This window comes from Cotesia glomerata, linkage group LG1 (assembly GCF_020080835.1).
Source record: "Cotesia glomerata isolate CgM1 linkage group LG1, MPM_Cglom_v2.3, whole genome shotgun sequence".
NCBI classification, from domain to species: domain Eukaryota; kingdom Metazoa; phylum Arthropoda; class Insecta; order Hymenoptera; family Braconidae; genus Cotesia; species Cotesia glomerata.
This window is the reverse complement of record NC_058158.1, coordinates 22,486,166-22,628,842: the sequence shown is the minus strand read 5'-3', so window position 1 is coordinate 22,628,842 and position 142,677 is coordinate 22,486,166. Positions and strand designations below refer to the sequence as shown.

General features: G+C 29.3%; 15 protein-coding genes, 2 long non-coding RNA genes and 1 pseudogene across 35 annotated transcripts in view; 9 read left to right on the top strand and 9 right to left on the bottom strand.

Moving 5' to 3' along the window:
• LOC123270745 (adipocyte plasma membrane-associated protein-like) overlaps positions 1 to 2,487 on the bottom strand; it is a 51,931-nt gene extending 49,444 nt beyond the window's left edge. For both annotated transcript variants that reach the window (XM_044736891.1, XM_044736908.1), the window contains exon 1: positions 2,278 to 2,487. The gene's annotated coding sequence lies outside the window, so the exon portion shown is untranslated. The remainder of the gene's footprint in view (positions 1 to 2,277) is intronic.
• Positions 1 to 9,651, bottom strand: part of LOC123270773 (protein hairless-like) — a 61,876-nt gene extending 52,225 nt beyond the window's left edge. The window contains exons 1-4 of one of the 2 annotated variants that reach the window (XM_044736923.1): positions 8,602 to 9,645; positions 8,140 to 8,517; positions 7,231 to 8,052; positions 3,659 to 7,140 (exon numbers count right to left, since the gene is read on the bottom strand). In XM_044736923.1, coding sequence (XP_044592858.1) covers positions 7,106 to 7,140; positions 7,231 to 8,052; positions 8,140 to 8,479 — 1,197 coding nt within the window. In that variant the 5' untranslated portion in view covers positions 8,480 to 8,517; positions 8,602 to 9,645 and the 3' untranslated portion in view covers positions 3,659 to 7,105. Of the gene's footprint in view, positions 1 to 3,658; positions 7,141 to 7,230; positions 8,053 to 8,139 lie in introns of those variants that run through there. The other variant, XM_044736932.1, reaches the window with a different exon arrangement.
• Positions 9,652 to 13,086: 3,435 nt separating this feature from the next.
• Positions 13,087 to 18,781, top strand: LOC123275461 (protein HEXIM1-like). Of its 2 annotated transcripts, none has more exons than XM_044743617.1 (3): positions 13,087 to 13,248; positions 13,347 to 13,450; positions 17,500 to 18,781. In XM_044743617.1, exons 2-3 carry the CDS (start codon positions 13,367 to 13,369, stop codon positions 18,526 to 18,528), a joined length of 1,113 nt encoding a protein of 370 aa, XP_044599552.1. In that variant the 5' UTR covers positions 13,087 to 13,248; positions 13,347 to 13,366; the 3' UTR covers positions 18,529 to 18,781. The 2 variants fall into 2 exon arrangements, with proteins under 2 accessions (XP_044599552.1, XP_044599553.1); XM_044743618.1 differs by having other exon boundaries at positions 13,093 to 13,248; positions 13,321 to 13,450.
• Positions 18,782 to 20,201: 1,420 nt separating this feature from the next.
• On the top strand, positions 20,202 to 33,198 carry LOC123275459 (ral GTPase-activating protein subunit alpha-1). 4 transcript variants are annotated; one of them, XM_044743613.1, is made up of 19 exons: positions 20,203 to 20,461; positions 20,623 to 20,843; positions 20,996 to 21,106; positions 21,214 to 21,231; positions 21,505 to 21,676; positions 21,758 to 22,655; positions 22,919 to 23,295; positions 23,567 to 23,786; positions 23,871 to 24,075; positions 24,722 to 24,853; positions 25,371 to 25,643; positions 25,853 to 26,142; positions 26,281 to 26,859; positions 27,297 to 27,407; positions 27,536 to 27,694; positions 29,846 to 31,473; positions 31,667 to 31,803; positions 31,871 to 32,005; positions 32,836 to 33,198. In XM_044743613.1, the coding sequence occupies exons 2-19, from the start codon at positions 20,738 to 20,740 to the stop codon at positions 32,997 to 32,999; spliced, it is 5,715 nt and encodes a 1,904-aa protein (XP_044599548.1). In that variant the 5' UTR covers positions 20,203 to 20,461; positions 20,623 to 20,737; the 3' UTR covers positions 33,000 to 33,198. The 4 variants fall into 4 exon arrangements, with proteins under 4 accessions (XP_044599551.1, XP_044599548.1, XP_044599547.1 ...); XM_044743612.1 differs by having other exon boundaries at positions 20,203 to 20,843; XM_044743616.1 differs by lacking the exon at positions 21,214 to 21,231 and having other exon boundaries at positions 20,202 to 20,843; positions 21,514 to 21,676.
• Positions 33,199 to 39,785: 6,587 nt separating this feature from the next.
• On the top strand, positions 39,786 to 41,401 carry LOC123269688. The gene is made up of 4 exons (XM_044735527.1): positions 39,786 to 40,200; positions 40,469 to 40,740; positions 40,816 to 40,894; positions 41,085 to 41,401. The coding sequence occupies exons 2-4, from the start codon at positions 40,591 to 40,593 to the stop codon at positions 41,297 to 41,299; spliced, it is 444 nt and encodes a 147-aa protein (XP_044591462.1). The 5' UTR covers positions 39,786 to 40,200; positions 40,469 to 40,590; the 3' UTR covers positions 41,300 to 41,401.
• A 313-nt stretch (positions 41,402 to 41,714) lies between these two features.
• LOC123269682 lies at positions 41,715 to 43,522 on the bottom strand (annotated as a pseudogene).
• A 2,919-nt stretch (positions 43,523 to 46,441) lies between these two features.
• On the top strand, positions 46,442 to 47,290 carry LOC123262697. The gene is made up of 2 exons (XR_006509018.1): positions 46,442 to 47,120; positions 47,246 to 47,290. It is a non-coding gene; the product is annotated as an uncharacterized LOC123262697 (long non-coding RNA).
• Positions 47,291 to 48,667: 1,377 nt separating this feature from the next.
• On the top strand, positions 48,668 to 55,385 carry LOC123260989 (mediator of RNA polymerase II transcription subunit 14). The gene is made up of 5 exons (XM_044722414.1): positions 48,668 to 49,323; positions 49,402 to 49,534; positions 50,655 to 54,539; positions 54,633 to 54,893; positions 55,080 to 55,385. The coding sequence occupies exons 1-5, from the start codon at positions 49,175 to 49,177 to the stop codon at positions 55,245 to 55,247; spliced, it is 4,596 nt and encodes a 1,531-aa protein (XP_044578349.1). The 5' UTR covers positions 48,668 to 49,174; the 3' UTR covers positions 55,248 to 55,385.
• An 8,513-nt stretch (positions 55,386 to 63,898) lies between these two features.
• Positions 63,899 to 73,932, bottom strand: LOC123264837 (tetraspanin-1). Of its 2 annotated transcripts, none has more exons than XM_044728364.1 (9): positions 73,849 to 73,932; positions 70,390 to 70,476; positions 69,942 to 70,040; positions 68,650 to 68,778; positions 68,501 to 68,575; positions 68,287 to 68,394; positions 67,306 to 67,470; positions 64,125 to 64,266; positions 63,899 to 63,927 (listed from the first exon to the last, which is right to left on the bottom strand). In XM_044728364.1, the coding sequence occupies exons 2-9, from the start codon at positions 70,447 to 70,449 to the stop codon at positions 63,902 to 63,904; spliced, it is 804 nt and encodes a 267-aa protein (XP_044584299.1). In that variant the 5' UTR covers positions 70,450 to 70,476; positions 73,849 to 73,932; the 3' UTR covers positions 63,899 to 63,901. The 2 variants fall into 2 exon arrangements, with proteins under 2 accessions (XP_044584299.1, XP_044584291.1); XM_044728356.1 differs by lacking the exon at positions 73,849 to 73,932 and adding an exon at positions 72,881 to 73,288.
• Positions 73,933 to 75,050: 1,118 nt separating this feature from the next.
• LOC123275079 lies at positions 75,051 to 79,864 on the bottom strand. 3 transcript variants are annotated; one of them, XM_044742989.1, is made up of 7 exons: positions 79,737 to 79,864; positions 78,664 to 79,016; positions 78,288 to 78,590; positions 77,929 to 78,211; positions 77,696 to 77,853; positions 76,765 to 77,392; positions 75,051 to 76,691 (listed from the first exon to the last, which is right to left on the bottom strand). In XM_044742989.1, the coding sequence occupies exons 2-7, from the start codon at positions 79,006 to 79,008 to the stop codon at positions 75,748 to 75,750; spliced, it is 2,661 nt and encodes an 886-aa protein (XP_044598924.1). In that variant the 5' UTR covers positions 79,009 to 79,016; positions 79,737 to 79,864; the 3' UTR covers positions 75,051 to 75,747. The 3 variants fall into 3 exon arrangements, with proteins under 3 accessions (XP_044598924.1, XP_044598926.1, XP_044598925.1); XM_044742991.1 differs by lacking the exon at positions 79,737 to 79,864 and adding an exon at positions 79,086 to 79,259; XM_044742990.1 differs by lacking the exon at positions 79,737 to 79,864 and adding an exon at positions 79,121 to 79,259.
• Positions 79,865 to 79,941: 77 nt separating this feature from the next.
• Positions 79,942 to 82,188, top strand: LOC123275082 (ubiquinol-cytochrome-c reductase complex assembly factor 1). Its single transcript, XM_044742993.1, has 6 exons — positions 79,942 to 80,055; positions 80,221 to 80,445; positions 80,518 to 80,590; positions 81,524 to 81,690; positions 81,780 to 81,974; positions 82,038 to 82,188. The coding sequence occupies exons 2-6, from the start codon at positions 80,230 to 80,232 to the stop codon at positions 82,131 to 82,133; spliced, it is 747 nt and encodes a 248-aa protein (XP_044598928.1). The 5' UTR covers positions 79,942 to 80,055; positions 80,221 to 80,229; the 3' UTR covers positions 82,134 to 82,188.
• Positions 82,124 to 85,825, bottom strand: LOC123275081 (sphingomyelin phosphodiesterase-like). Its single transcript, XM_044742992.1, has 7 exons — positions 84,817 to 85,825; positions 84,430 to 84,746; positions 83,506 to 84,065; positions 83,235 to 83,435; positions 82,775 to 83,126; positions 82,507 to 82,697; positions 82,124 to 82,414 (listed from the first exon to the last, which is right to left on the bottom strand). The coding sequence occupies exons 1-7, from the start codon at positions 84,893 to 84,895 to the stop codon at positions 82,279 to 82,281; spliced, it is 1,836 nt and encodes a 611-aa protein (XP_044598927.1). The 5' UTR covers positions 84,896 to 85,825; the 3' UTR covers positions 82,124 to 82,278.
• A 1,095-nt stretch (positions 85,826 to 86,920) lies between these two features.
• LOC123275078 (ER membrane protein complex subunit 2-like) lies at positions 86,921 to 89,483 on the bottom strand. The gene is made up of 6 exons (XM_044742988.1): positions 89,314 to 89,483; positions 88,554 to 88,667; positions 88,253 to 88,403; positions 88,036 to 88,179; positions 87,354 to 87,606; positions 86,921 to 87,273 (listed from the first exon to the last, which is right to left on the bottom strand). The coding sequence occupies exons 1-6, from the start codon at positions 89,345 to 89,347 to the stop codon at positions 87,097 to 87,099; spliced, it is 873 nt and encodes a 290-aa protein (XP_044598923.1). The 5' UTR covers positions 89,348 to 89,483; the 3' UTR covers positions 86,921 to 87,096.
• Positions 89,484 to 89,487: 4 nt separating this feature from the next.
• Positions 89,488 to 93,762, top strand: LOC123275077 (alpha-(1,3)-fucosyltransferase B). 5 transcript variants are annotated; one of them, XM_044742983.1, is made up of 7 exons: positions 89,488 to 89,564; positions 89,832 to 89,952; positions 90,206 to 90,251; positions 91,932 to 92,050; positions 92,469 to 92,688; positions 92,774 to 93,141; positions 93,211 to 93,762. In XM_044742983.1, exons 2-7 carry the CDS (start codon positions 89,878 to 89,880, stop codon positions 93,682 to 93,684), a joined length of 1,302 nt encoding a protein of 433 aa, XP_044598918.1. In that variant the 5' UTR covers positions 89,488 to 89,564; positions 89,832 to 89,877; the 3' UTR covers positions 93,685 to 93,762. The 5 variants fall into 5 exon arrangements, with proteins under 5 accessions (XP_044598918.1, XP_044598921.1, XP_044598920.1 ...); XM_044742986.1 differs by lacking the exon at positions 89,488 to 89,564 and adding an exon at positions 89,668 to 89,750; XM_044742985.1 differs by lacking the exon at positions 89,488 to 89,564 and adding an exon at positions 89,669 to 89,764.
• Positions 93,693 to 97,889, bottom strand: LOC123275076 (tubulin-specific chaperone D). Its single transcript, XM_044742981.1, has 3 exons — positions 97,288 to 97,889; positions 94,168 to 97,008; positions 93,693 to 94,089 (listed from the first exon to the last, which is right to left on the bottom strand). Exons 1-3 carry the CDS (start codon positions 97,627 to 97,629, stop codon positions 93,805 to 93,807), a joined length of 3,468 nt encoding a protein of 1,155 aa, XP_044598916.1. The 5' UTR covers positions 97,630 to 97,889; the 3' UTR covers positions 93,693 to 93,804.
• A 3,599-nt stretch (positions 97,890 to 101,488) lies between these two features.
• LOC123259918 lies at positions 101,489 to 103,778 on the top strand. 3 transcript variants are annotated; one of them, XR_006508346.1, is made up of 6 exons: positions 101,489 to 101,798; positions 101,886 to 101,939; positions 102,055 to 102,156; positions 102,345 to 102,749; positions 102,833 to 103,077; positions 103,458 to 103,778. It is a non-coding gene; the product is annotated as an uncharacterized LOC123259918 (long non-coding RNA). The 3 variants fall into 3 exon arrangements; XR_006508345.1 differs by lacking the exon at positions 102,055 to 102,156 and having other exon boundaries at positions 101,491 to 101,798; positions 102,345 to 102,580; positions 102,700 to 102,749; XR_006508344.1 differs by lacking the exon at positions 102,055 to 102,156 and having other exon boundaries at positions 101,491 to 101,798.
• A 979-nt stretch (positions 103,779 to 104,757) lies between these two features.
• LOC123273735 (28S ribosomal protein S5, mitochondrial) lies at positions 104,758 to 108,328 on the top strand. The gene is made up of 5 exons (XM_044741217.1): positions 104,758 to 104,940; positions 105,020 to 105,118; positions 105,197 to 105,544; positions 105,637 to 106,067; positions 106,148 to 108,328. The coding sequence occupies exons 1-5, from the start codon at positions 104,868 to 104,870 to the stop codon at positions 106,538 to 106,540; spliced, it is 1,344 nt and encodes a 447-aa protein (XP_044597152.1). The 5' UTR covers positions 104,758 to 104,867; the 3' UTR covers positions 106,541 to 108,328.
• On the bottom strand, positions 107,865 to 127,085 carry LOC123273706 (baculoviral IAP repeat-containing protein 6). Of its 4 annotated transcripts, none has more exons than XM_044741189.1 (21): positions 126,803 to 127,085; positions 126,096 to 126,415; positions 125,770 to 126,014; positions 125,258 to 125,618; positions 122,537 to 125,184; positions 122,243 to 122,467; positions 121,879 to 122,133; positions 121,537 to 121,807; positions 121,314 to 121,466; positions 119,758 to 120,060; positions 118,610 to 119,470; positions 118,317 to 118,531; positions 117,905 to 118,155; positions 113,119 to 117,826; positions 112,895 to 113,031; positions 112,441 to 112,680; positions 111,997 to 112,218; positions 109,725 to 111,745; positions 109,452 to 109,640; positions 108,876 to 109,010; positions 107,865 to 108,804 (listed from the first exon to the last, which is right to left on the bottom strand). In XM_044741189.1, exons 1-21 carry the CDS (start codon positions 126,978 to 126,980, stop codon positions 108,550 to 108,552), a joined length of 14,193 nt encoding a protein of 4,730 aa, XP_044597124.1. In that variant the 5' UTR covers positions 126,981 to 127,085; the 3' UTR covers positions 107,865 to 108,549. The 4 variants fall into 4 exon arrangements, with proteins under 4 accessions (XP_044597124.1, XP_044597131.1, XP_044597145.1 ...); XM_044741196.1 differs by having other exon boundaries at positions 125,258 to 125,591; XM_044741210.1 differs by lacking the exon at positions 119,758 to 120,060.
• Between the last annotated feature and the right edge of the window lie 15,592 nt (positions 127,086 to 142,677).

Below are 142,677 nucleotides of genomic sequence, written 5' to 3'. Positions count from 1 at the left end.
TCAGGTGTGCCATGACTACCTTGTAAGGTCTACCCCACAAGTTTTTGTCCACCTCGTTGATTAGCTCTTTCCAGCAGTTCTTCTTGCTATCCTTGATGGCTTTGTTTAAATGTCGACGAGCTTTCTTGTATTCTGCGACTAGTTCCGTTGAGTCAGGCCGCCGATAACCACGCTGAGATATTCTTCTTTTCTTGAGACACTCTTTCCGTAGGAAGCTGATGTGTTCGTTCCACCAGTGCACCGAAGGTCTTTGGTTCATGCCCCGTTTACGCGTGCGCGCGCGCGCGCGCGCGTGTGTGTGTGTGTGTGTGTGTGTGTGTCTGTGTGTGTGTGTGTAAGTATGTAAACCTCTTATAACTTTTGAACGGTTGAACCGAAGAGATTTGATCAAAACTCAAGTCTACGAAAAATTAGTTAATTAACAATTGAATAACTTTAACGAAAATCAAGATAAAAAATTTTTTTTTGGGGGGCTATATTCCTTTAAGTGTCTAGATGACCCTATAATTTATTCAGATTTTTAAATTAATATTGAATGTTTTAAAATAATTATTTTTTGTTGCATGCTTTGCTTGGCAGCGACGCCTAAGCGCAGAAACGGCCGCGCGGAGCCCAATTTTCAACGTTAAATTAAAATTATAAATAATGTAGCTACAACTCCGGAAGCGAGACTTATACTACTAAAATTTTCTCCTCTTTTAGAATCTTCTTTCAAATTTCAGATATCTTTAATATTTTTAAAGTTATAGCGACAAAATGGAGACTCCTTTTTTCCCATTTCGTTTTTTGTTTATAACAAATGAAATTTTTAATGGCAGATAAATTAAAAAATACCTCTTTCTCAGAATAAAATTCTGAATCCAATGCACCAATCGCCATATTTTTAAGACTTTAGGGTCGATTTTTCGCAGAAAACTCACTTCTCGACTAGACTATAATATTATAAAGAGGAAAGATTTGATTGTTTGTTTGTTTGCATTGAATAGGCTCCGAAACTACTGAAACGATTTGAAAAATTCTTTCACTGTTGGAAAGCTACACTATCCCCGGGTGACATAGGCTACCTTATATTATGAATAATTTAAAAATTTTTGTTAAATACCCGTGCGAAGCCGGGGCGAACTGCTAGTAGTGTAGATACTAGTGTATTTATTTTATAAAAAAAAAAAAAAATAAGCTCTAAATATTCATATGACGGTTTTTAATAGCCTATTTTTCATCTATTTTTTTTAAATTTCACATTTATGTAATAAAAAGTTATAATAACTAATGGACAGTTAAATAAAATTTTGATTATATTTGATAAAAGCTTTGATTACAGAATAATTTTTGGTTACACGAGTACGACTATTACTTAGCAACTGTGAACTACATATTTTAAGTATAACTATGTATTGATTTTTTTGTATTTTTTATCATTCTTAATTTCTATTTTATGTACTGGCTTTTCAATAAACTTCTTAAGAAAAAAAAAAAAAAAAAAAAGCGCATCAAACTTTACCCTGAGGGTTCAGAGTTCAAGTTTAGATATTAGGGTTCATAGCCATGTTTAGATATATAACCGAATACGGCAGAAGCAGCTTCCAAAAGAGAAATAACGACAGATTATTCTACGCAAAATAGGTAAATAGAAGATCCAAAGAGACTGATTCTGACCTATGCGGTCCCTATAAAGGGGAATATCAGTGCATTGCTGATGGAGAAGCTAAGAATATTTTAAAGAAAATGCGTAAAGATTTATGCCAAAGAACATACTTTGGAAGATACAAAGCCAGAGGATCCAACTACAAAAAGATTATAATTTATAAACAACGATCTTCTGTACAACAGTTAAAATTCTCAAGATCAATAACTTTATTACAAAGCTCACGAGAGTCTACTTATCGAAATTTTGTGATTATTAAACTTCGGATTTCAGACTTGCCCCAGAGTTTACGAGTAGCGCATCATCCAGCAGATTAAAAAATTATGTCAGATATTTATTTATACGATATTTTTAAACTAACGTAAACAACTATTATAATCAGAAGAAAATTTCTAAAGACATTGCAGAACTTAAAATAGAATTTGGAATATCAAAATATTAAAATTTTATGATTCACAACTCTATGAAATATTTATAAATATACTCAACAGAAATATATTATCGAATCAATATAAAACTGTAATACTTTCAAAAAATTTACTGTAGAAGAACGAAAAATTGTTTCTGTGATTTAGTCACCGAATAATCAAAATGATACGTTTTGTTGATTATGAAATTATTGATATGCTTACCTACTTAGTGAAATAAATAATTATCGAAATATTGAACTAGAAAACCTATTAAGAGACAAATATAATAGACGAAAAATACTATTTTCACTAAATAAACAGACTTTTAATCAGGAATAATCGTTGGTCATTGCAATTAAGATTCGTACAACACATGCATAAATGTATAAGTAACATTGCGACGTAACGGTTCTTTCCGGTCTATTGCTACAGAGACTTTAGTTGAGATTCGCAATAAAGCAGCTATCACAACTCATCAAAATATAAATAATAAGTGTAAATTATTAATGCATAAAAAATTGATTTATTATAAAAATAAAAAATTCAAGAAAAAAATGATTCATGACTGTTTATATATTGTAAATAAACTTTGATGTTTTGTAACTAAAAATTAATTAATAATACATAGATCAAAATTTTTATCGAAGTAATAATAATAAAATTAAATTCCTTTACTGTGCTGTTAATATGTCATCTATCTCACAATTGACAACATACTCAAATTTTGTTGTTAATTTCTATAAGCAGATTGATAATTTTTCAATTTAAGAGTATAAAACTAAAAAAAAAAAAAAATTAATTTCACTAACTTTCTGATACTCGTTAAATTTTCCGAAAGGATCGTAATATATTGAATTATGGATCCGAATGAAAATCTGTAAGTTGCATTACCATACTACAAAATGAATCAAAATACGTTATTTTTGAGAGACTGTGATTTTATGAAAAATGATCGTATCTGTAATACATCATTAGATATGTTATCATGTTAACGGTTAAATATTAGGAAGATAAAAGAAAGAACATGTTCAACTTTTTGTTAAGAAAATTACAAATTTTCTAGAATTCAGAAAGTTATTTTTTCCAATTCGATAAAAACAATTGTGTTATTTCAATATATTGACGTCTTATAGTCCTAGAAAGTTATGCAGACGAATCATTGGATCGAAAAACCTCAAATTTTTCAAACAAAGACAGCTGTCGAAATTTACCTCAATATTCTGAAACCCATTAATATTTTATTTTAACTTAAAAACTCAAGATTTTTATTTCAATTTGAGACTTTGAAGCTTTAGATTCTGTGGAAAAGATCTTATAAATTTTAGGCAAATGCATGTATAGAATCTCTTTTATAAAGTCTCATAGATCTATTAATTAACTTAGCTATTTATAAATATCAATAGAAATTGTCGTAATATGTAATATTAAAAAATTGAAAATATTATTAAACATTTTTATTCATGAAGTTAGTGATTCTATACAATTATTTTTCTGTTAATTATACATTTTTGTATTACAAATTATTAAATTTATTAATGTCATTCATAGTTTTATAAAACTTATTAAAGTTTGAGTAAAATCACATAATTTTCCTTGTTTAATGTGTAGTAATAAACGACTCAAGATATTGCTTGTATGTTGAAGTTAATTTCCAAAATTAATTTGACACAAAGTACTATGTATTAATTAGTTCAATCAAAAATTATATCCAGGAATATGGATTGTCAGCAGAACTTCTATAAATTCAAATTATTTCAATTCACCTTCAAGAGAGAGAAAGAGAAAGAAACTTTTTTTCGTTTAATTTATTGGTTTATCTCGTAAATTCTGAATCTCACCCTTTTAGATGACAATTTATAGGAGTTATACTATGGTAGAAACGTACGTTACTAAAATTTTCTATAATACTTTTATAAATATATTTTCCTTTTAAATATGTTTTGACAGGTTTTAAGGCACGACTTCAAACTCGTAAATCAGTCAGTCACAATATTCAGCGATACATATTGACTCTGAAATTGTATTATTACTATTATTCGATTATCAAGGGATATACAACAAATGCTAATACTCTACAATTTCATGTAATAATTATAAAATGAAAAAAAAAAATAATAATAATAATAATAACCCAAGTTCTATAAATATAATCATGTTCTAGTGTATCATCTAATCTGTACAAAGAATATAGTTATATACTATATTGTTTTCTTATCCATCATGATAGAAATTACATTTTTCGTTTCTTTAATAAAGCTATAACAAAAGTGAAAGAATTTGAACAAAAAAAGTATAAATGACAAAAGTATTTTTTTTAAACAGTAACATTACCTGAGGTAAAAACCAGTGTCAAGTCGAAAAAAAATTTTTCTTCATTTATACTTTTTTAGCTAATACCCTTCAAGTGTTGAATATAATATAGATACGAAAAGTTAAAAAACGCCCCATATTTATTTTCACTACTATCGTAATCGCCAAGACACATTTTTGCAGACAAAGTGAATATTCACTATAAATTGTAAAACTCGCATCGTTTATAAAATAAACTCTCTATTTAATTTTGATTGAATTATTTATATAAATCATAATCTAACAAATATTCAGCGATGAAGAAATTTATTTCGTATGAATCAAAAGTTAATTATGTTATGTAATATAAATTAAGAGTTTTACATTCGATGTCACGTCACTTATTGCACTTAGCTTTCAATAGTTCCTTTATCTTTATTTATAAACATTTCCTTTTTTAGTTATAATACTCTTCAAGCTTTTGAGAGCCTATTGATGCAATCAGTTTATACATTATATTTACATATATCTTCAGGCTCTTCAAATTTGGCGTAGGTAAAGATTTTTCATTACATGTGTAATTATTATTTTCTTTTACTTCTATAAAAATTTTATCTTTACATCTTTCTCATGTCAAAATATATTGAAATAAAATGTCTTCGCAAATTAGAAGTAATTGAATAATGATCGTAACTATTGTCAAAAAAAAAAAAAGTCTTAATCAAGTACCATATGAACTTTTAGATTTTTTTTATTAAATTGAAATAACATGGATATGATGAAATTAAGAAAAAAAATACTTATATGGAAAAAAAGTATCGCTCTCACAACTATATAATGAATCGCAAACGTAGTGTTGTAATTGGTTCTATACATAATTATAGATGAACATAAAATACCTGTTATCATCATTTAAAAGTATCGTGAATATATTATCGTTAATAGAAATAGCTGGCTAATGTTTCAGCAAAACTGAACGTGTTAATTGCTATCCGCACTTTAAGCACCGATACTTAAAGAAAAGCTTTCAAAACGACTCTTCCATAATTCATAGACGAAACATGATTATTTATAAATTAATAAAATATAGTCAGTGTATTCAACAATTTAAATTTATAAATATTATTAAAATTTAATTTTTCTTAAACATTTTATCCAACTAATTTATGTTTATATTAGGTATTTTTGTTCTCGGCTATAAGTCATCTAGTTATATATTGGTCAAGTACTGTTGATGAAAATTTATCATTTTTCCTAGTAATTCGAAACGTTAGTTTCTTCACTTTTTTTTTTTTGGAGTTACTTCATCGACAGTACTTGACCAAAATATAACTAGACGACTCATAGGCGAGAACAAAAATACCCAATATAAAAAAAAAAAAATTAATGAATACTAATTTTGAAAAGTATCAAAATTTTCAACCACATAAAAGCGACTAAACGCATGTCTTACGTTTACATTAAAAAATGTCATCATTAATGTTTATTATGTACATACATTCCATAATTGTAAGTATATTGATATTAAATAAATATTTCTTCGTGTGTTATTACAAATATAAAATTATAAATTTCAAATTAAAATATACACAGTTAATTGACTTGAAAATTTGTTGTAAGAATTAATTTATGCATCAACTTCAAATCACGTGGATAAAGTAATAGATAGTTATCTTATAGGAGCGAGATTAATGATACAGTATCTGATAATTGTGATACAGTAGGTTAACACTATCCAAGTATAAATTATAAGAGTATTGTAATGTTCACGCTGTCTATTAGTAATGGACACGATACTTTTTCTCTCTGAATATTATGCTTAGTAGCGTGTTAAATAATTTTAAATCATTAATTTATGACTTCAAAATGCACGAGAAATTCTCACTAAAAATTACTCACAAGTTAATTAAGGTTAATCAATCTAATAAATTAATCTTACTTAAAATTGAGACCGATAATTTTTTAAAACAAATGAGTTACAGCCCTTACCCACACATACACTCAGAAAATCACGCGTATTTATATAATCATCCACCCATACACATATATATAACTACAAGATTTATTTTATTTTCATTCGATCTTTTGGTTTATAACGCTTTTGATGTTGACAATACTTAATTAAAAAGTTATTAATTTCCAGCAATCCAAAACTCAAATAAAATAAAATTTTTTTTTTCGAATTATATGAGTAACCAAATTATTTAAAACATACTATTTTGCGAAAACACTTGCATAGTTTCTATATCCTGTCTTTTGGATTAAAAAATGTACAGTTAGTTTATTGTTTCAAATTTAAACATATTTATTGAATGTCATAGCAATTAGTTTATGATATTAAAAATTATTCGACTTATTTATAGTTTAAATGGCTACAATAATTTGTAGAATATTAAATTTATATAAATCTGAATTGCAAATTTTTAAAAACAATATTCTATAAATCTATTATTCCTATATTCATTGAAACAGACTTAAAAATGAAGTATTTATTTACATTACCTTTTTTTTATTTATTTTAACGAAGATTATTATAGTTTATACAAGAATTCGAAGACAAAAATTATTTTTCAACTAGACGTATAAAAGCAAAGTAAAAATTATAAGTATATATATGGGGGGAGAATGTCACTGTGTACATTGTATTTATACAAATGTCCACAAACTAAAAATATTACAATCGTACTGTTGCTGTTCCGGCAGTGTATACACATCTAAGTTAGCTCATCACTAAGGCACCGATTTTTTAGGATCCTGAGTTTTAACCTGCATGCTTTGATAAATTTAAGGGCATATCTAAGAATCAAAATAAAAAAGAAAGAAATAAAGACACTAAATTTTTAAAAATTATAGATGAAACATGAATATATAGTAAAGTTTACCTACCTGATGGAGATGTAAGTGTTTGTTCTCTGTATTCTTTATAATGATGAACAGGAGGGGATGAATGAAGTGGTGGTGGCAAATATGTGGGATGAATTCGAGGTGAATAATGTACGGGCGGGGGATAATGCATCCATAGTCCTGGTGCCCTGTATGTACCAGGAGGAAGCACTGGAACTCCATACAACGGATGATGAACTGATGTATTTGCAGATCCACTCAATGGATCAACTCTAGTTCGTGGGTGAAAATTACTTGTTATGTAATTAAAAGTATGCCCATCATCTAACTTGAGTAAATTTCTTAAAAACCCCGATTCAGGATTTGGTTTGTTTTCTCCTAGAATACTTGTTATACTATACGATGAAAGTTGCTTAGATGAAGGTATATTCGCATTTGTCGTCGTAGGAATTATCGTAGTTGATAATGTAATTGGCTGTGGCTTCGCACGTCTTTTAGAAGCTTGATCTTCTAGTGTAACTTTTTCTAGTTCTCGCAAAATTCTTTTTCTAGGTGAAACTACATTCGGATCCAAACGAGACAATTTATCGATAATAAGACTTAAAGATTTTCCAGTCGCATCAGTATTTTTTATTTTGATAGATTTAGAACGAGTTGCATTTAATTTTATAGTAAACTGCAACGGTGTTGGATCCAATGGACGTCGATATTTCCGAACAAGGAAATGAGACGATGCAAGCAAATGAGTTCGAGGATCTCGCCTGTAGTAAAAATCAAACTCTGTAGAGGTAGATCTCCTGGGACAACTTTGTTTCCAACAATGGTCTCTTTGCCATGGGCTCGATTGTATGGAAGAATTATCATCTAAGATAAAAAAAAAAAAATAATAATTATAATTATAAATTATAAAGAAAAAAAATTTCTGACAATAATTTAAATTATGTAGCATACCGCTGAGAAAATTGATCTCTTGCTTGTTGGGTGTCGTGCTAGCTGGAGGCCAAAACGTTTTCTTAGGAACTGGAAACCATGTAGTTCTTTCTCCATCACGTCGATGGGATAGTTCTAAAATAAACTTTCCGTCTTTGAAAAATTTAAGTCTACCACCAGGAGTTGGAAGTAAACCACCTTCACTTCGAGATTCACCAAGAAAACTTGATTGGGGACTGGAACTTTTACCATTAGCCTTAGTAAGGGCAGGGTGGAGGACAGGAGGATCACGTGAGCACATTTCTGTTGTGCCCCTCACATAATTCAAGTGAGTGCGACATTTTGATGACTTTTCTCGCATAATGACATCCCACCGGGATCCATCCTGCCGGTTTAATCCTTTATGGTAATAATATATAAAATCATCACTATTTTTTTTATTAAAGTTTTATTAATCAACATATTAATGATACTACTAAGTACCTTTTTATTTCTTAAAAGTGTCTTTTTTTAATATGAGTTAACCAGCGTGACATTTCAATAAGTCACTTCAACAAATATTTTCAATCTATACCGTGATTAGATACTTAATGTGTATACAAATATTTTTCAATATAATAGTAAGCTTTGATGAACCGTAAATACTCATTTTAATTATATTTTAAATATTCCGAGAATTTTAAGGTCATATTATTTCACAATTACTATGCAATCCTGGATTGAAAACCCGGACATTTATGAAAACACTGTCGAAATTTTAAATGTATATGACATCGTATGCAAAATAATAAAAATTCACTGTAAAAATACATAACCATTTTAGATGAATTTAAACACCTACGCATTGGCACATTCTATAATGATCTACATTTCAACCCCAAAGGCGTCTTATTGTACGAGTGAAAATGTCATCAACACACTCACAAATAGAATGTTATATTAATATGTGCTACTGCTTATTTGCTTGTAAGTTTACAATGCGTTAATATTTTTAAGAAAACAATACTTCACACCATCAATCACAAAAAATAATTTAAAAATTTTTTGTAGCCTTAAGATCTTATTAATAAATATTATTTGGTGGAAAGATCATGCCTTGATTTTCATTTTCATCACATAATTATCGATCGTTTACTACAACGCCGATCTAATCTTTTCTAATTGCTCAAGTTATAATTTAATATTAAGGCCACCATTTTTTTAAATCTGTAAAGTATAAAAAAAAATACAACACACGAAACTTCGTTAAATTCTCGTCAGTGTAAGCCCTCTCTTGTCGACAATAGTGGACCAGTTCATGGTTCGCACGTTCCTTTCATCGTTTATAATTATTTACATCTTTTTCTTAATTTCGTATGTTTTTATTTTATTAATTACGTTTTTTTTCTATTACAATTCATAATAAAAAAATGGTCTATCTGATTAAAACTAAAATAAATAAATGTGAACTACTTAAAAATTCACGTTGCGTTTCATGAGTGCACTAGAATTGACATTGACGTAAAAGCTTCAGGTATTTACAGTTCTTTTTAGTTAGACAAATGCAGCCGGTACATATTATTCCTACTATAGCTGTTCTATAGAGTGAAATTGACCGAAGATGGGTAGTTCACGAAACGGACAGTTTCTTACGTATTTTACGTAAAATAAACGTTAGTATCTAAGCTCCGTATTATTTGACAAAGTAAATCTGAACGCGCCCATGCTTTTTTGCTTTTAGGAATTATTTGCGTTCTATCATTAAACCATAATAATTAACTCCGCCTTATTTTGTTAGTTGAAAATAAAAAAACATAAGAGAAAATTCGAAAATATTTTTTCAGTTGAGTTATTTAGAAATCTAAATATTGTGTTTGGTCTTCTGACAAAATCTTCCAGAAATTTTGTGATTTGTAGAGAAGCTGTGAGTCAAGTAGTTTAAAAAAATAGTATTAAAAAAAGATGTATTTACACATAAATATATAAATATAAATATATATGAAGAAGACCCTGGGAGTGTCTCGCGCTAAATACACGTTACCTATGTACATGTCAGGACTTACGCAAAATCTAACATTTTTTAACCTGATGACTCTTTTCGATTGAACTGAAAATTTTTTACCCTACTCTCCAGGAAGTACTGTCAATGCTGCAAGAGCCAAATGTCACATACAAATTCTCATATGATTTACGTAGTAGATTTACCTATGCATCCGTTGCGTTTCAGAAAAGCAGAAAAAGGAGACACATAACATGTTTTATAGTTTTCTTTATTAATTACTATGATAACATGCTCTAAATTTGTACTTTCAATTATGGAAAATAGGTAACATATGATTTTCCCTCATTGTCTCAATTTTTATTGAAATCTGAATAGTACTTTTTGTAAAAAAAAAAAAAAAAAAACTGATTTCTTATGTGAATATTAAACGCAGAAAGTTTACTGTCTATTTCCTGGTGTAATTATTTCAAAATTTAATAAAATTATTATATTATCTGAGCATCATTTATTAATGTACCAAATTTCATCAAATTATGGACAATAATTTAACAACTGCCATTGCTGTCAAAGAAACGATCATTAGAAAATTTTTTATCCCACTAAAATAAAGATATTGCAGCCGGTCTCATGTTGGAATTTAAAAAAAATTTTGTAATATGTTTTACTTTATAACGCGCCCTGTCAGCAGGATTGCGCCCACAGTTTCCAATCGATCTTTATAAAGTTTGTGGGCTTATTTTATGAATCAATACCGAGATCAAGTTCGAAGATGAGCGAAATCTTAATTATTTTTAATTTGAGCTATAATTTGTCCAGTTTTGATGATTTTTTCAATTTATTTCGTAACTCGAAAAATTTTTTTAAATTCATCAATAAACATGTTTTTAGCTTGGATCGTCTTATAAGTTGTCAGCCGTACGAAATTGCTAAAATCTATTAAATTAATTTATACAATTATCTTTAATTTAAGCTATAATTCGTTGATCTTTAACTTTTTTTTAAATTTCCTTAGTGGTTTTGAAAGTTTGAAAAATTTATAATATACGTATTTTGTCACTTTTATCAAAATACTTTTTTTGCTGTGATACATAGTTCGATTCTATCAAATTTATTTTGAAGTTCATGTCAATTATTATGAATTTAAGCTCTTATTTATCTTGGATTGATGATTTTTTCAATTTATTTCGTGACTTGAAAAAATTCTATATTCGTTAAATAAATCTATCGATCCATGTCGGGCTTGGCCGAATGACGCTTTTTTTATTTTCAAATATCTATAATTTTTTAAAAAACCGAGTTGTCAGAACTTTATTAACTTCCCGCTAAGAAAATCGAAGATTTTCAAAAATCGGGAAGTTATTGTTTTCACCCCGTTTTACAAAAATCGAGTTTTCATCAGATCTCGACGTTTGAAGATCACAGGAAGCTTCCCTGACTCTTCCCGCGAGGTTGTCACGGTGTCTGTATGTATGTATGTATGTATGTATGTGTGTGTGTGTGTGTGTGTGTGTGTGTGTGTGTGTGTGTGTGTGTGTGTGTGTGTGTGTGTGTGTGTGTGTGTGTGTGTGTGTGTGTGTGTGTGTGGATGTATGTAAACCTCTTATAACTTTTGAACGGCGTGACCGATTTCATCGCGGTTGGTGCCATTCGAAAGGGCTTGACCAAACTTAGATTTTGAAATCTATTTGGACCGATTCAGATCAAAAGATTTTTTTCAAATGTGGTTTTTTTGAAATAACTTTTAAACGGCTTGATGGTTCAATTCCAAAAACTAATCAGCTCTTAATCTCAAAAAACCACGTCGATCGCCACCAGTCCGGTCAAAATCGGTTGATTCGTTCGAGAGATATCGTGAACGAAAGAAAACCGAAAAAAGTGTTTTTTCGGAATAACTCCGAAATTCCTAGCGCGATCAATTAAAAATTTAAGATTCTTTGTGAGGCTTGAAAAACTGTGTCGAATGCTGCTAACCGCGTGAAAATCGGTTTATTCATTCAAAAGTTATTGCGGTTTAAAAATTCAAAAAATAGTGTCTTATCAAATCTCTATCAGACTTTTGAGCTCGAAGAGCTCAAAAGCATAGGAAAGCAATCTTTTTGAGCTCGGATAGCTCAAAATAACCCATAAATTGTATTTTTAAGCTCGAAGAGCTCAAAAACGTCATTGGTGCAATTTTAAGCGCCTAAGTATGGAATTAGCGGGAAGTTGCAGGGATGGCCTTCAGGGTCAACCGTTTTTCTAATTTTTGTTTTTTATATTTTTTTCAATTAAAATTTTTAAATGTATTTTAACACATATTTATCAAAAATTACCATAACAAAAAATTTTTTATTTTTCATAGTGTTTTGACAATTTTCGTAAATTTTTTAATTTTTGCAATGTGTTCATTTCATTTTTTTTTTTTTTTTTAAACTGAACTTATTTCTCAAAACACTATTTTAGAATTTTTTGACGATGTTTAAGATACATGAGTTAAGAAAGTAGAACTAAAAAAAAGTAAAAAGTGGTAATCATAAAAAATTTAATATTGAAAAAAAAAAAATATACGATAATTTAAAATCATTTTTTTATATTATTTTTTATTTTTCGGTACTACATTCATAATAAAAAAAAAGTATATATTTTCGTTTTAAACGAATTAATAGGCTTTTGAAAGAGTTTTTATTTTTATTTTAAAAGAACTATGCTTCGGTTTTTAACAATGAGCTAAATTTTTTTAATTTGTCGAACAGAATTGTGAAACATTATTTTAAAAACACCCTAGTAGGTATTGATTTTAAATCATTCAAAAAATTCTTAATTCGTGATATTTATAAAAAAATTAAAGAATGTGAATAGCAGTTATAAATTAATTGAATTATAAAAGCGATAAATAAATTCAATGAGGGGAGATTGTTTAAGAGAAAAAGAAAAAAACTATTTATATTAACCCGCCACGATTAGTAGTTCTATCCCCACTACAATGATAACTATAGAATGGTAAAGCGCTGCTATGTCGGATGAAATTATGGGTTACTCAAGTATGGCAATTTAGTTGCTGGTTATAGTGCTAGAACGCTGTTTATGAGAAGTAATCGACTAATTTTAGCTAAAGAATCGTTTTTTTTTTAATGACACTATTGAGAATTTGTGTAATTCATAACAATCAGGTAATTATTTTTGTTTCATAAATATATTTTCTTTCATATATTAAAAAAGTAGGTTAAATAATATTAAAATAGGATCTGTTTTAAACAATAATGAACAGATGCAACGCCTACAATAGTAATGGAGGAAACAACATCCGCGCCATCTGGTGTAGAAGAAATAGACAATGGTTACAGGCTAGACAACGTTCGCTGCGAAAAAAATGTAAGTATACCTATCCACAGATTCGGTAGAATCTGGCGCCAAGTTCCGTTCAAATCCATTGTAAACGGAGCGCCAGACTACCGAGTGTGTTTACTGTAAGCAGAATGGTATTTCGAGGTTGCAAAATTTTATTTAATTCTACGGTACTTCTTGTTCCTAAATTTTATATTATAACAGTAATTCATACTTTATTTTACTGATATCAATTAATTATATTCAATTATAACAATTAATCTACTTGAAATTATTAAATTTTATCAGCACAAACTATAGCAAGCTCAAAAATTTCGATCCTGACTTTTTTTCGATGTAAAAAGTGACATGCCACAGACTAAGTAATTCGAGAATGCATGGTAATCCTCCAATAGATGAGAAAATACAGTTAAAAAAATAAATTTCACAGCTTGCATCTACACCCGCCAGGGTGCGCTGCAATTATTTTTTGTTATGTCCTCCTTCTGGTGGACAACGATAGAAATCTTTATTTAAATTTAAAGTTACCGACGTGGTCTTTGATTCGCCCGGGAATATTGAAATACTCAACTTTATCAACGGGAACTTGTAGGATGAGGAAAATGATATAAAATGAATATAAATTAAATAAATAATTGAACGGAATTAAGTTAACTGAATCGAAGTATATATTCAAAAGACTTTACACAAAATTAGAAACGAGGCGATATCTGAGCTCGAATACTATTCTGATTCTTCACTAGAATTTACTAAGTCCGACTCGCAGCAGTAGAAGTGGCGGGGGCGGCTCTCCCTAATCGGCTCAGACTATCTTCTCTTATTTTTTTTATACAATATTTTATATTCCTTAAGGGATGAAAATATATTTTCTAATATTTCTATAATTACTTATGTCGAGAGCAATTAGGTAGTAAATTTATATTTTTATGGCTTAATCCTCTTTTCTATTTTATTATTCCTAGTCTATTGTGCTGAATTTTCGGGGAGTAAAAATACATTTTAACAATAACCTTTTTTACTAATAACTAAAGGTCTAGACCTAGGTTGTGGGGTTTTCCCAAAAGTTTTATTATAATTCTAAAAATAAATTTAATGTTGAGTTTCGCGCTATCAAAGGGGTATCATCAGTGCTCGCATGGCGGCGCCAATCGCGATTCAACTAAACCGTGATATGACATCACATTTTACATAAACTGTAGCTTCAAGGGGATAGTTTGCTATAAAAAATTCAGCCAACTTGAGATTTAAGGTATTACCCTCGCGACTTCCGTCGTCAAAAGTTTATGCCAGAGTGTACGGTACACATGCCAGATAGCCATTATTGACAAGCCTAAAACTTTTTGCTGTTTATGTACTTATTTCAGCCAATCACGAAGGAGATACTGATCGTTTGAAAAGTCTGGCAACACTCCGTGAGCGTTAAGATATTTTATAGTGGTTATACTGTAGTGTTTTGGACTGGCTGTAGACTTACCTCTGTTTTGATACATGCGTTTATTTATTTATTTACATACATTGAAAGATTAATATATATTATTATATTAAAATTATTAACTTTTTGAATTTTTAATAAATATAAAAAAAAATGAAAATTAATTCAGCCGACATTTAAAAATTTTTAGAATTTTTTTATTGAAAAAATGATTACAAAAAATAAAAAGAAATTTCACTTGAAAAAAACTTCAAAAACTGTAAATGCAATATAAAAAAATTTTTTTTTTTTCTAATTTAATTATTAAAAAAAAGTCAAAAAATTAAAAATGTTGGCTAACTTTAGTATCATAAAAAAATACTTATTTTCATAAAATAATCATAGTTTTTTTTTTTTAGAAAAATAAAATTAATAACTATAATATTACACCTAACGTAAATTAAACTTTTCAAATTTGTCAGCGCATGCGCGTCTCATACTTCTTTCGCGGCTAACAAAACTTGCGCTGTTGCCACAGCTTTATTAACGTATCCCCTCCTCAGTTAAAGTCTGGTAAATTTTTCATTACTTATTAATAAATATCTCTGAAACTGTGTGGTAATTATCAATGAATTTTTTTTTTTAATTGTTTAGTTGTTAGTTAACGTTACTCTAGTTTTTTAAAAAGATCCTAAGAAAAGTTTCTAAGATATAAAAATGTTTGTAGGTAAATTTTTCGATATCCCGTATACCGTAATGTATAAGAGCGTTCAAAACTCAAACTTTAAAATTAAATATCTCGGAAATTAGATGGTAAAAAATTCTCAAATTGCGCCAATCGACGAAGAATTATATGAACATTAATCTACCAAAATTAAAAAAAAATCCTAAGAAAACGACTTTGGCGAGGGTACTACCTTAAGTTGGTACCAATTGCAAATTTTTATTATAATTACAAAAAATACTGAAATTCGAACAAAAACAGTTTCACTGTAAAAAAAATCGCGCCAAGTCCGCGTTCATAAGACTATTAAGAAAAAAAAAAATTTTTTTTTTCTTTACAAAAAGATATAAAATAGAAAAATTAAAAAATCCAAGTAACCGATATGATTGTATATGATTTTCGGAAATTAAAAAAAAATTTGTTGTAAATTTAAAAATTAAGAAAAAAATTTTGGAACGTACTTGGTGTGCGTCATTGTGTATTTCAATTTTTTTAAAGTCCTAGTAAATAGATTTTACGAATTTCATGAAAAGTAAAATATTTTGCAACCACGCACACTAAATACGTTCCAAAATTTTTTTCTTAATTTTTAAATTTACAACAAAATTTTTTTTAATTTCCGAAAATCATATACAATCATATCGGTTAGTTGGATTTTTTAATTTTTCTATTTTATATCTTTTTGTAAAGAAAAAAAAAAATTTTTTTTTTCTTAATAGTCTTATGAACGTGGACTTGGCGCGATTTTTTTTACAGTGAAACTGTTTTTGTTAGGATTTGAATTCTCTACAGGTATTAGATTCATAGATTCCACTAGTTGTTTAAAAAATTAATGAGAAAAATAAAATTTCAGACATTACATTTATTATTACCCATGCTTATAAAGGCACGGTACACTAATTGTTATCTACAAATATCGAAGTCCCTCTCAATTTTAATAAATAAATAAAATCAGCAGAGAGGAGAGTTCAGTATCCATGACGACTATACACTTGCCATAATTTTACTCGAGCCCCCCTTTTTTTTTTTTTTTTTTTTTCTAATTAGCATGGTTTAAATTTAGCATGATTTAAATTAACTGAATAATACTGAATGTTTTAAAAATTCTATTTTTCTAATTCCGTTTCAAATAAATTTTAAAATCAGATAAAATAAAGTTTCCCAAAGAGAACATGCCACTCACTATTGCGAAAACTTTGTTATATATCATTATCAAATTTCTTCAAAAAGTAATTAGAAAAATAAAATTTTTGAATAAATATTTAGTACCGTATATACTCTTAATATCTGATCAACTAAAACTGCCTTGCATTTTTTGCATTTCCGTATGTTCATTTAGGGCCAGTTTTTCAACCCCGGGTTTAAGCATTTTATCATTGTAAATATATCTATATACAATAGATGTATAGATATATTCACAATGATAAAATACTTAAACCCGGGGTTGAAAAACTGGCCCTTAGAAACCAACAAGAATTAAAAATAGATAACCTGCAAAACTACTTATTTTTTCTTATCAATTGTTATAGTTAATATACTTAAATATATAATAAATAATATAATTACAAAATTGTATGAACTGACGTCCGTTCGTCTGTACATCAGTTAGTTATCATAATTCAAAACGGTGCAAGCCATGAATAGAGTTAAACCTTCTTGAATAAGTTTTCATTAATGTTTAGGATGAGCTTTGATGATTTTGTTATCAAAGTCATCGTTTGAAAATATAAATAAATATTTGCTTTTTGTTTGTCTCAAGTATATTTAAGTAAATATTTCTCTTTCTTCGATATAACTACGTTACTTCTCTTTTGTTTATATAAATATATATCTTCAGCAACAATACGATAAAAGATGGAATTTTACAATCAATTCAATTTTTACATTGTTGATATTAAAATCTTAAATAATATTAAAATTTTTTTGTATTTTTATTTTCAGCCAACCAAATCTTCAGATATGAGTTGTCAAAAATTTGAAAGCGGCAGTGGAAGTGGTGATCATGAATTAACCCATTTAGATGATGGTACAGACATTTCGGCAAAAAAACGAAAAACTCGTCGTGGAAAACCAAAACATCGAAAAATTAAGCCTTACACAAAACAGCAATCTTACAATCACAAACTCCGAATCCGCTCAAATTCAAGTCGTGTTATAAAAAAACGAACTCAACCACCAGCTCCTTATAATACTACACAATTTCTAATGGATGATCATAATGATCTGCCAAATTTAGAACAAAAATTAGCAGGCTCTAATACCGAAGTTCAAAAAATTATTCAGAAACCGGTAGTATCACGAACAAGAGATTCGAGTTTCAGCGTTGATTCTGATGAAGAGTATTTCTACTCATCTCCTGAAGATGAAGAGGAATTTTTAACAAAAGAATTTTCAAGTGCGTACGAAGACCTTCATGCTGAAAGACTGAGTGCCTTGTCTAAATCTGAATTAATTGAAGAATACATTCAGCTAGAAGCAAAACTCGATATTCTGACCAAACGATTACGTAATAGGACTTTTCAACAGACCGAAGAAAGAGAATTAGATAACAAAAAAAGTGCTTCTTTGACAGCAGAAACTTCAGAGTTTGAAATGGCGAAAAAACTAAAAATATGCCAGCAAAGAATAGACGATTTAATACAGCAAAATGATCAGCTGAGAAGAGATATTGAAGCGCTCCGAGGAAAAAGAAGAAAAAGTTCCATTTCGAGTATTGACAGTGAAAGCGATAGTGATAGTAATAGTAGTTGCAGTTGTTCTGACAGTGATGACTCCGCGAAACATCAATGTACTCTACGCAATGTTGAGCATAAAATCAGCAAAAAACCGATGACTATTAGTGATAGCAATAATACAGAAGATACAAATATTTCATGCTCAACCCGCAACAGATATTTGAGAAATATTTCTTCTGAGCTTACTATTAATTCCAACACCACCACTCCCAACGTTGGTTTACTTCCAACTTGAAACATCTACAAAGAGTATTTTGACCTTCTATTAAATGTATTTCAAACCTTAATTTAACATAATAATCTTAAGATTAATATTTAAATTGCCATTTCCAGAGTTTTAATTAAAAATTTAAAAAATTGTTTTGTTATATTTTATTTTTATAAATTATGAATCATACTTTCAATTGTAAAAATGACACTAATTATCAGTAAATTGTAAAATACTTCACAACAATGATAATTAAACAAATATACAAGGTAACATTTTATTCATAAATAAGTAAAAAATCAAGACAAAAAATGATTGGAAAAAAACTTAAAATATTATGTAATAGTTGTTTGTAATATTAAAGTAAATGGTATGCTTAAAGTTAGTTAATTGATAAAAAAAAAAGACTAATCAAGAATTTTTATGGACAACCAGACAGCAGATAACTTCAAATTTTTGAAAACTTGCATTCTAAAATTTGTCAGTGTGTAAGGTTTATAATTGATAATATTGATTAAAATAGATTTTAGAAATTTAAAATACAAATGATTTTTCCCGTCAAAATGATTGTCTGTATAAAACTTTTTTTAGTTAATCTGAAGTTTCACAAACATAATTTCAATGAGCAGGTGCCCATTTTCACTCCGTCTTGTTCCTTTATTAAAAAATGTTTAATAACTTAAAATGCTTAATAACTCAAGGAAATCAGCAAGAAACTTTTCTTAATGTATCCATAGTAAGTATTTTAAGATCCAAATTTGATTTTAAAAATTTGTGGTGAAATCAATAACTTTAAAATTTTTTTTTAATTATCGATTTCCCTACCACGAAATTAAAAAATAATCAATATTTACTTTTTTATTAATACATTTATACAATAATTGCCTAGATGACATTACATCAAAAAAAATTCTTCCAAGTACTCATCAACTAGGTAGACACCTAAAGGCTTAGAGTATCGAAGGTCATGATCTGATAGAGCCTTGATAAATCACCCGATTTTCCTAAATGAGATGAGTATTATTCGAAAGGGCAATAATGCTGATTTTTACTGGGTGAAGGCAGCGTGTGAGAATAGAGGAGTAACATAGGTTTCATATTAATTTTATCAGCTTTCCATATCTTTACATTTTTAAGTGTATAAGATGCAAGTTCAATAACTAATTTCTCACACATCTTTCAAACAATTGAATTTAAATTTCAGCAAAAGACATATTCAATACTCATTAATTGATGCACATGACATTTTAAACTTTTGGTAATACCCTCATTTCGGTCTCAAAACCCCTTATTTACAGTTAATAATAACTATTAAAGTTTGTATCACGTGATTAAAAGTATTTTTGACTTGATGATAAATATTATATAATATAAAAAAATTACAATTATTTTTAAAGAAATAATAATTGTATTAATTATTATTTCAATATTAATTATTTTTCAGTAAAAGTAAGATACTGAAATCAGTAGATCTCCGATAATTATTAAGATATTCATATCAAATAATGTTCACGCTAGTGGCATGTATAATGAATTTCAATGTTGAATTTCGTTAAAATTTTTCCACAAGTTGTATAGTTTATATTATTTTCATATGAATTGAATGAGTTTTGATAGGTAAATAAAAAAAAGAACGAGCTATTTTATTTTCTAATAAAATGATTTGTAACCGCGAAAATATTAAAAGTTATTGAAGACTTTATATTCAATTTAGAAAATACGTCGTCTATTTGATTAAACGAGCACATTTTTTAAACCCAATTGAAACGCCACCACATTTTTCAACGGGCGAGTACTGAACCTACAGTGTAACTAGATTTGTTACACCTGACACATATACATAAGTACGTATATATACATATGTACTTAATTACTTATGCACTGTACTACCAGCTATCACCAAAAACAAGTCTAGTATATACTCGTTTGTTATTAGTACTATGTTATTTTTATCACAGCCGTAAGAAGACAAAGTTTTTTTACTGTTTAATTTTTAAATGCTTTAAAAAAAATTGCTTTATTTTACCTTCCTTACTTATGGACGATTTCGTGTAGAATACATAAGCTTCATTTTTTTTGTTTATTTCTTTACTTTTTTTTTTTTTTTTTAATAAAAAATAGGATTTTCTGATATAACGTATTCAGTAAAAGATATCGACTTATGGGTTAAATACTTTGCACAAGTTTAATAAAAATATATCTGATGACTGCAAATGTTGGCTTGAATTAAAATATCATGTTTAGCAAAAAATTGCACGTAGACGTCAAAAAATCGACGTTAAAAATTCAGGATGTTAAAAAAGATAGTGCTACAAGATTCAAACATTTGAAAATTGTATTAGGTAAGACTAAATATTTTAAAGGATTATTTATCAAAAATAATAATTTTTTCTTTGTATTAGAACTTTTGTAAAACATTAAAAAAATAATAAATAAAAACAAAGATCTAGTAAAATTATGAAACTTGTAATTAACAACTTTCGTTATATTCTAGAAAACTTTGACATTGATGAAGCAAAAGGATTTTTTGAAGGAAATTTTAGTCATGTGTATTTTATTCTGCATGACTGCTTTGTATCAGCAGAAACCAATTTACGACAAAGAGGTAATTTTTCTAATGACGATAATTCATCACCTAATAAAATTCTACCAAATAATTTCATCAACAATAACTTTAAGCATTTTTTTTCTTTTTCTGCTAATAATACACAGAATTATCTTTTCACCTTGGTAAGCAAAACGGAATAATGATTTATGTATTTATTGGAAGGTAATAAGCAAAAATGTTTTTACTCATATTTTTAAAAAATTTTTTGACAGTCATTTCATTGAATGAACATTGCTAACCTGAACATGTTATAGACAAAATTTCAAGAAAACGCTTTTTAAAACGTTGTTACTTATCACTTTCCAGTTTATTTTCACAATACTTTTTGAATTTAAATAATTCTAATTTATTTATATTAAAAACATTTGTTTAAAAATTCATTTGATATTTTTCAGTTCATAAAGCTCATAGAGAAGAATTGGACCAAGTTCTTCTCTTGTTGGAGAAAATTTTGATTTTACTACCAGAATTACTAAATCGAAGATGGCAATGCCACAGCTTAGCTAGGATATTACACAAGCTTTTACATCCCGGAAATAGTTGGAAACTAAGACGTCAAGCATTAAGGTCAAATGCAATATATATAATTTTTTTAAATATATTTCATTATTTAATGTCTCCATAAATAGCTTTATTTTTAATATATAGATTTTTTATATTATGGTATCAAGCATTGGGAGATAATGCCCCACAACACATTCATCAAATGTTTGCATGCTTAGTTCCTAATTTTTCGTCTTATCAGTTATCACGATCTTCAGAGTATCGAAACAAATCAAATGTCAGTGCAGAAGAGGATGATAAACGTGATTTTTTCGAAACTCAGCATTCATCTGCTGTTTTTCATTGTAATTCTACGCAGCAAGGACCAGTTACACAACCCAGTGGCACCCCTATTTTACCGATTCAAAGTGGCGAAAAACCATTGGATAATGAGACTGTCAGATTTTTTGAAGCACTACTAGAATTTATGGTGACCCAAGTAGTAAAAATTGAATGGCGAGACAAACATACCCGGCAACACAAATGTTTTCAATTTCTTTTAGAACGTTTTAAGGCTTCATACTTACGACAGATTTGTCCTGGATTTGATGATAATTTTTCATTATATAAGCCAAATTTAGAACTTCCGACAATGCGACAGCCATCCACTCAAAATCAGAACAATTATTCACTCTGTAAAGTTGCTTTGATAAAATGGCTCGCTAGTTTTACTCATGTTTCTAAAAAAGATAAACCATTTGTAAACCCATCAAATGTTGTTACATCAGTTGAAGAGAATACAGAATCTGATGGGAGACGTGTCTCTGTGAGTCAAAGTATTGATTCAAACTCTTGGACATCTGAAATACCATTCTCTCAACAAGATAATCATGCTAACGACAATCAAATTGCTGTAGTATTAGTACGGGAAGTTTTGTATGGAAGCCGTGATAATGTTAATTTTGTACATGAAATATACAGGCAAGCATTTCTGTTGGATTTCACTCATGCTGGTGCTATAAGAAAAGCTATTGCTGTTTATAAGGATTGGATCCAAATGAATGTAAGTTGCCGATAAATGTTTTTTTTTTTTTACTATATAATCAAATTTAGTTTTCTTGCATGATAGTTATTTGAGGTAATATTGACTAACTAGTTGAGATTGTTGCATAAAGTAATTCACTCAATCTCTCACTGGTTAATGAAAAGTTTTGTTTTTAACTTGAATGTAAATCGATTGGAGTTGTGTTTCAACTACAATTTTAAACATAAAGCTTTTTAAGTTGTTTTATTAATTCTTAACTATTCTCTATTAAATGATTTCAGGAAATTCCGCCTTTTATGCTCGAACCTTTAGACAATCTTAAAGACCGAGAGAATGAAGATTCAAAAGTTAATAGTTTTCTAGAAAACGAAAATGATAAGAGTCCATCCGATAATTATCGTTTAACTCGTTTGAGAAATGATTCATATTTAGGAGCAATTCATCGTGAAAATTTGTTTGTGAGAGCTGGATTGCAAAATGTACTTCAACTATTCATAACTCAAGCCTCCAACGTATTTTTTTTAGAAAATATTGGTGGGAATGCCTCAGCAGCGTTATTGGAAGAACAGATTGATAGCTGCAAAAGAGTTTTAAATGTTTATCGTTATGTGGTAATGCATGCACGATTAGAATCATCAACTTGGGATCAATTGCTTCGGTAAGCTTAAATTAATAATACAATTTTACAATCTACAGTTCTGAATATAAAAAATTTATTACTAAAATATAAAAATTATTGATTGGTCGAGTTATGACTAAATAACTGAAAAAATTGAAGTTTCAAATTGAATTAATTACTCTAGAAATCAGTGATTATTTTGTATCAAGTTTAATTCAAACTTTTTCAGAAATTTTCAGTGATTTAATTTATTTTATGTGGCTTTATAAACTCTAAGAAGTATGTAACCATATGATTTTTACTTTTTCAGAGTATTGTTGCAAATAACTTCATTAGTCTTAGGTGGGAAAACTCGCCGTAAATCTCATGATGGTATTGGTGGCAAGCTTGCTCCTGCGATATTTCAAACACTTATTGTTACATGGATTAAAGCAAACTTGAATGTTGTTATAGCACCTCAACTCTGGAATCAATTTCTCGAAGTTTTAACGTCACTTACTCGATGGAAAGAATTAATTCGTGAATGGGCTGTAAGTTTTTTTTTTCTTTTTAATTTTAGAAAAAAGAACTGAAAAATTGATATTGATTAAACAGAAATTTTTTTTTCTTAATAGAAAACATTGGATACATTAACAAGAGTATTAGCACGACACGTTTATAATTTAGACCTCAATGACTTGCCGTTAGAAAGAATCAGTGAACAAAAATCAAAAAAACGTCGTGGTATAGGATATCGTGTATCGGCGAGTAGTGTTCAATCACCACGACGAGGAAGCATTGATCGCGAAAGAGATATATCTTATAAAGAAAATATACCTGGTATTTTTTATTTAGATTGAATAAAAATTTCTTTATAATTAGCATACTTTCATGCAACGAAACCTTGAAATGGAGTAGCAGTTCAAAATAATTTTCAAAAGATTTTGCGATAAACCTAAAGTTTTCATATTTATGAATATTTTTATAAAGATCCTAAAATATCTACAAAACATAAATATAAAGAGTTTGATTGATTCTCCTTGAATAGAAGAAAACTATTGGATTCTAACTATCAATATTTTTATAAATGTAAATTAATTTTTTTTTTTTTTTTTTTTGATAGAAGTTTCAAATTTATTTATAAGAACGCTGAAGTATTTTCGAAGTATTGACACGAAAAATATGAGCTACTGAATTCTCAAAAAGATGGAGAAAGAAAATGGATAAAATTATTTTAAAATAAAAAGTTTAGTTTGAATAAAAAAAAATATCAACATTTTAAAACAAGCGTGAGCACAATGCTACTAATGTAATTGTTGACAGGCTAAGCATTTTCGAAAAATTGTAACTGATTTTTAAAAATTTTTGCCACTCTACTTTAAGCTTTATAATGTATTAATCTATATAATCTAATGTATTATTTACAATGATCCAAAACTTAAGTACATGAATAAGAGGTATTCAAAGTACTCATTTTATATTGCAGATAATTTATCTAGAGAATTTAGAAAAAGTAAACTGCTTCCTCGAAGTTCAAGTGACAACAATTTATACAACTCTAAAAATCGCGGAAAACCTGTAACACACCACGGAGATATACTTCCGTTTGAAATTTCAGGTAAATAAAAAATTTAGTTTAAATTAATTATATCTATTACTTTTCGTTCACTAACATTTAATGCAAAGTATCACATTAAATTATTATGGCTTCTATGTGAATAATAAATTGACTCAAATTGATTGTAAATTTATTTATTTGACATCATTTTATTACGCTTTCTTTGAATATGCTAATGAAGTTGAAAAAACATTTCGATTAAGCTAAATCGAACGAACAGTATGAAAAATTTTCGATTTCTTCCACTTTTTAGTATCCATAAATAAGCCTTTTTGATTCATTTAAAAATTTTTTTATCCATTTTAAAAGATATAGAGTTTTTAAAAAAATCATTTTTTTTAGCTTTGTGTTTATAATTTCTTTAAAAATGGTCCAAATAGCGTATTTTTTTTATCATCAAAAAAAGATACGATTAAAATTTTGTCTTCACTTTTTGCTTTATTATTCTATGTTCATTTAGTAGAAGCAATACTTTTTAATTATAACTTAAAATTTAATTATACTTTTATATTATTAGGACATACATCTCGACTTCAAGTTACATTATCATCGTCAGTAGAAATCGATGCGACTCAATTGGTTTCCCATCAGAACAGTGCAAATGATCAGGATATAGTAGGAAATAAAAGAAAATTATTAATCGGACGAAGAACTAAATCATTAGATTGTATCATAGTACCTGATTGTGAACCAATAACTCCTCGATGTCCTTCACCAACGCCTAGTAGCGGTGTTGATAGCAACAAGGATAGTCCTATTCAAATAGAAAATATTGATGGCAACAGCATTGGTATGAAATAAGTAAAAATAAAAATAAATAATTAATTGTTGAAAAACATTATAAGATCAAATAGTTTCAATTTTATGTTGTTTTACCATTATAAAAGTTAGGTATATTAATTAATAGTTGGTTATCATCTTTACACTTAGTATAACAATATAAATAATTAATAAACGATCAAAAAGGTATGAGTTATTATTAACTCATGATTATTTTAGATGCAAATGATGTATCCGAAAAAAGGTCAGTGATGGCTGGTGGTGGAGTGCGTGGATGGTTACCAGATGTTGCGGTTGTATTGTGGAAACGTATGTTATCAGCTTTAGGAGATGTTAATAATATTCAAGATCCAATTTTACATGGTCAAGTGATGGACTATTTAATACAACTCAGCAATACTCTTGTTAAAATTCGTTCCAATCAAGGTGTTACAAATGATAACCAAGCTACTCCATCTGCGCCAGAACTTATTCCACCTTTAACGGTTATTTCACCCTGGTGTTTTAAGGTATAAACATAGGGATATATTATAAAATCATTTATTACATTAACCTTGAATAGAAAAAAAAGTAACAAATTTTTCAAACAAATGATTCTTTTTTTTCATTCTAACGGATAAAATATTCATATATTCTTTATTTTTTAGGCTACTCAATTACCGATGAATTATGAAATAGGAAAACTTGCTGCTTATCGCTTGATTTGTATTCTCACAACTCAACCACTAGACATTAATTTGCCAAAAGCACATTTGATTTTATTTTATCGTGCTCTTCATTTTGGAATCATGAGCAACGACATTAAAGTTATTTATGCAATTGTTAAACATACGGGGCCAAGATTATTCAGTCTAAATTTACCGGGATCTAGTCTTTTGATTATGGACTACATACATGCAGCAAATATAATATTGAAAAATGACGACACTGATGCTCCAAGAATAGAAGCAGTATCGATATTAGGATCATTGTTATCTCTACCGATTGTACTTGAAAAATTGCCCGTTCTTAAAAAAAATGGATCTGATATTGAAACAACAACATGTCCTGAAGCAAATGAGCTTATTTTAGAAGTATTATTCCGTAATTGTCGACATGAACCAACTGGTATTGCTCGTTGTATTGCTCTTTCAAGCATTGCAATGTTTGCTTACAGAGAATTGTGTCTTCAGTCACAGCATCCACGAGTTTCTGAAGCGATAACGGTACTACTTCAAAGTTTAAAAGTAAGTTTTATTTATCATATATCGAAAATCTGATCAGATTAATAGATCTGATTGAGAAATATCTCAATGAACCCTTTTGAATGTTACGCTTTAGATTTCAATCAATTCATACGTTCTTGAGATATCCGATGAAAACTCGACTTTAGTAAATCGAATCGAAATGAATTATTTTCTGAAAATTAAAAATTTACAAATTTTAAAGTTCTAAGTTAAACAGTTGTTGTTTTTTGAATTGTATTTTTGAAATGATATACTTCAAACATACAAAATACAAAAAACTGTTAAAAAAACTAAATTAAGTTTCGAAGTTAGAATAATTTTCTGGGATTTCAAAATATCGACTTGATCACTATGCGATCACTATGCGATTCTCGGAAATCAAATTTTGCATGATACCTTTGAATTTTAAATAATTTATATTTTTTTTTTTTCCCCAGGCAAACCATCCATCAGTAGTTCAAACGGCTTGTGATTCTCTTGGTCTTCTATGTGATAAAGCCGATACTCTTCTACTATTTTACCCAGAAGAACCATGTAAAATAATTCAGGTAAATTTATCCTTTTAATCATTAATATCTTTTTAATTTTTTTAACTCTGCCTGTTCTAAAAGTTTAAACTTCTACTTTGTATTGCGGGAAAGAATTAGCACTCTTAGATATTATAATTGTTTGACAGGTTCTCGCAGAAACGTTGGATAATCTCAATGTGCGTGAACATCGAAGCTCTTTGATTACATCTATGCTGTTTTGTTTGAGTGAATGGGCTATGCATTTAGATCTTGAAATATTGACAAGAGATTTTCAAGGGAAACCTCTATTATTAACAATTTTTACAGTAAGTATATTTATAATTCGGTGAGCAAAATCTGGCCGAGTGAGCCTCTCATTTTTCATCTGATAACAGAATTCAAGTAATTATTATGATTAATCTACCCTAAAAATAGTTTGTCAAAATTTTTATTTTAACAAAAATCTAATTGATCTTGTAAGTTATCCCTGATACTTCTCGATGATATTCTGACAGCCTTCAACTCTGCATGCACGAAGAGTGATGAGATTGAAAAAATTGGTCTGTTTAGACATGTGAAAATTATTTTAAAATCGTAATTTTTGAAAATTTTTTCTTTATATTATATTTCGAAAGGATGAATCGATTTTGATCTGTTTTACAGCATTCGGCGCAGTTTTTTAAGAAACAGAGTAAAGAAGATTTTGAAATGAGAAGTTTATACAACGAGCGTGCGTGAATATTACCATAAAGATGATCAAATTACCTTTCTGATTCCTGAAAAAGTTGAGATCTGACGAAATTTAAAAAAAGAGGCGTGAAAAATTTTGTCTGAATCTAGGAAAGTTTTAAAAAAATTTTCATCATCTTTTTTATATTATTTCTTTCGATGTTAATTGGTTTTTTTTTTGCCGTGATTGATACTCAAATATTTTTAAGAGACGTTTACTTTCAAGAGAAACTATTTGCGAAAAAAATCATCTTCGTGAGAGTGAATAAAGATCTCTGCTACATTCAAAGAAAATTCAAATTATAAGGATCAAAATGTTGTAGTCGTGAAAATCTAACGTTTTTTTTCTTTGAAAAAAAAAAAAAAAAAAAAAAAAAAAAATAAATGATCATTTTAAAAAACTGTTTCAGAATATGATTAGTAGGGCCAGGAAGTTGGCGTTTTTTCTTTATTCAAATTTGAGGTTAAACATATGAATGCTCATTTAACCCTTCGTCATGAGCAGATCGCCGCCTAACAACTACTCAACCTATAGAGACTCACTATAGTGCGAGCGAGAAACTAAAAAAGACGCGAGTGATGAAGGGTTAAACAACTGCGAAAGTCCGGGCCCTAATGATTAGTAATAACAATAAAGAATACTAGGGATGGGCGATGTTAGCAAAAAAAATCGACATCGGACTATCGATTTTCGAAATTTTTCACCATCGAACCATCGATGTTTTGAGAAAAACATCGAAACATCGATTGTAGACATCGATGTTGAAAATGCGCGCGAAAATTCGAAAAAATTATACTTATTACCAAATTTGGCGTAAAAAGAAATAATTTTTAATTATTTTAATTATTATTGCCCTTACACCCTCAAAATTTTGACTAAAATCCAAAAAACCCTAAATAAGGCAAAAAATTGCGAAAAACTGCAGCCACAGCGATGAATAAAATTTTTTGGACCTATATCAAGCATGATTTTTATATATTTCAATTCACTGAATCTGAATTTGAACGTTAATTAGTCCGTTGAGCCGTCAAAATTTGAAAAAATAGCAAAAAACTAAAAAAAATGACAATAAATCATGAAAAATCGAAATTATCAACATAAAAAAATTTTTTGGATTCAGATTGAGTATGATTAAAATTCAAAAAAATCTCAAAAACCAAAAAAATCGGGAAAATTAAAGTTATAAATAAGAGAAAAAAATCTATCAAACACTGTGTAGGTCACTTAAAGATTAAAAACATTCGATACAATCAAACGACAGACTGCAATTCGAAAATATGGTTATTTCGTTATTTTTGAATTCTAAGATCATATTCCAGCTATGAAAATGCACTTGCAAGTCATTAACAATTGTGTTTAATAGATTTTTTTCCCATATTTATAACTGTAATTTTTACGATTTTTTTTTGGGTATTTTCAGATTTTTTTTTTAATTTTTAGCGCGCGCTAAAAAATTTCTAGTAGAAATTTATTTCGATGTCGATGGTTCATTATTCTACATCGACCATCGATGTTCCGATTCCAAAAAAAATCGACCAAAAAAATCGATGTTTCCCGGAAAAAACATCGATAGTCGAAACATCGATGTATATCGCCCATCCCTAAAGAATACTATTAGTCAAATGAAAACACATGAACTTGAATTCTGTTATCAAATTAAAAATGAAAAACCCGCTTGATGTGATTTTACTCTAGTGTACAAATTTTAAAAATGAAACTATTTTTTTTATTTTTGAATAATTTTTAGGTCTTAGATAATATTATCTATAATAAATCAAATAAACTACTACATGATCTCCATGTATATAGTAGTAAACATAAAAATGATGAAAAAGAGTTTAATCCGAATATTATACTAGATAACTTTGGAGAAAATAATGATGCTAATAATAAATCTTTCCGATCCAATATTCAAGCTATTCAATTAGCTGCAAGAGTAATTGTAATGCATTTAGTGAATCATTTAGGACATTTTCCGATGGGAATCGGTGCAGCTCGTCTATCATCTATAATAGTCGAATTAGATGATGTTCTAGGCATAAACAGTGATGAACTCTCTTCAGCGATTTTCAATGCTCCAAATATTCAATTGTTAATGCTTTCAAGTTCTACCATAATATCATTTATAGAACTTACGGCATTAAATTCACCTGACGTTACATCAGATTTTATTACGGCACCGTCAATAGCTAGAGTCTTATTACGTGACTTGATTGGTAAAGCATCTTGGGATAGTTCAATGTTGTATAACAATTTTTCTGATACAGAAAATACAGATTTGGAGCCGATGAAAAATATTGAATGGCTATCTTTGCATTATGAGACAAATAAAGAGGATTCAATAAATATTTTATACCCTTTTCGACCAATTCCATGTCATGTTATAAGACATCGTGAACCTTACATCCTTCCAACGTTTGCAAACACTGCAAGTGATATGGATAATTTAGACGATCTTCTATGTTATATAGGACACACAAGTCCTGAAGTGCTCACTAATCCAGAAATAACCCTAAATTGTCCGGCAAATCCACCACAAGTAAATTGTATGGAAAATGAAACAATGATAACAATTTTGAATCAACGTAATGCTGCGCGAGATTATGTCTTAAATTGTAATCAGCATATTACTACATCTGAAGTTACTATCAATCCGACGTCAGTCATAACATCAGCTCCATTTCATCACAGTAGACTTTTATTTTCACACTTAGGACTTGCAGGATGGGAACAGCGCCAAAAACTTCATCTTTTAGCAAAAAATGAAAAACTTCTTCGAGAGCTTCGTAACTTAGATGGACAACGATCGCGAGAAACTCATAAAATGGCTATTATCTATGTAGGCCCCGGCCAAGAAGATAAAAATTCTATTCTTGGTAATACTATTGGTAGCACAGAATATGAGAATTTTGTTGCAAGATTAGCTTGGGAAGTGGAATTAGAATCACACACTGGATTTCTTGGTGGTCTAACACCTGGTAAAGCATCTGGTATCTCAGCACCCTATTTCGCAACATCTTTCTCTGAAATTTTGTTTCACGTTGCTACTCGAATGCCATTAGACAGCCCAGAAAGTCTTTTACAAAAAACACGGCATCTTGGAAATGATGAAATTCACATCGTCTGGTCGGAACATTGGCGAGATTATCGTCGAGATATTATACCCACAGAATTCTGTGATGTTTTAATTGCGATCTATCCTTTACCAAATAAGTTATACAGGATTCAAATATCTCGGAAATCAGAAATTCCATTTTTTGGACCACTTTTTGACGAGTGTATAGTCGAAGATCAAGTACTTCCAGGACTTGTAAGAATCACTGCTTTAGCTGCTAGTCGTGCTAAAAGATCTACATTGTCTTTATATCAACAATAGTAAGTTATTCGTACACTTTATTGGCTAATATAATTTCCCTGTTTAATGATTCCGATTGAATTTCTTTGAGAATAATATAAAAATTATTTTCTAATTGAATTTAATTTTTAATCAGAATAATTAATTTCTATTGCTTTTGATCGAAATTATTGATAAGATTTAATTAATACTTATTTAAAATTCTAACCACAGTTACGAAGAACGTGCTCGCTCAATTGATGTTGTTATGAGAAATTATAAAGAATCAACAACATTTGAAGAATTCGCTACGAATATTTATTCTCCTGTACTCCCAAAAAATGCATTCAGGACTGGTTCATCTGTAACAGGTAAGCTTTTCTACCGTAGTTTTTATCTATAAAAATTTGACAATATTCATAATTTTTCTTTACTTAGATTCCATAACTACCAGTGTACAATCTACAGCATCATCAAATCTCGCAGCTGCGCTTCTGGATTCTCATCAAGGATGTTCTAATAACCTTCGCGGCAGTGCTGCACTTAGCGGTATAGATACTCGCAATCACAGAGGTGACTAAATGTGATCATTGACTACTGCTTTATGTTGAAGTTTGGCCTTAGTAACTTCTAAGCATCATTTTGAATATTATTATAAAATAATTGACATGATATGCATCAAGCTCCTTCAATTGTGTTATTCCTGGCGTTGGAAAGCTTTAAATTTTCATTTTTAATAAAAAAAAATGCTATCTGGTCGGTAAATGAAAGAAAGGTAGATTTCTTAAAAAAGATGATTAATAAATAAATAGATAAGTAACCTTTTCAATTGAAGCAAATTATAGTTAATCCAATTCATGGATTTTGATAACTGTAATACTTATAGGCACTTTGTAAATTTTAAATTATAGTTACGGTTAAATAAATCAATTTATTTATTTAAAAAATCATCTATAAAAAATCTATATTTTCATGAACTTTCGTAAAAAATTTAAAAAAGTTTTCAACCAATTACATATCTTGAAAAAATTTATTTTCTAGTACGAGCGAAAAATTAAAAAATTCAGGCAAAATTAAATTATTGTTTTTTGTACTTTGATCAACTACAAGTTACGCGTAGTACAAGTTACTGTCAGTACTTTAAAGTTTCCTTAGTAAACAAAATAGAAAATTCTATTAATTTTTGCTGTTAAAATTTTCAAGCACTATTTATTTATTAATTAATTAATTTCAAATTTAGTGCTCGTAATAAAATAAGAAATCTACTTATATACCTATCAGATAAGTCCGTATAATATTTTTTTTTTTTTGTTTTTAACCCAATTAATAAGAAGCACTATTTTACTTAATGTTGAAATTTTTTAATTAAAAATGCACTATGATAAAAATTCATGATGTTTTAGTTTCTGATAATACAAAAGTTCTACAAGACAGCCCGGATTTTCATGGTATTTCACCTAGACCTTCAAAAAAAATGTCTTTTAAATCAATTCCAAAGCCAAGAAACAATCAACATCTTACTCCGCCAGACAGTCCAAATATAAATAAATTCAAAGTTTCAAACTAATCGTGATTGTTATCGTAGCAATAAGGTAATTTTATCGATTGAAATATGGTTAATAATTAACTCGATTTTTTAAAAGTTTAACTATCAGTAGTTCCATAAATTGGAAATTAACTATTGGTTCTAAAGTTATGTATGTTCCGTCCTTAGATTTAATTTTTTTATAATTATTTTAACTGTATTTGTTAGCGATAAGTGATAAATTATAAATACAAATGAAATTTCATTGTTTTATTTAAAAATAACCATAATGAATAATCAGATATTTTTTAAGTTTGCAATATTTTTAATAAGCTTCTATGAATTTTAATTAAGTATTTATCCATTACAAATTAATTTAAGTATTTAATTATGAAAATGACACTAATATAATATTATTTTAATCGACTGACGTTTCGTGTAACGAACTCCATACCTGTATGTTATAATTGTTCGTACGGGCTAGTTACGAGATTTTTCTAACAAATGATGAGAAATCTTTGAAATCTTTGAAATCTTTGAAACGGCTTGACCGATTGACTTCAAAATCTAATTAGATCGAAGTCTCAATGAAAATTTTCGAACGCCGTTTCGCTCATCTCGATTGGTTGATTCATTCTAAAGATATCTTACGACAAAATTTTATTTACATACACACACATGGCCGGACGTCCAGCCGGGAATAGTCGTAACAGTTTCCTTGAATCTCAAAATATGAAGATCTGATGAAAACTCGCATTTTCAAAATCGGACCAAAATCTATAACTTCCTACTTTTGAAAATTATTAATTGTCAAAGCGGGAAGTTAATTACTTAAATCAAGAAAATTTCCAATTGTAGTATTTAGACTTTTTTAATTTCATACACAAGCAATGGATTCTGCAGCTTTATATTTTCACAATTACTATAGCTACTGGCAGCGCATTTTAAAATGTATCCTTACTAAATTTATAACAGTAAAATCTTTAAGTAAAATAAAAAGCTTCTTAATTATGTCTCAAATCTCCATAAATTAGCAACAATAGCACAAAGAGAGACAAAATAAAAACTTGCTCAACTTAATTTTAGAGCGATTAAAATTAATGATACTTAGTTTAACAGACATCTAACAATTTTTTAGATTTTTATAACAATTAAATTATAACAAAAAAAATTTAGCAAAAAAATTCTACATATAGAAGTAAAAAAAAAAAAATATTAGGAAAACGGTTGATCCTGAAGGCCATCCCTGCAACTTGCCGCTACTTTCGTAATTAAGTGCTCAAAATTGCACTTATTACGTTTTTAAGCTCTTCAAGCTCAAAAATATGATTTTCGTGTAGTTTTGAGCTCTCCAAGCTCAAAAATCTGATAGAAGTTTAATAAAACACTATTTTTTGGATTTTCAAACCGCAATAACTTTTGAATGAATGAACCAATTTTCACGCGTTTGGCGGCATTCAACGCAGTTTTTCAAATTCTATGATCTATTTTCAAACACAAATTGATTATAACGGAAATTTCGGTGTAATTAGAAAAAAAAAACACTTTTTTTCGATTTCTTTCGTCAACGATAACTCACGAACGAATTAACCGATTTTGACCGGCTTGGTGGCGATCGACAAGGTTTTTCAATGTTAAGAGCTGTTTTTTTAAGATTTCGCAAAATCTATCAGTCAGAATCGGTCCAACTTGTATTCAAAATCTAAGTTTAGTCGAACCCTTTCGAATGGCACCAACCGCAATCAAATCGGTCAAGCCGTTCAAAAGTTATGACAGGTTTACACACACACACACACACACACACACACACACACACACACACACACACACACACACACACACACACACACACACACACACACACACACACACACACACACACACACACACACACACACATACAGACACCATCGCAGGAATAGTCAGGGAAGCTAAGTAGGACCTTATAAAACGTCGAGATCCGATGAAAACTCGATTTTCGAAAAACGGGGTGAAAACAGTAACTTCCCGATTTTTGAAAATCTTCGATTTTCTTAGCGGGAAGTTAAAAATAAAAGTGCGAATTTTTTTAAATATATTTTTCTAATGATTACAAAAATTTCAAGAACTGTCAGATATCTGCTACATAATTTTAGTGTCATTTTATGAATCTGGCGGACATCCGACAATTGAAAACTTTAACCATCGATATCTTCATGAAAGTATCGACTAGCACGATTTTTCAAAGGAACAAAATGGTGCGTATTTGAATTGTCTATTGTTATGCTTCCATCTAATGGATGTTATTTTTATTTATTGAAAACTTTACTTACTGTAGTTCTTTCGCCCGGGAGTATTAAAATACTCGGTTTCAGTGCGGGAAAGGAATCATTTTTAATAAAAGAATTCTATTTAGACGTTATTTAATTTTGATTAAAATTATTTAGTTGGTTTCAATTTATTATTCAAGTTGACAAAATATTAAAAAGCTTCAAAATATAAAATTAAGGTTTACAATGACGTGATCTTAGCAATCTAAGCTCTCGGTGAGAAGTGTCGTTACATAGTTTTTCCGAAGAGCTTCAAACTCCGTTCTTCTCCCACCATAACTTCCATACATACATCCACTCTAAGGAATACATAAGCACACACATTTTCTACTACATATAAATGATCCTTATATACTAACATGTATTTTCTCTATATCTATATATATTTATTTCAGCCTATCGGCCTGAAAGTTAGACTTCACTAATATACACTTTTAGCAATACAGTCATTATGTTTATTTAACTATTTTTATTAATTTAACAGACCCTTTTTAAAATATATTTATAATAAAAATTAACTTATAATTAACTTGAAATTAAATTACAATAAAAATTATAATAAACTATAACATGAAAATATATATATTATATTGTTTATAATATGTTGGATTAATGTTTGAGTTTGACTAATTAATAACTTGAATTAAATATTATTTCTATTATTTTACAATCGGATTTTCTAATAAAATTATAAGTCAATTTAATCATTATCATGTATAAAAGAATAGACATTATCGTTTAATTATAAATTAAATAATAATCAAATAATGATTCAATAATAAATTAATAGTAAATTAATGAAATAATAATTATTAATTATAAATTAAATACAAGATTATAATTATTAATTATTTTAACTCAATTTTGCTTAACTACAATATTATATAAAGTTAGATTTTAACAGTAAATGTTATTTATCAATCTTATTTTTGTTTAGTTACATATGGTTTTTTATTATTCTTTGTTACTTTTAGAACAAGGGTTTATTGAGTTTCACACGTGTCTTTTACGACTTTTCCTCATAGGGTTTTAAATTCCATGTGGCGAGAAATAGTCCTTGAATTACTCAAGTACCTTTTATGGGTTCTGAAAATTCGGTTACAATGTCCTTTTGTACCGAAATATGTTTTTCCCTTATTTTATTTTATTTTCTTTTGTAAATAAAACAGAGTTAACCAAAAAATGTTTATTACAACTGGTAAGAGTAAAAGCATGAAATAAATGATTTGAATATTTACTTCGAATATAAAATTTAACTAATTTTAATCATTTAATATTTACTAATTTGAATATTTCGTTTGAATTCACGCTCTCATAATAGATAGCGCTCTAATAACAGGTAGCGTCACCTGCTGGATGCACTAGGTGCATCACACTATAAGAGCTTTTTTTTTTTTTTAAATCCATTATTTGAGCTGTAATTTTAAAAATAAATTTTTTTTCACTAATATTATAAATATATCATTATTAATATACCATTAAAATTAAATAAAATTCAGCTAACTTTAACATTTTTTTTCTTAAGTTTCACGAGCATTTTTTTTATATTACCCCGACAATGACTTAAATCGATGTTAAGATTTAAAAATTTTAAAAACAACTAAAAAAATGGCTAAAATAAAAAACAAAAAACATGCTCTTATAGATTTCATCAAAATCTACAAAAGCATTTTTTTTGTTTTTAAGTTTTCACAAGTTTATCATGTGCAAAATAATTTTTTTACTATCCGACAAATTTATAAGTTTCCATATATAAGCCTGAAAACACTCTATAAAAATATAAAAAAATATGAATTGTGTTTATATTTTGAAAAACTAAAAGAGCATTTTAATAAAAATATTTTTTTCACTCAAAAAATCGAAAAATTGCTTATAATGGTGATTTTTGCGAAAACAAAGAATTTGAAGTTTCGGGGGCACTATGAAAAAAAAATCGCAGCACTTCGAATTTCTCAGGAAATTTAAGGGGACACTAAGGTTGAAAAATTACCAACAATATCCTTCGCTCAACTATTGTATCCAAAGTTATACCAAGTTATCCAAATATCCTTAATTATCCGCATTTTTTTCAGTCAAAGTTTTCGATGCAAAAGAATTTTTTTTGTCAAAAGCCATTTACACTATCTTATAGAGAATATTGTGTAGTTTTCAAAACTCTCTTTCAATTTCCTATACAATCATTAATTCCTGAGTTATTAATTACACCGGCACACAAAAAAAAAAAAAGTTGTCTGTACACCGGGCATCACCTATCTACGGGCATGTTTTTCGACCCGCTGAACACGAATTTAAAGTCAATTTAGGCCGTCCAGCCTTCAATTTCGAGTAAATTGCAAAAAACCCCAAAAATAGCGAAAATTCGATGTATTGGCAAGAAAAAAAATTTGGAGATCTAAGGCAAGCATAATTTTCATGTATTTTGGTCTGTTGAATACTAATTTTGATCGTACTTTAATCATAAACCGTTTTAAATCTAAAAAAATTATAAAAAATCATCAAAAATTATAAAAAATCATCAAAAATTGCAAAAATCGAAGAAAATTGGGATTATCTTGGTGTGAAAAATTTTGTGGCCCTGGATTGATGAAGATTTTTATGTCATTTAATTGGCTTGATCTTATTCTGCAATAAATTTGGCCCATAGTCCCTTCAAACATTCATAAAATTGCAAAAAATCGATTTAATAACAGAAAATTGCTGCTCCAAAAATGGAAAAAAATCTTTCAAACACAATTAAATAAATTTCTTGTATTTTTTATGAAAAAAATACAAGATTAATATCTGAAAATGCAAAAAAATGGTAAAATCTATGAAAATGACGTATTAACAGAATTAGAAGAGTGATTTTCCCAACTTTTAAACTGTTTTGCGGTGGTATCGAACTTTTTTATTTTCAAATGATCTACGGAGTGGATTTCGCTTTCGTTTGTTATTTTCTTCTGGTATATCTCTTTTGAGTGTCCAGCAATAGTCTGCCATCATGTTGATATTCCAATTTCCTTGATACCTAGTATTCATTTCACTTATGTCACCCTGACCAGACGCCGATACTGGGTTTCCGAATCCCTGCATCGTAAAGTACTCATCACTTGTACCTGTCATGACGGCATCCACGCCGTTAACCCAGGGACTCTGCCAGATGGTTCTGTTGCCCACCGTCACCCCGAGGAGGTGCCCTGATTGCAAGTACAAGCGATCATGCAATGAAATGAAATCTGCACGTCGAAGAAGTTGAAATCCCAACACGATGGCAAATTTTCATTAAATAAAGGAAAAGGTGGAAGAAGAGGTGTCCACGTCGTAGATCATTTGAGAATGAAACAGTACAATACCCTCAAAAAACCGTTAAAAAGTCCAATTTGTGTACATTCTTGGATCTTAATCTTGTATTTTAGAAATAAAAAATACAAGAAATTTATTTAATTGTGTTTAAAAGATTTTTTTCCATTTTTTCAGCAGCAATTTTCTGCTATTTTATCGGTTTTTTGCAGTTTTATGAATGTTTGAGGGGACTATGGGCCAAATTTATTGCAGAATCAGATCAAGCAGATTAAATTACATGAAAATCTTCGTCAATCCGGGTCCACAAAATTTTCTGTAACAAGATAATCCCAATTTTTCATGAATTTGCAATTTTTAAGGATATTTTACAATTTTTTTAGATTTAAAACGGTTTATGATTAAAGTACGATCGAAATTAGAATTTAACAGATCAAAATACATGAAAATTATGCTTGCCTTAGATCTCAAAGTTTTTTTTCGTGCCAAAACATCGAATTTTCGCTATTTTTGGGGGTTTTTTTGCAATTTACTCGAAATTGAAGGCTGGGCGGCCTAAACTGACTTGAAATTCGTGTTCAGCGGGTCGAAAAACATGCCTGTAGATAGGTGGCGCCCGGTGTACAGACAACTTTTTTTTTTTACGTTCCGGTGTTTTTTTCCATTTTTGGAGCAGCAATTTTCTGCTATTTAATCGATTTTTTGCAATTTTATAAATGTTTGAGGGGACTACGGGCCAAATTTATTGCAGAATAAGATCAAGCAAATTAAATTACATAAAAATCTTCATCAATCCGGGTCCACAAACTTTTTTTTACTAAGATAATCCCAATTTTCTTCGATTTTTGCAATTTTTGATGATTTTTTCTAATTTTTTTTAGATTTAAAACGGTTTATGATTAGAGTACGATCAAAATTAGTATTTAACAGACCAAAATACATGAAAATTATGCTTGCCTCAGATCTCCAAATTTTTTTTCTGCCAAAACATCGAATTTTCGCTATTTTTTGGGGTTTTTTGCAATTTACTCGAAATTGAAGGCTGGACAGCCTAAACTGACTTGAAATTCGTGTTCAGCGGGTCGAAAAATATGCCCGTAGATAGGTGGCACCCGGTGTACAGACAACTTTTTTTTTTGTGTGCCAGTGATGACACGCAAAATCGTGAAGCGTTCCACATTTTACAAATATAGGCTATGTTCCGATATACACTGTGAGCACTGCGCAGTGGTCTCAGTGTTGAAAAATTCGTTCCGATATGGACTGCCAGTATAATGCTACAGTACCCTAGGGAAATATATGACGTCATAAATCACCGCCATTTTTGCACTGTGAGCGCTGGCATTTTCGAGGTAAGGTACTCGCAGTGCTTTGGTCACGTGATCACAAAAGTGTCGAGAGTTGTATGTAGTTATATAACACCAGTTATTTATTTACAAATAGAAGTTTGTGGTTAAATAAAAACAAAAATGGAAAAGTTAGTGATGTTACATTTATTAGAATGTGAATCTAATAAAACATACTCGCTCAAAGTTACGCCCGAAATATATGATCGTGCAAAGATTGGTAATCGCGTTCAAAAGAAACAGCTTCGGTAGATAACGATAAATAAATTTAAATTAAGAATAGTGTTAAAAATTTCAATAAAAAAAGTGGTGAGTTAAAGTGAAATCTAGAAAATTAAAGTTTCGATTTATTTTAATAGAAGAAAAACTTAAATATATTATATTATACTGAAATTTACAGACAGATGACAGTTCATTCAGTTTTTTAAAAATAAATTTCAACAAAAATAGTTACTTCAAGAAATTACATACACAAAATTCTTATAAAAATCAGTACAACTTTTTAAGCTTTTCTTAATATTGATAAATCTGTTGAAAATAATGTTTTCATTAAATAATTATTATTATTAAATTAAAGAAGTACACAATTGGACCAAGTCGGAGGTTTTACTTCTAATTGCGAGTTATAAAGAACACCAATTGGAATTTTTGGATGAAAATGCTTGCAAAGCTGATGTATGGTCGAAAGTAATTAATCATATGACGGTTGCACTTGCTGAGCACGATTTATCACCTATTGATATCAAAAAATGTAAAACAAAAATGGAAGCACTGAAACGGCATTATAAAGGTCTTAAAGATAATAATAAAAAGTCTGGGAACCAAAAAATTACTTGGCCTTACTATGATGTAATTTTAAAAATTATTTAATTTTTTTTTAACTTTAATATTTATAGCCTACAATTTAATGAAATTCATTTATAGGAAACGGAAGAACTATTTGGTGAGCAGCCATGGATTAAACCGTTGTCCACTGCAGGTTCTAACATTGAAAACACAATGGGTATTTAAAGAATTATATAAACCTATTGTTATTATTATGTGTTTTTTGATAGATATTAATTGTACTTTACTCGCTACTTATACTTTATTAACTCGCTTGAGAATGTATAAAATTTAAAATAAAATTTTTAGCTTACTCTTCGGAAATTGATGAAGAATAATAAAAAATTTACATCTTTTATATTTAACAGATTCTGAAGTTATAAACCCACCATCGAAACGCCAAAAAAAGTTGGCAGATTATTGTGAACAATTACTAGAAAAAAAAAAAAGAGAATCGTGCAATTCGCATACAACATCACCAAGAAAAAATCGCTGCTACAAATCAATTAACGGATGTTCTAAGAGAGCTTATAGGTCATGCAACACAAAAACGGCAAAGTTGATTATATTTAAAACTAAGTAACTTTAGTGCAAATATTTTTTATGATTATTTTAATATGATTAAAAATGTTACAGACAATTTATATTTTTAGAACGTGCATGTTTACATGTCTAAGTAATACCAAAAATTGAGCTTAAAAGGTTTAATTTTAAAAAAAATGTTAATTATTAATATTTTATAAAATAGAAAGATTTATATTTTCGTACTTTTTAATAGTATAAAAAAATTAATTATTAGTGTTTCCGTTTATGGTATTAAAAGTAATCTTAAGTGCTTTATAAAAACCGTTTATCAATGTTTATAAATAAATGAAAGTTCAAATTAAAAATAAAAACCATATGACCAAGTCAAAAATAATTTTATTTTTAATTCACATCGAGTTTTTTATACAATTGTTGATTACATGAATGATTGTTGATTACGTGAATGATGTACATTTTTGTCCATATATATATATATTCACAGAATTTGATTAACTGCCTAGTTGTATGTGTATGAACGTACGTAAAGGCTCAAAACTTACAAATTATTTAGAAAATTTTTCAGCTGTTCTCTTTTTTCCATTCCAGCGATTTTCATGTCATTGTTTGCTTCAACATCTATGTCAAATGGTGGAATTTGATGATTCACAAGAATTGGGATATCTATTAAATCATTTTTCAAAATACAAATGTTATGCAAAATACAACAAGCAATAACATAATATGGTATTAAGTCAGTTCTTTTGAAAGGCAATTCGTCTAATAAACTCCGAAATCCTCCTTTCAACAAAGCATTTGCTCGTTCTATCATCATACGAGAGCGAGAGTGAATCGTGTTATATCGAAACGTTTCTTGATTCATATTACCATTATTTCGATAAGGTACCATTACACATGGTTAGATACTGTAAGCCTTGTCTCCTAATAAATGACTGTCATTCGGGAAAAATTCAGGTGTCCAATAATTTTGTAAATTTGATAAGCGGAAAACACGGGCATCATGAACTGAGCCTGCTTCACCGCAGTATGCATGAATAAATTTCAACTTGTGATCGCAAACTAGCTGAAATTACAAAATTAATCTTTTTTTAATAAGTAACATATATATATCAGCAAAATTAAAAATAAAATTTTTTCAAAAACCTGAGTTTGAATAGAATGAAATCCTTTGCGATTAATATAGCTGGCATGGTGTTCTTTGGGCTGAGCGATTCTTATGTGTGTTCCATCGACTGCTCTTAAAACATTTGGAAATCCGTACCTTCGAAATACGTGATTAGATGTTATTCTTGCTTCTTCATGAGTAGGCCATTTGATGTAAACAGGTAAATAATTATAAATTAGATTTAACAACTTTCCAAACAGTTCTTCATCCTGTTGCTTTTCCAACATTAAAGCGATCACAAACGGATCTGTTAAAAAGTAATAAAATGTTTTGTACATTAACATTTCGACAGTTATTCAAAACGTGTAAAATCGCATTAGATAATAAACACTTAATATTATACCTGTATGAATCTGGTGTTGACATAGTCCAAATACTCAAAAGAAGTTGTTTTTCGACAGAAATAGGATTTCTACCGTAACGTACAGATTGTTTTTGCAATTCAGGTCCAAGTAGATTTATAAGAAATTCAAAAGTATCTCGTCTCATACTATAATTGAAAAATATATTATAACACAATAATCGTTAGCTAATAGTAACTCCAGTTCTTAATATAAAATTAAAAAAAAAAAAAAAAATACTTCAATGTGTGAAAATGGATGACTTACCGAAAATGACTTTTAAAGGTCTCATCAGTCATTCGAAAAACAGTAGTCTCCACATAATTTTCTATCCTTGGAATAATGTTCTGATCATCGCGATTGCTAAAACAATAGACGAGATCTTCATCATCACTAGAATCATCGTCTGAGGATTCTAATAAATTTTGAACTGTACCAGCTAATACGATCCCGATTATTGTGTAGTCCATTAGCTGTATATTTTTTTAAATTTAATTAATATACTATTATGGTTTGCAAACAAAATATTAACTTTAACTATACATAACCTTTTTTATAGGTTTACAAGTATTTGTGAAAAAATACTTTTTGAAACATAAAAAGGATACTTACTGATATCAGAAATTTATTTAAATTATAATTAAATTCAACATTAAATATTTTATTTTTTAAATATTCAAACAATAACTTTTCTTATTTAACAGAGAACGTTTAAGCAAACATTAAATTAAAAAACATTAGTTTGAAAATGGCGTGAAAAAACAAGAACGACAGTATACTGGACAGCGTTCCGTTTTAAATAGTAACCAGTATAACTGACTATAAAGAAACGACATCACAGTATACTAATTTGCCGTTATACTGCGCAGTGCTTACAGTGTATATCAGAACATAGCCATAAATATAATGCTGTGAAGCGGGAAAGAATAGGAGTTACGGTAATTATTACGTGAAGCGTTCCACATTCACGTAACAGGATATTGGTAGGAAAGGATTGAGAAAAGAATGTGGAGAGGATCATCTTAATGTGAGTTTATAGAATATGCGAGAAAAAATTATTAGATAGCTCGGACTGGGATTCAAACCCAGAACCTTCCGAAGACATGTCGGCTACTCTACCATTTGATAATTATCAAAGTCAAAAAGAACTTTTTTGCTTTGATTGACGATAACTTCGCGGCAAATCATCGTACAGGCGTTTTGATTACGTCAAATTAATGGGCATTAAATTTTCTAAAAAAGCTTTTGAATGAAACAATAAAAAAAGATTTTTTTGTAGCCCGTATATCTTTTTTCAGATGAGAAAAAATTTGGAAAATTGTTTTTTTTGGTAGTTTTCTCAGGATTACTCAAGACCCAAACATGATAAAAAAATGTCATGGTCATATCTGAAAACTATAAGCTTGAAGCTACAATTTGCTTTTTTTTTTAACTTCCCGCTAAGAAAATTGAAAAATTTTTTTTTTGGTATACGATCATTTTCCTCGGAGTTACAGCTCGATGAAAATCACCCAAAAATTTGGTATTTTTTTTATATCCCTTAATTTTTGTGACTAGGGGGGCGTCCATTAATTACGTGAGGTGTTCTAGAGGGGGAGTGGATCAAGCTAAATCTTACCAAATCTCACTTAGGGGGGAGGGGGAATCTTAACAAATATCACGTAATTTTTTCTCTAGCAGAAAACAGTGTAAAATTGCGTGAAAAAGTATTTCTATAATAAAATATGGCCAAATTTGACACACTAGTGTTTGTCATATTCGTCTGAACCCTGCAGAGCAGCAAAGTAGTGCTCGATTGTTTAATTTGATTATTGATCGATAGGATTCACTAATTTTTTAGGTAGATTTCTTTAGAAATCTATCGGTGGTAGCCGGTCTCATGTCGTAATTGTCGTAATTTTAATAAAATTTTGTCATAATATGTTTAATTATCTTCAATTTAAGCTATTGTTCGTCGACTTTTAATACTTTTTTCAATTTATTTCGTAGTTGAGAAAATTAAAAAAAAATCAAGAATAAATTAAATTTTAGCTTTTATCATCAAATGACTTTTATCTGTAAAAAATCCTATTTTTTAGGTAGATGTCTTTGGATAACTATTTGTTATACTCGATCTCATGTTGTTATTTGCAAAAATATAATAAAAAATAAATTTCAGGACATTACGGCCTTTTAATAATGTGTTTTTTTCAATATTCAAACAAGAAATCTACCTATCCATGTCGGGTGTAGCCGAATGGCGCTTTTTTTTTCTCAATAATTCAACACGTTTACAGCTAAAACATAAATTTTGAAGAATCTTGCGTGAGATTAGGGCAGGGAGGAGGGAGTTGGGGAAAATCTTACAAAATCTCATCAAGGGGGGAGGCGGGGCCAAAAAATTCTCAAAAATGCCTCACGTAATTTATGGACGCCCCCTAGGGCATTAATTAATATTGTAAATACGTTGTAAATTAAATTAATTCAAAAATATAAATTAATTGAATACAGTAAATGAAAAATTGAAAATTAATAATCGATGAATTTGTAAATAGGTATCGAATATGATTGTCAAAATGTTTTAAAAATTATTGGATTAATTTAAAAATTGAATAATTCATTTTTATAAGCTTAAAAAGCCTATATGCCAAATATTTTACCAAAAAAAATGTAATTTTTTATTTTTTTCGTGGTTAAAATAAAAAAAAATATTTTTATTAAAATGCTCTTTTAGTTTTTCAAAATATAAACACAATTCATATTTTTTTATATTTTTATAGACTGTTTTCAGGCTTATATATGGAAACTTAAATTTGTCGGATAGTAAAAAAATTATTTTGCACATGATAAACTTGTGAAAACTTAAAAACAAACAAAATGCTTTTGTAGATTTTGATGAAATCTATAAGAGCATTTTTTTTGTTTTTTATTTTAGCCATTTTTTTAGTTGTTTTTTTAATTTTAAATCTTAACATCAATTTAAGTCATTGTCGGGGTAATATAAAAAAAATGCTTGTGAAACTTAAGAAAAAAATGTTAAAGTTAGCTGAATTTGATTTAATTTTAATGATATATATTCTAATATTAGTGAAAAAAAATTTATTTTTAAAATTACAGCTCAAATAATGGATTTAAAAAAAAAGAAAAAAAATGCTCTTATAGACAATTCAAATACGCACCATTTTGTTCCTTTGAAAAATCGTGCTAGTCGATACTTTCATGAAGATATCGATGGTTAAAGTTTTCAATTATCGGATGTCCGCCAGATTCACACTCATGTCATTTTATATGATCTATAATGAGCGCGTCATCAACAAGTAGCGCTATCTGAATGCGACTGAGAGCATCACATGTTCTATATATAGACAAAAATATTTTTTGTTATTAAATATTAATTCATGCTTATTTTAATATATTTATGTTTAAATCAATATTCAATAGTTTTATATATAGATTATCTTCTCAAAACGAAAAAAATTGTTCAATATATTACCGTAAAATCCAGTTTCTAAAAATCTTGTAATTTACTTTTTAATCTCAAGGCATTTTACGAACGTCAATGAAGTGTATTTTAGAACCAGTGCTTGTACTGGTACGGGTACTGGCCACAGTGCTCTCAGATCGTGAGATTTTTAGCGTGCGTTTGGTGCTTGGGCAGTAGTAAAAAATCCCACAATCTGGGAGCACTGACTGGCCAGGCATGGGTTCGAGTCCCACCATGGTCGAATAATTTTCGCTATGCGCCAGGTTAATTTTCGATTGTCTTCGACTGTGAGGACTCGACTCATTGCCGAACAAACATTGGCTGTACATGATATTCATAGAGACCAGCTGGACTACACTAGCAAGAGTAAAAAAAAAAAAAAAAAGTGTATTTTAGTGTTATGTCCTGCGAGGTTACTAGATTCGCCGATGATGACACCTCGTGGACAAGTGGGTTGTTTATTGTCACGCGGGATTTTATTTTATAATTTAATTTGAAATATACTTAAAAATGACTGATTGAGATTGTGTGGCAAGGTATGATTTTAAATGATAAGAGTTCAATTGAACTTAATGTTGATGTTTATTTAGAAATCGGAGAGATGGAGTGAATAGTTACAGCTCTCGGGGAGAAGTGAAGTCACAAAGTCTCAACTCTGACTGCTCAGCTTCACGTTCCCCCACTATGGTTACACGTATACACCTATACTATTGCTAGAACTACCCTTATACATAGTGCGTAATATACTATCTTACATGTACTTATATAAACTTATTTATATATAACACTTATTATTTGCGGCTGCGGCCGGCTTACATATTCATGTACCTGTATTTACCTGGCTTTAAATTCAGCACAGCGACCTAGGGAAACCGCAGAAAACCTGGTCGAGGTACAGACAGTAATAATAATATAATATCAGATCGTTGTTAACAATGATTATCCTTATCTATTATTTATTATTATTTAATTAACATATATTCATTAGAATCAATTAACGTGTTATAATTTTAAAAGGCTTTTAAGGTATTATCTGCTCAATAAATTATATCAGATGCGGAATTTACTTTAATATTTGCTAATCATTTCTAAATTCAATTTAATACCATTTACTATTCAATTTTTCCAATATGTAATTAAATTTGTCTAAAACCATTGTGACATTAAATCCATACATACATACACATGTTGTAGCGTCTAAATACTCATTTATTTATGTTATTTAGTTACTTAAAATAAAGTGGATAAATAAATTATTATTGATTTATTTTGTTGTTAAATTTAGTTGTAGTGCCTTGTTTTTTAGAGAACAAGAGACCGTTGAGTTTCCACACGTGTCTTTTATGGCTTTTCTTTTAAGGACTTGAAGTTGTCATGTGGCAAGGACACGTTCTGTGTTTACTCAAAGATTTTATGGTTTTTCAGAACCTAATACAATATTCCTTTGTATTATTTTCTCGACATTAAAGTTTCTCTTTCGAAGACACGTGTGCACTCAACGACCAAACTCAGCAATTAAATAAAATATTAAATCAACTAGGAATTCTGAATCTATTTAAAATATAAATTTAAATTATAAATGTAACTAATTAACACATTTAAATCATGGTTTATCTGACAAGTAGTGTCACCTGCCAGATGCAACCCAAAGCATTATAGTTAGGGATGGGCGATATACATCGATGTTTCGACTATCGATGTTTTTTCCGGAAAACATCGACTTTTTTGATCGATTTTTTTTTGGAATCGAAACATCGATGGTCGATGTAGAATAATGAACCATCGACATCGAGATAAATTTTTACTAGAAATTTTTAGCGTGCGCTAAAAATTAAAAAAAAATCTGAAAAAACCAAAAAAAAAAATCGTAAAAATTACAGTTATAAATATGGGAAAAAAATCTATTAAACACAATTGTTAATGACTTGCAAGTGCATTTTCATAGCTGGAAGATGATCTTAGAATTCAAAAATAACAAAACTTAACGAAATTTTTTTAAGTTTTTTGCTATTTTTTCAAATTTTGACGGCTCAACGGGCTAATTAACGTTCAAATTCAGATTCAGTGAATTGAAATATATAAAAAGTATGCTTGATCTAGATCTATAAAATTTTATTCATCGTTGTGGCGGCAGTTTTTCGCAATTTTTTGCCTTATTTAGGGTTTTTTGGATTTTAGTCAAAATTTTGAAGGTGTACGGGCAATAATAAGTAAAATAATTAAAAATTATTTCTTTTTACGCCAAATTTGGTTATAAGTATAATTTTTTCGAATTTTTGCGTGCATTTTCAACATCGATGTCTACAATCGATGTTTCGATGTTTTTGTCAAAACATCGATGGTTCGATGGTGAAAAATTTTGAAAATCGATAGTCCGATGTCAATTTTTTTTCCTAACATCGCCCATACCTAATTATAGTTATTACGACATAACATTAGTATCATGATCAATTACAGATCTCTGATTAACACACCAATTCCGTTTCTTTGAATTATCTTGGCATGCGCATTAGCTATCCAATTAGTTTAGAGATCAGTAGTTGTATCTTGTGTCATTTTCATAGTTGGAAATATCAATGCTTATTTTTATGATATTTACATGTTTGTTACTTAAATAAATGGACGTTATTAAGTGACACCGTTACTTTTTTAAGCCTTCAATAATCGAAAATTGTCTCGTTGCATAGTTACTTCAACAATATATATTAATTTTAATTCGAAAAATAGTGCCAAATAATTGAATTATTATTCGAAATATTTTATGTATAACCTAAAAGATGAACTCTTTTTTTTAATACCTAGTGGTAGTTTAATTAACAAAAAATTAGTTTCAACATCAATCAATTTATCGGTCAATCAACTCAATTGAATGAATTTTAACTGAAATCAGAATAATGAAAAATTGAAACATAAATTGTCGAATAGTCAAATTCTCAAATCCAAACTATGGCTCCAGTACCATTAGAAGGACATCAAACTCCTATGGCTAATAACATGCCACAGGAAGGGAATCGCGGAGGTTCCATATCGCTTGGAATGCTAATTGATTTCATAATTCAAAGGACTTATCATGAATTAACTGTTCTCGCAGAGCTGTAATTTTTTAAATATTCATTTAATTTTTTTTTTACTATTTAATTACAATTTTAATATAATGTAATTTACTTTTATAGGTTACCTCGAAAAACAGACATGGAACGAAAAATTGAAATTTACAACTATTCTGCAAGAACAAGACAACTATTTGTTAGATTATTAGCGTTGGTTAAATGGGCGAACAGTGCTTCGAAAGTCGATAAGTCCGCAGTATGTATACTACTGCTATATTTAAACATATTTTAACCAAACACCATAACTAGAATTTCTGTTAATTGATCTACCCTGTTATTATGATAGTTACCCTTACAATTTTGATCAAATCATGAGCAAGTTTCTGGTATACAAGAGAAATACTATATTTCTAAATTCTTCCTAAGTTTGATGTAGGCTAAAATTGCTATACTACTAGGGTAATTGAAAATACACTGAGAGAAAAAAAAAAAGTTAACTGAAATCAAACAATCTGAGAAGTATAAACTTATTATTGAAATTATGATTAGTTAATGTCTAGTGATAGACATTCAATTTTCTTGAATTACATATTGACGTAAAATTAAAGTTAACGCGTGACAGTTAGATAACTAAATTTTTGAATTCAAAATTTTTATGATTTCATTTAAAACTTTGAGAAATCTTTTTTCCATTTACATATAACACACTAACTATAAATTAATTTTTACTTCTGTAATTAGCGATAAAGTTATTCAAAATTGAGATTTAAAATTTTTTTTAAATATTTAATTCGAAAACTATCCAATTTACTAAAATTTTATAAGAATAACTTTCCCTTTAAAATGGGCCAAATTATCGAAAAAAAAAAAATCATCCCCAACTAACTAATTTTTGAATTATTGTTTAAACAATTAAACACCTAAGTTTTTGTATGAATTATTGCGATATTCGGATTCAGCGGATCGAAATACATAAAATAAAATTTACTTCACCTACCGATCTCAAAATTATACGAAAAGGTACTGCCGCGCCTAGATTAATTATACCGTTTAAGGGCCAGTTTTTCAACCCCGGGTTAAAGTATTTTATCATTGTGAATATATCGATTTATAATATAGATGTATAGATATAGATATATTGTAGAGATATATTCACAATGATAAAATACTTAAACCCGGGGTTGAAAAACTGGCCCTAAAAGAAAGAATGAAGTATCGAAAATAATAAAATTTGAATTCTTTTTAATACTTGTGTATACTTTCAATATTTTTCGGTTACTTCCTTAGTAAAAATTTAACATCGCATAGTATTTTTCTTAACATATCTTTCTTTTAGAAACCTATTAAACCAATCTTTATAAATTTTATTTTTGTAGCACATCATGGCTTTTCTCGACAAGCAGTCTTTACTATTTGTAGATACTGCTGATATGTTAGCACGAATGGCAAGAGAAACATTAGTTCACGCAAGACTTCCAAATTTCCATATACCTGCAGCAGTAGAAGTTCTCACAACTGGAACTTATAGTCGTCTTCCAACATGTATTAAAGAAAAAATAGTTCCGCCTGATCCAATAACCGCTATAGAAAAAAGAACAACATTACAAAGATTAAATCAAGTTATACAACATCGATTAGTAACAGGAAATTTACTTCCGCAAATGCGTAATTTAAGAATAGAAACAGGAAGAGTAACGTTTCATGTGCAACAAGAATTCGCCGTTTCTCTGACGGTAATGGGTGATGGAGCAAATATACCATGGCGACTATTAGACCTTGAAATACTTGTATCGGATAGAGAAACTGGAGATGGAAAAGCTTTAGTTCATCCTTTACAAGCTAGATATGTTCATCAGCTTGTACAATCAAGGCTTGCTGAGAGTTCAAATTCACTTTCTGAAGCATATTATATCTTACACTATTTTTGTCAATCTCTTCAACTAGAAGTACTTTATTCTCAAACACTTCGTTTAATTCGAGATCGATTAGATGATCACATTCATGTAGATGAATATATACCTGGTAAATGTTTATCAATATCATATTGGCGAGAATTGACTGTAAAAGATCCGAAATCAGAACTTGGTTATAAACTGACCGTTCATGTAGACCAAAATGATCCTGCTAAACCTCTCGCTGTTGTTCATGTACCTTCTTTAGGTAGCAAAGAAAATGAAATAGCTGATCGAGCAATAAGATCTGATCAATTATCTATAGAATGTTTACTCGTTCATACTATTTATATTAGAACGAAAACTAGACTTTCAGAACTAAAACAAGAAATTCAAAATATACTTAAAGATGTTGATTGTACCTTGGCCGGCTCTCCAGCGATTTTATCTGTTCCGATTCTGCAACCTTGTTTACGTGCTGAACTTCTTCTCATAACTGTTGATACACATACAGGCATGTTACAATGTCATGTACCTCAGTATGACGTTCCACTTGTTCCAGAGTTGACAGCTGCTTTCAATGGTGATCATTCGCGTTTACCAACATTAATTTCCGAATTAAGATTTTGGATCACTCAACGACGATGTGAGAAAACTTTACAACATTTACCTTCTACATCCCACGAGACATTGCCAGTTATATTTTCACTTGATCATCCTATGGCTAAAATTAGTAAACACCACATGTTTGTCCGACTTCATCGACATCCAACAGTAATATTGATAATCGAATTTAAAGAGAAAAAATCCTTTTCATGTGAAATTGAATTTTTATTTTACTTAGCTGTAGTGAAATCTAGTTTGATGGAAGATGATCCTCATGATGAAAATATTGAAACCGAAGTACCAAAAATGTATTTGAAAGTTCAGAGTCTAATAGAATTCGATACATTTGTTATTACTCATGGACCATTTACGAGTGTCGACAGTGACATACCTGAAAAAGGAATAAAACGACGAAGTTCAGGATCTTCTGGTCGTACTGAAGTATCATGTTCATCACAAAATAGAAGGCCAAAACATCCCGCTTATTTTATTCCAGAATTGGCTCATGTCGTTGCTCTTTGTGATGAAAGAATTCCATTTGTTACTTTGGCTCAAGAACTTACAAAACGAGACATTGCGCATCAAGGACTTCAAGTAGATGCTAATGCTACGGCTTTAGTACTGAAATTAGTACAATTACCAGCTCCATCATTAAATTTAAATGCTACCAGCGCTTGGCAATCATTATTGAAACGATTACTTAGTGTTTCAATTCGAGTTCAAGGCAAAGGAATGGCTAAAACATGGCTAGCCGAATTCGTGTTTTACAGTAGTCCTTTAACAACTAGTCATCCGAAAGAACAAGGACTAAGAAGACCAGTATATTTTCAATACGATATGGGAACGGCTGAAACAGTATCGAAAACTGTAGATTGTTTATTGAATGATTGGGCACAAATTGTTTATCTGTATTCAATTGTCCAAGATTTTACAGAATATCTCAAGATTGAAAAGTATAACTTAAGAAATATGGTTAGTATAAAATCTTACAGCTATAGTAAATTAATTATAGCTTATGGTCCTAATCGAGGTGCTACAGTAACCATTTATTGGAGTACAAATGATAAAGCTTTCAAACTTATTTTCGGGAAAAGTCCAATGAATACATCGATAAATGCACACTCATTGATGAAAGAACAACTTGAAGCTCATCTCAATCGTCATAAAAGCTTAGCACAAATTATACAGATATTAAATGAAACTTTACAACCTCTTATATCTATTAGTAAGTTACCTATCATACCTCAACTAGGTGTACATAATTCTAGGCCTCAAGTTCCAATTCAGACTTTTACAATTATGCCTCAATGTGTAACATTGGTAAGAATAGCTTACCAAGGAATGTATTGTTTAGAACTTAAATTACGAGGTGGTGGACTTGTTAGTATACGAGATGGTGCATACAGTCGATTTGACAGAAGTAACGTTGTAGATGAATTTACACCTACTCAAGGTCTAAAAACATTTTTGTCAAAATATGTAGATGAAAGCGCTGTATTTAGACGCCGTTCACAATCTGAAGATGATAATCCACCATCCCCAGTTTCTATGGACACAGATGGAACTGGGGGAGTTGGTTTTATGAGTCACCACAGAAGTGGTCCTCAATCTCCTGCTCAACAACGTGATGGTTTGAGATTTCATCCACCTTTGACACCTCCATCTGGTAGTAACCCTCATACTCCGGCTAGTCCTCATACAGTTAATATTTCACAAGCGAATCAGCATCAAAGTTTTGGTAGCAGTCCTGCTACGTCTTTTAATTTGGCATCACCACCTTCATTACCACCAAACACCCCTAATATGTTACCTCATCCATCACCTGGCTCAGGACTTGTTGCCAATAGTCCTTTAAATCCAATGCATGTACCAAGCCCGGCTGGATTAATGCCAACATCATCGCCTGGACCTTGTAGTAATGTTCAAGTGGGTCATTCGCCAGCAAGCTCTTTTATGCAAGCTGGTCACATTGATGGTAGTCCTTTTCCATCCTCTCAAAGTATGGCTTCTCCTGCTGCATCAAATTGGCCTGGATCTCCAAGTGTACCGAGACCATCACCTGCACGACCTGGACAAAGTCCAGGTCATGTAGCTTTACACAGTCCTCAAGCATCAGATCACAAAGCTGGGACTCATATATCTCGAGTTTTGCCTCAAAGATCTTGGGCTGGAGCAGTTCCAACACTATTGACTCATGAAGCTTTGGATTTACTTTGTACTCCTTCACTTCATCCTGCAGGTCTACCTGGACCCGATCTATCACCTTTGGAAAGATTTTTAGGATGCGTCTATATGCGGAGACAATTACAACGATTTATTCAATCAGAAGATTGTCTAACTTCAATTAACAGTACAGAACCAGGAGTTGTACATTTTAAAGTTGAAACTTTACAATGTCGTGTCGGTTTAAATCCTCAACATTTACAATCGCTTCACATTAAAATTCAACCACTACCTGAGCATAAAGAACAGTGGACTCCTGAAGAACTACAAATTATCGAAAAATTTTTTGATATCAGAGCCGCTGCTCCACCTTATAAACCTAATACACTTTCAGGTTTTGGTCGAATGTTAAATGTTCCTTTGAATGTTCTTAAAGATTTTGTCCAAATAATGAAATTAGAATTAAATTCTAATATGGTACAACAGCATCAATTTAAATGGTCGGTTCAGTGGTGTTTAAGAATACCACCTTCTGCGACACCAATTGTTCCTACAGGAATGGCAGCAGTTCTTGTCTGTCGAAATAAAATACTTTTCTTCGTAAGTTTTTTTTTTTTTTTTTTATATAATATTATTTTCATTTTACAATATAAAAGATATAAAGGATATTTTGGTAATCTCTATATTTTTTAGTTACAAATAACGAGAATCGGAATGCCTTATCAAGGAGAACCACCATCGTTAGTTTTACCGCTAGTTTATGATGTTTCAACAAATATAACACAACTTGCCGAAAAACGAGATCCCGGTCCAGGATCGGCTACAGCTGCTGCATCCATGCAACTTAAAAGATTTGCAGAATATGCAAGTTTATCTGAGTGTTCACTTTTTCCGGCGATTAGAGATCTATTAACTAATCTTACACTACCGTCTGAACCATCAGTTATCTCGCAGGTAATTAGTTGTCAAAAAATAATCTTTATATTCACAGAGCGTGTCTTAAGTGGATATAAAGATGTCGATTTATGATTTTCATTAAAAAAAATTATTTTAAATCGATATTATTTAATATGTAGTATTTGACTTTTTTTTTTCTTTTTGACATTTCAAATTATTAATTGTTGCTAAAAATTTTTTAAGGGTCTCGCATCTACAGCAAGTGGTCAAGTGACATCTACACAACAAATTCAGAGCCCAGCCATGCAAATGCATTCAACAATGACTAGTGTTCAGAGCCAACAACCACCAGGGCCTTATGGAATGCAGGGTATGACTACACTAGGTATGATAGGAGTACCTCCACAATAAAAACAAATATATACATTTTATCTTTCATTGACGAAATTTTTTATTCAGAAATGATCTTATCGAGTTAACTAAACTAAGACTATTAATTTTGTTTGATTTATTATAATAATCAGTCAGTGTCAAAAATTGAATGAAAAAATTTTAATCTGACATTCAAATTTTGAAATGAATTTGAATTCATTATTCATTTTACATTAAAAATGTATTGAATATGTATTTTATTGTGATTTATTTGATAGAATTGTTAATTAAAGTATATCAAGTGTAATATATAGCAAACATAAATTTAAATTAACACTTATATTTAATTATGAATTAAATTATAAATTGTACTGTATAGTTTTTATATTATTAATAAAGAATAATGTGTAAAATAATTATGTTCAGGATATTTTCGTTATTATAGCGTATAAAAAACAATAACATGAACTAAGTGGTGTTATATTTGTATTTTTCTATGTGATAAATGCAATAGTTAATATTGCCTAAATTTGATTACTGTTAAGCTGTTTACACAAATATGTCAGGTAGTCTTCAGCAAAAATTGCAACGAAAGCTTAATGTTTGTATTAGGTTTATCTACCAATTGTCACGGCTTGAACATATAACACCTTCCAGGCGTAAGCTCGGGTGGTTATCCTTGCGGGGTGGACGGGAATTTTTAATTACATGTGTAGTGTACAAGATGCTGCATTTAAATCATAACCAGTTATTACACAGTAATTTTCATATATTGCTGACAGTTAGGGTTCGAGCAAATCGTCATAAAGATGTATTGAGCAAGATCACGTCAACTGGACCCCCTATTTTCCACTTGATTATGAAAATTAAATTCATGTATTTTTTTTATAAGTATATACCAAGATAAAATGATCCCCGAAACCATTTTTAAAAATTTCGATTTTAACAATAATTTTTTTTACAATGAAAATTTTAGGTACTTTTAATTAAAAAATGGATTGTAAATCAACCGTTAAAGTCAAATTAATGCGACTTGAAGGATTTGTTTTTAAAATGTTTGTATTTTAATAAAATATTAATAACTAAAAATTATTTGTTTATTATCATATTGTTAATTAACTTTTAAGTTAACAAATGAAAATTTCACTGGCTTCTCGGTGAAAAAATGAAGTTTTTTTTTATCGGTTACATGCGTTATTTATTAAAGTTTAAGATTTCAGAAAAAAATTTCACTGCTCGCGATTTGTTTAAATAATATAAATTTATTTATCACAGCGCGCCGAGCGCCAGGCGCTGTTAGAATACCGCGCCGTCGAACGTCAGACTATGTTACAGCTTCGATTAATTATAATTAAAAATAACAATTAAAAATATAATTATCAAACAAATTTTATTATTATTATGATCAATATTATGACTAATAAAATAAGTAAATTTTCTATTATTAAAGAAAAATAGAAAAAACGAACTAGTATTAAATATTAAATTTTGTAGACATTTGTTAACTTTATTTTATTTTTTTTTTTAAACTTGGTTAATAAAAACTTTTTTATCTTCCGAAACATTATTATATTATTATTAATAATATAGTAATATATTACTATATTATTACTAGCGGACCAGACAGACGTTTTCTTGTACACACGTCTTAAATTAAAAAATTTCAAGTTTATTTGAATGAGCTGTTACAGTTTGGACCGTTTTGATGAAAATTATTATTAAAACGTTATTATAATGACATATTTCAATTAGCAACTGATTGATTTTAACACAATTACACAAAATTTTTTTGAATTTCGATTATAATTTTTTTTCTCAAATGAATATTCGATACTGTCTGTCAGATCCAATGTAAAACATTCCAAGATCAAGAACAATTTATAAATAAAAATTTAATTGAATAAACATTTTTCTGTGGACTGAATTGTGAATCTAAACCATTTTCGAATCCACCTAAAGACACACAAAGTTTCATTAAAATTGGTCCAGCCGTTTAGAAAAAGTTCAGTGACAAACCCACGCACAGAGAAAATCTATTCTATATATATATATATATAAGAGATTTCCACCTATATAGTCACTCATCACGATATCTCTGGAACCATTAGAGCTAAAGACTTGAAATTTGGTAGGAATATTCTTTTCACCGAGTAGAGGTCAGCTAAGAACGGATTTTACGAAATTCCACCCCCAAGAGGGGTTGCGGGGGTGTTAATTGAAAAAAATTCACATTTGAAAAATACAGCTCTTATAGGTATTAAACTTAGTCAGGATATTCTTTTTGGCATGTTTGAATTTACTAAGAACTAATTTTATGATATTCCACCCCCAGAAGGGAATGCGGGGGCGTTGAAAATTAAAAAAAAATTTTTATCTTCCAATCTATAGCTTTTAGAACTCTGAAACTTGACCAAAAAATTTTTTTTAGCATCTTTGAGTTTACTAACAACTAATTTTATGATATTTCACCCCTAGAGGGAGTGCGGGGGCGTTAAAAATATTAAAAATTTGTATCTTCCAATCTATTGCTTTAAGAATTTTAAAACTTGGCCAAAATATTTTTTTTGGCATGTTTGAGTTTATCAAGAATTAATTTTATGATATTCAACTCCAAGAGGGTTGTGCGAGGGCGTTAAAAATTAAAAAAAAAATGTATATTCCAATCTATAGCTTTTAGAACTCTGAAACTAGGCTGGAATAGAGTTCGGGAATAATGCCCTTAGAAAAAATGCATGGTGTAAAATAAAAATAAAAAAAAAGTCAAAATATTTCATTAATAGCTGCAATAGATCAAAACTTGAAACGATTTTTTATTTCGTCCTGTTAAACAACCAAGAATAAATACTTATCTATATATATATAAGAGATTCCCACCTATATATTGACTCATCACGATATCTCTGGAACCATAAGGCGTAGCGACTTGAAATTTGGTAGGAATATTCCTTTCGCCGAGTAGAGGTCAGCTAAGAACGGATTTTACGAAATTCCACCCACAAGAGGGGTTACGGGGACGTTAACAATAGAAAATTCCCATTTTTAACCTATAGCTCCTATCGACTTCAAATTTGGTAGGAATCTCCTATATGTGATGTAGAAATGATCTAAGAGCGGATTTTACGACAATCTACTCCCAATATGGATTGCAGGGGTGGACGTTAACAATGAAAATTAAAAATTTCCGACTTCTAGCTCCTACAGACTCCTAATTTTGTATGAATTTTGTGTAGGTGATGTAAAAATAATTTATGAACGAATTTTACGATATTCCACTCCACAGAGGAATGCGGGGGTGGGTCTTAACAATGAAAATTTTAAATTTTTTAGCTGTAGCTCCTAAAGGCTCAAAATTTGATAAGTATCTGCTATATGCGAGGTAGAAATGATTCAAGAGTGGATTTAATGACAGTCTACTCCCAATATGGATTGCGGGGGTGGACGTTAACAATGAAAATTAAAAATTTTCGACTTTTAGCTCCTACAGACTCCTAATTTTGTATGAATTTAGTGTAAGTGATGTAAAAATAATTTATGAACGAATTTTACGATATCTCACTCCACAGAGGAGTGCGGGGGTGGGTCTTAACAATGAAAATTTTAAATTTCCGAGCTGTAGCTCCTATAGGCTCCAAATTTGGTAAGAATCTGTTCTATGGGATGTAGAAATGATTCAAGAGCGGATTTAATGACAGCCTACCCCCAATATGGATTGCGGGGGTGGGCGTTAACAATGAAAATTTTAAATTTCCGAGCTACAGCTCCGACAGACTCATAATTTTGTATGAATTTTCTGTAAGTAATGTAAAAATAATTTATGAACGAATTTTACGATATCCCTCCCCACAGGGGGGTGCGGAGGTGGGTTTTAACAATTAAAATTTTAAATTTTCGAGCTGTAGCTCCTATAAGCTCCAAATTTGAAAAGAATCTGCTATATGCGATAAACTGAAACTAAGGAAACGACCCAAAGTCGAAGAAAGTATTTACTAGCGTTATAGATTGAAATATAGATTAACTATCAAGTTGGAATACTAAAATAAAACAATAAATTATAAAATTAGTGTAAGAAAAGTAGATTTAAGCGAAAGATGTATCAGAGTTTGTTAGACAAGCTGTACATCTGGTGCCAATAAATCTATATATATGTATATGAGATTTCCACCTATATATTGACTCATCACGATATCTCTGGAACCATAAGGCGTAGAGATTTGAAATTTTGTAGGAATATTCCTTTCGCCAAGTAGAGGTCAGCTAAGAACGGATTTTACGAAATTCCACCCACAAGGGGGGTTGCGGGGGCGTTTACAATGGAAAATTCCCATTTTTAAACTATAGCTCCTATCTACTCCAAATTTAGTAGGAATCTCCTATATGTGATGTAGAAATTATCTATGAGCGGATTTTATGATAACTCATCCCCAATAAAGATTGCGGGGTAGGGGTTAACAATGAAAATAAAAAATTTCTAAACTATAGCTCCTATAGGTTTCAAATTTGGTAGGAATCATTTATATGTGATCCAGAAATGATCTAATAGTGGATTTTATAACAACCTCCTCCAAATATGGATTGCGGGGGTGGGTGCTAACAATGAAAATTTTAAATTTCTAAGCTAAAGCTCCCACAGGCTCTAAATTTGGTAAGAATCTGCTATATTTGAGGTAGAAATGATCTAAGAGCGTATTTAATGATAACCTACTCCAAATATGGATTTCGGGGGTGGGTGTTAACAATTACAATTTTAAATTTCCGAGCTATAGCTCCTACAGACTCCAAATTCGGTGAGAGTCTTCTATGTGTGATGTAGAAGTGATCTAAATTAGGATTTCAATAAATTCTAACTTCAATAGCGATTGCGGGTTAATTTAACTTCCGGTATAATTTTCCTGTCAAGTTCAGCTAAGAATGGATTTTATTAAATTCCTCCCCCAAAGGGGTTTGCGACGGCGTTAACAATGAAAAATTCCCGTTCTTAAACTATAGTTTCTATCGACTCCAAATTTGGTAGGAATCTTCTGTAAGAGATATAGAAATAATCTATAAACGAATTTTACGATATCTCACCCCATAGGGGTTGCGGGGATGGGTATAAACAATGAAAATTTTGAATTTTAAAGTTGTAGCTCTTACAGACTCCAAATTTTGTAGGAACTTTCTGTAAGTGATGGAAAAATAATTTATGAACGAATTCTACGATATTCTACCTCAAAGAGAATTGCGGGGGCGTTAACAATAAAAAATTCCCGTTTGTAAACTACAGCTCCCATATATTCCAAATTGGGTAAGAATTTTTTGAAAGAGATGTAGAAATAATATACGAACGAATTTCACGATGGTTCACCTCACAGGGGTTTGTGGGGGTAGTTGTTAACAAATAAAATTTTTATTTTCAAAGCTATACCCTGTTTAAAATTTCCAATAGGATCCCATCAAAAGCGACAAAAGCCACTTAGAAACCCATAAGTTTTATTGGTTTCTAAGTGGCTTTTGTCGCTTTTGATGGGATCTTATTGGAGTTTTTCAACAGGGTAGCTCCTACAGACCCCAAATTAAGTAAGAGTCTTCTACATATAATATAGAAATTATTTAAGAATGGACTTTACAACGAATTACCTCCAATAAGGATCGCAGGGGTGGGTGTTAACAATAAAAAATCTTAATTTCCAAAATGTAGCTTCTAAAAACTCTAAATTTGGTAAAAATCTTTTATTTCTCATGTAGAGATCATCTCACAATGAACTTCAATAAAGACTATTTCCGATAGGAATTGCGGGGATGGGTGCTAAAATCTAAAATTTTAATTTCCAAACTGTAACTTCTACAGACTCTAAATTTGGTGAGAATCTTTGTGTATGATGTCAAGTTCAGCTAAGAATGGATTTTCTCGAATTCTAACCCTACAAGGGATTGCGGGGTGTTAACAATGAAAATCTCTCATTTCAAAACAAAAGTTTCTATGGACTTGAAGTTTTGTTGAAACCTTTTGTTTATAATGTAGAAATTTTTCTCGAATAGGATCTCATGAAATTCCTCTCCCATATAAGAGTGTGGGAGTGATAATTGTCAAAAAATTTATACTTTTCAAATACAGTTCCTACAGATATAGAATTTGATAGAATCTCAAGAGAAACAGGAACTTACGGGAATGGCCTCCAAGGCCAACGGATTTAAATATTTTCCTTTTTTAATAATTATATTTTCTCACAACAATCGTCTCTTTGGCAGCGGCAAAAAAAGTCATTGTAAGGTTTCCAAAATTTAACTTAAAATGTAGCTATTCACTCAACGGACTAAGAATTTTACATACATTTTATTTTTGCTGATCACATAACCCATGAATTATTCTCTTATTACCGGATCGCGGGAACGTAACAGATTGAAATGAATGCATTTTCTAAGCACTTGAGATGTGAAAAAGGAATTTGGCTATTTATTCTAAGAGAATTCGTTAAAAACATGTACAAATAAGTTTCTATGAAAAATTGATGTCACGGAGGAAATTTAAATTAACGGCAAAATTCGTCACGCTTTAAGCTAGCCAAATTTCAATTTCACTTATGAGACGCTCAATTACTTTAACTGAAACTTTCAATGATCATTTCAAATTTTTTGCTTCGTTTCAGTCATGATTTACTTTTGGCAAAAAACCCCTGGAATGTCATAGTGATTGCACATTAAAATTTACAATGAATATTAGCTAGAATAATCACAGGGATAAAAGGTACGGGCCAATCTGATGAAATTTGAAATCTGTACAAATCTAAACAATACTCCCATTAAATTTCAAGTCTAGATCTCTAAAAATACAATTCTATGAAGTGCCCAGCGGAGCGGGCGGGTAACAGCTAGTATATATATAAATATATATAAAGATTAATAATATAATAATGTGTCGGAAGATAAAAAAGTTTTTATTAACCAAGTTTAAAAAAAAAAAAAAAATAAAGTTAACAAATGTCTACAAAATTTAATATTTATTACTAGTTCGTTTTTTCTATTTTTCTTTAATAATAGAAAATTTACTTATTTTATTAGTCATAATATTGATCATAATAATAATAAAATTTGTTTGATAGTTATATTTTTAATTATAATTAATCGAAGTTGTAACATAGTCTGACGTTCGACGGCGCGGTATTCTGACAGCGTCTGGCGCTCGGCGCGCTGTGATAAATAAATTTATATTGTTTAAACAAATCGCGAGCAGTGAAATTTTTTTCTGAAATCTTAAACTTTAATAAATAACGCATGTAACCGATAAAAAAAAACTTCATTTTTTCACCGAGAAGTCAGTGAAATTTTCATTTGTTAACTTAAAAGTTAATTAACAATATGATAATAAACAAATAATTTTTAGTTATTAATATTTTATTAAAATACAAACATTTTAAAAACAAATCCTTCAAGTCACATTAATTTTACTTTAACGGTTGATTTACAATCCATTTTTTAATTAAAAGTACCTAAAATTTTCATTGTAAAAAAAATTATTGTTAAAATCTAAATTTTTAAAAATCGTTTCGGGGATCATTTTATCTTGGTATGTACTTATAAAAAAGATACATGAACTTAATTTTCATGATCAAGTGGAAAATAGGGGGTCCAGTTGACGTGATCTTGCTCATTCTATCAACCGCAGTGCAGGACAGGAACATTTGAGCACTCTTTCTGACTAACGGCAATAAAACTATTCATGGAACAAACTATCTTCAAGCATTGTTGCCCTAGGAACTGTTAAAGAATTTAAAACTTCTGCCTACAATTGGTTTTTTAATAAGGACATTTAATAATGCTTAGATTTAATAGCTTACCTTAATCTAATTCATATTAACCTTATGTATAATATATAATATGTTTTACTTTTGTGTATATAAAATTACTCACTATAAATGTAATATTCTGTACTTTACGGCCCTTAGGAAACACTTGCTCTAAGGCCGATTAAATTAAATAAATGAATAAATAAATAAATTTATCAAAAGATTCTCTTGAGGATTATCTAATAATTTTCCTTGTATGAAGGTAGGTTTTCGTATCTTGGTAAATGTACCGCAATAACACTGCACGTCTCTAACGTAGTAAATTAGTAAAACTAAAGCAAGCTATCAGTTAAAATTATAATATAAACTGACTTAAGTAATAAAAATGGAAAAAATGTGATCATCACAAATGATAAAAATGAATGAATATAAAAACAAACAATTAAAAAAATTGATTTCAAGTATGCATGATTTTTATCCTTATAAATATTTCAATTTATTAACTAATAACATCAGGAAATATCATTAAAAATACGCATTCAGTATTCCAAAAAATTATTAAATACTTTATTAAAAAATTTTTTCTAACTAACATAAAAAAATATATATATATTTTTTTTAAGTAATAAATTGTACAGAAGTATAAAGAAAAAAATTTATGACTTGAATTTTTTGTGTAAGATGAATTTTTTCAATTTTAATGGATGTTATCGCTTATTTTAGTGTGTTAAGGAAATATTTATATAAAAATATGTTTCGAGCTTTTAGTTAAATATTTCAGATTGTTATCTTCCTTTCTATGTTGTTCTTTTGTATATTACTATACTATCGCTTTACTTTGTAAAACGATGCGAGACCAGTCTTCTATGGATTATTGGATGGATGGATTCTGAAGCCATGATTTAATCTGGCAGTGAATTTTTTTTGGCGTCAGCAGCAGCACCAACAAGTCAATACTACAACAATATTTATGAAAATTCAGTCCATTTCTAGCATAATAAGATATTAGTAAAAAATATTGGTGAAATGTTATTATTATTATCAATGAATTTAAAAAACAACTTGTTAATTAATTATCACTTTCATATTATTAATCAATTTCAGCAAAAAATAAATGTTAATTTTTTGTAAATAATAAGAGTTTTATCCTTACCATGCTGTGGTCGCCAATAACAGCATGCCAAATATAATGCCAAAATAATGACAATCAATTCGACAAAAACTAGGACTACAGCTACTCCAATAGCAATTGCTGCATTTTCTTGGATCGAATTTATTATCGCATTGTAGCATCCCTAGATAAAACGTTTAAAAGAAAATTGTTTATCAAAAGCTAGTATGCATTATTTAAAAAAAAAGAAAAATAAAATACTTTAGCTCTGCATGAAAAAGATAGGTTTATATCTATAAAAATTAGGAAAACGGTTGACCCAAAAAGCCATCCCTGTAACTTCCCGCTAATTCCGTACCTCAGCGCTTAAAATTGCATTCATGACGTTTTTGAGCTCTTCAAGTTCAAAAGTCTGATAGAAGTTTAATAAATCACCAATAAATATATATATATATATATATATATATATATATATATATAGGGCATTCCACGCCAAATCGACCACTTTTGACCCTGACACCTTTTGATTTGGCTGAAAGTTTACCATCCTTTTCTACCTTATCAAAAACGTCTCTCATAATTTTTTCAAATTTTTTTACCCAACCAAAAAAAAGTTATGAATTTTTCAAAAAAACCGCTTTTTTATTTTTAAATTGCCATAACTTTTTCAAAAATTGACTTATCGGGACGTTTTTTTTTTTCAAAATTTTTGTTATTAAATGTTCAATTTGGGAAAAAATATAAAAAAATTATTCAAACCTATCTTCATCGTTATTTTTTAGATTTTCTGGAATAACTCCGAATTTCTCGATGATAACCATTTTTAATTTCTTTTTTCTTTCTTTCATATAAAACTTTGACATTTTCTACAAATATCCTGAAATTTTCAGAAAGGTGTTTTTTCGATTTTTATTTTTTTTTTTCAATTGAAAAAAAAAAATTTTTTTTTAATCTTATTTTTCATAACACCGGTCCAAAAATTTCCGATTATCCTCAAAAAACAAGAAAAAAGTATATAACCAAAAGTTGAACATGTTAATCACACCGAGAAAATTAATTTTTTTAGAAACAAAGAAAATTGAAAAACAATTGTTCTTTTCATTTATTGCTTAATAAATGGTGGGCATTGAAATAAACAATTCTCCGATAATCTGAGTTTTATGGTTAAACGCTTTCATCAAATGGTTTATTACATGATTATAATGTCTCAAATGCAATAATTCTTAAACTAATAAAGACATTTAGCTTAGCTAAGCAAGAAAATGTTCTTTAACTTAATGTCATTTCTGAAGATGGCACTTAATCAGTTTTTTTTATGAAGAAGACTCATCGGTGGCGCAAACTATCATTTCTCGAAGAAGTTTAGAGTAATTTAAAAATAAACTTGGACCTTCGCAAGGATTAAAAATTTAAAAAGCAATTCTGAGAAGCTTACCTGGTTAACTTTTAGTTCTATATTTTTTTTTGTTTTTCAATTTTCTTTGTTTTTAAAAAAATCAATTTTCTCGATGATTAACATGTTCAACTTTTGGTTCTATACTTTTTTTTTGTTTTTTGAGGATTCCCGGAAATTTTTGGACCGATGTTATGAAAAATAAGATTAAAAAAAAAGAATTTTTTTTTTCAATTGAAAAAAAAAAATAGAAATCGAAAAAACACCTTTCTGAAAATTTCAGGATATTTGTAGAAAATGTCAAAGTTTTATATGAAAGAAAGAAAAAAGAAATTAAAAATGGTTATCATCGAGAAATTCGGAGTTATTCCAGAAAATCTAAAAAATAACGATGAAGATAGGTTTGAATAATTTTTTTATATTTTTTCCTAAAAAGAACATTTAATAACAAAAATTTTGAAAAAAAAACGTCCCGATAAGTCAATTTTTGAAAAAGTTATGGCAATTTAAAAATAAAAAAGCGGTTTTTTTGAAAAATTCATAACTTTTTTTTGGTTGGGTAAAAAAATTTGAAAAAATTATGAGAGACGTTTTTGATAGGGCAGAAAAGGATGGTAAACTTTCAGCCAAATCAAAAGGGGTTAGGGTCAAAAGTGGTCGATTTGGCGTGGAATGCCCCATATGTATATCGCATGTTTGGAACGATGCTTACAATTTCTGCTAGGGGGGGCCTCATTATCTTCCTTAGTAACGATACTATGGAAAATAATGGGTCTAGCAAGAAATGTCGCAAGAATTTCAAAATTTTCGATCAAAATAATTAAATTTATTATTATTTAATTATTATTATTATTTAAATATTATTTCGTTTAAGACTTTTTCTTTAAAAATTTTTTAAAGATACTCTGTTTTCTAAGAATATAGTTCCAAAGATCAGAAAAATACCTCAATTACAAGTTTACAAGCATGTATGGATAACACACATTCCATGCTTTCAAATCACCAATAAATCTTTAAATTCTCAAACTGCAATTACTTTTGAATGAATTAACCGATTTTGACGGGGTTGGTAGCATTCAACGCAATTTTTTGAATCCTATGATTAACTTCTAAACACAAGTTGATCAAACCCAAAATTTTTAAGAAATTTGAAAAAATAGTTGATAAAGACGTATAAAAGTTATTCCAAAAAAACCACATTTGAAAAAAATTTTTTTCGCAGTTTTTTTTAGATTTCTTAAAATCTACCTGTTCGAATCGGTCCAAATTGTATTAAAAATCTGACTTTAGTCAAGCCCTCTCGAATGGCGCCAATCGCGATCAAATCGGTCAAGCCGTTCAAAAGTTATGAGAGGTTCACACACACACACACACACACACACACACACACACACACACACACACACACACACACACACACACACACACACGCGCGCGCGCGCGCGCGCGCCATCGTAATAATCGTCAGGAAAGCTTCCTAGGACCTCAAAACGTCGAGATATGATGAAAACTTAATTTTTAAAAAACGGGGTAAACCAATAACTTCCCGATTTTCGAAAATCTTCAATTTTCTTAGCGGGAAGTTAAAAAGCATTATTATGAAAAAAATACCAATGTTAAATAGCAGTGAGTGATATACCAATAAAAATGACTGTGCAAAGAGAATACATTATTTTCGGGCATTTATTGCTACCTAAAATTTTAATTTTTACTATAGCGGAGTGAAAAAAAAACGTTTGTAATTATATTTGATCACATTCGGACTATCAATTAATCAAAGGAACTAACTATAAATTTAAGAAGTATTAGTAATCATTGAAATTATATTACCTGCATATGATATGAATTTGATAACGATGGTCTACTTGGACAATTTGAATCCTGGAGAATACCATTAATTTTATTGCAGCATGCCTCAGGTACTTTCTTTTCTATCATCGACCAATTAGGACTTTGACTGAAATCCGTATAGTTGTCAACTCCACAACATTTCATCTATAGTTAAGAATATTTTTATAATAATAATAATATGAGAAATAGGGATATAAAAAACTACAGGTTTATTTTTTTGCACGAATCATAATACAAAACATTAAAGAGAGAGTGCTTTACGATTGAAAAAAAATTTTCCCCCCTTTCTGCAACTATTTTCAACATAATGTATATACCATTGCACGGAAAAAAGTTCAATCTGCATTTTTTAAAAATTGATTTAGTGTAATAGAAATGAGAAAATCATTGGGGAAAAAAAAAAAAAAAAAAAACAAAAAAAAATCAATATCTTTTTGTACGAAAAAAAACTGCTTTGAATTCTGCAAGCCGTATCAAAATTGGCTGATTTGTTCAAAAGATATTGCAATTAAAAATTTTCAAAAAAGTGTTATACCAACACAACTACTAGACTATCGAGCTTGGAGAGCTCAGAACTTCTCATTAAGAAATTTTTTCGAGCTTTTTGAGCTTGTAAGTAACGAGAAGTTCCAGGAATGGCCTGCAGAGTCAAACGTTTCAGAGATTTTTTTTTTTTTTTAGTTATATCTATTTATTCATTATTTTATTTTTAATTGAAAGAATATTTATTTTTCTGTTCTTGCACATACACGCATCGCTTGTACATATTGATTTAGCGTGAAAATTTTAAAAACTAAGTTTTGAAATGTTAGCACAAATCATAATAGCCTTAGCACTTAAGACCGAGCATTTCTTTGCATTATTTTTTTTTTTTTACAACAAGTTGAATGAGCATTATAAATAGTGATTTTTAAGATTCTTAAAATTTTTAAAAAAATTTTTCCACAAACTTTTAATTACCTGATTCATTATTTCGTCCCAAGCTACCGTAACAGCTTCAGTTTTGTCTTCATTGGTTGCGTAATATTTCATCGTTGCCTTGAGTAACATTCTTACTCCTTGTTCTGTCTACAAATTCAAAATTATTGTTTATTAAGTTAACATTTTGCGAATGTTATTAGTAATTATATCGTTTACATTCAATTACATTTGAATCATATAATGTTTTACTTACTTCACTATTCCAACTGAATGACAAACCTACTACAGTACATTCCAAGATCAAAACAACTAGGATGAGAATGCCATACTAAAAGAATGATCGAAGTATTTAAAGTGAAATAAGCTACTTTTAATGAAAAAATTTTATCATTTTCAACCTACAATACAAAGTAAACATCTAGACTCGAACATGGCACCGCAATATCCTAAGAAACTGACAATAAACGTAAGTGCTCCCACAATAATCAAAACGTAAGATATTGTTTTTATAACATCAGGATCTGTTTTTGTCTGTAATAAAAAAAATCTTGATTGGATAAAAATAAAGTTTTATGTTATTTACAAAAATATAAAACTGAATTTAAATAAAATTTTAAAAAACAGAAATATTTTTTGGTGATAAAAGCATATAGATTGTTTTTTTACACTTCAAAAAAACGGAAGAATCAAATTAAACTTCACTCGAATAGTAAGATCTCATTGAATAAATGATTGGTTCCATGTTTAAATCAACAGTTACTTTTACTAATTTCAATTTTTTTTTATGAAATACAGTATTTATTTAACATTTATTTATCATACATTAATAGTAGATATGTGAGAGTTATATATTGTATTAGATATAAATTACGAATTATTTGTTGATCATTCTTTAAAAAACTATGTATAGTAACGAAAGGTTAAAAAATATTTATTTTAGACGAATAATTATATTGAATTAGTTTTAAACCATAATTACTAAATCAAAAAAATATCACGAAAGATATTGTTATGCAAATCTAAATATGTTACAAATACTAATTAAATATAATGAAAAATATTTCAGAGATAAAATATTAACAAAATTATTAAGCGTTTGATAGTATCATTAAGTCCATGTATCAATTATTGAAATGATGACTGAGCATATAATTAATACGCAGACGTTGCACACTAGAAAAATATATATAAGAGCTAGACAAATGTGTTATTATTTAGCATTATATTCTTCTAATAACCAATAGATATTATTTATAATGAAATATGACTATATATTATAAAAATGATGGTATGATACTTTTTACAAAATTATAATTGATTTATTTAGGAATCACTGTGTTATATCAAATTACCATAAATTTTTGTATATTATTAGGTTTTATATCTGCGAAAAGATTTCATCATAAAATTTTTTCATGGGAAATTATTATTCGTGAAAAAAATACTGGTGATTACTTACTCACGATCATATATATAAATTTCACAAAAGAGCTACTCAGTGATCATGCATTTCGAATTTTCCCCATAAATTTTTTCATGCGGCATTGATCAGAAATAAACGATCACAATAAAATAAGAAATGAATTTATTATATAATATAAATCTACAATGACTCATTTGTATTAATGAGATTCCATTAAAAATAAATAGTTGAAGCTATTAACATTAACATAATTATTTATTAAAATGCTTACCAGAACATCGGACTCGTCGATTTTGCTAATGAGATTTGTAAATGTACTTATATCAACAATAAGCCATATTCCAACAGCTAAAGCAGCTCCACCGGCAATCTAAATAATATAATAGATCTAAGTTTGTTTGAAATTCAAAAAATATAATCTACTTATAATAACAAAAAACAATTATAATTGATTTATATATGAATTTTTATGTTGGTGATGCATATTGGTGACATTTAAAAAAAAAATTGTTTTAAAGATCGCATTTTTAACATATCATGCGTCGTACTAATAATATAAATAGGAAACTCTGTCAAATTGAGAGTTACATAATACTATGAGTGATGTACTCAAAAAAGAATAATTTTTATTGATAATTTTAATAAGAATATTTTATGAAATTTGAAATATAAAAATAAGATTAGACATAATTTTTTCATTAACAAAATAATTTACTTACGAAGAAAATGAAATTGAAGAAGCATAGAAAAAACTTTGCAAACAATGCAATGCAACCCATTTTGATATAAAAATATGATTTTCAAATCTGTAACAAAAAAATTATTAAAAATAATTTTATAGAGAATAAAGCATTTTTTACGATAATGAAAACATAGGACATTCATCCGAATATACAATTGATTATAAAAGGGATGTACACATTTTTAAATTTTTGAATACAATAGTGTCTTTATTTTTTTTTTTTAAAGATACTTAAGTACAACCGCTCTCTTCCCGTTAATGACGATGACTATTTTATTCCAACATAATTATTGAATTTGCTGTTAAACATGCTTAAAAATTGAGGTGATGTGGTGTATTTTCATAAGTTATCATTTTTTAATAATGTTGACAGTAAAAATTCGGCAGTTACACATCTTTACTCCAAATTACTCAACTCTGCGACATACTGTACTCAATAAAAATAATCGAAAAACTTAAAAAAAAAGACAACTTTACTCAATTTATTCATTACTCTATGCTAACTTTACTCAACGCTAAGTTTACTCAGTTCCAACTGTATTTCATGAAATCTTTATTCAATGGTATTTTATAAGTGATGGCGCGATTTTAAACATCTCTATTCAATTATTTTTTGTTTAATAATATGTTTATTTTAAATAAGTTAAGAAAAAACTTTACTTAATAATTTTATTCTTAAAAAATAAAATTCTATTGTTTTACAAACTTTATTCAAAGTCAACTTTACTCAATTAAATATAATTTATATATCTATATATAGTAAAAATTTTTTTTTTAAATTTATTAAATTATTTTATTGGAGTACAGATTGCAAAGAGCTGAGAAATTTTGAGTACAGTTTTGTTTTTGCCGAATAAAATATTATTAAATAAAAAAATATTGAATAGAGATTTTTAAAAGCGCGCTATCACTTATAAAATACGATTGACTAAAGATTTCATTAAATAAAGTTGGAACTGAGTAAACTTAGCGTTGAGTAAAGTTAGCATTGAGTAGTGAATGAATTGAATAAAGTTTTTTTTTTTTAAAGTTATTCAATTTTTTATGTTGAGTACAGTATGTCGCCGAGTTGAGTAATTTGGAGTAAAGATGTGTAACTGCCAAAAATTCAAATCTTTGAAAACGTAGATAGAAAGATTATTTTTGAGCTTAAAAATTCTTAAATAATTACCGTAAACCCCTCATAAAGTTTTGCAGATAGGCTTTTCCAATTTTACCGCTCTTATTAGCTCTCCGAGAGCTAAAAAGGTTTGAACCGAAGTTCGAACATTTAAAAAATTTTGAACTGCGGCAGTTTTCGGAGGAGTTATTCGATTTTAGTCTGATTTAGGATACGTAACGCAAATTTTCTAGCATATAAGAAGTGATAAAATTAAAAAAAATTGATCTGTCTAAAAATTTATTTTGAAAAAACACTTTTTATTTTTCAAACTTGCTATTGAATTGAAAGATTTTTATCTTATATTAAAATTTATCAAATAACATCATATTCTATCCTAGCGAATTTAAGCTTCCGCGTCGCGAAGCGCCGCACTGTGAGAAATACTAAAGCTTACATTATCGCGTTAAGAGTGAAATTTAAGAAGAAACTCGCCCAGTCAGAAAATTAAAGATAGTTATTTGCTGAAAATAATTTTTTCTCACCTCCGAGAAACGAAAATGCCGCTTTCCGCCTCCGTCGAGGAGAAAAATAGTATACACTCAGATCACACTTTCATTCATTAATTATTTTTTTCTCACTTTCATTCATTAATTATTTTTTTTGGTTACTTATTCTTTTTCGCGGCATAATTTTTCTGCTAGGAGCAAAAAAGAGAAAAAAAGTTTTCTTGTAATTTTTTTTAAATCGAGCTATCGAATTCAACCGTACTTCAAAATAAGCCTCTTCTTTATTTTCTTTTGAGACACATGAATATTTTTACAAAAATGATTATTTTAGCTATGGTTAATTATTAAGAAATTTGCCAATTTTATTTTACAAATTTATAATTTTAAGGGCTAATTTTTATATCAGAGTATCTCTATAGCGCAATGAGTTTGAATATAATACAGAGATTTAAAATTTAATATACGGTTATTCTATTTTCATTTTAGAACTGTTTACATGGTCACACCACCAAACGCCTTATTTGTGTATAGAGAAAAAAATAGTCGCACAGTTCTACAATGACTTTTTTTTCGTTTCAAAACATTATAAACAACCTAAAATAAAACTTTTAATAAGATTTGAATTATTTTACCTGCCGTGTAGTATATTGTATAATTATTGTAAGAAATAAATGTTGCATAAGATAAAACTCAATTCATTTTATTTTTACTTATTAATATGCATTTTCATACACCTCAATTTATAATTTCAGTTGTCAATGAGAAAATTAACTTTATTAACACTATATTCCAGGTTATAGATATAGGATGAATGATTAAATAGTGACATTACTGTTTGTATTAATTCAGTCGACACTCACCTTATTAAAAATTGTTTGTTTGTTTTTAATCCAATATCACAACAAATTTTAACATGTAGTATTAATATCTAATATGAGTGAACTAATCCATAAAGAATTTTTCGTGATGGTTATACTTATTGATGAATCTATTAGCAATTGAATAAAAAAATGACAATCCTAACAAAACTGATATAATACGTAGGTTTAATTTAATCTGACTAACTCAAGAACATAACATAACAAAACGTCACCTATCACATAACATCGGGGCCTCACCCATATTTCTTTACAAGTATAGTTTTTTTTTATCTAGTTTCAATGTTTTTCTAAGTTTAAATACGATTCCAACCATTCTACGCAGACATATTTTTACCACGCAAATATCATCGCCTTGAATTGTAAAAAAAAAAGATTTTTTATAAGTAATTTAGTTTAAAAGTTCTGCATAAAAAAGCTCTGTTAAAATTATACTAGTTAATTAAAACTTATTAAAAATATTAAAAAAAAAAAAATAATCTCATCTAATTTTTTAATAGGAATTACTTCTATCGCTGAACGTTTCCGTCCAGATTTATATAAAACGAAATATAAACTCAAAAAACTTTTTCATAATATTTCGCAAGTGTAATTATTAAAAAAAAAATTTTATTTTTTACCTCATTTATGAGGTGATAACTTACAATAAGATGTAGAATTATTATTTTTTTATAACACGCGACTGTAGAATTAAATGAAAATAAAGTCTAGATCTTCTATTGTCATAAGTAATGGTGTGTGATGTATGAATATTTATGAGCTTACAAGGATATCAAGGAATTATAAAAATAGGTCGTAGAAGTAAGGTAAAAGCCCCAATATATGATCACTCCATGTATTTGTATACCTATATTTGTGAATATAGATATACAAATACATGGAGTGATCATATATTGGGGCTTTTACCTTATATGAATAATCGGTTTTTTCTAAATTAAATTTCAACAAACCATTAGTTAGTTGGGTGTCAATCTCAGTAGAAAAAATGTTGATTTAAAAAAAAAAATCAAAACAAAATTTAAATATAGATGCTCACAAACTTAATAAATAACAGTTTTAGGTTATGGATGCTATTTTTATTTTGATTTATTTGTTTACATATCGCCCCTAGGGGATATTTGCTATAAGTGTGGGTATAAATCAGATACTTAATTGATATTGAAATTAACAAACATCTGTAAATTTTTTGGATTTTTATAGCAACTAAATTATTATGAAAAAATTTTAATAAAAAACATCACATCTATAAATTAATAAAAATTACTAGTGCAAATTTTTTAATAATATTTTTTATCATTGATTTGTCATAAAAATTAAAAAAATTGGCAGATGTCAGCTGACTTCAGTATCATATAGGTATTAAAGGGTGGACCGTAGTATTTTCAAAAATTTTATTTTTCTAATCACGCCTTAAATAAATTTTTAAATAGATTAAAATAAAGTTTCAAAAAACGGCTATACTACGAATAATTATTGCGGAAGCTTTATCATAGTTCTTTTAAATTTTTTTATAAAATAATCAGTAAATTAAATTTTTGGAAATGCATTCTCTCAGCCCACCTTTAATCAAACTGGATTTTATTCGAATATAAATATTTTTAATCAAATATCTGTGGAGAATATTTTTTAATATTAGTAATAGCGAATAAATTAGAAAAAAAAAAAAAAAAAACAAAGTAGGCATAGGCTAAAAATTTGAGAAATAATTACTTATTTTTTTTTTAATTCTACTTTCGATGCGCAACACGAACATAATATAAGAATGTTGAAAATTTAAGACATCATCTTTAATTTGTTTGAATAGAAAAAAACAAAATATTTATAAATTTTTATTTTTTTCAAAATTGAAATTATTTTTATTGCCTAATTCGCCTGAATAGAACAAAAAAATTTATACAAAACTTTTTAATAACTCAATTTTTGAATTTTTTGTATTTTATATGGCTGAAAATAGATAGAGCTCTAATTTTTATTCAAATAATTACCAAAACACAACCTGTGAAACTTTAAAGAGATTTTGTTATATCATACATTTTTATATTATTTTTTGAATTTTTGTTCTCATTAATTCTCGTGTACGTTTTAATTAATATTAATTTTATAAATAATATTTCTAAAATGTACTTGACATGCTGGCCTCTATGTTTTTTTATATTTTTCTTGCACAATTATTCTATTTTTTAAAATTATGATTTGAAAACAGAATAAATTGCTATATTTTTGTTTTTTATTGTCTAGTTAAACATTGACTAAAATATTAATCGTTTAGAAATTAAAAAAATTAAATAGAGAGAGAAACAGAGTTTAGAAATTATTTAACAATTAAATATTCCTTTTAGTTTCATACCTTAGCTGATATTTTCCTAAAATATATACTTATTGTATACAATTTTTTTTACTCCTAGGATTACTCAATCGGTTTAAGATTTGCCATGCATAGCTACAATGAAGCCAATATTTGTATAACTTTCTTTTTTCATATAAATAAAATAGACCTTTAAAAAGATCAACAATAGAAATAATAAATAAGAATAGATTTTTTTTTGTTTAAAATATTTTTATGTAATTTTTTGTTAATGGTTTATTAATAGAATTCCTATAGTTAAACATATGAATATAAGATGTATTTTTATGACTATACATACACGCACAAGATAATCAAATCAATACTGTTAAATTAATTGAATTATTACAATACCTTTGTTCTTATTCATTATCAATACAACGTAGAATGAAAAGAAATTGTCCAACAGCAATTTTCTTCTATATTAAGAACAAAAGAGCATACAATCTTATAGTAATAAATGTTACATTTAAAAAATATCAATTTAAGGGTAAAAATATTCATTTTATGCAACCTTTTCTAATTTAGTTTTCACAATACTTCTATCTCGATAAAGTACAACAGATAGATCGCTTTCTGAATCGGATTCATTGTTCATAATATTCGTACTTGTTTCATTGTCCTCTACAATGACTCCTGTTCCGTCTGTAGCAGAATCTTTAACGAGAACTGCATCTAAATCATAAATGAAATTTTTATTTTCAAGCTTCGTACGATTTCTGCTATTACGTGATGGCCTATTGTGATTTGATGATAATTTCATTGTTGCTATATGATTCAAGCTATTTTTTTCATGATCTGAATATGTTTTATTAGGCATTTTACTGTTTTTTTTACAATCTCGAATTTCCTCAATTTCAGTACTACTTCCAGGTTCTTCTTCATTTACTGTTTCAGATGAACCAAATATCACTTCCATAACCATTCGACGCAGTTCTGAGTCTTCCCCTAACTTGGCTTTTTTAGCTATCTCACTGTTTTCGTCAGGTAATTCTTCACAAGATTTAACGCTACAGCTATCGTTTTCATCTGTAGAATTGTTACCGTTTTGAATTACTGGTATAGTTACATGACATTTTTTCAATAAACTTCTTGAAGAATTTGTAGATTTTTCATTGAATGTTGATTCTATTACCATATTTTCAATATTCATTCGGCTATTTTTAGCGTTATGAATTTTATTAAAATGAGCAACACAATCGATCTTGTTAAAACATTTAAATTCACACAATTTACATCTAAAACGGTACCAATCCATATGCTCAGTCATATGCCTTCGTAGATGTGTAAGATTGGAGAATGTAAGTTTGCACGGTATGCATTCAAATTTTTGAGGACTTATGAAATTTATTTTTTCATCTAAATTTGTATCTGATTTTGATGGTATTTTTACCGAATTCATTTTCTCATTATTTTCTTGCACCAATAAGTTAATTCTTTTGTTAGAATCTAAAATAATAAATTTATAAGATATAAATTATCAGTTTATAGCATCAATAAAAATATGATCAGTATTATTTACCTATTGAAGTATTTCGTTTTCCCATTTTTCTTTTTTTGCTGCCTTTATTTTTTAAAATACTAGGTTTCTCAATATTGGTAAATATAATCTCTGGATCATCTGATACACTATCATTTGGAGATATTTTTGTTGGCGTAGCTTCAGAAGGTATTGTCAAGACGTCAACACTAGTATCAACTCTTAGTTTAGATGTTTCATCTCCAATTTTTTCCCACGCATCTTTGCTAAGACTAGCAATACCTTCCACTCTAATTTCATTAGCCTGTTGTTGCTGAGGTAATCGAGTTATTGAAACAGCAGGTGATATATTAGATAAATTTAATAAGCTAGTGGAATTTACTGAGGATGATATAACTCGTGATTCTGATTCGATAGACATTTTTTTGATTGGTATCTGTAGATTCTCCTTTGTTGGTTTAGAAACTTCAGTTAACGTACTTATTTTTTCAGTATTTGCTTCAGAAGCAATTTTATTGCGTTTAGATCTAATCGCAACATCACTACATGCAGCTTGACGTCTTTGACAAATTTGAGAGTGTGCTAACAATGCCGCTTTTCTGTCAAATCTTTTGTTACAACCCCCACATCTTTGAAGCTCTGTATCTGATTCCAAGTGTGTCATCCATTCCTGTAAAAATAATTTATTGACTATTATTAATCTGTACTAATATTATAAAGGGGGAAGATTTGATTGTTTGTTTGCATTGAATAGGCTCCGAAATTATTGAATCGATTTGAAAAGTTCTTTCACTGTTGGGAAGCTACACTATCCCCGGGTGACATAGGCTATATTATATTATGAATAATTTGGAAATTTTTGTTAAATAATACCCGTAAATAATTTTGTTAAAAAATACCCATGCGAAGCCGGGGCGGATTGCTAGTTATTAATAATGCAATAAATATCGTGGATTAATCTAGACATTTATACCTGAGTTTCATTCATTAGTCGAGATTCTTTGGAATTATTCAATTTATTATTAGCACAATCCTTATCAATGTCTTGAGCACGAGTAGTTTCTTTCAAGTATGCCTTTGTTTGAATCTCTGATCGTAATTTTCGGACTTGAGCATTACTTTTTCGATGAACTAGAAAATAAATGTAAGTCATTATATTACATAGTTGTGATCTTTTATTAGTTAATTTAAAAAAAAAAATGTTACCTTTTACTAAATGCCGATAAACACCCCACGTACTAGGAAATAAGCTTGGACAACAAGGGCAAGGATAGACAAGTCGATTAGGAGTATGAAGTGATTTTATATGAAAAGTTAATGTTTTTTTGGTTGCAAATTTGATATTACATGTCGAGCACACGAGATTATGGTTTGAAACTTTATCAATGTCTTTATTGTCAACTTTTCCATCATTCTTAAACTCCACAATGGACCCATCTGGACCAAGTACAGCTGTATCTCGATTTAATATATTTTGTAATTCTATCGTCTAAATTAATTGAAAGTTTTAAAGTATAATTAAAAGATTTAATATTAATTATGAAATATATAAAAAAAATAATCACCTGAGCTTTCATTAGATCGTTTGAAGCAATATTTGACAGCTTTGGTTCTAAGACAGTTTGAAAAGCAGCTCGATTAGAATCTAAAACTTCTAAAAGTACTTGTTCAGTATCTGCTACAATACGAGTTCGACGATTTCTTTCTTCAACGTCATTATAATTTGGATCTGCTTGTTTTTTCTGTAACATTGTTATCACTGATGTTAGATCCTTCTTACTAAATTTCCTATTGAGAGCTTCATTTTTGGTTGATTTTTGATCTTCATAATTTTCTTCACATTCAGAATCAATAGATTTTTCAACGACCTGTAATAATAGTTATTATTACAAAAAATTTTAATTAGTGGTAGAAATAATATATTACGATATATTTACAAACCATAACTTGAGGATTTATGACATCTTTGTTATTTGAAATATTAAATTTTTCAGGGCAATAAATTCGTTTATGTGAAATAAAGTTTAATAAACTTCTAAATAAACTTCGACATATTTTACATTCATAAATAACTTCACATTCATAAGTGAGAATATATTTAATTTCATCATTCGCAGTTTCTAACAATTTTGTTACTTGAACTAAATTGGATAAGCTTGTATCGATAGGTTTACATAAATTCGAGAAGTCACAAATAGGAGTTTCAATTTGAGGCGAATCTTTTGGCGTAAGTTTATGTCGAGTGAATTTCCGATCACTTTTCTTTGTTTTAGTTTTAGCTTTCATTTTAGAACCTAAAATATTATAATAAAGATTAATATGTTTCAATAGCTTATAAAAATGCATTATGTAATATAAATTACAGTTGATAAATATTGTTACGAAATTCAATCACAACCTTATGTTGATGTAAAAATCTTGATACATTTGTATATTTTAAAAAAATAAAGTTGAATAATTTTTTTTTTATAATATTTTACATCTATTAAGCTTTGTCCTCAGTAAGAAAGCAAACAGAACCTCATAACTCATATACCCTTATATTAAAAATAAAAATTTATATTCTATGAATTCAAAAAAGAATTTTTTTTATTTTATTATCTAAGATGATATACAACTTGGGGAATATATATATATATATATATATATATATATATATATATATATATATATATATATATATATATATATATAAAAACTCAAAATATTAAACCATGCTGATTTTGAACCAAACAGCTTAAACTGAAAAAAAATACTTTTACTTTTATTTAATTTATATACATGTTGAATTTTTTTTTAAGAAAAAAAAACTTAAAATGAAAAAATTGTAAAAAAATAAGAAAATAATAAACAAATTATAACAGAATTAAATGAAGCTTAATATATTTGTTAAATAATTTACTAGGAAACATATAGCTACTATCGAACCATGTCTCTCCTTCGATTTTTATTGAAATGATAAAGTTTTATTAAAAAGTATCAACATCTTTCACAAAAAGCCTTTTTTAATTTACCGTTTAATATTTTTTTTCTATGAAAAATATAACTTGCTTATAAATAAATTTAGTATATATAAATGTGGTTCTTATACACTCCCGGTGACCTCCATTTTTAACTACAGTTCAAGCTTCAAGCCATCACCGTCACATTATAGCCTAAACAAAGAATTTAAGGAGTCGCTCTTTAGAGATTTTTTTCAATTAAGTCATTTTATTTTTTGAAAAACTATATTTCGTTGCAATTTTATTGTCAATGTAGAGTGCCAAAAAAATTTATTGTAAAAATTCATTTAAATAATACTATTATAATTATAATACTACTATATATACTAAGGTAATATTTCAAGAAATATAAATCATATTTTAACCTGTATGCATGTATAATGTCCATAACATAGAATAAATAAAATAATAATTTTTTTTTGGTTAATATACTTATTTATAAAAAAAAAAAGATAAATTATTGATATCCGCTAATAAGCATTATTTATTGTTACAGTGCACTAAAATGGCTATTTTAAATAATAAAGTAATTTTATTTTACAAAATAAATAAGTTTTGTAAATACTTGTCATCATCATGGACATTGCCGATTTTATCAAACATGAACAGACGACAAATTTGTACAAATTCAATTAATTTTGTACCTGCTAAATTAGTTTATAAAGAGAGTTTGTATAATCGAGTTAAAGAAAAAGTTTATTATCATGCCTTCAAGAAGTATGTAAGTTTTATTTTATTCATTTAAATTTTTATAAAATAAAAGATTTGTCATCCAGAATTTGTCTGATTTCAGGTTCACAGAACAAAAGGTTTTTTGTTATACAGACACAGTTGCGATAGTCTCGATTACGTTTCATTTATGAAAGGTAGTTAATATTTATTTATTTACCAGGTTATAACATCTATACATACATAAATATACATACATATATACCTATAGAGATGCTTAGGCATCTGTGCATAGGCTTGGTAGTACATTATTCGATATATAAAGTTAATCTAAACTTATAATAGTAGAAAAAAAATTACAACTAGTGATCTCGAGATCAAGATCTGATCTATATTTGAGATGCTAACCAATTTCTTATCTTTATCCTAATTTCTTTGTTTTGTAGGTGAAATTTTTTAGATTTTCTGGTAAATTATTATAATTCTTTATTGCCACTAAATTAGAGTTTTTAAGAGCTATATTTTTATTGACCTTTGCTATGCTTATTGCTTTACCTCTTGCTCTACCTCTTGTCTTACCCTGGTAATTAGAGTATACATTTTTGCATTTTGAGTAGTGGTAACACATTGACTCAATTAAAAAACAAAATTATTTTTTTAATTAAATCTACTCCAATTTATATATATATATTAGGGTGTGCCAAAATGTAACTCCCATGGAGAACCTTTAAAAATTGGAATTTTGAGTTCCGCTTTTAACAGGGGCTGCGTTTAGGCATTTCCTGAGATATTTCGGGTTGAGATAATTCATTTGATTATTTATAGGATTTTTAACAGGAGATTTAATTGGGCACTTCCGGCCAAATTTTGAATTTTCACCGGAAATACCCAAACTAAGCTTCTGTTAAAAAATTCTATGAAAATCAAATACGTTGTCTCACACCAAAATATATCAGGAAATGCCCAAACGCAGCCCCTGTTAAAAGCGGAACTAAAAATTCCAATTTTAAGGTTCTCCACGGGAGTTACATTTTGGCACACCCTAATATATATATATATATATATATATATATATATATATATATATATATATATATATATATATATATATATATATATATATATTATAGATTATGATATGCCAGATACGTTTTTTTCTTGGTTCTTAATTACCGAATTACACGTGTGGATGCTCATGGTGAGATTAATGGCCATAGGAGACGAAGGAATGGCAATTCGATACCATTTAATAGCTGCATTATGGCAAGATACTGATGTTAGGAAAAAACAGCTTGGAGTAAGTTACAAAAAATGATGTAATTTTGTGAATGTAGGTACGCGTTATTTCACATCTTTACATTAATCTTTCATTTGCATTATATATAGAATATTAAAGATTCAGCTGTAAGACACCATATACAAGAGATGGGATATCAGTTTAATGCTGCAATTTTGGGTTATGATGAAGGTTTACTATCTGATGATCATGTATTAGCTGGGGCTATATGGAGAAGAATTTTTTGTATGGAATGTAATAGTCCGGAACGTATAGAAAAATTAGTCAGATATATTCGTAAAAATGTAAGTTTAGAAATATGTTTTTAATAGTATTCCTAATTTTTGATACATTTGTTTTGATTATAGATCAGTGAACTAGATAATCTCCCTAATGAATTATTCATAAAATCAACTGCGGTACGTTGGCTTGACTATCCAGCTAAAATAAATGTATCCGATTAATTTATAAACTGCTTTTTGAAACAACCTTTATTCAGTGTTTTAATAACAAAATTATTAAAAAAAAGTTATTTCATTGTATAATCTGTATAAAGTAATTTTATTTAATTAGTATGTAAAGATTCTAAAAGTTATAAAAGCAGTACTTTTAAATAAATTGTAATAAATTGTTGCATTCACTTTTATCGTCACTGGAACTTCTCACGATTCTACAGATATATTCTTTTAGGCAATCATTATCGCATTCGTTTTTTAAAGAAGGTGCAGCATGCTTGAAAAAGTTTCTGAAAAATAATAAATATGTATTTTTTACATAAAATTTCTTCCTACTTTGTAGGCGATGAAATAGCTAGATAATTTTCAATACGTAACGTACTTATGATATGTTTGAAGTATTGATGAATATTTGATCATTTTATTAACCAACTGATTCAAACTATTTTTAGATAAATCTTCTAGATTATATGCCTCTTTGAAAGAATAAGACTTGAACCAATTAGGTCGTTTCAAAAAATTTTCATTGGCTTCAGTAAGATTATACATCCAAGTTTCAATATCTTGAACAACCTGATTAATAATTAATATTAGTTACTTAAAATTAATCTTGAAGCGACGCATTGATGGATATATTACTAATTGCTTACATAACTATTATTATCTGCTTCATATACTTTATAATTTGGATTTAAATTAGCATATGGAGTTAAACTACCTCCGTTCCAAGCAATATTTATTACTTGATCACTGTCGTTTGGATTATAGAATAAATTAAATTCATCGTTGTGTGTATGTCCATTAAATTGAGCAGCAATTACGTGAGAAAATCTATTGATAATTTTTTTGTATTCACGACTCCATGTATGTTGACACTCCGTAGAACCAGGTGGTATGTGGCTCAAAATATGGACGATTTCTTTATTTTTTTCAGCAATCAAGAGATTATCAGCTAGCCATTGTAATTGACCCCCAGGATCTTGAGGATCGTAAAAAAGCCACCTGTTTAAAGCATTTTTAACGAGGAAATGTTTTATCAAAATTCATGAATGTCACAAAATTATAGATTTTAAATCAATTTTTAAAATAAAATATTGATTTGTGGTTTACCAATTGTAAATATAGCAAACATTACTGTTAAGACTAATTATCCGAAATCCTGGCCTAGGTGACACATTATAATATCCCCCTTTCAAAATTGTGTCTTTAACAGATGGTGGTAACCAGCCAGCTTCAATCCAAATGTCTGCCATTAGTTCGTATAGCCATTCAGTTGATAAACTATCATTCTTGATATAATCCGGTGAATATCTTAAATTTTAAATAAAGTTATGAATTATTAAAATTTATTATTTTTTGAGTTCTTAAAAAGTAAAATTACAAATTTAAAGGATGCGATTCATGATTCCCAAATATTGGATAAACTGGTATATCACCGAAAGTATTTTTGATGATTGTGAAACATTTTTTTATACTTTCGATGTTTCTTTGTTGACTCGTTTCCCATATTCCATGATCGATTATATCTCCAGTAAAATAAACAAAGTCAAACGTTAAATGTTGAGTTTTTATATGCTCTAAAGCATCAACAATTGAGTGCCAAGGTAGATCACAGTTATTATAATCTCCCCAGAAACCAGCAGATTTCTCATTTATTTTCCCATTAGTATTTTGTCCACGACGACAACATGTAGGTTCATCACAATCAGCATTTCCACTTGGTTGATATAATGGATCATAATGAATATCAGTGATTTGGAGTATTTTTAATTTCTTTTCGGTTGAATAGATATCGAATACTAGTGGAGGATCATCATTGATATCTATTGTCCAATCAAACTTTTTTGATAAATCGGAACACTCTTGGTTTTGTAGTAAAATACCACAAATATCATCCTGAGTAATACTTTGCTCGTTGTCAATAATATACAAGATAATTGGCTAGAAAACATGGAAAAAAACTAAAAATTAATTTTACGTTCTTATATTCCATCAGCATTTTATAAAGCGAATCAATCAATAAAGTTATAGAAAACTAGGCGATATATAGAAATAAAAAGTAATATTATCCCACTCATCTATGAAAACTTGCACTCTTTAATTTTGTCGAGTTGAAAAATTTACAGTTTCAATATTTTTATTCCGCGGAGACAAATAAATAAATATTTATAAATTATTGAAATTCAAACTAAATTTCACGAATAAGGGTCTTAGTGAGATAAGAAAAGTTGTTTGATTTTTTATTTCAAAAATCTGATTTTCTTGAGCCAGAAATTAAAATAAAAATCAATTAAAAGAATCTTACCAAATTGAGACGAATAAGTCCGTGACATACAGTTTCAGTTTGGAAATTCAATAATGTGCAAACATTACCAGCACTATTTTGAATTTCTTCAACGGAAGTACCATTGCGTCGAAGAGCTAAAAAAAATTTTGTAAGAGACTTACAAATAACGCAAAAAATTCCAGCTTTTGAACTATTAAGTTTTGACCAATCAAGTTGTCGGGCTTCAGAAGGTGTAACTAAATAACTAATAATATCTCGGAATAAAGGTGTTTGTATACCATTTTTTGTCCAGTTTATAATTTCATTGAAAACTGTTGTCTCATTTAATTCATTTACTAAATAAATTAATTTTTATCAGTTATAAAAATTAGATATTTATATGATATAAAAATACCATTAACATACTTGAAATTTCAGATTGGTCACAAGATAAAACAAAAACTACTAAAATACTTAAAAATATAGAAGATCGATTGACATCCATTGTTTAAAGCATTTAACTCGACTACTTGGAAAAATATTATTTTACATAATTTATTGATCCATAATTTAAACTTATCAATTTGATGTAGTTCTTATCTTTTAACGATTTTTTGTTGTGATTAAAAGATATTATCCTAATTTTCATTTAATTCTAGAATATTATTGCTACGATTTTATTATTTATCTTATCATATTATCGTATCAGCAGTTGATTAATACTCATGTATTTGAAAAATATTATCTTTATTGATTACAAACAACCACTCACTCTGTTTTAATTTACCATCATATATGTCAGTTTGCTGGTAATACATTCACACAATATTTAAAAAATTAGCACGAAGGTCGACCTGAACTGTAAGTGCAACGGCATGGGCCAAAATGTGCGAAGCCAAGTATTCGTCTTACACATATCAGTTAATAAGAAAAGTTTATCATTTCTGATGTGCAAACAATAAATATTGAATTTTAAATTATATGAGAGAAAAATTCATCTTTTTTACGCTGAAATATCAGTCTCCTGACAAATACCATCTCAAAGAATAAAGGATTAATGTAAATTTAATTTAAACTATTTAGATTTATATAATTTGTAACTTTCAAAATCATTAAAACTTAAGAAACTTTATTAAGTATTGTAAATTCATAAATTTACATTTAAAAAATTTATAATATTTCTTCTTCATTTCAGGCAGTGTATAAAACTTTGAATGTCAGTCCTTTAACACATGTTAAATTTAGAAAATTTCAGCTATTTTCATTGTTGAAAAATTACTAATCTATACTATTTGGTATAATAAGCTGTTTACGTTTATTTTAAAACAACGATTATTAAGGCCCAGTTTTTCAATCTGAGATAAAAATAAAATCATTATTGCCTGTATATTTATGTAAATGAAATGTAAGGTAAAAGCCCCAATAGATGCTCATGTACCAGTATATGATCACTCCATGTATTTGTATATCTATATTCACAAATGTAGATATACAAATACATGGAGTGATCATATACTGGTACATGAGCATCTATTGGGACTTTTACCTTATAAATATTTTTTAATATTGGATAAAATTTTACCCCGGATTGAAAAACTGGCCTTAAATTATAATTTTTTTTAAATTTAGTTTTAGCGATAATGTAAGAAGAAAATGCGGATGCCAACACTAATATCTTTTAAATTAATTCAGACTGTCTTTCATATTACATAAAATTACTGTCTTTAATTTTATGTAATTAGTAGAAAGAATGAGCCCAATCAGTATATCATTTTAGTCAGCCGATTGTTAATGTTTTATAAAAGATTCGTCAGCCATCTGGGACAGCATTTTACTAAAATTCATCATTAGGCTAGCTTCAGATAGTATATGAAATATTTTATGAACATTAATTATACGATTCAAGTAATTATATAGTGATCGCTATACAATAAACTAATAACTGATTTTTGCGCAGTCCTGAGAGTAGTCCGCTGAAACAACTATTTGTTTGTTTGCTCTTTTTTTAAACAAAATTTGACAGTATGTAAAAAATGTGTAGTACCTATTCATATTGTAACGTTCTAAATAATTTTAAATTGAATTATAATCAAATTTTTTATGTGGTAAATTATAGTAATGGAACGCTTTTGAAAATGTAACAATATTTAATATTTTAATTTTTTAATGAATGAACAAAATAGCTTATACAGACTATTTATACAGAATATTGGATAAAAACGCTTAATTAACCATTAGACTTTTAGGCTTTTAAATTAACGGCTCAAAAATATTATATTTAAATAGAATATTTTTTTTGATAAAAACTTTTTTTTACCAAAAGTTTTTTGTTTGTTTAACTATTTTCATTATAAAATGAATGCTTAAGACATACATATTTAAATGAAATTTTTTAGTTTTCTTTTTGCGTATTACGTGGTGGTGATAAAAAATTTTCTTTATTTTTGCATTTTAATCAATAAATTAATAAAATTAATACTCGATTGAACATTGAATGAGCATTATGATGCGTTAATTTGTAGATTTTTTAAAGTAAAAAAAAATTTATTTTTGTTTTGTTAAACCAATCTATAAATGCATTGAGTACTAATTATTCTTAAGAAACAATAGTAGAAATAAAGTTACTATAATTAATCAAGGATTGCTCTAAAAAAGCAATAAATTGAATTAAAAGTGATTTTAATTATCTATGTATAAATATATAATTTATGCATCTAAGTGCAATTTTCCTATCAAACTTTCCAAATTTTCAATACTACTATTATCGAAAACTTTAGTTTTGTACTGTTTCTCAATTTGACTTGCTGTCCACTCACTTAGTTTGATTGCTTCTTTTTTCTTTGATAAAGGGCACTTTGAAGATGTTGCGATGTAGTTAGCAGACTAGAATAAAAAATTGTTTAAAAAAAAAAAAAAAAAAAAAAAGTTTAAACTTGAATGGGTTATTAAAAAAGAAAACTTACTAATAACAAGCCATAGAGAGCCCTCATGTTATTGGGGTTCAATTTGGCTGCTTGACTAAAGTATACTTTGGCTGTTTCAATATTTTCAAAACCACCTTGTGAATATTTTATTTCTGCATATCTTTGGTAAATAAGGTGGTTATGTGGATTGTGAAGAATCAACTCTTCCATACAAAATGCAGCTTTAGCATATTCTTGTTCTTTTAAATACAAATCACAGAGTTCATACCAAGCTTCTTGATCACTCATAAACCTATCAAAAATAAATCTTATTTATAAAGTAATTGAAGTAATAATTGCAAACAATTTATCGAGTAATTGTCTAAATAAAGCTAGAATAAAATGGGGATGTGAATTTTTTAATGATTGATTTACGAATATTCATCTGTTGTATTTTAATTACTATAAATTACTTTGTGAAGGATATTTTTTTGAAGGAACCTGTAATTCCGAAAATATGCATACATTCTATTGTGCATGTTCTCATAAATAATTTTCAGCCCAAAAGTGATAATTTAATCACGAAATTATGATGCATTTATCAGATGTCATAATTTTTTCTAGAAACCCGTCATAAAGAAAACAAAGATGTCGAAAGCAAAAGAATAAATTTAGTTTTAGTTTTTATACAGAGAACGATGTTATTAGTAGTAATGATTATTTATATGAAAAATATACTAACACTTTCAGGTATTCTGTGAGCTCTTTAATGGCTTCAGCCGTTTTACCACGAGCTTTGAAAATAGCTACTTTGCGTTTTCTTGGTGCTGCATTAGTTTCATCTCTTTTTATTATTGATTCCAAAACCTCTAATGCTTCATCATATCTAAAAAATTTAAAACGTAAGTATATTTTTATATGGATAATTTTGAACAAATAATTTTTAATAATTGATTTACAATTCCAGAGCTTCCAAATGCATGGCATGATATTTGTGTACTCTTAAACTACCAGGAAATTCTTTCATTAATATTTTACTAGTATATTCGGCTAAAGGTAATCTGTGGCAATCCAACGCAGCCACGCAAACTTGCTCCAATATTAGGTATTCTAATAGAATATTAAAAAAAGTTTTATATAAATATGTATATTCAATTGAAAATTATTGAATACATTTTTAAATTACAAAATAAGAGATGCTAGGCTATTATAAATGATTACACAAATAAAATTTTCGGTTATAATGTTATCATTACTTACTTTCATTTCCAAGTTTTTCCATTTTATCTAACAGTAAGGAATCCCAAATGTCTACAATTTCCCGACTTTTTCGTTCCGAGTTTTCTCTCCACATTCTTAGTAAGTCTCGTGCTTCTGTTAATTACATAAATTCGGTTTTTATAGAAGACTAATAAAAGAGAAAAGTACATAACTAAAAACATGTACAGTGATAATTCTGTATTGTTTAAGTTTTTTCACAAACAACCAACAAGAGTAAAAAAGCAATAATCTGCGAAATAAAATTCATTCAAGATTGAAGTAAAAATTTTGAAGTATATAAATATTTTATAATATTATCATGATTTAGTTGCTCCAAATATTTTGAAGGTGTCTAATATAAAACATAAGGAAATCATCATTAGGTATTGATTTAATTTTATATTCATTGATTAATTTATATATTAATTGATTATCAAATTTGACAACACGAACGTTTTCAATCATATATATATTCAGCTGTATATCAATATGCATTTGTTGACATAGTTAAAACTCAAATTAGTCATTAGTCATCATTGGATATGTGACATCTTGGTATTTTTGTCTATATATGTATATTATAGTAATATTTTATTTAGTGCGGTGAAAATATACCAAAACAGTTTAAGTAACATTTGCAAAAACTACATAGATCCGTGATTATATTGATTAGAATTATTAATGATTAATTATAAAGTACATTTCCATTGTTTTTTATACAATGATACAATTAAAAATTTCTAGACAGTTTAATAAATACCTGTCCATTTTAAATTATTACAGTTTTCAGGCATTGTTGTGGAGATAATCAATTATTTAATTAACAGTTAAAACCACATGAACCAACAATATATCAATTAATATAAATGTTCTTATGACTTTATAACATTAATGAGGTCGACCTTACACTGGGCACTTTTTTAAAACGTCAGCACGTGGCGTTTCGGTCGCTTGAAACTAATTTTTTGTGCAGCTGCGTTTGAAAAGTAGGCATTATAGTTATTTAACCAGGTATTTAGCCCGTTTATTAACTAAATATTCAGCTTTTTTTTTATTCTTATTTTGTTTTAAGCTGTAGTAAATGTATTCTGATTACTTTAAAAAAAAATTTTAAGTAGACTATTTAATGCTTTCGCAGTAGTTAGTCATATGTTCTTTAACATGATGATTTGATGATTTGAAAATACATTTACTATGGTAATGGTAAAATGGTAAATAGAGGCCTCTGTTCTCTACGAATTATGTTTCAAGTATTTAGATATTTTAAATATTTTTTAGAATTTACGTTCCGTACATTGACACATCGAATGAGTTAGAAAACAAAATGATAAAAAAAACAAAATTCTCGGGTTTTTTTCTATTGACTTTATTTTTGTTTTTTATAATTATATTATTTCAGGTAAATATCGTATAATTGATCAAATAACTTTTTTAGTGTTTACAAACCAATTAAATTACTTAACAAAAATACTCACGTTACTAAGATCAGATGACCCGATAATTTTTTAATTATAATTTAGCTAATTTAATTACTTGTAAAGAATAGTTTTTAAAACTATTTATGAAACAATTTTTGTTTTTTTTTTTAATTTAAACAAATTGGCTGTCATCTGCTCTTATCAATATTATAAGATTTAATTTGAAATTACTAGATCAACTTTACTTCATTTCAAGATAAAAAAGTAACCACCTCCTCAGGTAAATATATTACTTTAAAAGTACTAAATAACAATTTTTTTTATCAGAATGATAAAATTTAAGATAAAGTAAAATTTAAATCAATTTCATAAACTATCTCTGATAAGAGAAAAGAATTTAAAACAATTGACAACGTAAATTCTCCTTGATAAAATTAATTCATAAGTAATGAAAATATTCAGAAGTATTCAAAAAATTTAAATTTCGTTATTTCCAATTTTTATTTAATTCGTTTTTTTAATCATGGACTAGAAGTACCCGTCCACTTCGCTGGTTTAAACTTAAAAAGATTTTTGTTTAAGGATAATAAAGAATTCCTGATAAAATTACGTCCCAAAATCACAAAAATTGGCCCTGAAAGTTGATTTTGATACAAGCCGTTCTCCATGAAAGATTTCTTGTAAAATTTTAATGTATTTGTAAATAATTTAAAAGGGTCATTCAAAAATCAAATTATTTTACTCTTTGATATTTCTATAATGCTTTCCTCCTGATTCGATTCTTCAAGGCTTTATTTTTCGGAAATACTTCTTTAATTTATATCAATAGATAAATTTGTAAAACATATCAATATAGCTTAAACGAATTCAAATCTGTTAGGTTTGAATTAGGGACTACTATATTTTTCACTAATAGTACTTGGCTGAATTAAAATTTACTTCACTATGCCTACATAAATTGAAACTTTATATATACTTACCATATTTTGATTTAAGCTTTATTTTATCTAAAATCAAAAAGGTTTTATGTAGCTGGGCTGTACAATTTAGCCGCTTAAGCTGGTTAAAAAAGTTAGCTAAGTTAATTAGCTAACTATGTGTGTTTTTTTTGTGTTGATTATAATTTTTAAGTTGAAATTTATTCAAAATATTAAATTGATTTAATTTATAAATTGATCAGAAAAAACGAATTTTTGAAAAAAATAAGAAAAAATGGTTTAAAAAATCAAAGATAGAATCTCATCTTAAATAATAGCTTAAAAAATTTGTTTTGTAGCCTAGTAAAACATGTTTTTTCAAAAAAAAAAAAAAATCAAAAATGTTTCTTCAAAAATTCTTCAAAAAAACGCAAAATTTTAGTTTAAAATTGTAAAAAAAATTACAAAAATTCACTTTTTTCATACTTTTTTTTATAAAACTTTTCTTAAATGTTTCAAGACAAAAAAAATGACTTCATAAATTTAAGACTATTATGGATTGATTACGAGTTATGAATTTTCGAACTTGATATACCACTATTTTCTTGAAATTTTCAAAAATTCATATTTTTAAAACTTATGGAGATTAAGGGCTAACAATTCACAGGTATCTTCTGATACATACAAAAAATGTCAAACATTCAGTAAAATAAAAAAATATGATTTTTAAAATTGGGGATGGAACATCGCGCATACTAGATATTATATAATAGACATCACTACCGTTTTTTTTTTTTTTTTATCATAAAAAACATTAATATTATTTTTTAAGCTTGCCCGTGAATAAGAATCCATAAAATAGCAAAAAAGAAAATTAGTCTTTTAGCCGGTTAGCCATTAGCTAATTAGCGAAGCTAATTTAGTTAATTAGTTAAATTAGCTAAGCTGATCCGTTAGTTAGCTAATTAACTTAGCTAACTTTTATAGCGGACTTAATCGACTAAATTGTACAGCCCTAGTTGTATGGTTTATTTGATTGACAGATGTACCAATTATTCTATGGTGGACACCTTTTGGCTCTGATGAAGAATTTAGGAAATGTGGAAATGGGAAATGTTATTTCACCAATAATCGTTCAGTAATAACTGATTCTCAGCTTAAGGTATGATTATCATTAAAATCATAATTATTACAATCCTGGTGGATCTGAGTTACGGTAGAGAATTATAATAGAATTATAAAAAAATTCATGATTGAAGGATCGATTTCTTTGAAATTTGATATTTTTTTAAAAGATAATAAAAAATATCACAAATTTAATGAAATCAAGAATCAAAATTTTTTACTGTCTGAATTGGCGTAGAGTGGCTTTTTTCATATTATATAAATTTAAACCAAATTATTATTACAATATTAAGTATTATAAAATTCGAGAAAATTAGTTTTTCTAATAATATTTGGTTGCACTTACATCCATCATTGGAATGTAATTCCAAAAAATTTTAATTTCTAACAATTTTTCTATTATTATTATATTATCAATAGCAATGCAAAGTCACAATCTTTATTTTTATAACTAGGCTATTTTATTTTATGGTAGTAACATAAAATTAAATGATTTACCTCTTCCAAGACAAGTTAATGTAATTTGGGGCTTACTTCATGAAGAATCTCCTCGAAACAATTTAATATTAGTTCATAAAGAAGCAATTCAATTATTTAATTACTCATCAACATTTAGTAGATTTAGTGATCTACCTATCAATTTAGTTGATTTACCTAATGAAGACGAGTTAACAGGTACTTATCAAGTAATTAATTAAAAGTTTTTCTTCGCTTAAAATAATAATAATAATGAAAAAGGTTTTTTTTTCTTTATTTAAAGGAAATAAATATTTTTTATCTACGATGGAAAAGTCACGATTGATAAAACAAAAAAAACTAGCACCAGTATTATTTATTCAATCCAATTGTGATACAATGAATGGCCGTGATTTGTATGTTTCTCAATTAATGAAACTAATTTCAATAGACTCATATGGAACTTGTATCAATAATAAACATTTACCAAAACAATTAAAAGAAAATTATCTCAATCATCTCGATAGTGATGAATTTCGGAAATTCGTTGGACAATATAAATTTACTTTGGCAATTGAAAATGCTGTTTGTGAAGATTATATCACAGAAAAGTTATGGAGACCTTTGATTGTCGGATCGGTACCAATATATTATGGTTCACCATCGTTCAAGGTATTATTTTGACAATCTTTCGAAACCCCAATAATTTTATAGATAACTAATTGATTTGATTTACCATAGGATTGGCTACCAAATAATAATTCAGCAATATCTATAAATGATTTTGAAGATCCCAAGAAACTTACAGAGTATTTAAAAGAGCTTATAAATGATGATGTAAAATATAATAGTTTTCTAAAGCATAAACTTTTAAAAGATAGCATCACTAATAATCGTTTACTTGATATTTTACAAAAAAGACCGAATGATCTTTTTAATATATTTGATTACTATGTCAAAGAATTTGAATGTCTTATTTGTAGAAACTCGATATCTCAAAATTCCCATCATAAAGTAACAAAAAAACATTATAATTGTTCCAAGCCAAAAAATCTGTACAAGAATGGAAAAAAAAATCAATGGACAGACATGTGGGAAATCGAATCTTGTGCTGCCAAACTTTTATATCAGTCAGTGACCCACAATAAAACAATTGAAATTGATAAGTTTAACAAAGAAAAATTGAAAATGTTTCAAAATAATAAGTGTAATTAAAAGACTCATTTATTAATCAACAAGTCTTTTATTCTGCTTGCATTAAAAATTTATGGTAACTGGTATTAATAAGTAAAAAATTAACAGAACATCATGCAGTAAATTTTCAAATTATATAGATTAACTATCATTATTTTCCTTCATTTTAATTGGTGGATTTACATCTGCCAATTTACAAAAGTTATTTCTAATAGGTTTCAAAGTATCTGGTGATTTACCCCAGTCTGTTTCATTTAACCCGGATAATATTTCGCTCAAATTATCTTCTTTTATATCCATATCTTCTCCATATAAAGTCAATGCCTCATATAAACGAAGAGCTGTTGTTTTTCGGATTACTTGAAACTTGTTGCAAAGTAAAATACTTAATTGAACAAAAGCTTGTTTCCCAACTGATCCTTTAGCCTAAATTGAAAAAAAAAAAAATTGTTTATAATTAAAGTTTTTATTTATTTACGAGATTAAATAAATTTATGATTATACCTGTAATAGTTGACAAAACACACTGATCGTACTCATAATTAATTTAGTATTAGTCATGAATTGTTTTTCTCTCTTAACTAACGTCAACATACGTTTTGGTAGTTCACTTTGAGTATCATCTAAAATACTTTGAATGCATCCAGAACTGAGAAGTCGGTCTAAAAATGTTAACATGGATTTTATCATCCGTTCGTTCCCATGACTTTTATCAAAAATATTTAACATTTCACTAAATAATTGTTGAAGCCGTACTTCATCAATTTCATTTAGGTAAGAAAACAATGAAGTACTTGAATGTTTCACTAAAGATTCACTTAACCCTCCAACACTAAATATAATACCACGCAAAATATTTTCTATGTATGGTTGATAATTTAACATTTTAATGAAGCGAGGAAATGTATCAAGTTCAGTCATTAAATTCATATTATCTTTACATTCATTTTGAGGAAAAATTTTTTTCAATTCATCATGATGTGGAATATGGGGTATTTCTAGATCATGATATAAGAGAGCATAAAAAATTTTTCCTGCTTGAATTCGAATCCTGTCAATACGTTCTATAGCCTGTTGAGCTATTTCACCGATTATTTGAGTCATCAACGATTCGCTGAGAAATGTAGTGAGTTTTGATTGAGAAATTGAAGTTGTTAATTCATAAAGACCAACCATAGCAGCTTCACGTACCCATGCTCCTATATCACCTCGACTGTCGACAGTGTATTCTTTCATCGCAAGTAAATAACATTCATAAAGTTTTGAAATAAAACTCTGAAACTTATCATTTTCAACATGTAAATTTTTAATTATCATTGTTATTGATTGTAATGAATTTTTTCTACTTTCAGCCCATTGAAAAGTTTCTTTCGTAAAATGTGAACAATCAATAAGTGCTGTTAAAATATCTTCTAATTTTTCAAGTAGTATAAATGTAGGAAAATATCTAATCGCTTGTGCAAATCCAATTCTTTGATTTTCATGATTTGATTTTAAATTATAGAGATAACGTTCAACAACTGTATGTCGTTTTTCCTTATTTTCATAATTATCTTCATAATATTCGGTAAAAAAGTTTGTATGTGCTTCAGCAGCTTTTAGCTTAACAATAGACACTTCGTGATTTAAGCAATCTTCAAGAAAATCTTGCCATTCATCAACAATAGACGATGAATGGATTGGAAAATGCACTAGAGAACTTTTTCTAATAAAAATACAACATGCTTGTTTCATTAATTCACCACCTAAACCTTTAAATTGCCCTCGAGTTTTAAATAAACCAATAATTTTTTTATATTTCTCTAACTCTGTTATACTTATAATACTAGCAATATCTTGATTAAAATGTAAATATAGAGCCTCAATAATTTCAGCAATTGCCAAAACAGATCCATGTCTTACGTTTAAATCAATGGAATCCAACGAGTCATTTAAAATGGGTAATACAGTTTTTATCATGTATTTCGGATTGAGAGGTGTTAAATTGTACAGCGCTTTGGCAGCTATTTCTCTTATTGTTGTGTCCCAATGATTAATTTTGCGTTGAGCTAAATGGTCTATCATTGGAATGGTATACTCTTCATACTGGCAAATATGAACGCTGACTTTAAGATAAGCTTGGTTTCTTGTACCGACTTCGAAGTAATCAGCAACTGTTACAATATCTATTCCATGGGGAAAATTACCTTGTCGGCCAACATTTTCTTGAAAAGCTGCAGAAGCAGCACGCCGACAATTTATTTCTCTATCGAAACAAGCGACCATTAATAAAGTGGCAGATATTTTTTGAACATAAGGTTGAATTATATGTGGCTCAAAGGCACGGGCAAAAGACCAACAGACATAGCAAGCTGCGTCACGAATCGCTGACCCTAAAGAGCCATTTACTCTGGGTTCATCAAATAGTAATGCTTTAACAATTACTGGAATGACTTCACTCAATCGATGTGGCAATAAAAGCCCTCTTCTTCCTAATTCAGCTAGAGCAAGACATCCTCCATGCCAGGCTGAGTCCAATTCTCGGTCAGAAAACAAATTTAGAACAAAACCAACAACTTCATCAGCTAAATCAACTGGTAATCGTGACGTTATTTTGCCAATGCCTTTTGCGGCTAACCATCTAATGTCAATAGATTTATTTCTAAGACCTTGAATTAAATGTTCAATTATTTCTTCGAGAACTGTTGGTACATCTTGATCATCATTGTCAATTGTCACGCTATTATTCACATCAATATTTTCGATTATAAGATACTTCTGGATATCTGATAATAGATTTATTTTTTGCCCAGATTTTTGATACTTCCAAGTCGCGACTTTCGGTTTTAACAACACAAGTCCTACACGTTGTATAATTTTAATTGCGTATTTACCTATTAAACTGTTCGGACTTTTTAAAAAATTTAGTTCTATAACATTATCAAATAAGATTTGACAATAAGGCTTTAAATCATCTCGAGAATTATGTTTTAATATTGATGCTAAAACTGCCAAAGGTCCATAACTTAAAGGGTCATTTTTTAAACATTTTAAACACCACATTATCATTTCTTCTAAATACAGTTTTTTGACATCGGATCGAGTGAGAAAACTGGATACTAGAAACACTGCTGCGACTAAACATGAATCTTTAACCAGGCAATAACGTTTACATAACTCCAAAATTCTCACGAGAATAGTTTGTGATGGATCCACTGTACTCGAAGTCTCCAATCGAGATAATGGGAAAGGAATTTTAGAAATTATTGAAAGCCATATAAGAAGAACATATCTCGTTTCCCAAGTAGATAAATCAGTAGGATCTTGCTTTTCTAACATTCTTAAAACTGGCAAGAGATCTATTACCTGAAACATAATGTAAAAAATTGTAAGAGAAGTTTGAACCACAATAAGAGAAAAAAATTACAGATTTAAGAAAAATTATTCATAAGATTTAGAAAGTAAATATTTCTTTGAATAAAATGTATATCTATTGATATCTGTTGCTTTATTTTCATTAAATATTACTTTCTTGAAAAAAAATTCCCATTGCTACTTCAAGTACATATTTGCTTGTAACTGGAAATTATTTTTCTCAGTGGGTCGCAATCTTTATATTTGTTTTTATTTTTTTTTTATTTTTACCTCATGAGGAAGATAAGTAACGAGTCTTTTATACGTCTTCACACTCATTAAAAGAAATAAGTATTTAAAAGCATTATTTTTCATGTCATCTGAAGCTGATACGTCTGAAACGATAGCCAAAATTTGTCCAATAATATCTTCCAAAAATGGATCAAGTAGATGAGGTTGGTCTTGATATTGAGAGACGATAAACTTAAATTTTTCAACATTTTTCTCTATTATGCTGTGAGGTAAATCTGAAATTCTAAGTTGGTTTATTAAATTATTTATTTCTCTACTTTCTTTGAAAGAATTAAAACCACATCCAGTTATTTCGGTATCAGAATTTTCATTTATCGTCATGGTGTTGAATTAGTTACAATTGAATTATTTGTACGATTAAATTGATATTAATATTTAAATCATTCAACTTATTATTTTTTTCTAAGAATTTAAATATTAAAATTTTTGTTGTAAACAAGACTCAGAATATCAACTGAACATGGCGCACGCATAATCCGAAACTGCAAATATTTTGATGGAAAATTACCACTTCTTTATCGTATGTTTGCCATGTAACTACTCCCTTAGCCGGTTAATTAGCTGGCTTATTACGAAAACTGTCAATTTACAAGCTCACATTCAACTTTTCTCTAAGATAATATATAAGAAGGTATTTCAATCCTGCAATGCATGATGGGAAATGTGTCAAGCGGTCGCGCCACCACGAGTGTGTCAGACACACTAACCGGCAACTAAAGTATTTTCATGCTAACTCTCGCAATAATAATAAATTTTATTTAATAAACAATCATTGTATAAAAAAATTATTTTCACCCTCTAACAATAATAATAATAAATAATAATAATTAAATAAAAACCTTTAAATAGCTTTTTTTATTGCATCCGTAAATTCTCCGGTTAAACCGGTTTTTCCTGGTAAATGAAAAATTATCAAGATTTGATGATAACTTGAAGAAGTTTCTGAATCCAGATCAGCTGTTACTTTTAAAAAATAACGCTGCTACAAATTCAAAACATTGGTCCGAAGAAACTATAAAGACAGGACTTCGGATTCGCTTGTTAATGGGTACTAAAGCCTACAAAAATTTAAGGGACATTGAAGGGTTTCCCTTACCTGCTTTCTCTACTTTATACAGTCGACTATCTGGCTTAAATTTCGCCCCTGGAACTTTTGAAAATATTATTGAATGGCTATTAGGGGTAAAAATTAAACAAGAACAAGATCAAACTGCTCATTATTGCGTATTGGCATTAGATGAGATGTCAATTCACCCTGCTGTTGAGTATGATCGCGCTCTTGGAAAATTTATTGGATTAGTGACACCGGAATTAGCCAGAAATTCAACTGAAGCTGACTCAATGGCTTCTCACGCGATTGCGTTCGTTGCTCGGGGGTTGAAAAGTCATTGGAAACAATTAATTGGTTATGCATTAACTGGAAAATCTGTTACTTCGGAGGTCTTGAGGAATTATGTCAAACAAATCGTTGAAAAACTGTACCAGCAGGGAATCATCGTGAAATCTATTTTTACGGATGAAGGATCAACCAACGTTGGTATGTGGACATTAAATAGTATTACTTCCAGCCGTTATTTGGTCTCTTCTTTTAGTCAGCATCCGTGTAACCCTAATGAACGTCTCCATTGGACCTCTGATGTTCCACACGTACTAAAACGAATTTGGTCACAACTATTAAAGTCCACATTCACTTTAAGTGCGGCTACGGTTGTAGCAAATAATTTAACATCTTCAGAGGTTAATATTACCCACGTTCGACAGCTTGTAGAGTACCAATCACTTGGTGGGCCTGTTCTAGTAAAAGGTCTCACCACTGCTATTTTAGGCCCATCACAGTTCGATAAAATGCACGTTGGACTGGCTAGAAAAATTTTTAGCTATGAAATGGGACATGCATTAATTCTAGCGGCGCAAACTGGTCTTCTTCCGTAAACAGCTATGACCACTGGGTGGTTTATTTTATTATGTAGTCAGTGGTATGAGTTCATGGTTTGTCGGCACAAAAGTAACTCACTTGGAACTGATGGCGCATCGTTAGAACGAGTAGAGTTTCTGCAGAGCTTTATTGAGATTATCAGAGAACTACAAGTTAGCTCTGATAATAGATGGAAACCGATACAACGGGGCATCATTCTGGCTACTACTACTGCGTTAAAATTACGAGAAGATAGATTGTCTAGTTCTGACAAAAAAATTGGAGTACCTTCTTACGGGGCATCTGACTTCTAGTTCTGTAGAAAATTTATTTTCTCAGGTTCGAGCTGGTGGTGATATTCACCCTAAACCTCGCCAATTACGCTACCGAATGCGCTTGATTGCAGTGGCTCAGTATTTACGTGTCCCTGCGTCTGCATCATATGAAGACGATGATGAGCCGTACTACATTGAATTTCTCAAGCAAAAAAAAACTCAACTTCAAACTACTAATGATAATTCACAAAATTTCCTTGAAATTCCGGTAAATTGTGAATTATCTGAAATACAGAGCGACTGCGTGGCCGAGCGGTTTAAGTCTTAAACTGCCAGTACAACAGTCGCTCAGGCGTAGGTTCGAGCCCTGGCAGTCGCAATTTTTCTGCGATTTCCAAGGCTTGCTCCCTTGCCGACTGTACCCTGGCCAGGTTTCTGTGGTTTCCTTGGTCACTGTACTAAGGGGCGGGGCACAGGGAAATGCGGGTACAGATTGTAAGTCGGCCACAGCCGCGGAAAGGAGGTAAAGATGTGTATTTAGACACATCAAGGACAATAAATAGTAGGAAGGGACGTAAAAATCCCACGTGTCTAGGCCAGAAGGCTGACGCGTAAGATTCCAAAAAAAAAAAAAAAAAAAAATTATCCGAAATACAAAACTATGGGCTTTATTACCTTTGTAGTTGGGCAGTGTTTGCTTGTGCGAACGGTTGTAATGATTGTGAGGCAGCAATAATCTCTTCAGTTCCTTTGCCTAACGCGAGTACGGCTTGGACGGATACAATAAATCGAGGAAACTTGAAACATCCGACAGAGGCAGTATATACACTTTTGAAGACTGCGGAAGAAGTTTTTGCTACTTACAGAAAATCTCTTCTCCATTTGCAATCTGTGCATGAAAAAGTAATGAAGAGTGTCCTGGAAACTGCCGATCAATCATTAGTCTTCCCAAAATGTCATGGTATTCGCGACAAAATACTCGGAAAATTTATCTTATTGCGACTCCATGTTCTCGCAAAAGACATTACAGTGCAACCTGATAATCCCAATGTTGTAGTCTTCAGCTCTAAGAGCGCATATATGCGCACGTCAACAAAAACCGTCCGTAAATAAGTTAATTATACTACATTATTTATTCTTCTTTCTTAATAAAATTGAGGCTTTCAATTTTTAAAAGTTACTTGTTGGGTAACAATATTTTATACATATATTAGTCCTTGGAATAAATATATTTTATCTATATATACTGTCCATCATATTTTCTATTGTAATACGTTGAATTTGTTGATTTGATCAATAATAATTTCATATATTTTACATAATAAACTTAAAAAAAAGTACTTGTTTCAATAAATTAAAATGACTGTATACATACTAATTACTTACCTGTTATTAGACGAGCTCTAATCTAATTATTTTTACTAATAATTAATAAATAATAATCCCTGAATAAAAAAAAGTATTGAGAAGTATTGGATTGACTAGAAAACCAATACTTTTCAATACTTTTTTTTTATCAGGGATAATACATTCAGTATAAGACCTGAGAATCTATTGGAATAATAAAAATTATAATAAAACTATAGAATAATTGTAAAAAAAAAAAAAAAAAAAAAAAAAAAAATTAGAATCGCCGAGTTTCGAACCCGGGCTTGGTAAATGAAAAGTTATCAAAAAGTGTAGGCGCCACAATATAGCTTAATATAATGATGTGAAACATAAATGATAAGCTGCGTTTAGGAAAAACCAGTTTAACCTGAGAATTTACGGATGCAATAAAAAAAGCTATTTAAAGGTTTTTATTTAATTATTATTATTTATTATTATTGTTAGAGGGTGAAAATAATTTTTTTATGCAATGATTATTTATTAAATAAAATTTATTATTATTGCGAGAGTTAGCATGAAAATACTTTAGTTGCCGGTTAGTGTGTCTGACACACTCGTGGTGGCGCGACCGCTTGACACATTTCCCATCATGCATTGCAGGATTGGAATACCTTCTTATATATTATCTTACTACAAGTTATCGGAAATGTACGGCCGCATTTTGAAGGAAAGTTATAGGAAAGTCTTTCCCTTCAAAATGTTACGGTTAAATTGTCATCAACTTTAAATAGAAAATTGCGATCAACTTAACCACAACAATTGTTAGGTAAAAATTTTCTAGTAAGTTGTATATAAGTAATTTCACCAAAAATTAGGTTAGAATATACGCAAATTAAGTGATGATAAATTATGGTTGCATCTCTCATTCACTACCATTGAGGTTTATTAGTTGGACATTGTTAGTTACAAAGGTTTGTATAAAATAATATAGACTATATCAATCTAAAATAAACGTTTGTTAACTTTGATAAATTTAATAATTTAATTTTTATTTACAGTATTGAACAAGCATTTGTGTTAGGAAGTGACTTAATAACAAAATCAAAATGAAGGTTAGTTTCACAGTATTATTTAAACATACATCAAGTTTGGTATATAATTATGTCCAAAAAAAAAATACAAAGGTTATTATGAAATTGAACTATTCATTAATTTTTATATTTAAAGTTTACCTACATAAATTATAAGCACTGTGTTCATGTATACGTTACCTATATGGGCAGGTAGACAGGGGCTGACTGCCAGGTAGATATGTAATGTCAGTGGCAGGTACTTAAATTTATGATTCAATTTCAAACCTTTTATATTCATAAAAGCATTACCCCTACAATGTCTTTTTAACAAAGAAAGTAATTTCTTACATTACTTATTCCATTTTCTTCAACGAATTCGAAAATATTTTATTAAAAACCATTATAAATAATCATGATTTTAAAAATTTTTTTTGTTATTTACAGAAATATATGATCATGACCAAAGATTTTAATTAAAAATTAAATTAAAAAAAAAAACGCTATTTTGTAAGTTTCAAGATAGGATCAACACTGCATCAATTTAAAGCTAAGCCTTATTTAGTCTCTGATTTTGAGCGATCAATTGGGTTATATGATGCATTTGTCTACCATTATAAGAATTTCAACTCGAGCACGACAGCTCGTTGTAAGAATGTGTAATTATAAATGTACAAGTATAGGTACTAAAAATGTATGAGACGTAACCGTCAGAAATACAGTTTTGACATTATTTTGTCATGAAATTACAAAGAATACAAGTTACAGAATACATTTAACATATAACAACTTTTCTTTCTAGAAACTTTAACAGAGTACCTATGGAGGACAGAATGTATATCTTCTTTGAGTGTACGTTATAAATAAACATTTACAAACTCTCTTTCAAAAACTGCATGTCAGATTAATCTTCGTATTGTATTTTGAATATTCAGTTGCAGATGATTGCATTCATAACATAAACCTGTTTGCTGGATTCCCCTTCTCTGCATAAGCTTATTTATTTTACTTTCTTAATTACCTATGTTGTTCATAATTTGTTTTCTCGGTTGGTTTTTATTTGCTGAAAATTTCTTACAAACATTTGTTCTCCATGTGATTTCGAACTGGATTGGGCATCGAACTGAGGGTGATGAAAAGTTTCCGCTGCATTCCAGGCGCCTTACTTATGATTTATGTAGTAAGTATGCATTGATTATAAGTGGGTCATTTTATGGTTAAGAACTTTAATTTTTATCCAATTCTTTTTTTCTTTTTTCTCATTTTAAGTCTAAGCCCTTTGATTTTGAGTTTTGATAATAAATTTCGATAATTTGACATGTAATGCTTCATATGACCTTTCTAAACCCAATACGTATCCTGCTACTTCATTTAACCAATTTACCTTCATCAAGCTGTAGAATTTTTTATTTCTGTGACCATCATAGAGCTGTGATTCGTTTTCTTTCACTATTAATTGACCGCTCTCAGTATTTTTCCGTTATTTTTTGTCATTGATTAGTTTGTCAATATCATGTAAATTATATTAGACTTTTCATTGTTAATATTCTTTTTTTGCAGAAGCTTTATTGGAAATGTATCCCAACAGCACTGAGACTGATGTAAAGAATACTATACAAGAAGCATTGAAGGCTGGGAATTCCCGCATTTATCAACGCTGCAAAAATAAGAAACAATCTGAAGGACCAGCAGCCAAGAAAAGAAGAACAAGTGTTTCTATTTTAAATAGTACTTGGATTCCAATAGACGAGAGCTCAGATGAAGAAAATACTAATAAAAGTACAAAGGAAAAGGCTGATAGTGCAGATGAGATTGCATAATTTTATTTATTTATTTAATAGGAAAATGAAAATTTGGCAATAATATATAATAATAATAATAGTTTTATTTAATAAATTTTCATTTGATATGAAAGCTATTTGTATTTTTTTTTCTTTTTATAAATTTTTCCCGATTTTTATTCGTAATTTAAGCATTATCGTACAGCGCCACCTATTTAAGCATTTAAATTTAATTGCTAGTCGTTCAAGTATCTATTGTTAGTAATCAGTTATCGACTCTAAGGGAAAAATTCGCAGTCCGCCATATTGGTAAGAGTTATCTCCAATTTAAAGGAAAGTTATCGTCAAGCCTTGCCCGTCAATGCTTACTGGCAAGTTACCCTGATAGCCAAGTTGGCCGCAACTTTCTGTCAATCTACTGCCGCAACTTGTCACCAACTTGGCGGCAACTCTTGGAAAGTAACTCGGTTGGTGTCAACTTGTTCACCAAGTTGTCGGCAAAAGTTGCTCTGAAACTTTTTCACACCAAGTTGACGATAAGTTTCTCAAGAAATTTGGCGACATATTGCGGCAGTAGATTGGTCTCTTTTTTCTCAGAAACTTGTAGCTAACTTGGCGCCAACAGTTACAAATTCGGAAGTTGACCGCAAGTTGTCGCTAAGTTGGTGGCAACTATCTGACACCAACTTGGTTGGTCTGAAACTGTGGCTATCAGGGTACTTTCAAAATACGGTCGCACATTGACGACAACTTAGCGATACAATTTGGCCGTAACTTGCGGTCTGTATGGCTGTCAGGGTATCTTGTATCTGTATCACCAAGTTGGCGGCAAGTCTTGGAAATGAACTCGGTTGTTCACCAAGTTGTCGGTAAAAATTGCTTTCGAAACTCTTTCGCACCAAGTTGACGACAAGTTTCTCAAGAAATTTGGCGACATATTGCGGCAGTAGATTGGTCTTGTTTTTCTCAGAAATTTGTAGCCAACTTGACGCCAACAGTTACAAATTCGGAAGTTGACCGCAAGTTGTCGCTAAGTTGGTGGCAACTATCTGACACCAACTTGGTTGGTCTGAAACTCTGTGGCTATCAGGGCAAGGTGTGAAAACGTGCAATAAAAGTAGTAAGCTGTCCGGCTGAATAGTTCATTATATGTGTATAAAGATCCATGCCAAATATTAGAGAATAAACAATGGCATGTAAAATAATAAAATGTTGTGAAACTATTGCTCGCACCCCTCTTATTTGGCGAGTTTTAAATAAAGGTTTTAAAATATTCACTACTATTTGCTTATTTCATTTTAAAATATCAAATTTCAGAATTTAATTTTTTTGTTATTTTAGGTCCAAGTTTTTCTCATAGTATTTTACAACATAATTTTAAACTACCACAAGTGCAGAGTTCATTAACTAATGTTCGAAATGTTTCATTTTTTAATCGATGTAAGTAATAAAAAAGTTTAAAGGACTAATATTTAAATTGTGGGCAGGTTCATAAAATATGACTTAAATGAATTTCAGATCCTGCTGAACGATTATGGAAAAGTGCGACAAGTGTTAGTAATGCAGGAAAAAAGCGAGGACGAGGTAAATCAAGGAGAATGATAAAAAATTTAAACAGAGGACAAGTAATTGGTGTTGGAAAAGTGAATATGGTTTGGCCAGGTTTAAATGCTCCTATAATAAGAGGAAGAGAGCTCGTGGAGCAGAAACAACTTCCAGAAAATCCTGAAAGAGAAAAACAACTTTTTAAGTTAAGAGATTCAATTGCAAAAAAGAGAAAAGTTAAATTACATCCACTAGAGAGGGGTTGGACCGGTGGAAAACCTGGCGGAAGAAAAATTGGACCACCAGATCCTGTTGGCACTGGTTTTTATAAATTTCAATATTATATATAATGCTTAAAATAATTACATATATATTAATATGTACTAAAATTGGTTTACATATTTCGTTTACAGAAAAATTTGAAGGATTTGAATCAGTTATTTTGGAATACAAACTAGTTACTGTCATGACTGGAAATATGGGTAGAAAAAGAAGAGTGAGCGCTATGGTCATTACAGGCAATAAGAATGGCTTGGCAGGGTTTGCTGTATCCAAAGCATCTGAAGGGAAATCGGCGTTAAGAATTGCTAAAAATCGTGCTGCAATGAAACTTATGTTTATTAACAGATATAAAGAACATACCGTATTCCATGATTTTTTCTGTCAATTTGGAAAAACTAAAATTTTTGTTACAAAAAAAGGTGAAGGATATGGATTGCGTTGTCACAGAGCCATTAAAAGTTGCTGTGAAATTATTGGAATAAAAGATTTACATGCTAAAGTTGAAGGATCTCATAATTTGCAACATATTATTAAAGCTTTTTTTATTGGTTTATTGCAACAGGTATAGTCATAATTACTTTTATTATTAATTAATATATGTTTTAACATTGAACTAATAAAAGCTTTTTTAATGAAATTTAGAAAACACATGAGCAGTTGGCTGAAGAAAAGAAAATGCACCTTGTTGAATTTAGAGATGAAAATGATGATTTCCCAACCGTAGTAGCTTCTCCTGCCCAAGTAAGGAAAGCAGAGGAAATAAAGTCAGACGAAATTATGGATTTTACTCAATACGTTATGGGGGGTAAAGTAGTGTTAAAAAAGAAAAAATTTCCTCCATTTTTTCATCGCCTTCCTTCGTGGACGATTAGGTTACGAAAGACAGCATATTTAAGAAATAAGGATGAAGTAAGAACGCGTTTGTATGCTGAACACGGAGAGTTAAGAAGTTTCTATACCGACAAATATCCAGAAGCAAAACCTAAGCTATGGAGTAAAAATTTAAGAAAAAAAGAGGAAATTGAATTTGAATAAATCTAAAATTATGAGATCTTGTATACGAATAAATTGGTTAAAAAAAAAAAAAAAAAAAAAAAAAAAACAATTATTTATAATCCGATATTGCTTTTTCAGCTCAAAAATAAAGCAAATAAATTTTTTTACAAGTTTTTCCATAACCGCATTAATTGAACTAATTTGAGTTCATTGAAAAGTTGAACTAAGTTGAACAGACAGTCTAGCCGACTTTTTTAATCTATTAAATTGTTCAGTCTCAATGTAATATATAATTACATTAATAACTCAATTAATTAAAGTATACATCGTTAATAAATCATGACATTTATATTATGACAAAATTGAGTTAAAATTGTTCTAGAACACCAATTTAAACGGAGTATTATTCAAAAATATTTGAAATAAAAGATTTTATGATTCAATAATAACAAGTTTAACAAGCAAAATCTATTTTAATATGTTTATTATTTAATAATATTCATTTATTTATTTATTTATTTATTCGATAGTTCGTTAAAAAGTTGTAATTTTTATTTCGAATTGATTTTCTGATGGACTAAAGATTTCAAACGCCGAGCATCTCGATTTAGGTAAAAGTGATAAAAACAATCTGCAAAATTTAATTTCTATAAAATAAGGAACGAAAAGTATAGTTTGGTAGTTTGAGAATAGTTGACGATGAAATTCGGTGATTGACTTTTTGCTTCTCTTCTTGGATTATCATATGATTCTTCGATATTATTGGAGTTGTGGTCAAAAATATCTACCTTTCATTTTGACTAAATTTCGCGCCATAAAATCATTATAGAGTACATCAGTAGAACTGATTATAAACTGGGATCGAAAATTGAAGAATGATCCATGATATTCGAGAATGTTTTGGTATACTTATCACATTCCACTTTACTGCATTATTAATTATTCCTTCGTTGGTCGACTAGACGAAAATTACCTCCTAATACTGGTTAAGCTTCAAAGGGTTACTATATCGTTTATTTGATGGAATATTAGATTTGAGTTTATCTCAGTTAAGAACATGAGTTTTTGTTGAATTACATATGAGCGTTCCCTATATTCTTACTCGAATAACGCTAAACACTATTTTTATAGTATAAAATAAATAATAACTCATTTAAATAATAATTGTTTATTAAACTTAAATAATTATCAATTGAATATACGCTCTGAATTCCATGAATTATTAAATTCAACCGTTCAAACTAAATAGTTGCAATTCGTATGTAATTATTTATTCTAATGCGTATTTATATACTTATATCTCTTAAATTTACTTTATTCAAACGTTTAGTTATTTATATTTAATCTTAAAAATAGAAACGCATCCGTGTAAGTAGTTACTTTAGTTAAACTTATTGGCAATTTATATACAATACAATATACTCTTGGCATCTATCTGTTACACAATAAAGTTCTTTAAAGTATCAAGTGTGACTTGATTTTTTTTTCAGATTTATTCATTTTCATTTTTTTTTCTTGGTCACGTGAGAAAAATCAAATAAAGAGTGCGAATAACGTTTTTTCGATTTTAATTCACGTAAATAGTTTATATTAATTAATGGTATACATACTCGTTATAAAAGCAACCAGATCGAGTAATAATCTATCATCATTACTTAAATCATCTTTCATACTTAATCAAATTTTAATTTCATATAAAGTAACAATTATATTATAGCCTATTTAAACGTAAGAAAGAACTTGATAGTCACAGCTCAAGTAGAAAATTATAGTATTTTTGTATTTATCCAATCATTTTTAGTAAATAAATGTAATACAAAAAAAAAATAAAGTAAAATATGAATATCTTAAACTTACTAATAATTATTTAACTGTTTACTTTTTAGCTTTAAATATTCGACATATTCATTATAAATTGAGTTTTTAAACTGAGGTGTTCAATTTAATAGGATATTTTTGTCATCTTACATTAATTTCAGTCGTATTGTTCAACACTACGAATAGACTTTTCAAAAGATCCAACAATCTTTGTTATTAACCTTCATCAGCTATTCACAAACATTTGATACCATTTTCTCCATTTCAACATCTGTATCAATTTCATGATGAATGTGATTGCTGCCTCCGACATTAGTTACCGGAGTAGCTATTGTCACTGTTGATAATGTACTTGTTGGCGGTGTATTTGGCGTGCCAGACATTTCTAATGGTGAGCTCGGAGATTGCAAAGGTTCAACTAGATCTTCAAGGCCCTGAGGTGTTGGCAGTTTATTAAGAGCATCTCTCAAAAGTCTATAGTGTCTCTATAAAATTTATAATTCAGATATAAGAGATTTTTATCGAATACAGTTAAAAAAAAAATAATAATAATAACCTTCAAAGCCAAAGCATTAAGGGAAATTGTACGAGCAGAACGTTTATCAGATCCATACGTTTCCATGTCCATAATCCAACTTTCTAATTGGGCTACTATTTCATGTCTCTTAATCCAGAAATGCGTGTGAATAACCTGAAAATTTTTATTATTTTTATTATTTAATAATTTAATACACTGTAAATTAGAAAAAGAAAAAGAAAATTGTTTATTTTCAAGTAATAATTTGAAAACCGAAAGTATTGTCTTAATTTTCGATACAAAAAACAGTAATAATAATAATAATAAAGCTTTATAATATACTTTTTTTTATCCCTGTAATATATATATATTACAGTAAAGATGGCCTTAAAAAATCAATAAACAATGAGTTTTTTAATAAAAAAAATTATATGGCCTTTTTCAATTCTCCCGTTATGATTATTTGAGGCAGCAAATTTAAATAAAAATTTTTTCTTCATAATTTAACTACTATTTTTAACAAGAGATTGGTAAAAATTTCTTTCTATTTTTTAGACTTTTTAGCCTTGTCTACATACTAATTAGTTTCCGTAATGTTTTTAAACAATAACTTACATCTTTAAAACATGGGCATGGATTTTTAATTTGATCAAGCATTGCCCATTTAACAGTGGCCAAACAAATATTAGCATTATATTCTTGACTAGATTGAGCACCACTAGCAGTTCCGCGAGACCTTTCATAACCTGGTTCGTTGAAATAAGGTTCGGGTACTAAGATTAAAGATTGAATGGACACCAAAACCTGTTAAAAAATTATAATAATAATGTTGAATGTAATAATTATATTAAAAACTATTTATTGAAAACATTATTTTTAATTATTTACCTGTAGAAAACTACTAGTGTGAGCGTTCCACTTTTCTTCGGGTCTGCCATGCCAAGTATTCAGTACACTGAGGCAAACTTTCCCATCATTATACAAATTAGGGTTGAATCGTACAGTATGTCGACCAGTTGTTTCAAGATTGATTAGCATTGGGCTGTTTGGATATTCAGGTGGAAAATAAACATCAAATTCAAAACAACCATTGGCATATGGTGTTTCTGCTGGACCTGTTATTAGAACTTTCATAATATCTAATCTATCAGTATCGCATCGAACAAAGACACTACTACTATAAGATAATGGCAAAGCGGTCGACAATGTTACAGCTTCTTGAGCTAATCTTTTGACTCTTATAGGATGACTTCTATCTCCCGCCGCTCTCATATTTGACTCAAAATGATAAGATACTGCAAATCGGTATCCACTACCATCAGAATTTTCTGATATCATTTCATATGTGTCAAATTGAAGATTTTTCATTACATCTAAATACCGTTGTTCTATAGATTTTAAAGGTAATTCAGTAGCAGTAGGGCTTGGACTGACAAGCTCTTCACCAATAACAGGAAGTCTTGAAGTTGCATTTTGCACTAATGTTGCACTTTCTTGGATATCAGGTATCAATGTTGCTAATCCTTCATCTTGCTCTGTATCGTCTGGGTACTTAATAATACCTTTTAATTTATTACTACGCGAACGATTGATTTTATGAACATATGTATCTACACAAATTCTCATAGTAGAAAGAAGTGAAACAATAGATGGATCATTTGATTTACCAATTCTTGGCAGTAACAATAAAGCTAATTGCGGAGACAGTGCCATTGAACGTAGTAATTGAAGAACTGCGCGGTACAGTGGAATATGACGTGCCATGTCTAAAACTGAATCATTTCTCAAATACGATGATAACGCTGGAAGAAGGCACGATCGGGATATAAGCTCGGCAAAAGTCGCAGGAAGTTCACGTTGTGGATGACTTCCAGAACCAACGTAGCTTGCTAAAACTCGAAGAAGAATAGTAACATGCTCTTCTTCCGAACGCTGACGTAACAGTGCTTGTTCTACATTCCAAGATTGTTGAGTTGATCCTGTTCCAAATCCAGTACCTTTTGCCCAATACAAATGAGATTTGTCATCACTACGACTACTGGTTTGACTATTTTTTTGGTCTGATAACTCATTGTATCCTGTTTGATGAGTAAAGATTGCTAAGCAATTAAGTAGTAAAAGAATCGCACCAATATCAACCATGGTTCGTCGGAGTAATAAACCATCGTCAGTTGTCAAAGGTGTTGCTTTTAATAGTTGTTTTAAAACTTGAAAAGGTAAAGTTGGTAAGGAACTAGCTATTTGTGAGTTGAATACATCGCCACCTTCTCCATCATCTACTACACCTAAAGCCAGTCGTAACAAACATTGTGCTTGCTTTCTGTTTTTTAGTAATACTTCAGCATAACCGGGAAGTCTAAGGAATAATCCAAATGCCGTTAAGGAATGCAGTGGTACATGGGGAACTGAAGAAGTTGCCCGAGATGAATGTAAATTTCCACCATCCTCTAAATCTTCATAAACATCTTCATTGGTTTCGACTTTCACCCATTCAGTCTCAGTTTGTTCAGGTAGCGAAGTCTTTTCTATGAATGCTCGAGGTTGACTTGAATCAGGATAAATAAGAGGAAGATGTTTTGCTAATACTGCGAGACCTCCAGTTGCACTGAAAACACTTAAAGCACTTTCTATACAACGATAAGTCAATAAATCACTGTCATCTAATTTAATTGAATCATCTTTGTTGTCTTTGTTACGTTGATGAAGTACCAGGTGTAAATATGGACTTGATAAAGATAATCCATTGTCTTCTGCTATTGCAAGTAACTGTGCAATACTTAGTGATGATGGTAAAATTACGTTCGGCCGAGCCGAGTGAGATAAATATTGTTGAGTTAACGAATTTATAGAACTGTCTTGAGTACTAGTGGTTGTACTTTTTGACGATGATGATGATGATGAAGTTACATCTACGAAAGAAAATAATAATAATAATAATAATAATAATAATAATAATAATAAATAATAATACAATTAATAATTAATATAAAATATAAAAACTAGCACCAAGTAAACCAAAACGATTTCATGGGGAAAATTTTATAATTATAGTATGTAACACAACTGAGGCAAAAAAATGTTTCAATTAAGGAGACAAGGATAAAAAATGATTATTGCTTTCAAATGAAATTAACAAGTTGAACCAATTATGGAATCATACCCGAGTCTACACGGGATTTTCTTATAGTAGGTCCACGAGCTTGTGATTTATTCGAAGCTTCTTTAGCTTGTTTATCCTTGGCAGTATTTCCAGCTGCAACACTTAATTTGTCCACCACCGAAACCAGACTTGATTCCCAAAGCTCCCGCGAACAATTTGTTCCGGTTGTAATAGTTTCATTCTCCTTAAAGTTATTAGGTAGTAGCAAAGTGAGCCAAGAACCTGTGTTACCACAGATGTGAGATTTGTTGTATTTAAAATCTTTAATTTCGAAAACATTTAGAATATTTGAAAACAAAAAAAAAAGAACTAAATTTTATATAAACTTAAATACTTTAGTACATCGATTTTTATAATCGCGAGGGAGATTATTTTCATCAGAAATTAAGAAAATAGATATTACAAATATAAATATGTATGATACTCTGCATTATAATTATTTACCTGAAACTTGTTGTAAAATGTCCGCCATTGTTGATTGCGTTGAAATATAAAGCAATTGATGATAATGCCCTAATGGATGAGCTGGATGAGGGAACATTGATCGTATAGCTTGATTTGATGCATTGTTTGACATTGGAACATCTGATACTACAGACACTAATACTTTCTCTTCTTCTAATAACAATTGAAGAATCAACCGTCGAGTGAACCCAGAAATACCAAGTAGATATTTCATGTTAACTAAAACGTAAAAAACATTTTTTTTTCTTTAAATCAAAAGTATTAAAAATCAAGATATTAACTTATTACGCAAATAAAAAATCTCATATTCTTATAGGAAATATCATAGTAAGAACAAATATACATTGAGTTTCATAGATTATATGAAGTTTCATATATAAATTTTTTCGTTATTTTATAGAATCTTTTCATTGGAAATTTATTAATTACTTACAAGGAGAAACTCGCTCTTGTGAAATAACATCAGTTAATAATTCAGCAAGTAATTTTTGATTGTGCGGATGACACCAACAACATTTTGAAAGAAATTTAATTGTAGCATTTTCCAATTTAGTGTACGATACATTTACTCTGAAAAATCGAAAATGTTTTAAAATTAATAAACTGTTAGTTTCTTTAATGATCTTAAATAAAATATTTCTACATAATAATACTTACTCAGCAAAAGATGTGGATGGACTCTCAACAGGTTTGCTATTTAATAAAGTAACAAGAGGTAACCAAAAGATACGACCTTCTTCACCTAACCAATCTCGCATTTTACCCTCTGAACAAACTAAAGTTAAAAATTCAATTACTGTTGCAATACTATCTGGATTATACATATTCAGTCCACTAATATTCTGGGTTTGGTAAACGGTTTCACCAGCTTTATCATTATCAGTTAATCCACTATTTACATTACTTCTGCTATGACACTTATTAACATCAAGTGTACTATTTTGCTCTTTTATAATCTTCATATGAATTTTACAAAAGGCTACAATGGTATTAACTAAAAGAGATGGAAGACCTGAATCAATTAGTTGTTGAATTCCAGGAGTTGAACGTGCTGCAGTTGCAACAGTTAACAATTGTCCTTCGGTTAATTCTAGGTGCTTACATTCAGATATATGTAAGCGACAATACCACTCTTCTGTATTAGCTTCACTTTTTTTATCATCCGTTTGACCATCACTTTCTTTGCGATCATCTGATACTGATGCAAATTGATCTGTTGCTAAATTCGGTACAAGAATACGAACTTTTTGCAAAAGTATAGTAAATAAAGATGGTCTGACATAACAAAAAGCGCATAGAGTCGCATCAATTGATTGTTTTAATGCAGAATTTGGTTGTAACAAAAGAGTCCATTGATAAAGAGAATCAAAAAGATCATCAGTTAACATACTTTCTAGATTATACGTACGATTTTCAATTTGTTGCGCTTCCCAAATTATTGTTGAAATACAATGAATATAAGCTGCAGGTGGATTGATAACGTTTGGATTATTGTGAGTATCTTGTGTAATACTATTCATCGAAGATGTATGAAGCCATGTGAGCACAGCTATTATACGAGCTTCAGTATTAGCATCTTGACTGTTACATAACTGTTGAAGTAGTTCTATTATTAATTGTATTATTGATGTTTTCTGAGATGATAAAGATTTTTGAAATAACAAGGTACATCGATTGTTTAAAAGTAAACTGATTAGTTGAAGTCCAAGTTCACGAGAATGCAATCCAAGCTGTAGAAGAACTCTTTCTAAATTAGATGTGAATAATGATGGCGCTGGAAGTAATAAAAGTGTACAACAGGCTTCAATAAGACCTGTCACTGATGCTGCAGAATCAAGTACACTTTGAGATAATGTTGAAGATAATGCACTGACTGAGAAACATTGATAAATCAGTCTTAGCCAACCTAAGCTCATTTTAGTCAGTTTTTCTTCATCGATAGTTTCATTTCGCGATTTAATATCACCAAATGCTGTTGTTCCCAAAATCCTGATTTGACTAAGACTGATATTAGTTGAGTCTCGAGGTTTATAAAGACGTACTAAAACTGCTGATGTTACTTGTGGTTGAGCAAGAGTAAGTCGAATAAATGTTAAACCAGCGGTAAGCATTGGAGGACAAATCGGTGTAAAATCAGAGTTGGCTTCTCGAGAAATCTCGAGCGCTACAGCTGAAGGACAGGTAACTAATGCTGTGAGATGAGGTTGAAGCTCTACTTCTTTTAAAAGAATAGCACATGGAAGTGTAATTGTGAGATCAATCCAAGCTTCACCTGGGAAAAAATGATAAGACCAAGCAGCAGTTCTTGCTCGTCTATGAGGTGCAGCACTTTGAATTAATACATCAGCTGGTTCTACCATGGGTTTTAACCAGGATATTGTACCAAGAGGTGCAAAGTTTAATAATCCTTCTTCATGAGATTCTAAATTACTTGTTGATTTTTTACTTGACGTACCAGTAGCTATTGCTAGGTTTGGTACATTTGATAGATGTTGCATTACAAGAGCAATAATTCCTGGTGTTAATATATTAGTGTTTTCGTATCCATAATTTGTACTACTAGATTTTACCATATTTTCACAGATTATTTTAACACCACCTAATTCAGTAAATATCACTAAAGATGTTTCATTGTCTAAGACTTTTAAAATGTACCAAAGCAGTGGCTCTGAAAGTTGCATAACACCAAAATTATGGACAGTATTAATTTGTTCTTGAGAGGATGACAAATAGTGATACAATGGGTTTAGTACAAATGTTGGATTCGTTGCTTTCTTGACAAGAGTCATAAGAAGTTGAAAAGTAGCATCTGGAATAGAATTTGGATCACCAAGCTCAGGAACTGTGCTGGACGTAGAATCTTCTCCAAATAACATTGCAAGTGATGAACCTGTACTGTGTCCTAATGCTCCAAGTAATCTTATCATTGTTGGCTCATGTTGTAAAACTGTGTCTGCGACACAAGGATGACGACGTTTAGAAGTTATACTTTGGTTTGATTTTATTGATGTTTGTTGTTCGGCGACTTTACTCTCATCTGTTTGTGAACTATTTAGTTTTTCACATTGGTCTATATTTCTTGCATCTGATTTTTGATTTATGTCACCAATTTCCATATTCATTGGATTTTCAACACGTGACAAACGTAGATTAGGCAACGGTGTTTGAACGAGTTTACAAACTAGTTTTACAAGAGCAACAATAAGTGCATCCCATGATGCAGGCCGTCCTTGTTTAGAAGTTGCGCCAAGAACGCCGGAAAAAAGTCCACCAAACCCACCAGATTGATTTGTTAAGTCTACAGCACCGCTACACTGTGCGCCAATTCTGGAAGTTTGAACGTAAGTAGAAACTAAAACTCCAACACATTCTGTTATACTCATGGCAGTTCCCAGGTCTGTATTCATGAAATTTAGGTTAATAAGAGAAGTTATGAGAATGCATTGTGCATCCAGAGGACCTCGACGGGCGACAATAACACCTCCTGGTTGGATGAGTTCGTAAACGACCCATAGTAAAAGTTCTTTTAACGCATTGCCCAATACACTTCCTGGTGTAATTACATCACAACGCATCTCAAGTCGAAGTAAAAAATCTTGTAATGCTTCTCCTATTTTAGGACCAGCGATCATGCATTGTTTATCATGTGGTTCAATATTTAAACCATTACCAGAAAGAAGTCGTAAAAGTACTGGTCCTATATTACGATTTTTAACAATGCAACAAGCCATACCACCTAGTAATCCGTCCAGAGGAGTATTTATACTTGGATCACTATGATCACTTGGCATTGGTTCATTACTTGCTAGTGTCAGAGTTTGTAGAGCAAGACACCATGCGCGCAAAGAGATTCCAGGATGCCAAAGAAGAGTTGATATAAGACCAGAAATTGCTGTGGAGCTGAGGGGGATAACTGGTACTAATGATGGATCAAATTGATTTGAAGTATTCGCAGACGGAGTTTTTGACGCATCTAAATTTAATGTTAACCACAATTGTAATATTAATTCTAAATTTATACCAGAATTTTGAAATGACATATCAGTAAATATTTTATCAAAGCATCGCATCAGCATCGATAGACTACTAGGTATTGAATCAGTAGAGGTTCTCATATCGTGATTTCTATCTGTTGACCCAATATTTCTCAACAAAAACTGTTTTGATCGATTAGTTTCTACTTGCACTTGAATTGGTGCATTTATACTTCTCGGTAAATTATATGCTCCTAAAGTTGAATATCTTCTTAAGGCTATTTCTACTCCCATTTCTACACCATATTCTAACCGGGCATCAAGAGCTGAAGATATTCCTGAACTTGCTGATTGTGGAATTTTGGGAATAGAGTTTCCTTTTTTCAACATATTTCTTCCTTTTTCTAAAATGTCGTCGAGAAAATCTTCAAGTTCGCTATCATCAGATTCTAATAATGATGGCAAGTCAAATCCATTTGACTTTGAGGTTGATGGTGTAGGTGGAATCGTAGGAATACTATCTTGTGTATCTTCATCCACTTCACCTTCAGCGAATCCTTCGTCATTTCCTACTGTCGTTCCAGATCCACCTGTTCGAGCCGTTCCTGCTAAATCATCATCCCCTCCTTGTTCTTCTTCACTCTCGGCGGCATCAAAGTTTTCTTCCGTTTGTATATTATCTTGCATTGAAAACGGCTTTGAAAATAATCGTCCACTCTCAAACAAATCTTGTAAAAGACAAGTAACAGCATGTGACATCCAAGCTGCATCTGACTTGCTCATAGATAGTTTTATTAATTTTGATAGCTGATCTTCTGTCATTAAATCATTCAAACTGATTATAGGCCGTGTAGATATTACTAGTTTGGCAATTATTTTACAAGATAATAAAAACATGTCTATATTTGCAGTGTTATGTAAAATTAAAGCTACGAGCCCTCGTACAACTGGTAATACAGATTGATATGACAAATTTAAAAGGTTGTCGACATCTGCGTCAAGAATATCTGACTTTGAATTTGATGCATTAGCATTACGACTTGAACGAGGTACATGGTGAAGATCGTTTCGTTTCATCATATCTCTAAAGTGTCGAAATGCTGAATGCTGTTTGAGGGTTTTCTTCAAATGTTTTTCATGACTTTTTAGAACCTCTAACTTATTTGACAATGTAGAAATTGGTGGTCCACTCGACCAAACTAGACCTTGTGAAGTTGATACATGAATGTACTTTTTTCCTGGATCACCATCATGTAATTGTTGTTTGTGATGCATAAGTCGTTTTTGTAATTTTTTACGATAATTACGTGAAGCATTTGTACGACTAGCATTGACGTATTTTCTTTGCATTGCTAACTCACCTTGTAAAAATTCCCAACGTGAAGAAATACCTTTAAATAATTATTATAAATTTCAATCAAGTATAAATATTATCAATCAAACATAAATAGTAATTCAGTAATACATACCATGTTCTTTACTTTTTCCATTTTCGTCAGAATATGTATAGTAAGTGGTGGCTGTATCTAAACATACGGACAAAAATAAAAGGATCCAACCAATAAGACTTATATCTAACTGAGCTGCATTGGAAGGTTGATAATCAGACATTGGAATTAAAAATCTTCCCAACGTTCGAACCATTGCGTCAATTACTGACGATTTATTAGCTCCAGAATTGAGGGATTTTCGTCCAAGGAATGTTAATAATATGAATACCCTAAAAAATTATTTTAATTAATAATAAATCGAATGAAACTATCGAATCACTTATTTCTTAGAAATTATAAGAGTAATAATTAATTCTAAAGGATTGAAGATCTTAATTAATAATATTAAAAAATATATAACTAATGATAATGATAAAAATCAACTATATACCTATCTTGTGGAAAAATATCCGTGGAAGATGATGAATATAAATTAATCAATGTGTTAGATAAGAAATTACCCCACCATGGCTGATGTCCAGCCATACGAACTAATAAAGCAACTGCGTGAAGTTGCAATCGTGGAGCTGGAGTTACTACACAAATTGAGTGGAAAAATCGCTCACAAATAGATGGAGTGAAAATCTCACAGATAGATGATGGAACCTAAATTTATAACATTGATCAATTATAAAATTATTCAATTTTATGACAAAAAAAAATAATATGAAAATAAATACGTACTGTTGGAATCGGTTCAATTTCATGTATAGTATAAAGGAGAATATCAGAAAGTGTTTCGCCAAGAATTCTTAACTTATCACTTGGAACACTTGACAATTGCGTTGTCAAAGGCATTTCAGCACCTTTCCAACTTTCCAGTCGACACCATACACCACGAATAATATTCAATTGGTGTTGAAATGCAATACATTCTTGATATGTAGATAAAATTTTACTCGATGGTTGTTCTTTATTTTCTGTAAGATTTTTACCTCGAGAAAGATAGTGTTGCATATGCACAACATTGGGTGTTTCAGTACATAATAATGGATCTAGTAGAGCTTTAAGTTTTTCAGTAGCTAAACTGAATCGACATTGAATGTCTTCAGCTAAAGTTGATAATATATTACATTGCGAATCAATAGTTGCGATCAAATTTGTATCATTACGATTAATATCATTTGATTGTGCATGGAACATGTCAGAATAATCTTCTCCTGGTAAAACTACTATGTGCCCATAAAACATTCCTAAAGGTATTTTACATCTAGTTGTTGTCATTCCATATCGACCTATTGTTGTGATTTTTAAAAATCTACATACTGGCGGAGGTTGAAGATCATTAACAATAAGAGGTTTTGTGCCAATGTCTCCAGCGACAACAAGTCTAATACCATCTTTTTCTTCACTCTTTGTCCAAATGTCTATTGAAAGTGAAACCAAATCACTACAAGAAGGTATCATCAAATCTGTAAGTAATACAGGAGAACCAAAATCTAAAACGATGAATCGCCGTGCTCCTGAATGCATCCTTTCCACGACTAAAGCTTGTTGTGATGGTAAGCTAAGTAATCGCGCCCATGGGAAATTGATTTCTTCACGCTAAAAATGTTTATAATATTAATTTAAAGTTTTAATTAATTTTTGTATTTAATTATTCACGCAATGAAATTAAGTTTATTACGTAAATTAATAATTATTAATGACGTAATGAATGTGAATATAATATCGATAAATATAGTTTTCTTTTTTTTTTATTTATTTCTTTTTTTTTTTTATTTATTTCTTTTTTTTTTCAAGATAATTTAAACTAAAAGTAACTCATGTAAAATACATAGAAAAAAAAATATATGATGGAGATAGAGATATCTAACTGAATGAAATCTAACCTTTTTTATATGATTATCATCGACATTGGACACAGTAGAATTGTTATTCAACGCGAAAGATTTTTCTTTTATAATAGAGGATGTTAAATTTTTTAAATTGGATGAATCAGTTTGATTGACGTGCCACTTTTGGTCATCTCTCGTCATATTCACTTCATCACTGTCCGATTGATCATCAGATATAATCGATAATTGTGTCGTTGGATTTTTATTCATTTCAGCTTTACAGTGAGTAAGTAGAGCTTTTAAATTCTGTTCGCACGTAGTTTTTAAATTTGACCCTAGCGATTCGGCTTCCAAACTCTATAATTTATACAATAATTTTTTTCACAATCTAGTGTTTTTCTAAAGTACCCAACTCAAAAAATTAAGGAAGTAGAAATTTTCATTAGGTGTCAATAAAAATTTTAATAAAAAAATTTGTTAAAAACTTTTAATTCTATAGAAAGTAGACAGATTTAGAGGGTTTTGCAAAAATACCTGGACAATGACCAAAGAAAAATTTTATGGAAACTAAAGGGTGCTTCTGATACTAAAAAGAAGAGAAGTTTGCTAGCTTGATTTATAAGATTAATACTCATATAATAATAGAGATTTTAATCAACATTCTGAAAATTGAAAACTCACAGTAAAATGTTAGCTTTTGAAAAATTGAAAAAATCTACGTGTCTTCTTTCATGGGCTTCATTCCAGTACTTATACTAGTTTTTCATTTTAAAATTTATCAATAATACTTTTTTATGAGAGAAATAGTGAACTAAGTAAAAGAGTTATTTATAGAGTTTTCTTTAAGAATAAATGCATTAATACATTGTTATAAGAAACTCAATAGATATTGCAATTTTTGAATGAATTTTAAAACTAAATTGATCGGTATTAGATTATATAATAATTATATTCATATAGAAAAATTTCAAAAAGACATATTTTTGAGAGAAAAATTTCGGTTGTGATCTATAGGGTAAATGTTTTCCAACTTTTTACAAATAACTTTTAAATTACTTTGCCGATCAATTCTAAATTTTAATCAGCTCTATTCTCAAACAGTGTGCCTGATGTTGCAACCCGGTTTAAAATTAATTAATTCGTTTGGTTAGTTTCAGTCAAAAATAAAAAAAAGTTTTTTTTTTTTTTTTTTTTTTTTTTTTTTTTTTTTTTTTTTCAATAATCGTTTAACTTATCGACTGATCGATTTTTGCAAACCAATGGGTTTTAATTGATATGACATTAAAAATCGGGTATTTCATTTGAAAGAATATATCAAGTTTTCAACCTAATGAAATTTCAAGTCGATCGGTCGAGTCATTTCAAAGATATTCGACTAAAACTTTTTGAATCCACTCATGTATTTAAAATTTTTTTTCTTGAAAACAGCGGTAAACTTAATCATTACCACAGGAGTCAGCGTACTTGACATAATCTTTAGATATGCGTTTAATATTTGAAATAACCATACATATATTTTTTTTAGAATATCTTTGAATGGAGATCCGAAAAAAAAATGAAATTTTGTTTCATTTACTCGATTATATTGTAATGAATATAAATGTACTTACATAAGATGGCTGAACAGTTTTGAGATCTGGAACACCATTATTCGTGACATTATCATACAGACTTGTGAAATTAACAGTATTTCCCACTAGATCCATTTTTTCCATTTTGGTACCGTCAGAAACGGAATGACATGTGAAATGTAATGGTTCAGCCTATAAAACAGATTAATTAATAGCCTTTCTCAAATCGTTGATCGAATAGTTTATAAAAAAATATTATTACCTCTAATAAACCTTTCGTGCTATGATTTGTATACAGAGATTTTAGTTTGTTCGGCACAACAAGTTCACTATTTGAATGTATTGGTAATGTTAATAAATCTCGTAAATCAATATGATCCTGTGAATACATATCACCACTTGATATGGTAGACGAAGTTTGTTCACCAGTTACGACTGATGCATAAGTTAATGGTAAAGAATTGGATTTAAGAAGCATTGGAGTTTCAATGTCGAATAATTTTGTCTCAAATGGATTATTATATAAACCAAATCTAAAAATTTATAATTATTATATTTTTGAGAGTAAAAAAATTTTTATTTTTAAATTTCTTAAAGGAATTACCTGGTTGCAAGTAATAAGTGGTATGGATTAACTCGATTTGACATTTCTCCAGCAATTCGTTGAAGAATTATAATGCATTGTTGTGCGACATTGTGATTTTGATCAAGTGGTAAAAGTCGGTTAATTAAAACTGTTAACCAACGTAAAGATCCTGCCCATCGGATACTAATAATTGAAGGCAGGAGTGTGATAAGAACAGATAATACAGCTTCATCAAATGAATTCAAAGTATTATCATCTAGATTTTTTAAACCTCTGAAAGCAAAATAATACAATTTATATTGTAATAAAAAAAATTTATAGAAAAATAAAAAAAAATCATAATTATTCGTTTAAAAGGTTTTGAGATGGCACGTTTACTTACTCACTGCATATAATTATTAACTTAACACACTTATGAGTTATAGATCTACCAGCATGGAAAAGACAAGTGCGTAGAAGTTCTGGTAAATGTACTTGAATACATCGAATTGTGTCTAATTGAAAAGCTTTTGTTTCCGCAACATTTTGTCCGACACGTAGTCTTAAAAGTCTGATAGATGTTACCCATATTAGAATATCCAATGCAAGTGATTGCATGATGAGTGATCTATAAAAAAATTTTTTTTTTTTTTTAGACAAAAACGTTATTTTTACATAATATTAATATAATACATACTTATCAGCCCCTTGTAAACATGCGATGTTTACTAAATTTTCTGTAAATAACGATGAGTCTAACATTGCCCATCGTTGAGTACGTTCATTCGGAATACTTGTAGGTTGAACAGTTCTTACAGTAATTGAAATTTCATGAATCCAATCACATCCAATATAATATTCCAACTTTTTATGAGCATTAGCTGCAAACCTTTCAACGTTAGTACCAGGAAAAAAAGGCCCAGCATCATCTATTCTTTGTTTCTTCGTTGTTGGAGGTTTGTTATCAAGTAAATTGACTCGAGATTTTGAGGTAGATGTTCCACCATCTTTAGCTGGGTCAATTAGCGCTTTAATATGGACAAGTAGTGTTCTTGCCTTAGTACGAAAGAGTTTCGGACTAGTGAGAGTTATACAGCCTGAATGATCAGAAAGATCCATACAATGTTTTAAATTTATTGGTCCACAAAGAATTTCTGTGTTGTGTTGTCGTTGAAATTCTTCACTGATAATGGGATTTTCTCCTTTTTGCTCATTATTTAAATTAAACTGTATTTTTTCATCAACTGGAGTTAAATGTGATTTTTGATGTCCAAGACCCGTGATATTTTGTTTAAGAAGAGTAACTTGAATATTAGGTGGCTCAAGACATGGAGAATGAAGATTGAATCGAACATCTATGTGTCCGATATTTCCAACTACTTTTCTGGGTAATGTAATTTCAAATATATGCTCATCCCACGTGGTAGAATCATTTTGAAGTCGCCATGTGCGTGTATGATGTTGATTTTCAGATTGATGTAAATGTTGTGGGTAGCGTCTTTGCCGTTGAGCTTGCATCATTTCACTCCAACATGAAGGGATTGTTGCACTGTATGCAGGAGACTGTCTATCAAAGCGTGTTAAATCATATAAACTTCGTAAATCTGAGCAGGTTAAATTTGGCCTGTGCGCAATTATCAATTCTTGATAAATTGTTGAAGAAGTCGAAGTACTTGGCGCAGTTTGCTCATGATTTAATACTGCAGATTCTGTGACAATCATGTTTATATCATCAATGTCATCCTTTCCTTCTAAAGAATCATCTTCATCAGCTGTAATGAAAAATCGTAGAGTTCCATTACTCGTACAAACACATAATCGTTCTAGTCGACTGCAATACGTTGCAGATATAAATTTTTCTCCCTCAGGTCGAGATTCAGATACTATTTTTAGGGTGGCTAAGTTTAATATTCTTACTACGCCGTCTTTACAGACTAAAGCTACTTGACCCCGTGGTTCATTAATATTTATATTACTTTTACTTGATGAATATGATTTGTATTTTTCTTGTAACGGTAAAAACACATGCGTTATAGGTGTTTGATTTGCGGATAATTCGCGTTTAACAACAGGTTCAGTTATAATTTTAGGAACTTTTTCTGAAAAATCTAAAGCATAAACTAATAGTAAAGCTTTTGCAGAATCTACAAAATTATGATTTTCACTATTTATTGTTTTGTTCTCTGATGAATCATCATTTTGATCCCAATACATGTAACTTTTTGAAGAAAAAATTTCACTTTCTTCATCAACATCCATTTTATTTGTGTTGGAAGGTGAGTCTGAAGTAGTATGTTCTGTTGATTGGCAGGTAAGTGCAACATACAGATGTTTACCGTCTTTAGTAGGTCCAACAAAAGTTATACGTAAAGAAGGATCTGCATCAATTACGAAACTTTGTAAGACTATTGGATCAGACTTCACATTTTTAGTTACGTCTAACACTTTTTTATGAATTTCCGAGACGTCTGATGTTGAAGCTAGTTGATCAGGTTCATTGATAGGATTAAAATTAGCATCATAAGGAGTAGAACTTGTCGTGGAAGGTTGTACATATAACCCAAGTGAAGCTGGATACAATGTGTTTGATGAAGATGCATTCAAACTACCATCTTTATTTGAAAAAATTCCATCAAAATGTGCACCCACGATCATATCTGAATCTACTTCTTCTATTACCGGAACTTCATAGAGTAATTTACTCATACACAGCTCTTGATAAAGGCTATCTTGACGACCACTTGTAGAACTGGAACTAGTTCCAGTGCCTGAAGGTGTTTTTTTGATTTTCAAATGTTTTTCAACATTCTCTTTGTTTACTTTCGATGTTGCGACTTTGTGGTGAAAATCATAAAGAACAATATAATGAGATTTAGCAGATTCATGGTTATCACTTGCAATTTTCATTATGTCTAAACTATCACTGGCAGCACTATTTACACTATTCATTGCACGGACTAATGATGAAGATGTCGCCATGTCTGTACTTGCCCAAACATTCTCCAGGGTCCGTAGATGTGACGAACTATTGACGGAATTCATGACAGAAATTCCACATACTAAACATGATCTAATATTCATGTCCGTACATTCTGGAATTGTGGCAGAATTAGTAGAGTCTGATTTAAATTTTGATTCATCTACGTTTAATGGACCGCCTATAATTGATAACGCTGTTAAGTGAGCTTTATGAAAATTTGCACTTTTGAAATCACCCAGGGATTCACCCTCAGAGTTGAGGTTTGACAAATAAGTATTCGATAAGTTTTTTGTAGCGTAAAATTGTAAAGAATCTGCATTATTAGTATCTTGATTACATGATCTAATGTAAAACGATGTTTCACTCTGTAAGAATAACCACCATAAATTACAGTTATGCATAACAAATAAATAAATTAAAATAATTAATAAAAGATACCTTTAATTGACTGTTAATATCCCAAATATGAACAAAACCACTATGAGATGCCGTTGCAATAAGTCCGGGAACGTTTGTTGTACTGATAATTTCAACGTTTGATTCACAGGCAGGGGCTGTAGCAAGGGTAACTGATAATGGAACATTTTGCGTATATTCCCCCCTAACAAAAGGACAGGTAGGTGAATGACGCTCGTGTTCAGACCAAGGCTCATCAGTCGGTTCCCAGCATACTAAACAAACATTACATGTGAAGCACATCGCTCTATCTTCAGCTGTTGCATTTGGTTCGTAGTAAAATCCCGCTTGTGCCATCTGACCAGGTAAAGCCCACCTGAGAAACATTTCTCGGTTACTATATCTGTTAGTAATAATAATTGATATATATATATATATATATATATATATATATATATATATATATATATATATATATATATATATATACATTTTATATTAAACAAGAAATATAAAAATTAAAGTATTTGACCGCTTTCATTTTATGAACTTACTTGTAATTCATGTGAGGCCATTTTAAAAATGTTTCTCGTCTAGCTGCTTCACTGAACATCGGAGCTTTGTCAGCTGGTCCATTTTCCGAAATAAAGCCAGGAAGTAGGCCGTTGAGACGTTCATTAATAGCAGAAGCAATAGGTAAAGCTGGTATGTGTTTGTTTTGTTTTTTTAGTTCGGTCACTAGCCCAGAACATACAAGCTTGAGTACTCCATGGGGTAATTCGAGACAAATTATATTCCACTGTAATTTATAAAAGTAATAACCATTAAATTAATAATAAATTAATTTAGGTATTTGAATAAAATGAAATTAAATTGTTACTTTTTGAGCTTTGATGCCTTTTTTTTGAGTTTCTTGTGCAACAAGAATTTTATTCCACAATTCCTGTAGTACACTGTGCACGTGATCAACTCCAGGTAGATCTACCAACCTAAGACACTGATGCAATAAACAAGCTTCAGAAAGCAACAATTCTAATTTTATTATATCTTCACTTCTGGAGACTGGTGTTTGTAGTATGGTATCCAACAGTAAAACACCATTGTAATCACTTCTGACACCAATTCCTTTGCCATTTGTATACAATATTTTGTCTACACCATCGGCGAGATAAACTCCCAGTAATTTTCCATCAGCTTTATCTGTAATGGTGAAAAAATGTCAATATGAATAATCACAAATTTAATTGAGATTTATAATTTCATTTATGGAATAAAAAATAAATAAAAGTAAAAAATGCAACTATTGATCGGTTTTTATGTAATTAAGTTAATAAAATAAATTGTTTATCGTAGTTGAAATTATTCATGACAAATTTCTTGGAAAATGATAATTGAAAAGATGTTAGAAAACTTAAGTTATGTCTCATTTTCAACATAAACTGTTGACCTTGAAAGTAAAAAAAATATTATTGTAAGTTTAAGTGATACATAAAAATATTACAATATATGAAACAAGAGAACAATGATAAAGGTTGTTTGGATTAGAGAACAAGTTGAATATAATAAATATAGCGACAAAAATTATACCTGATATGATACTTCGTTGTAGAATTACCCCGAAATTGACATCAAACACGTATACTTGCGCATTACTAGTTGTTATCAGCAATACGTTTAAATTAGGATGATAGATTATACTTCTGCATTCAGCATCTATATTAAGATAGCCGTCTTCTTTTAATAAACTCGAATCATCATCAGCCATTTCGCTAATATAAATAAATAGTTTCAAAAAAATAGTCTAATGCTCGTACATCACGGAAAACATGGCGTTCTAATAGCCACCATGTTTTAAGGAGAATGTCAGTAGATTGTACACTGAAGTTGGTCGACTATCGAGCAATCGATATATTTAAATCATTTAAATAAAATATAACTGAAGTGAGCTGAAACTGACAAGTTTTGTATAGTTTTTTCTAGAGCAAATTTTTTATTAGGTTTAAAATTATTATTGCAAACTGTATTTTATCATTTTTTAATATCAGATAGATGATATTTTGGATTTAACGAGTGGCTCTTAAGAAAAAAAATTTTGGCGTATAAATTCTATGGTTTAAAAAAATAATAGATACAAATTTTTAAGATAATTTTTTCTTGATGCTTGATAAATATTGAATATTTTGATATTAATATGTATGTAATTAATTAAATCCGAACAAAAACAGTTTCACTGTAAAAAAATCGCGCCAAGTCCACGTTCATGAGACTATTAAGGAAAAAAAATTTTTTTTTCTTTACAAAAAGATATAAAATAAAAAAATAAAAAAATCCAAGTAACCGATATGATTGTATATGATTTTCGGAAATTAAAAAAAATTTTGTTGTAAATTTAAAAATTAAAAAAAAATTTTGGAACGTATTTAGTGTGCGTGGTTGAAAAATATTTTACTTTTAATGAAATTCGTAAAATCTATTTACTAGGACTTTAAAAAAATTGAAATACACAATGACGCACACCAAGTACGTTCTAAAATTTTTTTTTTAATTTTTAAATTTACAACAAAATTTTTTTTAATTTCCGAAAATCATATACAATCATATCGGTTACTTGGATTTTTTTATTTTTTTATTTTATATCTTTTTGTAAAGAAAAAAAAAATTTTTTTTTCCTTAATAGTCTCATGAACGTGGACTTGGCGCGATTTTTTTACAGTGAAACTGTTTTTGTTCGGATTTTAGTTTTTTTTGTAATTATAATAAAAATTTACAATTGGTACTAACTTAAATCTCGCGTTGGCTGCATTTTTTATAGCAAACTATCCCCTTGAAGCTACAGTTTATGTAAAAATAATTCCAGCGCACCCTGGCGGGTGTGGATGCAAGCTGTGAAATGCATTTTTTTAACTATAGTTTTCCATCTATTGGAGGATTACCATGCATTCTCGAATTATTTAGTCTGTGGCATGTCACTTTTTACATCGAAAAAAACATGGAGACTAGATAGTGTAGTCTCCATGATCCCTTGTTTCAACGGCTAAATAATAACGTAACAAATATGTAACAAAAAAATAAGATCGTTAAATAACATATTTTTGTTAAACTTGCTTTAATATAATATTGCAACGAAATATATAAAAATTAAATGAAAAATTTATATCCTGTATCCAACTTATAAATAATTATTAATTAATGTTAAAAGAATAAGATTGTATAAAATAATATTATTAAATGATATTTATCTCTTACATAAACAATTAAACTATTTCATAGTTTTAATAGATTATAGATTGATAGAAATAGTAATAAGCTTAATCTAATTTGCAAAATACGAATATTAATGCACTGCAATATATATAATTTATAAATAAATATATGTGAATATAATAGAAAATATTATATATTAGTGTGTGAAAATCATTCATATGTAGTAGAAATATGTGTACTTATACATGTACAAGAGCGGATATATGTATGGGAGTTATGGTGGGAAAAGAACGGAGTTTGAAGCTCTTCGGAAAAACTATGTAACGACACTTCTCACCGAGAGCTTAGATTGCTAAGATCACGTCATTGTAAACCTCAATTTTATATTTTGAAGCTTTTTAATATTTTGTCAACTTGAATAATAAATTGAAACCAACTAAATAATTTTGATCAAAATTAAATAACGTCTAAATAGAATTCTTTTATTTAAAATGATTCCTTTCCCGCGCTGAAGACGAGTATTTTAATACTCCCGGGCGATAGAACTATACTAAAGTTTTCAATAAATAAAAATAACATCCACTAGATGGAAGCATAACAGCAGTAGGTGTGGCGGTACTGTCAGCGCGGTCACGCCTCTGGTGGCAGACCCGCAACCAAAAACACCTCAACACCGCCAACCGCCAACAACTGGGACCAAAAAACGTACTGTAGATCTCACATATAGACACACAAAGAAATCACTCAAGATACCACCACAGCTGTGGCAACCAAATAATCTAATTAATCCAATTAAAGTTTATTAAATAATAATTAATTATTTAAATATATTTTGTTGACTAATAAATAATAATAATAATCGTATCACTTTGGTCTAGTAATTTTTAGTATAGTGTATTCCCTTTGAATCCACATAGGTGTTAGGTCCTAAGCTAGGTATTTTCTAAAGTTACTAGATATAAAAATGCTGCCAACTTATAGAATAGAGGTGCATTCTGAAATTTGCTACGAGAATGGCATGTTGGTATCACTTCGCACAGGAACAAAATTTAAATTTAATTACCAATGGTCATAAACCATTGAATATCGTAAAAAAAAAGATTTTGATTGAAAGATTGTCACAAATAAAGTCAAGTATCAGTAGAAATATTTCAGTATCTATATCTACTGCTATTTAGATTGTTAGGTAACAGTTCATAATTCTTTATGCGGTAAAGCACGTCAATTTTCGTCGGTAATTTAAAACAATAAATATAGATTCATAAGGCAAAATTAGATTCGTATGTTAAAATTACTATTTTCAGAATAATAAATATTGTTTAAAAAGAAAATTTTAATAATAATATATTATCTCATAATACAATAGCAATATTTTTTTTTCTTCTAAAAACTCATTAATCGTTGATAATTGGATAAAGAGTCATAACACACCTCATTAAAATTTCATCATTATTAATTATTTTATTTTTAGTAGCATCCCTAGCGGTTTTGTAAATGACGAAAAAATGTCGCAATTATACAGTATTAATGCGGTATTTTTTAAGCATTTTTTCGGTTTTTTTTGATCAGTTTTTTTATCGAAAAATTACGGAACATTTACCGTAAAAATGCGATACGTTTACGCTAAAAATTTAGAATATTTACGCTGAAAATGCGGCATATTTACGGTAATAAGGCGGTAAAATGATTGTATTAAAACCATATTTAAAAAATGGTGTCAAATTAAATAACGCTCGGACTGGGATTCGAACCCAGAACCTCCTGGGAACATGTCGGTTACTCTACTCTAATTTTGTATGAATTTTGTGTAAGTGATGTAAAAATAATTTATGAACGAATTTTACGATATCCCACTCCACAGAGGAATGCGGGGGTGGGTCTTAACAATGAAAATTTTAAATTTCCAAGTTATAGGGCCTACAATCTCTAAATTTGATAAGTATCTGCTATATGCGAGGTAGAAATGATCTAAGAGTGGATTTTATGACAATCTACTCCCAATATGGATTGCGGGGGTGGACGTTAACAATGAAAATTAAAAATTTTCGACTTTTAGCTCCCACAGACTCCTAATTTTGTATGAATTTTTTGTAAGTGATGTAAAAATAATTTATGAACGAATTTTACGATATCCTACTTCACAGAGGAGTGCGGGGGTGGGTCTTAACAATGAAAATTTTAAATTTCCGAGCTGTAGCTCCTATAGGCTCAAAATTTGATAAGTATCTGCTATATGCGAGGTAGAAATGATCTAAGAGTGGATTTTATGACAATCTACTCCCAATATGGATTGCGGGGGTGGACGTTAACAATGAAAATTAAAAATTTTCGACTTTTAGCTCCTACAGACTCCAATTAGGTAGGAATTTTCTCTAAGAGATGTAGAAATAATATACGAACGAATTTTAAGATACCTTACAGGAGTTTGCGGGGGTGGATGTTAACAATTAAAATTTTTAATTTCCAAGCTATAGCTCTTATAGACTCCAAATTTGGTAAGAATCTTCTATGTGATGTAGAAATAATCTAAGAGCGGATTTTACGACGAATCACCCCCAATAAGGATTGCGGGTGTGGGTGTTGACAAAAAAAAATCTTAATTTCCAAAATATAGCTTCTAAAAGGCGTAAATTTGGTAGGAATCTTTTATTTGTCATGTAGAGATCATCTCAAAACGGATTTCAATAAATTCTACTTCCGACAGGGATTGCGGGGGTGGGTGTTAGAATTTCAAATTTCCATTTCCAAACTGTAACTTCTACAAACTTGAAATTAGGTAGGAATCTTTAATTTGTCATGAGATCATCTCAAAACGGATTCCACAAAATTCTACTTCCGATAGGGATTGCGGGGGTGGGTGTTAAAATCTAAAATTTTAATTTCCAAACTGTAACTCCTCTAAATTTGGTAGGAATCTTGGTGTACGATGTCAAGTTCAGCTGAGAATGGATTTTCTCGAATTCTTACCCTAAAAGGGATGGTGGGGGCGTTAACAATGAAAATTTCTCATTTCCAATCGATAGTTTTTATAGACTCGAAGTTTTGTTGAAATCTTTCATTTATAATGTAGAAATTATCTCGAATAGGTTCTTACGAAATTCCTCCCCCACATAGAAGTGCGGGAGTAATAACTGTCAAAAAATTCATATTCTTTAAATACAGTTCCTACAAATATAAAATTTGATAGAATCTGAAGAGAAACAGGCAAATACCGGGATGGCCTCCAAGGTCAACGGATTTAAATATTTTTCTTTCTTAATAGTGATATTTTCTTACAACAATCGTCTCTTTGGCAGCGGCAAAAAAGACATTGTAACGTTTCCAAAATTTAACATTACATGTAGCTATTCAGTCAACGGACTAAGAATTTTACATACATTTTTTTTTTGCTGATCACATAACCGATGAACTGTTCTTATTACGGGATCGCGAAAATGTAACAGATTAAAAGCATTGCATTTTCTAAACACATGAGATATAGAAAAAAAATTTGGCTACTCATTTTAAGAAAATTCGTAAAAAAAAAGTACAAATAATTTTCTATGTATAATTGATGTTACGGAAGAAATTTTAATTAACAGCGAAATTCGTCACAATTTAAGCTAGGCAGATTTCAACTTCACTTATGAGACCTGCAATTACTTTAACTAAAACTATCAATGCTCATTTAAAATTTTTTTTCTTCGTGTCAATTAATATTCATTTTTGGAAGAAAGCCACGGGAATGTTATAGTGATTGTACATTGAAAGTTACAATGAATTTTAGCTAGAATAATCATATGGACAAAATATACAGACCAATTTGATGGAATTTGGAATCTGTGCAAGTAAAAACAATCTTCCAATTAAACTTCAAATCTAGATCTAAAAATACAATTCTATAAAGCGCCCAGCGGAGCGGGCGGGTAACAGCTATATATATATATATATATATATATATATATATATATATATATATATATATATATGATTTCCACGTATATAGTCACTCATCACGATATCTCTTGAACCATAAGACCTAGAGACTTGAAATTTGGTAGGAATATTTTTTTTATCGAGTAGAAGTCAGCTAAGAACGGATTTAACTAAATTCCATCCACTATAAACTATAGCTCCTATCGACTCCAAATTTAGTAAGAATCTTCTGTAAGAGATCTAGAAATAATCTATGAACGAACTTTACGATATTACACCCCACAGAGGGTTGCGGGGGTGGGTATTAACAATGAAAATTTTTAATTTTCAAGCTATAGCTCCTACAGATTCCAAATTTTATAGGAAATTTCTGTACGTGATGTAAAAATAATTTATGAACGAATTGTTCTTATTACGGGATTGCGGGAATGTAACAGATCAAAATGAAAACATTTTCTAAACACTTGAGATGTGGAAAAGAAATTTGGCTATTCATTTTAAGAGATTTCGTAAAATCAAAAATTAAAATCGTAAATCCAAAAATGATTATTCATTTTTAGAGAAAGCCACGGGAATGTTATAGTGATTGCACATTGAAAGTTACAATGGATATTCGCTAGAATTATGACATGGATAAAAGGTACAGGCCAATCCGATAGAATTTTGAATCTGTGCAAGTCAGAACAATACTCCAATTGAATTTCAAGTCTAGATCTCAAAATACAATTCTATAAAGTGCCCAGCGGAGCGGGCGGATAACAGCTAGTAGTTATATATAATTATACATGATTATATATGGAATTGTATATGAGGTCATATACAATTATATATAACTATATATGGAGCAATATACATCCATGCAAGATTGTTTATAGTCCCATATATAATTATATATAAGCATATATAATTATATATGCTTATATATAATTAACATACATAAAAATTTTTTCTTTGAAAAAAAATTTTTTTTTGGTAATCACAAAAAGTGTAAAATGATGTTTATAATTACGTTTAAATAATTCTGAAATACAAAATTTGTCACATTTCCTATGAGATGTTTTGGTCTGCTCTGCTACTACCTAATAGTAAAATAATTATTCTTATATAATATATAATTATTCTTATACTTATAAAATAAGTATTTTATTATTTAAATAAGTGTTATATTATAATGAAATTTGGTAAAATAAATAAATTATGACTATCCAAATATATTATAGAATCAATTTTTATATTCCATTTATGATAAACTCATATGATACATTATGTAGATCATAGAATCATTATCATCTAAGACAGCAGCACAGCAGACAGAAACTTCAAGACACACGGAGATCACCAAAGTTAAGCAGCGTTGAGCAGGGTTAATAGTTGGATGGGTGACCGCTGGTGTTATAGTCATGAAATTATATCTAGATATTTTTTTTTGCATTTTAATTGGTTACACAGAATTGCGTAGGACCATATTAAATACTCTATTCATAAAATTAACCCAATAATTAATTAGATGTAATAAATATATAATTAAATATTATTATATATGATTATATATAGTTATACTAGCAGACCCGGCCACGCGTTGCTGTGGCTAAAGTTATTGTTATATTACATTGTAGTATACAATTTAAAAGGAACGGTAGGAGAGCATCAGTCACGGGGACCACCATGCTTTTTACATAGATGGTATTTGTAAAAAAATATGGTGACCTCCATGACAGATTTTCTACGACTATAACCCTTTAGTACAATGAAATTATTTACAAACCAAGACGGATATGTTGAAGTTGGTACACAAATTCATGGGATTGGGATTTGAAGGGGAAGGACGTTGAACACGATTGACTAAAATTTTCTTACAGTTTATATTAAGCAGAAATCAATACAAAAGAATTAATTTTTAAATTTATTATTTCCATTTAATTTTGTAACGAATGAGCATATTACAAAGTTGTTAGTGAATAACATATGACATTTAAACTTATGAATGAGGTAGGTAAGGCAGATAGTCTTAAATCTTTAACAGTAATATTTATTATTTTAAATTATAAATACTTTCAATTTCAATTTAATTTAGCACTAATCGGTGCAGGACCACTTTTCCTTTAAACTTCCCAGTTAAAATGGTTGCTTCAAGAATGTTTCCGGTGATCTTTTTGATGATCAAACGTGTACCGTTGCATAATTGAGGTGGATTCAAATTACGTAGGAGAATAATCGGGGAACCAATATTTAATTGAAGATTGTGGGGTGGCATTCCAGGTATATCTAGTGAATTCAAAAATTCAGTTGGAAAATTTACACTTTCATTTTCATCAACAACAGTATCGATTGATTTAAAAGACATCAGATCGCCTGGTAACAACTGTTGTATCTGGAAGTTAATTTCGTCAACATCAACATTTTTGGCTGCCAAAATCGCCCGATGACTGAGCTAGTTATGATTCAAGTAATTATTCTGTATATCCGGAAAAATACTCTGAATCAATTCATTTTTATCTTGAAGAACAGTACAAAAATTGTCTGGCAGTTTGATGCATTGCGTATTTGGTTGCAGTTCTATTTTACCGTTCCCAATATCTAGTAATTGCTCGGAAAATATTTGTGCTGATGGATCATTTTGCAACTGTACCCGCATGTTTATGGTCAATCGAAGTGTTTCAACACTTCGCTATAAGAATGATTGTTTCAAACATGCATTAATCTCATCCGCGAAAGTTGAGCGAGGTATAACCTGTAAGGTAACCGGTAAGGTCTGACGGAAATTACCAGACAAAAGTAAGATATATTAAGATATAATTAGATAGGATTATATTTGGCCATTTTTCATATATAATCATATATAACCAATTTATATATAAATATATATAATTATATATAAATATTTCTTCTCGGGTTGGAAAACAATTTCTTGATTATTACTTTCTTTTCAAACGTTCACGATTTTTAATCACTTTTTAGCAGCGATTTTATTTTAAAATTATATAAACTTACGCAATTAAATTATTTTTAATTCAACAGAGTTCAAAATCTTGTGCGATGATTTTTCATCGAGTGATATCGTTCAAACAAACAATTTTTTTTCGATAATGTTAACATTAATTAATTAATTAATTAATTAATTAACATGAACCTTTTTTAAATCGGTTCATTTTCCTTGATTTGAGTTATAGTTTCGAACTTTATACAAATTGTTGCAGAGTTAAACACTTAGAAAAAAACGATTATCTCAAATGATCAGGCAATCATGTATAATTTTATATTATTATCTGAAAATTGGTTAAGGTAGTTCTTTCCCAACCTATAGTTTAAGCTATTGCTGTCTTTGTCACTCGCTAGTGTCGCCTCTCTTACGGGCTATTGCTCACTTACTTCCACGCATGACTTTATTTGTTTACTTTACTAGTTTATCAATGATTTCTCAAAAACTATGTGGTAGGGAATTCCAGAATTTTGTAGGGTAATTATACATGTATTAATCTAATATTAGTTTTTCGTGAAATTCTTAAAATTTCTTCAATACAAAAATAATAAAACTTCGCGGTTTTCTCTCTCTTCTCCCATATCACCTGTGTAAAAATGTCATTTTCAATTGCAATTATCTTCGGTTAGACGTGGTAAATCGTCTCTAAATTTTAACAGCGTGTGTATTATGTATTTAAATACTTCTTTACGGAGTTTGGGAGATTTCTTGAATTTTTGCTTTTTGGGCCTAACTACCTTGTCTGGTGATATTATTTTATTTATTTATTTATTTCAGCCTGACGGCCTAGAAATGGACTTGGTAGAAAAATACTTAATTAACATCTCTCTTATTGTCTACTTATCATTGCATCATAAACTTTAACTTAAATACTTAACTACTTATTAGTTCTGGTTATAGATAATTTAATTCCCGGGTCGAAACGGATTAATGTTAAAGAAAATTAAAAATAAATAGAATCAAATTTTGATTTTTTTTTTCAAAAACTGATTAGAGAAATAAATAAACAAAAAAGTTTTATGTTTGTATTTAATGAAATAATCGAGAGTGCCATGTACTTTAGATTTGACTTTGAAATATTGCCAGTATTATCCTAGTATACAAACTTCTTATGACAATGCAATAAAATGACGAAATTGACTCCAAACTGTGGCATGAGATATTCTCAATATATCAATTTAAAATTAAAAATTTATAGTTGTGATTTAGAAAATGTATCTAATAAAATTTTAAAAGCAAGAAGAAATTTGAATCTGTAAATTAGAACCCCAAAATAAATCATCATTCTCCTCGAAGTAGACTTTTATCAAAAATCAAGCTTTATTTTTTATTTGAAAATATAACAAATGACACTATGAAAATCATGTCATAACTAAACCTACAATTATATTGTAATTTTATATTTTAATAATATTATATTTTTATTGGTATGGAATACGATTTCGATTATAATAATATTTGTTGAAATAATAGAAATTTTTCATATTATTTAAACCAATGGAATGCGATATTTTAAGAAAACCTACATGTGTTTGTGATTCTGACCACAAATCACCACCTTCTCTTTCCATTTCTCTGATAAATTTTCCAAAACATCTTTCATCTTTTAAAATTCCCGAAATTTGTTGTTGCTGTTGCATTTGCAAGCCACTTCAAGATGACTCAAAGAAAAGTGACATATATGACCTTGGGTTTGCATTACGTAAACTTGAAGTAATGAAGTGTCAAATAAAAAAATGGCGAGATGAAAAGTTGCAATTAGAAAGTGAAATACGAGCTCTTAAACATGCACTGCAGTCACGCGGTAAGTCTCTATTATATCGATGGAAAAATTTATTTAAAATTTCTGTATGTATTTTAATAATCATACGAATTACGAAAATAATTTCCAAAAAACAGCTAATAAAATTCCAAATCATTTATTTGAAATACATAAATATGGTCCATATAACGGATACAAGAAATACATAATACGAGTCATTCATTTTTGATGAGACATTCTATTTTTATTTTATCCATAATTTCAACGTTAGATTTGTAATAAACACATCTTCAATTAAGAATGATCGTAATTGACACAAGCTGGACAAGTCTTTTTTCTACGGAATTGGACGATATAATATTTTCACGGTTACTTACAAACTATAGGTGAAAATTATTCGGTAACATTTTGACAGACCTGCTATATCCAAGTCTCCTGTCACTGACAGTTAAGGTCCAAATGGATATGATTTCATATTGATTTCGGTTAGGTACTGTTACGCAAGGACTCTCGGAACCAAAAAATTAATACCGGCATCGTCTTTGATCATATTATTTATGACGACGTTTCGTTGAGTGGAAGTGGGTGTGCCGATAGGTAAGAGTATATCTCTCAAGGTCTCAGCATTTTCGGAAAGCAGGCATAGGTTTTATTAAGTAGTTCATTTGTATGTCTTCTAAATCTGTAGAATCAATATTTTTAGCGAGTACTCAATAGCTGTTAACATACAATTGTATGTATTGTATGAAATTTTGAAGTATAAGTCAATAAATTGTCCTTTTTGAGTCCCTGTATCATTGAATGATATTGTTTCCTGAGAAGTTCTCATTGTAATCAAGATTAAACTTTGCAAAAGTTGAAAATGTTTTTAATCCTCCATACCATTCAAATCACTCCAGGTCGTTGTGCGTAAGTTGCGACAAAGTAATTTCTGTACACTGATAAAAAAATTAACTTGACTCATTAGCCAAAATTTTGAACCAAGAATACCATTTTGGCTCTTGAGTTAAGTTAATTTTTTTATCAGTGTAGATGGGTCATTCTAAGTTAAGAGGTACTCGTTTGTTAAAAAGTGGGGTACCATATAAATTTTAGATTTTTAGTCTAATTATATGATATTATTATTAAAACAACTAATTTGAACATGTTTGCAATGTAGCCACTCGAGTTATTAATTTTATCTTGTTTTGTAAGAGACCAGCAAAGATACTCAATTCAGGGGAGAGACTATAGGTATACAAGAAGGGATTTTACCGTTGCTTTGTGAAAGGAAATATACTTTTTTTAAAGAATCAACTTCAATTATTCATTTTATAACTATAAATTTATAATTTTATCACAGATTTTACGGAATATTATTTTAATTTCGTCATCTTTTTCAACGCTTTTGTCCATAACTACTTAGGACACATTAACCTATCTATTCTTTTTTTTTTTTGTATAAAAGTTCAACCAGCACAAAATTGCCAATGCTTAACGAATTATTTTCCAAATATTATCAACTTCGGGCTTTGGATTATCTTATACATAATTGTTTCGTTTTCGGCCTCCTTTCCGCTGTCAACCTTGTAATAATATACAGCTGTATCATCTATTAGAGTAACGGTACCGAAGTGACTGACAATATGACTGCGTGGCTAGATCACACATCAATGGGTGCTATTAACTTTATGTTCAATAAGTTTTGTTTCAGATTATATCTTTCTCTCACAAAGTAAATAAACGCGATTTATAAAGGAATACAAAAAACCAGGGAAGGAGACGTATAATATGAGGAAAAAGCGTAGATGTAGAAAATTTTTATGAAAAAGAAACATATTATTTTATTTGTTAGATCACAATGATTTTTTTATCCATTGTATTTTAAAAAAAATTTTTTTTTATGAATAATTTAAATATTTTGTTAGATTTCTATGAAATTAAAATTATTGATACACGAACTAAATTAGTCAGGGGACGAGGTAGGAAAGAGATGTTTTGCACATTTAGGGTATTGTAACTAATAAATTACGTAAATTTGAGTAATCCATTTCAGTGATCATCAACAAGATAGTGAGTTCTAAAAGATAATAATATTATTAAAAACTATTTAAAAAAAATTGATTTTTTTGCGTGAACATGCAAAGTACCTCTTAACTTAGAATAACCCAGATGGTAGTCATAGCAGCATACTAAAGCCCCCATGTTATATGTACGAGACGAAGAAGGTGACAAAATGTCCATAGATAGTTAATTTTGCGCGGCCTGAGTTAATAAACATTTTTTCCTTTAACAAAATTAAAGACATGACAGCAGAGCTTTTGATCATGATTCGTTAATTTTGAACTCGAAAAATATAAGTAAGAAATGTAATGATAATTAGATATTATAATAAGTTGATGAAAATATACTATTAATCAATATTATACAATAGAAAAAGTAGAAAAACGAAGAAAATTTTTTAAATAATTTTTTCCATAAAAACAATTTTTTAAATTTCGTTATTCTCAGTACTTGTATTATTTATCAAGGGGAAGGATTCTAGATATAATTTTTCATCTAAATAAGCTTCTTGTTTTTTTTTTTTTTATATATATGTTATATTTTTGAGGGTTTGTTTCAAATAATTTCAATTTATTTAATGATCATTGAACAGGTAAATATGTATCGAACAATTCGTCGTTAAATCCATTGATTATTGAATATCGCAATAAAAATGCTAAACCGAAGCAAAATGAAGTAGAACAGGAAGAAAAGTTACTAAATTTACAAAGTACATTAGTGCCTGAATCTCATGGAAATTCTTGCAGAGGAATTCAAATGTTAAATGCAAAAATACGAACATTAAGAACGCTATCTGAGTATGAAAAACAAAGGTAAGGTATCGATCAATTTTATATATATATATCTATATATATCTATATATATCTATATATATATATATATATATATATATATATATATATATATATATATATATATATATATATATATATATATATATATATATATATATATATATATTAGGGTGTGTCAATTTTAAGCTACTTTTTTTTTCAACGAAAAAACAGGCTGAAAACTTGCATGAAGGTGAGAACAGAAGCCTGTTCAAAGCGGAGCTCTTAATATTAATATTTAGAGGTGTCTGTCCTTAATTTTTCATTTCCCATTTGAATAATATAGGAAAGAAAAGTCTTTTTTTTGTTTATTTTTCTAGCTCGGTATACGCACTTCATATAAATAAGTCCATAGCATATTCTTGTAGAGAATTCAACGCTCTATAAAAAAGGTCTCTTACATTTTTATCATAAAGACAGCCGTTCTAAAGTTATTCAGACGTAAACGTCTAAATGTTTAAAATTTTGATTATTCAAGTATTAAACTGATACAGATTAATTTATTACTGTCTTAAAAATTATTTTTAAATGTAAAATTGGTTCTGATGCGCTAACATTTTTATAAAGCTAAAAAAAAAATTACTCATGTATCAAATTTTTTTCTTCTTTATTTCATTTACTGTAAGAAAATCATGACCCGAGTTGAATGAATTAAATTTCTAAGAAGTTTCACGGAATTATCAATTTATTACTCTACACGGAGAAAAAAAGATACGTTTGGAAAATCAGAAAAGTGCACGTCTCATAACGCTGATTTATCACAAAAAAATCTGGAAAACGGTTGACCCTAAAGGCCATCCCTGCAACTTCCGCTAATTCCATATCTAAGCGCTTAAAATTGCACTTATGAGGTTTTTGAGCTCTTCAAGTCAAAAGTCTGATAAAAGTTTCAAAAAACACTATTTTTTGAACTTTCGAATCGATCAGAACCAATTTTACATTTTTTTTTTTTTTTTTTTTTTTTTATTGTTTCCAGATGTACAGTTATTTTAATAACTCTGTTACATTTTACAATTGTTTATATCCTCAACCTGTATTTCCTGCTTTATTATCGAATTTCCTGCTTTTATTTTTGCGGCTGTGGTCCGACTTGTGCTTTCTGTACCGTATTTACCCTGCACCTTGCCTCTCAGGCTGTTGGAACAGAATCATGGGGAAACCACAGAGAAAACCCATGATAGTACAGTCGGAGCTGGGCTAAGTCTACAGTGATTGATAAGAAACTCTTCTTTATCGACCACTGAAGCATTAGGCCCTTCTCCTAGTGTACAGAGATCCCTCGCGCTAGCTAACGCTGACTAGAGCGGTCACTCATTCAAGTTGTTGCTTAAAATGGGTGATCGCTCAAGTCAGACGTGTGCCGCCCGGCTATCTCTGCCACGTTCAGAGGCTGGCAACGTAACGCACATATTTTTATCTATAATCACTGAAAAATATTGGTGCGTGCCGGGATCGAACCCGGGTCCCACTCTTTCGAAAAGCGGGCACCGAGCCGACTAGGCTGTTTACCTACGAGGCTTACTCTGAAGAGTAGAGTTTATAATAACTACAAGTAATGCTGAATCGTGTCCATGGTCGATGCCATAATGAACAAAGTTTTTATCAAATTTGCAAATTATTAATTATCAACTATACGCTGGTAAGAAAGATTTATTAACTATTAACAAATTAATTTATTCGAAGACAATTATTTAAATTTATTGAATTCTAATAAATATTTTTTTAACATTCAATAAACATATCTTTATGTGGGAAGAAAGTATATTTATTAAAATGATTATAAGTATTTATTAATAGTTAACAAATAGTGAGAGTTATATCTGGCCAGATATAATAAAATCTTTTCTAAAGTCTGATGTATTTTTCAACTTAGATAGAGTTATATAATAACTTTAGATCTGATCAGATATGACTAGATCTGATCATGTTTGATGTATTTTTTTCCACTCAAATATAGTTGCCTTATCTGTTTAGATCTGATCAGATATGACTAGATCTGATCACGTCTAATCCCTGATAAAAAAAAAGTATTGAGACAAAGAAAAAATTATTGGAAGGTATTGGTTTTCTAGAGTCAAATCAGCCAGCCTTTTCAATGTTTTTTTTTTTCTTTGTCTCAACTCACTATTCGAGGACTGTATTTATCAACTTTCAGATATAGTTATATCTATTTGGAATTTGATCAGATATGACTAGATCTGTTCATGTCTGATGTATTTTCAACTCCGATGTACATGAAAAGAAAATTGAAGGAGTTTTTTACTATTTTACTATTGTAATTTTACTAAATAAAATAGTAACAGTGGACTATAACTTCTCATTTAGTAATTTTTTACGATCTACTATTGTAAATTTTATCCAAAAATATAAGACTAACCAAGAAGTCTTAAAAAGTCGAATACTATAAGAGCAAAAATTATACAATATGTGTTTGTGAACTTTACAATTCAACTATTGTAAAAATTCACAGTTGGTTTTTTTAAAAGAAATATTAGGGAGGGAGAGAGATAGAAGGTTGGACTAATTGGTACCTGTACAGTAATCGAAAAAAGAAACCGACTTTTTCATGCTATCTGGGAATCAAACCCAGAACTCTGTGTTGGCAGCCAGAGACTCTCCCTCTACGCTATCCGAGGTAAACTAAGACCCATATTCTTTAACATTTACATAAACTCGGAGTCTAGCGCCGTGCCCGGCCATCACTCACACTAATTGAGAAACATTC

Bases quoted from the DNA above. Each gene is read 5' to 3' on its own strand.
- LOC123260989 (XM_044722414.1), top strand. From the start codon at position 49,175: ATGGCTCCAGTACCATTAGAAGGACATCAAACTCCTATGGCTAATAAC. The intron at 49,324-49,401 runs GTAATTTTTTAA...TTACTTTTATAG, and splicing joins TTAACTGTTCTCGCAGAGCT to GTTACCTCGAAAAACAGACA. The intron at 49,535-50,654 runs GTATGTATACTA...TTATTTTTGTAG, and splicing joins CGAAAGTCGATAAGTCCGCA to CACATCATGGCTTTTCTCGA.
- LOC123275079 (XM_044742989.1), bottom strand. From the start codon at position 79,008: ATGAAAGCTAAAACTAAAACAAAGAAAAGTGATCGGAAATTCACTCGA. The intron at 78,212-78,287 runs GTGATTATTTTT...CAATTAATTTAG, and splicing joins ACGATCTAATGAAAGCTCAG to ACGATAGAATTACAAAATAT. The intron at 76,692-76,764 runs GTAAATAATACT...TTATTATTTTAG, and splicing joins AAAACGAAATACTTCAATAG to ATTCTAACAAAAGAATTAAC.
- LOC123275459 (XM_044743613.1), top strand. From the start codon at position 20,738: ATGTTTAGCAAAAAATTGCACGTAGACGTCAAAAAATCGACGTTAAAA. The intron at 26,143-26,280 runs GTATAAACATAG...TTTATTTTTTAG, and splicing joins TTTCACCCTGGTGTTTTAAG to GCTACTCAATTACCGATGAA. The intron at 26,860-27,296 runs GTAAGTTTTATT...TTTTTTCCCCAG, and splicing joins TACTACTTCAAAGTTTAAAA to GCAAACCATCCATCAGTAGT.
- LOC123275076 (XM_044742981.1), bottom strand. From the start codon at position 97,629: ATGACGATAAATGAAAATTCTGATACCGAAATAACTGGATGTGGTTTT. The intron at 97,009-97,287 runs GTAAAAATAAAA...ATTATGTTTCAG, and splicing joins TTACTTATCTTCCTCATGAG to GTAATAGATCTCTTGCCAGT. The intron at 94,090-94,167 runs GTATAATCATAA...TTTTCAATTTAG, and splicing joins TGTTTTGTCAACTATTACAG to GCTAAAGGATCAGTTGGGAA.
- LOC123275081 (XM_044742992.1), bottom strand. From the start codon at position 84,895: ATGGATGTCAATCGATCTTCTATATTTTTAAGTATTTTAGTAGTTTTT. The intron at 84,066-84,429 runs GTAAGATTCTTT...CATGTTTTCTAG, and splicing joins GACTTATTCGTCTCAATTTG to CCAATTATCTTGTATATTAT. The intron at 82,698-82,774 runs GTAAGCAATTAG...ATTATTAATCAG, and splicing joins AAGCAGATAATAATAGTTAT to GTTGTTCAAGATATTGAAAC.
- LOC123275082 (XM_044742993.1), top strand. From the start codon at position 80,230: ATGGCTATTTTAAATAATAAAGTAATTTTATTTTACAAAATAAATAAG. The intron at 81,691-81,779 runs GTAAGTTACAAA...CATTATATATAG, and splicing joins TTAGGAAAAAACAGCTTGGA to AATATTAAAGATTCAGCTGT. The intron at 81,975-82,037 runs GTAAGTTTAGAA...TTTTGATTATAG, and splicing joins TCAGATATATTCGTAAAAAT to ATCAGTGAACTAGATAATCT.
- LOC123264837 (XM_044728364.1), bottom strand. From the start codon at position 70,449: ATGGGTTGCATTGCATTGTTTGCAAAGTTTTTTCTATGCTTCTTCAAT. The intron at 70,041-70,389 runs GTAAGTAAATTA...TATATTATTTAG, and splicing joins TCTTCAATTTCATTTTCTTC to ATTGCCGGTGGAGCTGCTTT. The intron at 68,779-69,941 runs GTAAGCATTTTA...TTTTTATTACAG, and splicing joins TCGACGAGTCCGATGTTCTG to ACAAAAACAGATCCTGATGT.
- LOC123275461 (XM_044743617.1), top strand. From the start codon at position 13,367: ATGGAGGAAACAACATCCGCGCCATCTGGTGTAGAAGAAATAGACAAT. The intron at 13,451-17,499 runs GTAAGTATACCT...TTTTATTTTCAG, and splicing joins ACGTTCGCTGCGAAAAAAAT to CCAACCAAATCTTCAGATAT.
- LOC123269688 (XM_044735527.1), top strand. From the start codon at position 40,591: ATGACGGTTGCACTTGCTGAGCACGATTTATCACCTATTGATATCAAA. The intron at 40,741-40,815 runs GTAATTTTAAAA...ATTCATTTATAG, and splicing joins TTACTTGGCCTTACTATGAT to GAAACGGAAGAACTATTTGG. The intron at 40,895-41,084 runs GTATTTAAAGAA...TATATTTAACAG, and splicing joins TAACATTGAAAACACAATGG to ATTCTGAAGTTATAAACCCA.
- LOC123275078 (XM_044742988.1), bottom strand. From the start codon at position 89,347: ATGCCTGAAAACTGTAATAATTTAAAATGGACAG. The intron at 88,668-89,313 runs GTATTTATTAAA...TGTAATTAACAG, and splicing joins TAATAATTTAAAATGGACAG to AAGCACGAGACTTACTAAGA. The intron at 88,180-88,252 runs GTAAATCAATTA...TAAATTTTTTAG, and splicing joins CATTTGGAAGCTCTGGAATT to ATATGATGAAGCATTAGAGG.
- LOC123273735 (XM_044741217.1), top strand. From the start codon at position 104,868: ATGGCATGTAAAATAATAAAATGTTGTGAAACTATTGCTCGCACCCCT. The intron at 105,119-105,196 runs GTAAGTAATAAA...AATGAATTTCAG, and splicing joins TGTTTCATTTTTTAATCGAT to ATCCTGCTGAACGATTATGG. The intron at 106,068-106,147 runs GTATAGTCATAA...AATGAAATTTAG, and splicing joins TTATTGGTTTATTGCAACAG to AAAACACATGAGCAGTTGGC.
- LOC123275077 (XM_044742983.1), top strand. From the start codon at position 89,878: ATGATAAAAAAAACAAAATTCTCGGGTTTTTTTCTATTGACTTTATTT. The intron at 92,051-92,468 runs GTATGATTATCA...TTTTATAACTAG, and splicing joins TAACTGATTCTCAGCTTAAG to GCTATTTTATTTTATGGTAG. The intron at 93,142-93,210 runs GTATTATTTTGA...GATTTACCATAG, and splicing joins ATGGTTCACCATCGTTCAAG to GATTGGCTACCAAATAATAA.
- LOC123273706 (XM_044741189.1), bottom strand. From the start codon at position 126,980: ATGGCTGATGATGATTCGAGTTTATTAAAAGAAGACGGCTATCTTAAT. The intron at 122,134-122,242 runs GTAAGTAAACGT...TTTTGCTTTCAG, and splicing joins TTAATAATTATATGCAGTGA to AGGTTTAAAAAATCTAGATG. The intron at 112,219-112,440 runs GTAAATAATTAT...GTGGTAACACAG, and splicing joins CATTTTACAACAAGTTTCAG to GTTCTTGGCTCACTTTGCTA.